Source organism: Sycon ciliatum, chromosome 3, assembly GCF_964019385.1.
Source record: "Sycon ciliatum chromosome 3, ocSycCili1.1, whole genome shotgun sequence".
NCBI lineage: Eukaryota > Metazoa > Porifera > Calcarea > Leucosolenida > Sycettidae > Sycon > Sycon ciliatum.
Genome location: NC_088645.1, coordinates 28,452,919 through 28,574,512, shown reverse-complemented (window position 1 = coordinate 28,574,512; position 121,594 = coordinate 28,452,919). Strand labels below are relative to the sequence as shown.

At 47.1% G+C, this 121,594-nt stretch overlaps 2 protein-coding genes and 1 long non-coding RNA gene across 3 annotated transcripts; 1 reads left to right on the top strand and 2 right to left on the bottom strand.

Annotated features, from left to right (window-relative positions):
• The first annotated feature begins 26,110 nt into the window (after positions 1 to 26,110).
• On the top strand, positions 26,111 to 28,315 carry LOC135812634 (uncharacterized). The gene is made up of 3 exons (XM_065325932.1): positions 26,111 to 26,186; positions 26,347 to 27,020; positions 27,195 to 28,315. Exons 2-3 carry the CDS (start codon positions 26,412 to 26,414, stop codon positions 27,954 to 27,956), a joined length of 1,371 nt encoding a protein of 456 aa, XP_065182004.1. The 5' UTR covers positions 26,111 to 26,186; positions 26,347 to 26,411; the 3' UTR covers positions 27,957 to 28,315.
• A 4,798-nt stretch (positions 28,316 to 33,113) lies between these two features.
• LOC135812972 (uncharacterized) lies at positions 33,114 to 35,473 on the bottom strand. The gene is made up of 4 exons (XM_065326190.1): positions 35,255 to 35,473; positions 34,884 to 35,028; positions 34,050 to 34,723; positions 33,114 to 33,875 (listed from the first exon to the last, which is right to left on the bottom strand). The coding sequence occupies exons 1-4, from the start codon at positions 35,372 to 35,374 to the stop codon at positions 33,114 to 33,116; spliced, it is 1,701 nt and encodes a 566-aa protein (XP_065182262.1). The 5' UTR covers positions 35,375 to 35,473.
• A 21,539-nt stretch (positions 35,474 to 57,012) lies between these two features.
• Positions 57,013 to 121,288, bottom strand: LOC135812633 (uncharacterized). Its single transcript, XR_010552885.1, has 3 exons — positions 121,150 to 121,288; positions 120,558 to 120,689; positions 57,013 to 57,096 (listed from the first exon to the last, which is right to left on the bottom strand). It is a non-coding gene; the product is annotated as an uncharacterized LOC135812633 (long non-coding RNA).
• Between the last annotated feature and the right edge of the window lie 306 nt (positions 121,289 to 121,594).

Here is a 121,594-nt window from a genome sequence, read left to right as displayed (position 1 = left end):
ATCCACTGCCCGTCGTCTGGTGCCAACTGGCAGGAACGGAATCCACTGCGTTCATTGGCTCGAGAACTTTGCGCGTGTATCATAAATACAAGGACAAAGGAAAGAGCAACTCAGTTAGTAGATCAAAATAATATAATGGTGTGCGTGTGCATGTTCTTTGGCTTTGGTGCACACGGGAAGCAAGTTCCAGTCACTCATACTCGGCCAGTACCGCTGTTCATCCAGCCTTCGTTGTCCAGATTTTGATTCTGACCTTGATTGTCGATCAACTCCATCAAATTCGTCGATCTGCTATGTCACGCCGTGGTCGGCGCACGGCCAGTTTCAAGAGTCTAAGGACGCAAAAATATCGTGCTTCGACTGCAAAAATCGAGAATTGCTCAATATTTGAGCCAGGGACTACAGAAACCACCCTATAGCACTTTTGGCGAAATTTGTTTCTCTCGAAATGTTTGTATGGTATGGTAATGTGCTAAAACTAAATTTCAAGTTGATCTGCGATGGTAAATGTGCCTAGCCACCTATTTAACAATGGCATATCAATTGAGCGATATAGAGCAATTATAATTATGTATACAGTTTGTGATGTTCTTTGTATATCCTCATTCTTGCTAGTTAGGCAGTTCAAATGTATAGTGAACTATGCCCTCAGCTTCATCCAGTGACGCCTGCGTGCCGTCCACTAAATCTCAGTAGTACTACCGCTCCTCTTGTGCTAGTGATATGTGCGAACGCAGGGCCTGGACACTACATTCCGTCTCTTCCTCTGTATGGGCGACACGAATTTTGTCCCGCAACTTGTCACACAGTGCGCATACGTCTGTCCTTGGCTTCATGACTTTGATGTGTGCTGCCTGTCTCCTCCAAATGTGACAAAATGACCTGTAATGAACAGGCGAATACTGTGTGACGGTCTTGGTATAGATGTTGTATGCAGACTTCTTGTTCTTGGATGCTGGTACGTATACTGGAGGGTCCTCAGCACGATCTCGCTCCGCTGCAGGTTGAGGTAGACCGTACATGTTAGCGTATGAATAAAAAAGTGCACTACATCCTGCTCTATATCTGCTGAAATGGCTAAGTTCTCTGGCGTTCTCCCAGTCAGGCCAGGGTGTGCCAGTTGAACGACTCCTTTGTTTGCCTTTTTTGAAGGCGCTTCATTACATGACTTCCAACAGCATGAACTGCCATGAACACGTCTTTGCACAACTCGTAACCACGTACATGATAGCAGAAATAGAAAGGTCGATCACCAAGACCAGCCATCGACTTTCACATGCTTCTAGTCAGTGTATGTCTTAAGACAGGAGACCACGCTTCACCTGCTCCGTCGTCGGTGGCTCAGGTGCGGGGGCATCTGGTTCGTCATCCAATTCGGAGTAGTCGGTGTCACTCTCCGCATTTGAAATTTCCGAGTTGTCGGGGCTTGGCGTTTCGACACAACACTAGCAGCAATCGAGCTTGCTGTGACTCCATACGTCTTCTTCTTAGGTGGCATATCATCGCCGTCGCTGTCAGCATCGGTGTCGGACTCGCTCGCGGACGACTCTCGGGTGCCAGCGCTGAATCCGTAAAAAATATCGTCGTCCAATTCAAGCGCCTTCGTCTCAAGGACTGCACACAGAATCGAGCTGCGTCGTCTACTAGATGTTGTAGCCATAAAAGAGAGTTTGTGTACAACGAAAGTTCGTAACTAAGACGTAGTCTGGGCACGAGTAACGAAAAAGGAAATGAACTTTCGCGAAGATCTTACGTTTTGAACTTTCGCTTCTTTCTCGCAAGCTTCTGTATACATGTAGCTGTGTTGCATTGATGCCCGTGGTATCAAGATTTGTTCGCCATGGCCTTATCAAGTCGTTCTGCGAGTTCTTCCTACTCGGCATCCAGTGGAGCTGATGGATCTCTTTCCCGCTCTCTCAGCGATCCTCTGTCACCTGGACAGCGCTCAGCTAGTTCTGTCAGTTCTGTCAGATCTGGAAGTCCTGTCAGTGCTCGCCCTGTGACAAAATTATTCTGCTGAATCCCCGCAGCAGAATTCTGCCACTTCGGCGTCTTTGTCTTCCCCTGCGATGTCTCAGCGAGGGATTTTGATCTCGCGATGTACCTGGCCCTTCTCAGGCAGCTTCGTTCTCACGACGAACCGTTTCGACGAGGGTCTCCAGCCATGGAGTTCGTTGCCTGTGAGCTGGAAAACTTGAGCCCAACCAGGTAGTCGTAAAATACGACTCCCTGAGCCCAACTCAGTTCGGTGGTGTGACGAAGAAAGCTATTCGCGACTGAGTGATGAAGCTGCTGGAGCTGTTCGCGCAAACAGCGGAAAAATTACTCGAAAGGGTCACCATGGTCACACTACGTTTTTCGTTGAGCAGAACAGATTTTCTTTACGAATTTTCGTCACTTCCAGACGGCTCCAATTCCGAAAGATCTTTACGAATTTTCGTTATCCACAACCTCTCTAATCAATCACAGTGAGTGGAGCCTCTTGAGTTACTCGACAATCGCTCGGAATCCTATTGTCTTCACCGAATACCTCACAAGAGGACAGCTCTTGAGTCTTGTCAAAACAAAAGTGACGAGTTCTGCGCTTTGCGCAACTTTGAGTCGCATGACTTTGAAACGTCATAATATATATTAAACTTGATTTTGATATCAAACGTCGTAGGGCGATTTCTATAGTTACTGGCTCATTTATTGCACTTCTGCAGGGCTTTTCTGTTAGTGAAATTCGATTCGTTAAATTCAGGGAAGGAAATGGTTGGTGTTTTGGGGTGACAAGAGTTGTCAGTTCAAATTTCTTGCAAGACTCAGTAGAGGTGACCACGCTGCAGTGTTTGGTGTGCTGGCGTCTGGAGCGGTGCCTGGTGTTGGAGCTTGAGGAGGCGCTTTCCGTCGTCAGGTAGGAATTTGGCAATGTTGCAATTTGGTGAAGCGAAAATATTCAAATTTGTTTATTTCCAGAAAACGTGGAACACTTTTACGAGACATGTCCTGGGTGGTAGTGGAGATAGTCCACTGTCCGGCAATGCATGGTTCAGAAAATATGCGCCGCAAATTGTTCTCGCTCTGGCCGTTGAAATCTGGCTATTTTAGCCAAGCAATTTAGTGATATTTGTTGATGATGGCCATTGCGTTCCTAGATGTAGCCATGGCTCTATGTGGTGTTGATGTGAAGACTACTCAGGTGAGGTAATGTTGGCATGATGGTCGTTTGTTCTCAGCTCACTCGTGTACGCTGTACCAGCGCTCGTTCTTGGACCCAATATTCAGTCGTATTTTGGGCCCATTTCGAGGTGGTCCCCAGTTCCTAGGTGTCTGTAAGTTATGCAACGAGCACTTTCGCATGGTTTCTTCAGTCAGTTTTGAGTTTCACCAGTGTCCCTGCCCTCCCACCCTTCATTCCTGTGCATATTATCATTGCTTTTTTATCACTTTTGGCCATGATGTGCTTGCCATGCCTACATGATGCGTAATCGTCATTGGGGATATAAACCCGGTTTTGTCCCTCACAACTGCGTACGTCGGCGCCAGGGTTTTTTTCCCGTCTGGCCCGGTTCAGGAAAATTAATCTGACGGTCCCAAGTGGTTCTGCATCATGGCCTATTTCTGTTATCCACTGGCACGCCTGTTCTATCTTAGACCCTCTGTTCTCAGTCCTTGCTTCCATACCTCACTCATTTTCCGGTTCACATCTGGCTGCGGCCACCTACCCTTCTCTTTGTGTGTTGTCGCTATTGCTGTCTATGTCTCCGTGTGTGCCAGTATATGTGGAGCGAGAACAAATGTTTATATATCTCGTAAAAATTATGTCCATTCACCTAATGTACATGTAGGCTCGCGTGTCCACATGGTGTCAGATATCCTGCGGCATGCATCCTCTCCTAAATATATCCCATAGTATTGCGGTAACGTCAGAATAGCCACGTTTTCAAAAAGCAGCGTACACCTCCACACTCCATGCCCATCAGTTGTGCAAAGATAGCCAACAAGTCATCTACTTTGAAGTAGTCACACCCATATGAATAGGTAACTCACCTCTAAAACCCGTAAGCACTCCAATGGCTTTGCGTCTCCTTTCCATTGTGCACACAATATACGCAAACAAGCTGATACTGGATACTCGCCGCTGCTAGCAAGTACAACCTGGTTCTTTGTAAATTTAATTCTACTTCAGGACATCTCGTTCCAATGCGATCAGCGCCAGTCGCGCAATAGGTCGACCACTTTGGACGCCGGTGTTTCGCACATTGGGCATGAGCACTCACGTTCTATAGAGTGTTGCAGGGATGGGATGTTGCCAGAATTATCCTCACATACATGTACCTGGATGGTATCTCACAGCAGATACTAAAGTTGACAGTAAGACTGGAACTCAAAAGTCTAGAAATAGACTAGATAAGCCAGCTGGTGCAACCAAAGGACAGGCATTTGACATCACTGTTGTCAGTTGTTCACAGACAAGTCAAGGTTAACTACCGCTCACGCGCGTGTTGTCAAATAGGAACACCACCACTATCTCGAAAAAATCGATAGAAAGTCATGAAATGTGGAGATCCGTTCTGTTGGTTTTCATGGGCATGTGCTTACAATTGTGAAAGCTTTGTATTTTCGGTATGTCATGTGATTGTCGCCTTGGAGACTACCAATGACAGATCACGGGCTGGACAGCGCGGTCCTGCCTGATCAAAGGTGCTGGAACTAGATCCACTGCCCGTCGTCTGGTGCCAACTGGCAGGAACGGAATCCACTGCGTTCATTGGCTCGAGAACTTTGCGCGTGTATCATAAATACAAGGACAAAGGAAAGAGCAACTCAGTTAGAAGATCAAAATAATATTATGGTGTGCGTGTGCATGTTCTTTGGCTTTGGTGCACACGGGAAGCAAGTTCCAGTCACTCATACTCTGCCAGTACCGCTGTTCATCCAGCCTTCGTTGTCCAGATTTTGATTCTGACCTTGATTGTCGATCAACTCCATCAAATTCGTCGATCTGCTATGTCACGCCGTGGTCGGCGCACGGCCAGTTTCAAGAGTCTAAGGACGCAAAAATATCGTGCTTCGACTGCAAAAATCGAGAATTGCTCAATATTTGAGCCAGGGACTACAGAAACCACCCTATAGCACTTTTGGCGAAATTTGTTTCTCTCGAAATGTTGTTATGGTATGGTAATGTGCTAAAACTAAATTTCAAGTTGATCTGCGATGGTAAATGTGCCTAGCCACCTATTTAACAATGGCATATCAATTGAGCGATATAGAGCAATTATAATTATGTATACAGTTTGTGATGTTCTTTGTATATCCTCATTCTTGCTAGTTAGGCAGTTCAAATGTATAGTGAACTATGCCCTCAGCTTCATCCAGTGACGCCTGCGTGCCGTCCACTAAATCTCAGTAGTACTACCGCTCCTCTTGTGCTAGTGATATGTGCGAACGCAGGCCCTGGACACTACATTCCGTCTCTTCCTCTGTATGGGCGACACGAATTTTGTCCCGCAACTTGTCACACAGTGCGCATACGTCTGTTCTTGGCTTCATGACTTTGATGTGTGCTGCCTGTCTCCTCCAAATGTGACAAAATGACCTGTAATGAACAGGCGAATACTGTGTGACGGTCTTGGTATAGATGTTGTATGCAGACTTCTTGTTCTTGGATGCTGGTACGTATACTGGAGGGTCCTCAGCACGATCTCGCTCCGCTGCAGGTTGAGGTAGACCGTACATGTTAGCGTATGAATAAAAAACTGCACTACATCCTGCTCTATATCTGCTGAAATGGCTAAGTTCTCTGGCGTTCTCCCAGTCAGGCCAGGGTGTGCCAGTTGAACGACTCCTTTGTTTGCCTTTTTTGAAGGCGCTTCATCACATGACTTCCAACAGCATGAACTGCCATGAACACGTCTTTGCACAACTCGTAACCACGTACATGATAGCAGAAATAGAAAGGTCGATCACCAAGACCAGCCATCGACTTTCACATGCTTCTAGTCAGTGTATGTCTTAAGACAGGAGACCACGCTTCACCTGCTCCGTCGTCGGTGGCTCAGGTGCGGGGGCATCTGGTTCGTCATCCAATTCGGAGTAGTCGGTGTCACTCTCCGCATTTGAAATTTCCGAGTTGTCGGGGCTTGGCGTTTCGACACAACACTAGCAGCAATCGAGCTTGCTGTGACTCCATACGTCTTCTTCTTAGGTGGCATATCATCGCCGTCGCTGTCAGCATCGGTGTCGGACTCGCTCGCGGACGACTCTCGGGTGCCAGCGCTGAATCCGTAAAAAATATCGTCGTCCAATTCAAGCGCCTTCGTCTCAAGGACTGCACACAGAATCGAGCTGCGTCGTCTACTAGATGTTGTAGCCATAAAAGAGAGTTTGTGTACAACGAAAGTTCGTAACTAAGACGTAGTCTGGGCACGAGTAACGAAAAAGGAAATGAACTTTCGCGAAGATCTTACGTTTTGAACTTTCGCTTCTTTCTCGCAAGCTTCTGTATACATGTAGCTGTGTTGCATTGATGCCCGTGGTATCAAGATTTGTTCGCCATGGCCTTATCAAGTCGTTCTGCGAGTTCTTCCTACTCGGCATCCAGTGGAGCTGATGGATCTCTTTCCCGCTCTCTCAGCGATCCTCTGTCACCTGGACAGCGCTCAGCTAGTTCTGTCAGTTCTGTCAGATCTGGAAGTCCTGTCAGTGCTCGCCCTGTGACAAAATTATTCTGCTGAATCCCCGCAGCAGAATTCTGCCACTTCGGCGTCTTTGTCTTCCCCTGCGATGTCTCAGCGAGGGATTTTGATCTCGCGATGTACCTGGCCCTTCTCAGGCAGCTTCGTTCTCACGACGAACCGTTTCGACGAGGGTCTCCAGCCATGGAGTTCGTTGCCTGTGAGCTGGAAAACTTGAGCCCAACCAGGTAGTCGTAAAATACGACTCCCTGAGCCCAACTCAGTTCGGTGGTGTGACGAAGAAAGCTATTCGCGACTGAGTGATGAAGCTGCTGGAGCTGTTCGCGCAAACAGCGGAAAAATTACTCGAAAGGGTCACCATGGTCACACTACGTTTTTCGTTGAGCAGAACAGATTTTCTTTACGAATTTTCGTCACTTCCAGACGGCTCCAATTCCGAAAGATCTTTACGAATTTTCGTTATCCACAACCTCTCTAATCAATCACAGTGAGTGGAGCCTCTTGAGTTACTCGACAATCGCTCGGAATCCTATTGTCTTCACCGAATACCTCACAAGAGGACAGCTCTTGAGTCTTGTCAAAACAAAAGTGACGAGTTCTGCGCTTTGCGCAACTTTGAGTCGCATGACTTTGAAACGTCATAATATATATTAAACTTGATTTTGATATCAAACGTCGTAGGGCGATTTCTATAGTTACTGGCTCATTTGCTGCACTTTTGCAGGGCTTTCCTGCTAGTGAAATTCGATTCGCTAAATTCAGAGAAGGAAATGGTTGTTGTTTGGAGTGACAAGGGTTGTCAGTTCAAATTTCTTGCCAGATTCCGTAGAGGTGACCACGCTGCAGTGTTTGGCGTGCTGGCGTCTGGAGCGGTACCTGGTGTTGGAGCTTGAGGAGGCGCTTTCCGTCGTCAGGTAGTAAATTGGCAGTGTTCCAATGTGGTGAAGTGAAAATATTCCAATTTCTGGACGTAGAAAACCTTTTACGAGACATGTCCAGGGTGGTAGTGGAGATAGTTCATTGTCCGGCAGTGCATGGTTCAGAAAAATACACCCTGTAAAATTAATGGTCCTCGCCATTGCTAGCCTAATCTTCATACTGCCCTCTCCAGGTTCCTATAGTACTCCTTTTGTTTTATTTTCTTTTCTCTTTATCTTCTCCTTCTTTTTCTCAGTTGTCCCCACCATGGCTGGTTAAAATCGCCCGCATCACATGCTTATTGGCACTATGTCATCGTGATTGTGAAATAATAATAATGGGAGTCGCCGTGCATTCCGTGCACCTGGTCTGGCGGCGGATGTGGATGCTGTTTCTGTGGAGGCCCGCATTCCCGCCACTACGTGACGCTAAGTCCTCCTGGGGTTTGCCGCTCTCCGGTCCTCTTTCATCCCGTTCTCCCCTCTTTTTTGGGGATTCTTTGTACTTCGTCTTTCTTGTTTTTCTTGTTCCTTTGTTTTTTGTAGGACAGATTTTTGGTGTACTGATTTCGGTCGTTGTTGTGTCTGACTCTATTCCCAATATCTAATTCTGTGGTTGGTTTTCCAACTCATTGGGTTTTGTAGTTTCCATCATGAGTTTGATTCCATCGTGAGTTTGATTCCATCGTGAGTTTTGATTCTATTTGCTATTTTTCGTTCCATTTTTGAGCTCATATTTTATTTTCCTGATTTCTTCTCCAGTGTATGTTGTATTGCATTTTAATACATTGTGTTAATTTTTGCCCGTAAAAGAGGCTTGCATTTAAAAAAAAAATAATAATAATAATAATAATACGTTGACAAACAGCTTCTAACACACTCAACTGCAACTTATAACCATGACGAGCACGGCACAAAACAGAAAAAGAAGAATCAGAATACACCTTGCAACAATCAGGACGAGATGCAAGATGCTTATACACTGATGACTTCCTACTAGAAAACACACGCTCGCACCCACTCTTACTCACACAATCATTCTCGCTCTCACACTCACCGGAATCACTGGACTCACTGGCCGAATACTCCTCAACGACGTCCTGCCTCGGAGCAATCAGGTCCCGTCTCCTCCCATCCCTCGTCTCACGTTCCTGTTGTGTATTACGTTGGCTCGGTACTTCCGTACTGAAATAGGTCATGGTGTAATTAGCAGTTGTTCTTCTGGGTCTCGTTGATATTGAGGTAGGTATTTTTGTCGTCTCTGCCGGTGATGCAGCAAGCGATGCTGATGCAAACGTGTCTGCATGCAACACACGTGGCATGCAGACACGTTTGCATCAGCATCGCTTGCTGCATCACCGGCAGAGACGACAAAAATACCTACCTCAATATCAACGAGACCCAGAAGAACAACTGCTAATTACACCATGACCTATTTCAGTACGGAAGTACCGAGCCAACGTAATACACAACAGGAACGTGAGACGAGGGATGGGAGGAGACGGGACCTGATTGCTCCGAGGCAGGACGTCGTTGAGGAGTATTCGGCCAGTGAGTCCAGTGATTCCGGTGAGTGTGAGAGCGAGAATGATTGTGTGAGTAAGAGTGGGTGCGAGCGTGTGTTTTCTAGTAGGAAGTCATCAGTGTATAAGCATCTTGCATCTCGTCCTGATTGTTGCAAGGTGTATTCTGATTCTTCTTTTTCTGTTTTGTGCCGTGCTCGTCATGGTTATAAGTTGCAGTTGAGTGTGTTAGAAGCTGTTTGTCAATAATAATAATAATAATAATAATGGCCGGTAAAATCTGGATATTTTAGCGAAGCAATTTAGTGATGTTTTGATATGGTGTTGTTGTTGTTTGTTGTTTGGCTTCATTTAGAGTGGAGTTCCAAAACAGGCCTAAACCTAATGACAATGGTCCCACTGATAATAAGAGAAAAGAAGAATATATAAAAATAAGCGGACAAACAGAACAGAGAAGAAGATAAGTTAGATAACTATTATGCGCACGGCAGCCGGGGAAAAAGGTCACAAGCACGGCAACTGGAAAGAAAAGAGTGATCGAGAAAGAGAGAGATAGAGAGAGAGAGAGAGAGAGAGAGAGAGAGAGAGAGAGAGAGAGAGAGAGAGAGAGAGAGAAGAGAGGGAGAGAGAGAGAGAGAAAGAGAAAAAGAGGTGGTCGTTGCTTTCCTACATGTAGCCATGGCTCTATGTGGAGGTGATGTAAAGACTACTCAAGTGAAGTAATGTTGGCATTGTATTTGTTGGTTCTTAGCTCCATTGTGTACGCTGCACAGCGCTCATTTTGGACCCAATATTCAGTCGTATTTTGGGCCCATTTCGAGGTAGTACCCAGTTCCTAGGTGTCTGTAAGTTATGCAACGAGCGCTTTCGCATGGTTGTTGTAGAACCCAAAGGAAACCTGCTTGCACAATTTCATCGAAACTGGAGAGATGACGCAGCCCAGCGTTTCTGGTTTTCTCAGACACGCTCTCTTAAAGTTACTATATTCTACATGTGATAATGGTTAGAAATAATGTGCATGGAGAAAAGGAAAAAAGGAATAAAGAGAACGGATGAAGTACGATGTGTGAAAGGAAGGATACGAAGAAGTGTTCGTACAACGCTGTTCAGGGTTGATCGTCAGTAAAAAAATGTACGGTTCGATTAAGACTCAATTAGATTTAGTTTTCAGCATCCGTAGAAACGGCACCACCCTGCAAAGATCTAAGGAGCAGATCTAGTTCCTAAAGAGGTGAGTAGATCAACCCACCAGGAAAGTGGTCAAAGACCGAAAATCCCATTCAATGCATCTATGCTTCCCTCGTGCCAGGTAGCCCTTTCCCAAAGATGCCATAATATTTCGCCACTGATACTCTCCGCAAAGGTGCCGTAACTAATGCAAGTTGCTGAAACCGTGTCTATGTTTTAAGAAAGTGTTATTTTTCGTTGGCTGAGCGCAGCGAATGAAACGAAAAATCTATTTTTCCCAGCATTTTCACCATAGTTACGGCACCAGGATTGCGTCAGCTGGTTTTTTGTCAGTGTTCTCAAACTGCTCTCTTCATCGTGGTCTTTCTCTCTTCGTTATAGTTTGCATTTTTGTTCGTCCATAGAAGAGCTTGACCATGCCACAAACGAGAAGTAAATACTCGCTGGCAAGCGTTTCGCTTGCACCCCTGGTTCAAACCCCAGTTCCACCCAGAAAAAAGCGGACCCGGTCCGCTTCACCTGGAGCTGTGGGTACGGCCCAAAAGCGTATCCGTGCTGGCAACGTCGAGGAGCAAGTACCTGCTCCGGATCCTGTCACGGTGGATTCCCCGGAGGTTGCTGGCTCCCCGCAAGCTTGCTTCGCGCAGGCCTTCGGACAGCTGTCAGAGGAGGTCCAGGACGTCAAGAGAGACACAAGGGCTGCGCGGGCTGAGCTGGCAGCCTCCAAGTCGAACCAGGTCACGTTGAAGCAAGCTGGCCTGCAAAAGCAATTCAACGTAAACCAAACTGTGCTCGATGGCGTGGAAGGAGCGCTCATTCAAGTGCCATCCGGTCATGACGCGGCTACATACCTAGCAAAATGTAAGGCGACCCTGACCCTCAGCCAGATGCATCTCCGGATTGCGGACGCTTACGATTGGAAAACAGTCGAAGTATATGAAAACGGTGTGCTGGGTGACGGGATGGCAGATGACAAGAGGATTGCTGAGGCGGCTGCCACAGCACGGCGGATAGCAGCACATCATGATAGCACGCGGAAGCATCAGGAGCGGAATTTTTGCACCCCCAGCCAGCATTATGTCGCGACCGCCTGCACAGTTCGGCCGAAGAAACACTGGCTTTGGGGCGTTCAGAGACAGAGGCAGAGATCTGGGCTCTGCGGAAGTCACCTGCTATGCCTGTGGACAGGTGGGCCACATGGCCAGACTATGCCTCAGCCACCAGCGTGGTCCACGGCAACACCAACCGCGATTTGGTGGAGCAGCCAATGGGCAATTCGGCGGCCCCAGCGCGTTTAGTGCTTCACCAGCGGCAGCAGCCCTCATGCCAGCCCAGCACCCACAATTAGATAAGTGTGCACGGGAGGCTTAAGCCATGAGTTAGTTTTTGGCGTGATATTGTTGCGTCATAGTTTGTATCGAAGATTATTGAGTGTGGTTATTTTTTGTGTTTCACTGCCCTTCCTCCTCCAAAGATCATCTATAATCCCTCTTCTGCTTTCTCCCATGCTGAGTTTGTGTCCTCCCATATACGGGATTTATGTTTGTCGGGTGCCGTTGAGGAAGCCCCACTGGCCAGCTTAGTTGCGGTCAGTCCTTTGGTTGTGGTTCCAAAGAAAAATGGGAAGCTGCGCCTAATATTAGATATGCGGTATGTTAATCAATTCCTAGCTGATATGCTCCTTTGAAGATCTTCGTGTCATTCCTCAGTTATTTCAGTCCGAGTGCTTTATGTTTACATTTTACTTGAAAGATGGGTATCACCATATGAGCCGAGCCAAGCTAAAAGGTGGCTTAGTCATAATTTTTTCATGCCAAAGTGATGTCTATATATCCAACTTCCATCATGGAAATTTTGGTGCCCATCTGAAATGTATATGTGCCATGCATACATTGTGCACATGTCACAGCATGGCTGGTATCAATGACACTAAGGATTCCAAGACCTTCCCAAACTCCAAGAAAACATAAGACACCAAGTAGAGACAAAGCTTAGCAGGTGTGCAAGCAACACAAGAAGAATGGGCACTTGTGTTCTAATTAGAATATCCATGAAAGAAGAAATAACAGATCTATATTAAATTTTTATCATTACTCATGTCATTTTATCACGCAATACGAATTTTCATATCATTTATCATGATGTTGTGACTATATGTTTCGCTGCGTTGGGGAACGTCGCATCTTACCAAGACAGTCCGCATACTCTCTCCAGTCACCTATGCCAGGATGAATTAATCCTTTCATTTAGCTCGTAGCGCGGTGCCAGAGATCTAGCTCCATTGGTGTACTGCCCTCGCACCTACATATAGGTCCAGTAGACTGCACATCGCTAACAAGCGGCATTGGTTCTTTGTCCGTCCTAGTCCATGTCATTCTCCTTCCCTGCCAAGGATACTGGTAGAAGGCGCCGCGGGACAATATGCTAGCAGGTAGAGTCAATGCATCCCTTCGTCGTGTGGCACTATTTCCTTGAAACGAGGAAAGTTTGGAATCCAGTACGCCACGTCATGAACGCTAAATTGAAGGTACCCGAAACAAAGTGAAACACCGCAGCAAGAGCCAACTCACCAGGCCGCTTGTCAGAATGATAGTCGGAAGGCTTGTAGACGTCTCCCCATAGCTATACTCGCCGCTCTAGTCGTGGCCACGATAAGAAACACAGCCACTAGGAAGGAGCGACTCTTCCTCGTCAAGTAGGTTTTGGCGCACATGGATACAGAATGTCATCCTGCTCACCTCCACATTCTCTAGAAGCTCCATTACGATCTCTGGCAGCGCTGAGGAATCCCCACAACGATGAAAGAGGGAACACTGAAGAAGTGTTGCTCAAACATAAAAAGGTTTCTCTCTTCATCCGCTTGCAAAAGTGAATACTGTAAAAGCAGAAATTTTCGGTGGTGTAATATTTTCGGTATTCGCCAAAATCGGCGGTTCGGTAGCGGGAAATTTTCGGTAAAACCCGTTCTCCAGGTAGGTGTACTAGTACTACATGTATACAGTATCGGTTGTACCGAAAATTTCGGTGCGTTTTATTTGCGGTAAAAATTGTCGGCACCGAAGTTACCGAAAATAAAACACCACCGAAAATTTCTGCTTTTACAGTATTTTCGCGATCGCGCTCGAGTAGAATTTTGCCAACTGTGACGTTTTGGTGATTTTCTCGATTTGTTGGCCAAACACGAAGCCACATTTTAGCTTGGCGCGGCTCATATCTCATAGGAAATACCTTGGTTTTTCTTGGCCTCTTGATGGCACTGTGGATATTTCCGGTTTGCTGCTTTACAGTTTTGTCTAAAACCAGCCCCATTTGTGTTCACTAAGGTCCTGCGACCACTTGTTGCCCATTGGCGCAGCAAGGGTCTCAGAATCTTCATGTTTTTGGATGATGGTACGGGCGCTGCATCTTCGCTTGTGGAAGCCCGTCAGATGGTTGACATTGTCCGGGCAGACCTAACATGTGCGGGTTGGTTGGTAAATGAATCTAAGAGTGACTTTCACCCTAAGCAAAGAATCGAAACGCTCGGTCACATAGTTGACAGTACAGAGAACTGGATCCGTGCCTCCCCAACCCGGGTTGACAGATTACTAGCGATTCTTGAGCGGCTGCATGGTTCATCTGAGCGGGTTCCGGTTCGGTACCTGGCGAGACTGGCAGGATCCATTGTATCGATGTGGATGGCACTCCGTAGCATCTCGGGTCTCCAAACTCGTTCTCTAAACGCACTGATCGCTGATGTTTGTGCCGAGTCTTGGAGTCTTGGAACGCCTACACCACTATTACGCCATTGGTGAAGGCAGAGATTGCATTTTGGCGGCAACATTTTCACAGTTTCCATGGACAGCCCATCTGGCCCTGCAGGCCGCGCATCATGTCTCTGACGTGGTCAGATGCCAGCGACACAGGCTGGGGTGGGTTCTGTCTACATGATGGTGTTGCGGTTGCCCGAGGCGAATGGCCATTTCACTCTAGTGCCAGGACCAGTAGCTCCACTTTGCGGGAATTCCTCGCAGTCCGGTACACTTTAGTCTCACTTCGCACTCACATTGCACAACGCCAGATCTGCATAAACACTGACAACCAGAATGTAGTCAGGATACTGTGCAACGGTAGCGGCAAGGTTGAGTTGCAGGAACAAGCCGTTGCTATATTTCGGTTTTGCACCACGATTAAGGCACGTCTGTTTGCGCAGCGGGTCCCGAGGGACCTGAATGTTACAGCGGATTACTTGTCGAGAATCAGTGACGATAGTGACTGGCAGTTGGAGCCATCTATATTTCGCCATTTTAACGCCAAATGGGGCCCCTTGACGGTGGATCGCTTTGCAAGCCACCTATAAGTACAACCACCCCGCTTCCACTCAAAGTGGTGGTCACCAGGGTGCGAAGCTGTGGACTGTTTCACCCAAGCCTGGGAATGTGAGGTCAACTGGTGTCCACCGCCGCCGGCGTTGCTGGGTGACCTTTATGCGTTCCTCGCCATTGTACCATGCCACGCTGTAGTGGCATTCCCATTCTGGCCGTCGGCCCCGTAGTGGCCTGTGTGGATGCGGGAAAATGGCCCTTGTCACCTCGCTACGGACTCGGAAATCGTGTCCTTGCCTTTTGGTGCTTTCCAGCATGTGTCCAAACCAACATGCCTGTTTGGCCCACACCCGCCGCCTTTCCAATTTGTCTTCATGCAGGTCTGCTCGATGACGTCATGCCGGGCGCATAACACATGAACGTTGGCCATCTCGAACACTGACCCTTTCTGTCTGACACATCCATAGCATCAATTTTGCCATAGAATGGTGTGCTGTGCCAGCTTAGTCTTCTAGTAGCATGCTGCACATTCTTGCTTCTACCTTATTTGGTCTGTCTCTCGTTTGCCGTTTCTTGTTCTTTGGTCTAGTTTGTTCCCTATTTTTTTGTTTTTTTTTGTTTTGTTGTTAGTGTTCCCCGGCCTTGGAGGAGGCATAGTTATTGGATTTTTCTTGTCTTGGAAAGTAATGGTGTAGATTTATATGGGCTGGGCTTGATCCTATGCGCAAATGAGTGCTAGGGGAGTGCTGTCACTACAGTCTATGGAGGGCAGGCATTTGTGTGTGAGGCTCCCTGGGAGCAAAGGTGTGCAACACTTGGTGATCTGCATGCCTATGGGAGGCAGAGCGCGAGCTCCCTGTCAGCGTTTGTGTCATTCCCACCTGGTGGGCAGGTTGTGCATGTGTTTTCCCAGGGAGACAATGTGCGCCGGGACACTGGGTTATCTGCATGCCAATGAGAAGCAGGCTTGGAGCTCTCTGGGAGCGGGTTGGTCATCCCCACTTAGTGGTTAGGTTGTGCATGTGTTTGCCCAAGGGGACAATGTGCTACGGGATGCTGTTGTCTGCGGGTCGGGTTTGTTTGTGGCTCGGAAGCCTACGGAATGAGCTGCTATCATGCATGGGACCTGTTTACGGTGGCCATTAATGAGAACCCATGGTTGTTGTTGGTGTTTTTTTGCTGACTGGGTTGCGTGTTTCTGCCTATTATTTTTTTGCTTCTCCGTGTGTCATTCTTGTCAGACCCGTCCGCGTTCTGGGTCGAGGTGGACGGTGTGACACAACCGTCCCTGAACCCTCTGGCGGACCTGCTAGGGACAGTGATTTGGAAGGATGTTGCTAGCTCCACTGCGTCTGCGTACCAGCGCGCGTTACCTCGATGGGAAAAGTGGGCCGTACCGTGTCAAGTTACGTCATTCCCAGCAGCACCCACCAGCGTGTGTTTATACATCATCAAGTTATTGTAGTCAGAGTGTGCCATTGGACCAATAAACCAATTTGTGGCGGCAATGCACTGGGTGCATTGTAAGGCGGATTGCCAGTAATCCCACACAACATAGCGTGGTGAGACAATTGCTCACTGCTGCAGGACGTCGTTGTGCCCGACCAATCAATCGCCGCTCACCCTTGAGGTCGGTGGTGTTCAACAAGGTCGTCGCCACACTGGCTAGCCCTACCGCCCTGTGGCAGGACTGGCAAACCGCAGCGTTGTTTGTCCTCGGCTTCACTGCTCTGCTTCGCTGGGAGGATTTACAACGCCTCACGCCTCCGGATATCTCCATTTGCGGCACACATATGTCCCTCCACCTGCGACAACGCAAGAACGACCAGTTGCGCCAGGGCGATGTGGTCATGGTGAGCCGACTGGAGCAGCAGGCTGCTACACCATGTCCTGTGTCGGTCACAGAGGGTTTCTTGGAGAGTGCACGGCATGTACCCACTCAACCTCTCTTTGGCAAGGCCTCCGCAGCAACCCACCAGTCATGTCTCCGGGGAAAGCGAAGGACTAAAGGGACCGTCACTTAATTTTTGCCGACTACGCGCCAAAACAATCTTTTCGTTTCACGTGTCAGACACGTCCGCGAGCGCGTACGACTAGACTCGCTATACCTTTCACGTCAAGCAATCTGTTCACGCCACATGGCTGGATAGCGCGCACATGCAAACATTATTGAAGACTTGCAAAATTAATTTTACAAGTCCAGGCGCGCGCTAGGCAGTACAAATACTACTAATGCCTAATGGCAGCTGACTTTATTCAGCTGGAGAAACACTACTCATTGTGGTAAAAAGAAACACTACTCATTGTGGTAAAAAGTAACAATGAATAGCAATATCATCTAGGAAGGATCGCTACCCTAACGCGAAGGAAAATGCCTTGCGCGGCTGCTCTACGAAGTGTTGAAGAATAACTCAAAGTTAGTTGGTGGACGAACAACTCGCTGGTGCCGGAAAACTTGGCCCCCAACGATGGTGTTTGGTGAATCATCAAGCATAGTGTCGTGTAGCAGTGTTCACCGAGGAAGGAGAACGCTCTAGCCGCTGCTGTTGTCCGTTTCATCCACGTTGGGCGTTAGCTGCACCGCACCTATTGTGTTTTAGTAATCCATGGACACACATTAGCATTCAGAGCGATTGTGGAGCCACAGTTTACTTCACACAGCGTGGTATTGTCCACGAGCGCAAACTACATTATCAGCAGTAACTGTTACTCTTCATCCTACGTGTAGATTTGGAGTATACACGGCCTTGAAACGACAGCGACAGCTCTACAGAGTGTTCAAGTGAGAAACATTAATTTCAATTGTTGGTGAACGAACAAATGGCTGGTTCCGAAAAACGCGGCCTGCACCGATGGTGTTTGGTGGATCATCAAACAGGGTGACCAGCAGTGTTCACCGAGGAAGGAGAATGCACTCGCCACCACTGTCGTCCAATTCATCCAAGTGGGCGTTAGCTGCGCCGCGCCTATTGTGTTTTAGTATTCCATGGACGCACACTAGCGTTCTCTGCGATTGTGGAGCCACAACACATCTTCATGCAGCGTTGCACTGTCCAAGAGCAGAAACGTCCGCAGTGACCCATCATCATATATGCGCCAATGGGCCTTGGCGCAACAGCGGCAGCTCTACGGAGTGTTGAAGTGAGAAACATTTGTTTCGACTGTTGGTGGACGAACAAATCGTCAGTGCCAAAAAACGTGGCCTGCGCCGATGGTGTTTGAAACATCGAGGGCTCTGGAAGCAGCAGCTGAGCCAGATCAGCCATCCTTGCCAACTCTCAGTTAACGGACTCCGTGCTGCAGCTAGCAGCACTGACACCAGCCGGAAATATTTTTCCGCCGATACCCGTTACTTCAGGTTCTGTCAAGGGCATGCCTGGAATCCATTGCCAGGTGATGACTTTTTACTTTTTGTGTTATTTTGCTGCCGAGTTGTTCAGAACTTTTCAGCCCCGATCTGTCCATGTCTACATGTCGGCCATTCGCAAACTTCATGTGGAAGTTGGCTTTACCTACCCGTCGGGCCCAATGACTCCCCTCGCAAGGTTCCTGTTGGGCATCAACAGGTCATCATCGACACAGCGTCATCGCCTGCTGATAACCTCTCAACTTCTCAGGGAGATTAGCCGGCATGTTGCCTTTCCACGGATGTGGCACCCTCATGACAAGGCCATGCTAAGGGCAAACTGACTGCTTGATTTTAGCTTTACATTACCGCAGTCAGTCCAGCACAATACGCCAATCGTATTTCACGATTACTCGCGTGTCATAATTACTCGCGTGTCATAATTACTCGCGTGTCATAATTGGGGATATGGGCTGCTCCGCCCTATATCCCTGATATGCCAACTAGACGAAAAGTGTGTTCTGAGCCTGTATATAGGCTTATCGTAAAACAAATAATGAAAGTCGACACTCGGGTTCCAGCAAAGTTTTCCGCATCCGCAGGAACGCTACCCCCCTCTTGAATCATAGTATAGTGGACTCTGCAATGAACAGATTTTGAAACTCCCTGCAGATTTACTACGGTCATCTCTGGTGACTGGTCTTGGGGCACCGTGGAAGCTGTGACTGGTTGCCAAGTTTAGTTTTGTGACTGATCATGGGGCATTTGTGACTACTTCGAAGCATAACTGCTCACAGAGCCCTGATTGATCACAGAGTCTTACTGTTGTGAATATTTATATCGATTGAGAAGTCAAGCATGCAGCCACGGGGCGCTGACCTTGCAGCTGTGAGTATGCATACGGTACATATTCACATGACTATTGTATTGCATGCGGCTGTCACCAGTGCACCTGCAGAATAGGGAGTGACATCTTCTGCTGTAGTACCACCTGTGTTTGTGCGGCGCAGAAAGGCGTCTTGCATGATAACATAACGCTTCAGTGCTGTTCTGAAGTCGTTCAGTTTCCATTGTGTCCCTGCATCTGAAAAGCCTCGCGATTCTTCGTCGTCAGGTTGCGATTCGTCCAGTTGAATCAGCGTTCGTCATGATCCGTATCTTGGTCACAGCACCATGTGACGATCTGGTGACATCAGACGGATATAATACACAAGAGACAATTGTGATATTTCTTCGTTGTGTTTACTTCAGATACATAATCTAAATAAAAGGGGGTTTGTCAACCGACAACCGCTCTATTTCGTTGCTATTCACTCTTTAGATGAAAATACCTTTATTAATTATGTCGAAAAATTATGCGGTTGTCAGTTGACAACCCCCCCCCCCTTTTATTTACAATGCAGTTGCGTGATGTCCACCACTTTCTGTACATAATCTAAAACTCCTGATTTCGAGTCCTAAAACAGCCACTGACTTCCAACTACCAAGGGAAAGCAAGCCCAAGCGCAGGAGAACTGTGCGCGCGCGGGTACGTGACACATAATATCGTAGTAGAGCTGGCAGGCAGGGCATGATCAGGGGTTCAGGCCCTGTCTGTAAGCGCTCTGATTGGCTCAAACCCTTGCAACAATCACGTGACATGTCTGAAAGTACAAGCAGTTGCGATTTATGCTGAAGTTCAAACTGACGGTACACGTGCAGCGCTACACCATGAACCGTGTGGAAACAAAAAGAAGGTGAGGAGACACTGGATAACAGACATAAACTCAGGGTGAAACTGATAACTGTGAAACGTGAATGCATGCAGTATATGGAGACAAAAAAAAGTCACAGAATTCAGTACGTAACAAGTACTACACACTAACCGCGTACATGTGAATGCCACGACACCATATGAATTAGCTCTTACACCCCACTTATGTTTCAGTCAGTAAGAGTACAAATGCGTACTTACGTTGACTCTATTTTATCTGACTTGTCCAACACCATCGTTGTGAGCCTTCGACACTTGGGAATACACAGGACAGATAAGATAGCGGCGAGAGCATCTCCCCGCTCTGTGAACACAGCTCAGACGCCATGCTTCATGATTGTGTGTTCATGGAATACAAGGACACAATAGACTTAGTGCAGCTAACGAAATGGATGAACGGTCGTCGGCCTGAATGTTCTCCTTCCTCGATGAACACTGACAGTCACCATATACCATGCTTGATGTTTCAAGCACCATCGGCGCAGGTCACGTATTTTGGCACCGACGATTTGTTCGTCCACCAAAAATCGAAACAAATGTTTCTCACTTCAACACTCCGTAGAGCTGCCGCTGTTGTGCCAAGGCCCATTGGCGCATGGTGTGTATACTCCAAATCTACATGTATGATGATGGGTCACTGCTGACGTTTCTGTTCTTGGACAGGGCAACGCCGCATGAAAATATGTTGTGGCTCCACAATCGCTGAGAACGCTAGTGTGCGTCCATTGAATACTAAAACACAATAGGCGCGGCGCAGCTAACGCCCACTTGGATGAATCGGACGACAGTGGTGGCGAGTGCATTCTCCTTCCTCGGTGAACACTGCTGGTCACCCTGTTTGATGATCCACCAAACACCATCGGTGCAGGCCGCGTTTTTCGGAACCAGCCATTTGTTCGTTCACCAACAATTGAAATTAATGTTTCTCACTTGAATACTCTGTAGAGCTGTCGCTGTCGTGACAAGTCCGTGTATACTCCAAATCTTCACGTACTCCAAAATCGCTCTGAATGCTAATGTGTGTCCATGAAATACTAAAACACAATAGGCGCGGTGCAGCTAACGCCCAACGTGGAAGAAACGGACAACCGCAGCGGCTAGAGCGTTCTCCTTCCTCGGTGAACACTGCTACAAGACATTATGCTTGATGATTCACCAAACACCATCGTTGGGGGCCAAGTTTTCCGGCACCAGCGAGTTGTTCGTCCACCAACTAACTTTGAGTCTTTCTTCAACACTTCGTAGAGCAGCCGCGCAAGGCCTTTTCCTTAGGGTAGCGATCCTACCTAGAAGATATTGCTATTCATTGTTACTTTTTACTACAATGAGGAGTGTTTCTCCGAAAATAAAGTCAGCCGCCATTAGACATTACCATGATTACGTTCCATTGACTACTGCCTAGGCCTAGCGCCTGGATTTGTAAATTTTGCAAGTCTTCAATCATGTTTGCATATACGCGCTATCCACTGATCCAGCCATGTGGCGTGAACAGATTGCTTGACGTGAAAGGTAGTAGCGAGTCGTGCGTGCTCGCGCCTCGCGGACGTGTCTGACACGTGAAACGAAAAGATTTTTTTGGCGGGTAGTCGGCAAAAATTAAGTGACGGTCCCTTTAGTCTTTCGCGCGGGGAAAGATGACATACGCATGGGCGCGCGAATTGATCCACACAGCTCTTGCCCGCATAGGTGAAGACCCCACAGGGTGTGTCACGCACAGTCTCCGCTCGGGGGGGGGGGGGGGGAGCGGCGGCAGTGGCCAATGGTGGCGTGCCAGAGCGCCTTCTTCAGCGGCAAGGGGGTTGGAAGTCATCCTCATGTAAGAACATGTATGTGGAGGATTCCCTCAAGGACATGCTGTAGGTGTCTCGGGATACTGCACCAGTGACTATCGGGTCGGCTATCCAATTCGTCGTGAGTGAACAAAGACCACACTTCTACTGTGATTTGTATCTTTATGTTGTGTGTGGGTGTGTCTGCGGTGCACGCAGAGCCCAGCGAGCTGGCAAAAAGTGTTAGTTTTCGTTGCCTGAGCTTAGCGAATGAAATGAAAAATGTATTTTTTGCCAGTATTTTCACTATAGTTACGGTACCAGGATTGCGACAGCTTTTGTCAGTGTTCTCAAACTGTCTCTTCTCGTTGTAGTTTCCCACCCGCCCTCTCCTTTATTCTCACTTCGGGATAGGTCCTGCAGGCTACGTTTTGTTCATTTATCATATGGGGATATTCTAATTTTAAATTTGGACTTCACGGAGAATTTCACAGTTTTAGGAAATTAGAGGCCACATGCCACGTACTGCTCTTTTCTCTCCGAAACTCACCACTTGCAAGCCAGATATGAAAGAAAAATAGAAAAAATCATCAGTCACACCTCCGGGACTCGAACCAGGGACCTTGCTATTCGGGAGCAATGCTCTAACCAACTGAGCTACAGTATGACTCTTATCCACAGTGATGGTAAATCTATCCTTCTTCGATCAGTCCATATCTGGCTTGCATCATACTGGCAACTCACACAGTTATCCTTACCGGTTTTTCCTCAGGGTTGTGCCTCCGCCGGGGTCCTGAGGTTTTTTCCGCCAGCTTCGGGCTGGTTAATTATCCGGCGGCACCATTTGCCACAGTGGTTCAGTTTTTGCATCATGTTGGTCTGGTACATACGTTTACATGTGTATGTGTGAGGTGGCATGCCCTTCTTCATGCTCATCTAAACACTACGCTAAGCTCTTCCATCTTCCACCGTGAGTGAACAAAGACCACACTACTACTGTGATCTGTAACTTTCTGTTGTGTGTGGGTGTGTCTGTGGTGTACGCAGAGGCCAGCTAGCTGCGAAAAAAAGCTCATACTTCCTCCGGAAACAAAAACTTCGTGACTTTTTTAAATGATCTTTCAAGGAGTTACTGTGCTCAACAGAAGTGTTCTTTTGCAAGAGATACACTTCAACACATTCAATCTACATATCTACAGTATCATCAGGATCGATTAGTGGAAGTAGAGTCGCAGTCTGGGTCGCCATCGCTCCACTCATCACGGCTGAAACTGGTCCAATTGGCAGGTCGATCGACACGATGTAGTATGCTGCGAAGAAGCATCTCCGCGTCCCTTATCGTCTTAGTTGTTACCTGAATGCCTTCTCCAAAATCTCGGCGAAGACCGCGGTACCGCTGCAGCACTGTTACACATTAGTAGTAAGTGCGGGGCGGGTTCTGGTGCACTTTTTGACCTTTGACCTTTGGGCCAAATAAGGCACACTGTGTCGGGCTCGTTTGGTCTGGCTCGGGGACTCCCCCAGGGTTTGACCTTTGGGTTAAATAAGGCACACTGTGTCGGGCGCGCTTGGTCTGGCCCCGGGACTCCCCCAGGGTTCGACCTTTGGCCCTGCCATGCCATAAATGTCATCATGTTCTTTTCCGTGGCGACCGTGCACTTGTGCAAGTTCGTTGTATTCGCACCAGGGAGTAGTAAAATACGTACTATTCCCTGATTTGCACATCGTAGATGTGCAGTGAATGACATATTGCGCATGCGCGCATACGCACGCGGAGCGTGCGACCTTCAGTGGCCCTGCGTGTGGAAAAGACGTATACACAAGGTGTACTAGTACACGTGTCATTGTAGGGTGATAGCCGACCTCATATACGCTGTACGGGGAGATTATTTCCTCAGTATGTTGTAGGCAGTGCTGGAGGTGACGTGACGATGGCGGAGCCAAGTGCAAAACGATCTAGGCAGCCCAGACAGCCCACCTCGAGTGCCGTGCGTGGGTTTTTGAAAAAGTTTTCTTTGCCAGGTTCAGGCACTGATCCTCTCGTCTTTTTCAGCAGCCATCATGACGAGCTCAGACAGGTTCTCCTCGAGGAGCTTCAGTCTCACCCTTTCAAGGTGGTTTTAGTTTTGAGGGTGGAGATGACACGAGAGTCGGCCACGGGTAGTACGTCTGCCGTCCCGTTTTTTAGAAGTAGACCGGCTCGGATCCTCAGCGAAGGGGATATTGATAGTGCAGTCAAGACGATGGTGGCGAGGATCACTGGTCTTATTGATAAGTGGGTGCAGAACGGATCCGACTGGACCGTTTCTCGAGTGAGACAGCTGGATGTGTCGACAGCAAAGTACACTCCTCTTCGAGGTGAGTTTCTGTTCATCCGGCAGTGTTTGTTCGAAGCCTGTCGAATTTCTTGTGGAAAGTTGTAGATGTTTTGTACTAGATGTACAGTTTTTCGTGATTGTCGAGAGGGTGTAGTTGTGATGTGGTGTTACTCTGAGCAAAGCCTTCGTTGTATTTTTGTGGTGTACTGTAGGTGGTGCAGCTGATATCCCACCGAAATTAGAAAAAAAGAAGGCCATCATTAACGTAAAGAACAACGATGACAGGTGTTTGATGTGGGCGTTGTTGTCAGCGCTGCACCCCGTCGAACAGAATGCTGAGCGGGCATCCAAGTACACCCAGTATGTTGATGAGCTGCGGTTCGATGGTGTGATGTTCCCTGCAACGCTCCGTGATGTACCCAAAGTGGAGTTACAGAATGGTCTTGCAATCAATGTGTTTGGCTACGAGGGGAATCTGTACCCACTCTATCTCAGCGAGCGACATGAGACTCCAATCAACCTCCTTCTACATGACAACCACTTCACATGGATAAAAAACTTCAGTCGTGCATGTGAGAATAAGAACAAGCGGGCAACACACTACTGCTTGCGATGCCTCTCCGCACACAAAACAGCAGACTCCCTGCAGCATCACAGCGAGAGATGTCAGGTGATGAAGCCCGTGCCAGTCATCATGCCCACAGCAAAGGACAGCATTCTCAAATATACAAATTTGAAGCACAGGATGGTGGCTCCATATATCATTTACGCTGATACGGAGGCCATCATTGAGCCGATGGAGGAACAGCATGGCAGCAGCACTGTACGCACAGCACGTCACGTGCCATGCAGCATCAGGTATGTTTTGTTGTTGGTGTTGTTTTTGACTAATGTTTGCTGTACTCGGGCCTGCACAGTGCTTGCTGTTATTCCTTCTTGTCTTGTTCACAAATTAGGTGTTCGTGTTGTAGTATGTGCATTTTGTGTGATTCCATTTTTTCAAAATCACTTATTCTTACTTTCCCTCTTCTTTTATGCTCTTGTAGATATGCTGCCATCCGATCCAACGGTGAAGTCCGGGGCGAGTTTGACGACTGCAGTGAGAATGCCATTCACAACTTTTTCGACAGTCTCAAAGAGTTGGAAGGCAGTATCCAGGAGGATTTGGCTGATATCAAGCCAATCCGCATGACAGCAGAACTGGAGCTTGAGTTTCAGAACGCAGTCAACTGCTGGATATGTGACGAAGTACTTGGAGAAGATCGTGTTCGTGATCATGATCATCTCACTGGTAAGTATTATAATTTTTTTGTTTATTTTTGTTGTTTTGCAGTTGTGTGTAGATATGCACATGATGTGTATAGTGCATTTTCATGTCTTTGTAGCTGTTTGCGTCTGTGTTTTATCACGGTGTATTGAATTGTATTGTCTGTGGTATCACCTTCACTGTAGATGTTTACTATGTTTGTGTATTCCCCTCTTTCTGAATATCTGCACAGGCGACTATCGTGGTGCTGCACACTACCAGTGTAATATTCAGCTGAGTATCTACCCAGATCGCCAGATCATTCCGGTTGTGTTTCACAACCTGAAAGGGTATGATGCCCACCACCTCATCGCCCACATTGGTATGACCGAGGTTGAAGAGGTGGAGTACGAGGATTCTAACCAGCGTAAGCGGATTAGGAAGGTTGGTGAGATCAGTGTCATCGCCAACAACATGGAGAAATATATTTCATTCAAGTGGCGTCAGTACCGCTTCATTGACTCCATGGCCTTCTTGAACTCCTCTCTTGACTCGTTGGTGAGCAACACCCCGGAAGATGCCTTCAAGCTTACTCGTACATTAGCCCATCATGACCTTCTCCGGCGTAAGGGTGTCTACCCCTATGAGTACATGGACTCCTTTGCTCGGTTTGATGAGACACAGCTGCCACCTAAATCAGCATTTGAGTCTAGTTTGACTGGAGAAGGTATCAGTGATGCCGACTATGCCCATGCTCAGAACGTATGGCAGGTAAGCAGCTTGTGCCTTCTGTATTGACCCTCGGAATTTCCCTGATGCCATGCTTTTTGCATTATTGTGCTCTACTTATGACTTTGTATGCTGTTGTGATGTGCCCTACACATTTTTTTTGTACTCATTGCTCTCTATCCGTGGATATGTGGATGCTTGTGTGTATGGATGTGTGCATGCGTGTGTGCGTTGCTGTTTTTTGTTTTGTTTGTTTTTTGTTTTGCAGACATTTGAGTGCAGTACAATGGAGGCCTATCATGACCTCTATTTGCAAACAGATGTCTATCTACTAGCAGATGTCTTTGAGCATTTCCGCAAGACGGCATACAAGACGTATGGGTTGGATCCAGCTCATTACCTTACTCTCCCAGGTATGTTCATCAGTCTTTGTTGTTGTCTAATGTATTCTCTCCTTTAGATGGTGTTCTCTGTTAGTATTCTTGTGCTTTCTTGTCGGTGTATTTTTATACTTTTTGCACGGTGTATTGACTTTCGTGTTTGTGTTCTGGTGTGTTGCATGGTGTTATGTAGGATATGCATGGGATGCTCTACTACGGTTCACCCAGATTGAACTGCAGCTGCTCACGGATGTAGACATGCATCTGTTTGTCGAAGCCGGTCTACGTGGGGGCATCTCAATGGCGTCGCAGCGGTACGGCAAGGCCAACAACCCAACAATGGGTCAGTACAATCCTGCCGAGCCCACATCATACCTGCTATACCTTGATGCCAACAACCTGTATGGCTGGGCTATGTGCCAAAGTATGCCGACATCTGAGTTTGCCTGGTGTGACAAGAACCTGTCCGAGATACTGGCACACCCTGTAGATTCGAGCACTGGGTTCATTGTGGAGTGTGATCTTGAGGTACCCTCTTCGCTTCACCACTACTTCAATGATTATCCACTCGCACCGGAAGTGATGAGAACATTCTCAGATAAGCTATCACCATACCAACAAGCACTTGTGGAGGAGCTCAAAGTGTCAGCCGTAGATGGAGTCAAGTTGACACCCAGTCTCCTACCCAAGTCCAAGTATGTGTTACACTACCGTACACTGCAGCTGTATTCGCGTCTGGGCATGGTGGTGACCGCTGTTCACAAGGTGTTGGGATTTCAGCAGAGTGCCTGGATGGCTCCCTACATCAATCTGAACACTGCACTTCGCACGAGGGCTACAACCGACTTTGAGAAGAGCTTTTACAAGGTAAATGCAACCGTTGTGTGCAGTCCCGTATGTTGTTGTTGTTGTTTTGTCACAATGTCATATACATGTATGGTGCAAGTGTGACGTGGAGTATGCTAATTGAAAATATGCTGATGTGAAGGAATGGCATGATATGATTCTCATGTGTCATGTTTGCCTGTTTGTGTGCTGCAGCTGATGAACAACTCAGTCTTTGGCAAGACGATGGAGAACGTTCGTAATCGAACACGCATCGATCTCTTGCGAGAAGAAAGTGAGGAGCAGGTACTGAGGGCAGTGAGCAAGCCTACATATGTGCGGCATGACATTTTCCCGAACGGGCTTGTCGGAATAGAAAAGCAGTACACTGAGATCAAGCTCAACAAGCCGGTCTATGTGGGTATGTCGATACTAGACCTGTCAAAGGTACACATGTACTCCTTCTACTACGATGTGCTGAAGGAGCAGTATGGTAGCAGAATCCGGCTGTTGTACACCGACACCGACTCTGTTATTGTGCACATCACCACCGGTGATGTTTATGCAGAGATGGATCTGTCTCTGTATGACACCAGCAACTTTCCCACTGACCATCCTCAGTACACTTCTGCCAATAAGAAAGTGGTTGGCAAATTCAAAGATGAGCTTGGTGGGAAATCCATGGTGGAGTTTGTAGGTCTAAGATCGAAGATGTACTCCTACATCGGACTGGAATCGGCCAAACGGGCCAAGGGTGTGCGAAAGGCAGTCCTGGCAAATACCATCACCCACAAGGACTATGTAGATGCACTGCTCAGTCATCGTGTGTCTTCCAGGCCTATGACGGGTCTCCGATCACATTGCCACACAGTGTATGAGGAGGTAACCACCAAGGTGGCATTGTCTCCATTCGACTGCAAGCGGTACATACTGGATGATGGCATGGCCACACTTGCATATGGTCACAAGGACATTTAATGGACAGGACCCCACATTGAACATGTTTCATCATTTTCATACAAAAACTCCCCGCCGTTCTTCTGTCATTAATTCCTCCTATCTTGGCATGTCGGGCCGGCTCCAACAATATACATTTTTTGTTAAATATTTCAGGCTTGTGCCTCAATCATATTGCAGGATATAGTGCATCGTGCGGTATAATAATCTTCATTGTATCATCAAATATTACCCTACACACTTTGGGTTGCAGTGTGTGCACAGCATAGTCCATATATCATCAAATTGATCAAGTTCAGTATCTGCGGGCATATATTTCCCCAGCTTGAGAAAATGCTTATATACTTGCGTAAATTTATGCTCACAATGATTACATTAAAATGAGATTAACTCTGCCACACATTATATTACCAGACACTGTTGTTGTTGTTGTTGTCGTCGTCGTCGTCGTTGTTGTTGTTGTTGTTGGTTGTTGTTGGCTGTTGTTGGCTGTTGTCGGTTGTTGTTGGTTGTTGTTGGTTGTTGTTGTTGGTTGTTGTTGTTGGTTGTTGTTGTTGGTTGTTGTTGTTGGTTGTTGTTGTTGGTTGTTGTTGTTGGTTGTTGTTGTTGGTTGTTGTTGGTTGTTGTTGGTTGTTGTTGGTTGTTGTCGGTTGTTGTTGGTTGTTGTTGGTTGTTGTTGGTTGTTGTTGGTGGTTGTTGTTGGTTGTTGTTGTTGGTTGTTGTTGTTTGTTGTTGGTTGTTGTTGGCTGCTGTCGGTTGTTGTCGGTTGTTGTTGGTTGTTGTTGGTTGTTGTTGGCTGTTGTTGTTGGTTGTTGGTTGTTGTTGTTGGTTGTTGTCGGTTGTTGTTGGTTGTTCTTGTTGGTTGTTGTTGGTTGTTGTTGTTTGTTGTTGGTTGTTGTTGGTTGTTGTTGTTTGTTGTTGTTTGTTGTTGGTTGTTGTTGGTTGTTGTTGTTGTTGGTTGTTGTTGTTGGTTGTTGTTGGTTGTTGTTGGTTGTTGTTGGTTGTTGTTGGTTGTTGTTGGCTGTTGTCGGTTGTTGTCGGTTGTTGTTGGTTGTTGTTGGTTGTTGTTGGCTGTTGTTGTTGGTTGTTGGTTGTTGTTGTTGGTTGTTGTCGGTTGTTGTTGGTTGTTGTTGTTGGTTGTTGTTGGTTGTTGTTGTTTGTTGTTGGTTGTTGTTGGTTGTTGGTTGTTGTTGGTTGTTGTTGGTTGTTGTTGGTTGTTGTTGGTTGTTGTTGGTTGTTGTTGGTTGTTGTTGTTTGTTGTCCCATGGGACAATGAAACTACAAAGGAAAGTGGCTACTGACGAGGCACCTGTGACCACGCCAATGCCTGAAACTGATGAAGCTGAGGAACGGAGGATCCTTGAGTTGGCCCTTAGCCGACTTGAGCGTGATTAACGCAGTGTTTACACTCTCCTCAGCAAATCCCATCAAATCGGAGCACATGTTGACGGGAGCTTAGAGTTGGCACTGCTCAGTAATGGCAAAATAATTTAAATGGCCGCCAAGACCTTGCTCAATAGGCGGAAGAGTCACCTGTATGCAATACGTTGTATATGTCGTGTGTGTGTATTGTATATGCATTGGGCTCGAGTAACTCAACAGCATTCGCTCAGTAACACTCAACACTCCCACCATCAAATGGGAATACACGTGTTGAAGCAAGCTTAGAATGAGCGTTACTTGGTAATAACAGAATGAACCCGATGACCTACATGTACGTAAACAGGTGGCTAAATCACTGGTACACAAATGCATTCGGCATGAGATAAGCATTAACTCACTCATCAACTGTAATATGTTCCATGCGGTCGCCAGGTGTGTGTCTCTGCTAGGTAAATGGACGGGATAAGGTATTATGTTCAGTTCATGTTCGAGTCCGTTGTAGTTTTGACAGAGATCGAGATGTCACGCTGGCTGCTGAATTGGATGACGGCAACGCAACCCAATAGTGGTCAGGAAGTTGGTCCACGAGCTGCTGTTGTCCAACGGAAAGATGATACTAGTGATAGTGACGAAGATGAACGCAGAAGAAAGTGTTAAATTTGTTCTCAGGAAGAGGAAGAGAGTGACGATATCATCCTTGCTCCTACCTGTCATGTTGAATCCAGGATTTCTGGGTTTTGTAGGATCGTTGCCACGCAAGCGTCGGTTCTGGTCGGCTCATGCTGATGGCGACGATGATGGTGTTTGGGAAAAAGAGATCTTGGGGACATGGAGTAGACTTGGACAAGACTTCCAAGGTGTCCAAGATGAGAGGTTCATCGAAAAGTTTCGAGTGACCAAATGCACATTTCTGGCTGTGCACGATTTGGTCAAAGATACCATTGATTGTCGGACGACGCACTTGCGCAAGTGATCTCTGGGAAAAACGTCTTGCAATATTCCTCCAATGGATGGCTCATGCCGAGGAATTCCAGCAGTTGGCAAAAGAGTATCGCATTAGTACTTCTACAGTCCATAGCATCGTGCAAGCGTGTGTATCTACATTCCGGCAACTTGCCCCTAAGTTCATTGTCTTTCCCCAAGACCAGCTCAATGTAGATGACGTTGTCTCCGGCTTTAAATCTCTGTGCCACCTACCTGGCTGTGCTGGTGCCGTTGACGGCACTTTCATGAAAATCATGAAAGTGCCGTCAATGGCACCAGCACAGCCAGGTAGGTGGCACAGAGATTTAAAGCCGGAGACAACGTCAGCTACATTGAGCTGGTCTTGGGGAAAGACAATGAACTTAGGGGCAAGTTGCCGGAATGTAGATACACACGCTTGCACGATGCTATGGACTGTAGAAGTACTAATGCGATACTCTTTTGCCAACTGCTGGAATTCCTCGGCATGAGCCATCCATTGGAGGAATATTGCAAGACGTTTTTCCCAGAGATTACTTGCGCAAGTGCGTCGTCTGACAATCAATGGTATCTTTGACCAAATCGTGCACAGCCAGAAATGTGCATTTGGTCACTCGAAACTTTTCGATGAACCTCTCATCTTGGACACCTTGGAAGTCTTGTCCAAGTCTACTCCATGTCCCCAAGATCTCTTTTTCCCAAACACCATCATCGTCGCCATCAGCATGAGCCGACCAGAACCGACGCTTGCGTGGCAACGATCCTACAAAACCCAGAAATCCTGGATTCAACATGACAGGTAGGAGCAAGGATGATATCGTCACTCTCTTCCTCTTCCTGAGAACAAATTTAACACTTTCTTCTGCGTTCATCTTCGTCACTATCACTAGTATCATCTTTCCGTTGGACAACAGCAGCTCGTGGACCAACTTCCTGACCACTATTGGGTTGCGTTGCCGTCATCCAATTCAGCAGCCAGCGTGACATCTCGATCTCTGTCAAAACTACAACGGACTCGAACATGAACTGAACATAATACCTTATCCCGTCCATTTACCTAGCAGAGACACACACCTGGCGACCGCATGGAACATATTACAGTTGATGAGTGAGTTAATGCTTATCTCATCCCGAATGCATTTGTGTACCAGTGATTTAGCCACCTGTTTACGTACATGTAGGTCATCGGGTTCATTCTGTTATTACCAAGTAACGCTCATTCTAAGCTTGCTTCAACACGTGTATTCCCATTTGATGGTGGGAGTGTTGAGTGTTACTGAGCGAATGCTCTTGAGTTACTCGAGCCCAATGCATATACAATACACACACACGACATATACAACGTATTGCATACAGGTGACTCTTCCGCCTATTGAGCAAGGTCTTGGCGGCCATTTAAATTATTTTGCCATTACTGAGCAGTGCCAACTCTAAGCTCCCGTCAACATGTGCTCCGATTTGATGGGATTTGCTGAGGAGAGTGTAAACACTGCGTTAATCACGCTCAAGTCGGCTAAGGGCCAACTCAAGGATCCTCCGTTCCTCAGCTTCATCAGTTTCAGGCATTGGCGTGGTCACAGGTGCCTAGTCAGTAGCCACTTTCCTTTGTAGTTTCATTGTCCCATGGGACAACAAACAACAACAACCAACAACAACCAACAACAACCAACAACAACCAACAACAACCAACAACAAACAACAACAACCAACAACAACCAACAACAACCAACAACAACCAACAACAACAACCAACAACAACCGACAACAACCAACAACAACAACCAACAACCAACAACAACAGCCAACAACAACCAACAACAACCAACAACAACCGACAACAACCGACAACAGCCAACAACAACCAACAACAAACAACAACAACCAACAACAACAACCAACAACAACAACCAACAACAACAACCAACAACAACCAACAACAACCAACAACAACCAACAACAAACAACAACAACCAACAACAACCAACAACTAACAACAACAACCAACAACAACCAACAAGAACAACCAACAACAACCGACAACAACCAACAACCAACAACCAACAACAACAGCCAACAACAACCAACAACAACCAACAACAACCGACAACAACCGACAACAGCCAACAACAACCAACAACAAACAACAACAACCAACAACAACAACCAACAACAACCACCAACAACAACCAACAACAACCAACAACAACCGACAACAACCGACAACAACCAACAACAACCAACAACAACCAACAACAACCAACAACAACAACCAACAACAACAACCAACAACAACAACCAACAACAACAACCAACAACAACAACCAACAACAACAACCAACAACAACCAACAACAACCGACAACAGCCAACAACAGCCAACAACAACCAACAACAACAACAACAACAACGACGACGACGACAACAACAACAACAACAGTGTCTGGTAATATAATGTGTGGCAGAGTTAATCTCATTTTAATGTAATCATTGTGAGCATAAATTTACGCAAGTATATAAGCATTTTCTCAAGCTGGGGAAATATATGCCCGCAGATACTGAACTTGATCAATTTGATGATATATGGACTATGCTGTGCACACACTGCAACCCAAAGTGTGTAGGGTAATATTTGATGATACAATGAAGATTATTATACCGCACGATGCACTATATCCTGCAATATGATTGAGGCACAAGCCTGAAATATTTAACAAAAAATGTATATTGTTGGAGCCGGCCCGACATGCCAAGATAGGAGGAATTAATGACAGAAGAACGGCGGGGAGTTTTTGTATGAAAATGATGAAACATGTTCAATGTGGGGTCCTGTCCATTAAATGTCCTTGTGACCATATGCAAGTGTGGCCATGCCATCATCCAGTATGTACCGCTTGCAGTCGAATGGAGACAATGCCACCTTGGTGGTTACCTCCTCATACACTGTGTGGCAATGTGATCGGAGACCCGTCATAGGCCTGGAAGACACACGATGACTGAGCAGTGCATCTACATAGTCCTTGTGGGTGATGGTATTTGCCAGGACTGCCTTTCGCACACCCTTGGCCCGTTTGGCCGATTCCAGTCCGATGTAGGAGTACATCTTCGATCTTAGACCTACAAACTCCACCATGGATTTCCCACCAAGCTCATCTTTGAATTTGCCAACCACTTTCTTATTGGCAGAAGTGTACTGAGGATGGTCAGTGGGAAAGTTGCTGGTGTCATACAGAGACAGATCCATCTCTGCATAAACATCACCGGTGGTGATGTGCACAATAACAGAGTCGGTGTCGGTGTACAACAGCCGGATTCTGCTACCATACTGCTCCTTCAGCACATCGTAGTAGAAGGAGTACATGTGTACCTTTGACAGGTCTAGTATCGACATACCCACATAGACCGGCTTGTTGAGCTTGATCTCAGTGTACTGCTTTTCTATTCCGACAAGCCCGTTCGGGAAAATGTCATGCCGCACATATGTAGGCTTGCTCACTGCCCTCAGTACCTGCTCCTCACTTTCTTCTCGCAAGAGATCGATGCGTGTTCGATTACGAACGTTCTCCATCGTCTTGCCAAAGACTGAGTTGTTCATCAGCTGCAGCACACAAACAGGCAAACATGACACATGAGAATCATATCATGCCATTCCTTCACATCAGCATATTTTCAATTAGCATACTCCACGTCACACTTGCACCATACATGTATATGACATTGTGACAAAACAACAACAACAACATACGGGACTGCACACAACGGTTGCATTTACCTTGTAAAAGCTCTTCTCAAAGTCGGTTGTAGCCCTCGTGCGAAGTGCAGTGTTCAGATTGATGTAGGGAGCCATCCAGGCACTCTGCTGAAATCCCAACACCTTGTGAACAGCGGTCACCACCATGCCCAGACGCGAATACAGCTGCAGTGTACGGTAGTGTAACACATACTTGGACTTGGGTAGGAGACTGGGTGTCAACTTGACTCCATCTACGGCTGACACTTTGAGCTCCTCCACAAGTGCTTGTTGGTATGGTGATAGCTTATCTGAGAATGTTCTCATCACTTCCGGTGCGAGTGGATAATCATTGAAGTAGTGGTGAAGCGAAGAGGGTACCTCAAGATCACACTCCACAATGAACCCAGTGCTCGAATCTACAGGGTGTGCCAGTATCTCGGACAGGTTCTTATCACACCAGGCAAACTCAGATGTCGGCATACTTTGGCACATAGCCCAGCCATACAGGTTGTTGGCATCAAGGTATAGCAGGTATGATGTGGGCTCGGCAGGATTGTACTGACCCATCGTTGGGTTGTTGGCCTTGCCGTACCGCTGCGACGCCATTGAGATGCCCCCACGTAGACCGGCTTCGACAAACAGATGCATGTCTACATCCGTGAGCAGCTGCAGTTCAATCTGGGTGAACCGTAGTAGAGCATCCCATGCATATCCTACATAACACCATGCAACACACCAGAACACAAACACGAAAGTCAATACACCGTGCAAAAAGTATAAAAATACACCGACAAGAAAGCACAAGAATACTAACAGAGAACACCATCTAAAGGAGAGAATACATTGGACAACAACAAAGACTGATGAACATACCTGGGAGAGTAAGGTAATGAGCTGGATCCAACCCATACGTCTTGTATGCCGTCTTGCGGAAATGCTCAAAGACATCTGCTAGAAGATAGACATCTGTTTGCAAATAGAGGTCATGATAGGCCTCCATTGTACTGCACTCAAATGTCTGCAAAACAAAAAACAAACAAAACAAAAAACAGCAACGCACACACGCATGCACACATCCATACACACAAGCATCCACATATCCACGGATAGAGAGCAATGAGTACAAAAAAAATGTGTAGGGCACATCACAACAGCATACAAAGTCATAAGTAGAGCACAATAATGCAAAAAGCATGGCATCAGGGAAATTCCGAGGGTCAATACAGAAGGCACAAGCTGCTTACCTGCCATACGTTCTGAGCATGGGCATAGTCGGCATCACTGATACCTTCTCCAGTCAAACTAGACTCAAATGCTGATTTAGGTGGCAGCTGTGTCTCATCAAACCGAGCAAAGGAGTCCATGTACTCATAGGGGTAGACACCCTTACGCCGGAGAAGGTCATGATGGGCTAATGTACGAGTAAGCTTGAAGGCATCTTCCGGGGTGTTGCTCACCAACGAGTCAAGAGAGGAGTTCAAGAAGGCCATGGAGTCAATGAAGCGGTACTGACGCCACTTGAATGAAATATATTTCTCCATGTTGTTGGCGATGACACTGATCTCACCAACCTTCCTAATCCGCTTACGCTGGTTAGAATCCTCGTACTCCATCTCTTCAACCTCGGTCATACCAATGTGGGCGATGAGGTGGTGGGCATCATACCCTTTCAGGTTGTGAAACACAACCGGAATGATCTGGCGATCTGGGTAGATACTCAGCTGAATATTACACTGGTAGTGTGCGGCACCACGATAGTCGCCTGTGCAGATATTCAGAAAGAGGGGAATACACAAACATAGTAAACATCTACAGTGAAGGTGATACCACAGACAATACAATTCAATACACCGTGATAAAACACAGACGCAAACAGCTACAAAGACATGAAAATGCACTATACACATCATGTGCATATCTACACACAACTGCAAAACAACAAAAATAAACAAAAAAATTATAATACTTACCAGTGAGATGATCATGATCACGAACACGATCTTCTCCAAGTACTTCGTCACATATCCAGCAGTTGACTGCGTTCTGAAACTCAAGCTCCAGTTCTGCTGTCATGCGGATTGGCTTGATATCAGCCAAATCCTCCTGGATACTGCCTTCCAACTCTTTGAGACTGTCGAAAAAGTTGTGAATGGCATTCTCACTGCAGTCGTCAAACTCGCCCCGGACTTCACCGTTGGATCGGATGGCAGCATATCTACAAGAGCATAAAAGAAGAGGGAAAGTAAGAATAAGTGATTTTGAAAAAATGGAATCACACAAAATGCACATACTACAACACGAACACCTAATTTGTGAACAAGACAAGAAGGAATAACAGCAAGCACTGTGCAGGCCCGAGTACAGCAAACATTAGTCAAAAACAACACCAACAACAAAACATACCTGATGCTGCATGGCACGTGACGTGCTGTGCGTACAGTGCTGCTGCCATGCTGTTCCTCCATCGGCTCAATGATGGCCTCCGTATCAGCGTAAATGATATATGGAGCCACCATCCTGTGCTTCAAATTTGTATATTTGAGAATGCTGTCCTTTGCTGTGGGCATGATGACTGGCACGGGCTTCATCACCTGACATCTCTCGCTGTGATGCTGCAGGGAGTCTGCTGTTTTGTGTGCGGAGAGGCATCGCAAGCAGTAGTGTGTTGCCCGCTTGTTCTTATTCTCACATGCACGACTGAAGTTTTTTATCCATGTGAAGTGGTTGTCATGTAGAAGGAGGTTGATTGGAGTCTCATGTCGCTCGCTGAGATAGAGTGGGTACAGATTCCCCTCGTAGCCAAACACATTGATTGCAAGACCATTCTGTAACTCCACTTTGGGTACATCACGGAGCGTTGCAGGGAACATCACACCATCGAACCGCAGCTCATCAACATACTGGGTGTACTTGGATGCCCGCTCAGCATTCTGTTCGACGGGGTGCAGCGCTGACAACAACGCCCACATCAAACACCTGTCATCGTTGTTCTTTACGTTAATGATGGCCTTCTTTTTTTCTAATTTCGGTGGGATATCAGCTGCACCACCTACAGTACACCACAAAAATACAACGAAGGCTTTGCTCAGAGTAACACCACATCACAACTACACCCTCTCGACAATCACGAAAAACTGTACATCTAGTACAAAACATCTACAACTTTCCACAAGAAATTCGACAGGCTTCGAACAAACACTGCCGGATGAACAGAAACTCACCTCGAAGAGGAGTGTACTTTGCTGTCGACACATCCAGCTGTCTCACTCGAGAAACGGTCCAGTCGGATCCGTTCTGCACCCACTTATCAATAAGACCAGTGATCCTCGCCACCATCGTCTTGACTGCACTATCAATATCCCCTTCGCTGAGGATCCGAGCCGGTCTACTTCTAAAAAACGGGACGGCAGACGTACTACCCGTGGCCGACTCTCGTGTCATCTCCACCCTCAAAACTAAAACCACCTTGAAGGGGTGAGACTGAAGCTCCTCGAGGAGAACCTGTCTGAGCTCGTCATGATGGCTGCTGAAAAAGACGAGAGGATCAGTGCCTGAACCTGGCAAAGAAAACTTTTTCAAAAACCCACGCACGGCACTCGAGGTGGGCTGTCTGGGCTGCCTAGATCGTTTTGCACTTGGCTCCGCCATCGTCACGTCACCTCCAGCACTGCCTACAACATACTGAGGAAATAATCTCCCCGTACAGCGTATATGAGGTCGGCTATCACCCTACAATGACACGTCGCACAGCTGTCACGGAGGAGCAAGCTCGGCTGGACGTTGCGGCTAGTGGTGTGTGGGGTGGCCGATTCGAGCGCATCTTTATTGCTGTACGGGTGTTCAACCCTTTTGCGTCTTCGAATCGTGCCACCTCCCTCGCTGCTAGCTACAGACGCCATGAACAGGAAAAGCGCCGGAAGTACGAGGAGCGAGTACGTGAAGTTGAGCATGCCTCCTTCGTGCCCGTTGTGCTCTCTGCCTCTGGTGGCTATGGCAAGCATGCCAATGCTCTTTTCACGCGGATCGCCTCTCTCCTGGCTGAGAAGAGTAAGGAGCCATACGGGCAGGTTATCTCCTTGCTGCGCTGCCGCCTTGGGTTTGCCCTGGTGCGTTGTGGTGCTATGTGCCTGCGTGGCTCAAGGAGCATGTTTGCTCCTGCCATGCCTGAGTCCCCTGCTGTGCTAGTGGCGGCGGAGGCACGCATCCAGTGAACCTGCACAGTGCAGTGATCCTACTGAGTGACAGACTCTGTAAATACTGTATCTGATGATTCGTTTTTTGTGTGTTGATTCTTCACAAAAAGTGTTATTTTGCCCGTACAAGAGGCTCAGTTTTCCGTGTGACAAAAAAAAAAAAAAAAAAAAAAAAAAAAAAAAAAACAATGACACGTGTACTAGTACACCTTGCGTATACGTCTTTTCCACACGCAGGGCCACTGAAGGTCGCACGCTCCGCGTGCGTATGCGCGCATGCGCAATATGTCATTCACTGCACATCTACGATGTGCAAATCAGGGAATAGTACGTATTTTACTACTCCCTGGTGCGAATACAACGAACTTGCACAAGTGCACGGTCGCCACGGAAAAGAACATGATGACATTTATGGCATGGCAGGGCCAAAGGTCGAACCCTGGGGGAGTCCCGGGGCCAGACCAAGCGCGCCCGACACAGTGTGCCTTATTTAACCCAAAGGTCAAACCCTGGGGGAGTCCCCGAGCCAGACCAAACGAGCCCGACACAGTGTGCCTTATTTGGCCCAAAGGTCAAAGGTCAAAAAGTGCACCAGAACCCGCCCCGCACTTACTACTTCAAATTTGTATATTTGAGAATGCTGTCCTTTGCTGTGGGCATGATGACTGGCACGGGCTTCATCACCTGACATCTCTCGCTGTGATGCTGCAGGGAGTCTGCTGTTTTGTGTGCGGAGAGGCATCGCAAGCAGTAGTGTGTTGCCCGCTTGTTCTTATTCTCACATGCACGACTGAAGTTTTTTATCCATGTGAAGTGGTTGTCATGTAGAAGGAGGTTGATTGGAGTCTCATGTCGCTCGCTGAGATAGAGTGGGTACAGATTCCCCTCGTAGCCAAACACATTGATTGCAAGACCATTCTGTAACTCCACTTTGGGTACATCACGGAGCGTTGCAGGGAACATCACACCATCGAACCGCAGCTCATCAACATACTGGGTGTACTTGGATGCCCGCTCAGCATTCTGTTCGACGGGGTGCAGCGCTGACAACAACGCCCACATCAAACACCTGTCATCGTTGTTCTTTACGTTAATGATGGCCTTCTTTTTTTCTAATTTCGGTGGGATATCAGCTGCACCACCTACAGTACACCACAAAAATACAACGAAGGCTTTGCTCAGAGTAACACCACATCACAACTACACCCTCTCGACAATCACGAAAAACTGTACATCTAGTACAAAACATCTACAACTTTCCACAAGAAATTCGACAGGCTTCGAACAAACACTGCCGGATGAACAGAAACTCACCTCGAAGAGGAGTGTACTTTGCTGTCGACACATCCAGCTGTCTCACTCGAGAAACGGTCCAGTCGGATCCGTTCTGCACCCACTTATCAATAAGACCAGTGATCCTCGCCACCATCGTCTTGACTGCACTATCAATATCCCCTTCGCTGAGGATCCGAGCCGGTCTACTTCTAAAAAACGGGACGGCAGACGTACTACCCGTGGCCGACTCTCGTGTCATCTCCACCCTCAAAACTAAAACCACCTTGAAAGGGTGAGACTGAAGCTCCTCGAGGAGAACCTGTCTGAGCTCGTCATGATGGCTGCTGAAAAAGACGAGAGGATCAGTGCCTGAACCTGGCAAAGAAAACTTTTTCAAAAACCCACGCACGGCACTCGAGGTGGGCTGTCTGGGCTGCCTAGATCGTTTTGCACTTGGCTCCGCCATCGTCACGTCACCTCCAGCACTGCCTACAACATACTGAGGAAATAATCTCCCCGTACAGCGTATATGAGGTCGGCTATCACCCTACAATGACACGTCGCACAGCTGTCACGGAGGAGCAAGCTCGGCTGGACGTTGCGGCTAGTGGTGTGTGGGGTGGCCGATTCGAGCGCATCTTTATTGCTGTACGGGTGTTCAACCCTTTTGCGTCTTCGAATCGTGCCACCTCCCTCGCTGCTAGCTACAGACGCCATGAACAGGAAAAGCGCCGGAAGTACGAGGAGCGAGTACGTGAAGTTGAGCATGCCTCCTTCGTGCCCGTTGTGCTCTCTGCCTCTGGTGGCTATGGCAAGCATGCCAATGCTCTTTTCACGCGGATCGCCTCTCTCCTGGCTGAGAAGAGTAAGGAGCCATACGGGCAGGTTATCTCCTTGCTGCGCTGCCGCCTTGGGTTTGCCCTGGTGCGTTGTGGTGCTATGTGCCTGCGTGGCTCAAGGAGCATGTTTGCTCCTGCCATGCCTGAGTCCCCTGCTGTGCTAGTGGCGGCGGAGGCACGCATCCAGTGAACCTGCACAGTGCAGTGATCCTACTGAGTGACAGACTCTGTAAATACTGTATCTGATGATTCGTTTTTTTGTGTGTTGATTCTTCACAAAAAGTGTTATTTTGCCCGTACAAGAGGCTCAGTTTTCCGTGTGACAAAAAAAAAAAAAAAAAAAAAAAAAAAAAAAAAACAATGACACGTGTACTAGTACACCTTGCGTATACGTCTTTTCCACACGCAGGGCCACTGAAGGTCGCACGCTCCGCGTGCGTATGCGCGCATGCGCAATATGTCATTCACTGCACATCTACGATGTGCAAATCAGGGAATAGTACGTATTTTACTACTCCCTGGTGCGAATACAACGAACTTGCACAAGTGCACGGTCGCCACGGAAAAGAACATGATGACATTTATGGCATGGCAGGGCCAAAGGTCGAACCCTGGGGGAGTCCCGGGGCCAGACCAAGCGCGCCCGACACAGTGTGCCTGATTTAACCCAAAGGTCAAACCCTGGGGGAGTCCCCGAGCCAGACCAAACGAGCCCGACACAGTGTGCCTTATTTGGCCCAAAGGTCAAAGGTCAAAAAGTGCACCAGAACCCGCCCCGCACTTACTACTCACATTACCGCCTGCGCTCTCGCTCGAGGACAAACACAGGCAGAGCCAAACATTTCAAATTTCCTCCGAGGGATATCATAGTCGTACCAGCACTTCCCGACTGCCCCGATCAGATCTCGCCTGTTCTCCTTTGCGACGAAGGACACATCGTCGAGGCTGCTGGAAAAGGCGACATCATCCACGCTGAGATCTGGGCTCTGCAGTGGCTGAGCGTTGACTTCTATTTTGAACTTGTTCATCTTGCTCTGCTTCGTTTTATAGTTTTGACATCGTTTTATAGTTTTGACATCGTTTTATATTTTTGACATCGTGCCGATCTGTTCGCATGCCGACAGGCGTTACGGGGATGGCGCAAATTTCAAAACGCTAGCTGCTATTGCTATTCATTTTCCACTCTTCTTGCTCCTAGGTTCCATTGTCCTGCTCTGTTAAGTTCTGAACTAAAACATAGCAACGAAGAGCAGTGAGCGCAGTGCGTTTCTTCTCATTGCGTTTGGTGGACGAAAATGAAAAAAAGACATGCGCTTTGCTTTGTTTGCAACGTCAACACCCTTGCTCTGCGACGACTGTCGGCTCTCCAGAATATGAATTATGCTTTCCTACGATTCCGAAATGTCATGTCAGTGTTTCAGGCTGACAGAACCAGGGAGAAAGAGCGAAATAACAGCAGCGAAAAGTAGTGAAAAAAGTCACGAAGTTTTTGTTTCCGGAGGAAGTAAGTTGCTAACATCAGAACCTAGCATGAGGGTGTCCTTGTGCCTAAACTGATACCAAAAGCTACCGAAAAAATTGACAGCAAAATCTAAACCCTTTCCTACGGTGAATTGCTACTTTGCACCGTGAATGTAACCTGTTTCATGCACGCATCCTGCATCACTTCAGTGGACGAATAACCGAATGCACATAACACAACTACGTCCTCCGGAAACAAACACTTCGTGACTTTTTCTCATGACGTTTCAAGGGATTACTGTCCTCAAAAAAAGTGTTCTAATGGAAGAGAAACACTTCAAGATGCTCAATGGACAATACCTACAAAATCAATTGATGGGAATAGAGTCTCAGACTGCGTCGCCATCGCTCGATTCATCACGGCTGGAACCAACCAAAGTGCAGGTGGATCGACTCGTTTTCGAACGTCACGGAGCAGCGTCTCAGCTCCCTTGGTCGTCTTTGCTATTACTAGTACGTGATTTACACTGGTGCCTTCCCTAGAATCTAGGTGGAGACCGCGATGGTACTGGTACTCTGGTGTCAACCTGGTTCTGGAGAATGCCTCGGAACGACGCTTACCTGTACAGGAAAATCCAAACACTTCCCAGTTCTCTCCGCGTTGTAGTCGTCCCGAGACGTCACGACCGCTGCGAGGAGATCTCGCCTGTCCTCCTATGCTACCAAGGAGACATCGCAGTGGAGGCTGCTGAAAAAGGCAAGATCTTCCACTGAACGACGACTTTGATATGAAATTTTGTAGCTTTTCTGAGTTCACATCTTTGCATTTGGAGTTTAGACACCTTGACGACCTGTTCGCACTTTGGCTGGTGTCACATCTTTGCATTTGGAGTTTAGACACCTTGACGACCTATTCGCACTTTGGCTGGTGTTCTTTGGGATGACGCATATTTCAAAATTCTAGCTGTTATCCTTTTCACACTCTTCTTACTCCTCACTTCTATTGTCCTGCTCTTCCTCATTCTGAACCTTAAACTAGCAACGACGAGCAGTGAGCGCAATGCTTTTGTTGGCAATATGCCTGGTGGACAATAGTACAAAACATAGCCGCTTCCCTTGGTTTCCAGCACGCCAGCTTTGCCTTGCGATGACTGTCCGCTTACCAGAACAACAGCGGAAATAAGTGAAAAAGTCACGAAGTGTTTGTTTCCGGAGGAAGTACCGTAGATCTATTGCTTCTCTGGAAAGGAGTAAACGGAGAGTGAAGGCACACGAAAAATGAGGAAGTGCGCAAGAAAGTTGCGCAAGTTGAGATTTGAACGTTTTGAAAACAGTGGCAGGATCAATTATTGTTCGATGCGCCCCAGGAATACAAGTCAAAGTACAGCTGAGTGGGAATTGTGTTCATACGGACAGGTTACCATCTATCGCTGACCCCCAGAGTCTACCGTTATAGAAATTAAAAGCTACTTTCGGACAGTTTTGTATGAGATACCAGTAGTTCAGAGTAGCGGGCCATGCACGATCGTGATTGTTTCGTGTCGTGTTGCCGGACGCGTCACTCCACTTCATGGGGCACGTTATTTCACAGTGCCTCTTGCACTAAAATTAAGGGTCTTCGCTCAGGCCTCAAGTCACTTTTGCATCAACACTCGCCCAAAAATTCTGAAGGTGGAAGAAGAAGGTTTTTAATTTGGAGTTACAAGTGATCATGGCTGCTTTTCCTTGTCAGAGTCAACAATACACTTAGTTCTGCGCCAGTAGGAGTTGTGCTGGAGCAGAAATTGCCGAGGAGACGGCGCGAAGGGGCGAGTTTATTTGCGAAGGTATGAATTTGGAGTTGAAAAATTCAAAAAGGTTTATTTCAAGAACACCTAAAAACGAAACTGGGGGACATATCGTCACTGCTAGAAGAAATGTTTTACTATCTGCCGGTGTAAAGTTTTTGCTAATCGGGGAAATAGCTGGCTGTTGTATCAGCGGTTGTAACTTGGCTATTTTCAAGACGATCATGTGTGGCTTTAGGGGGTGATGGCCCTCGTCTTCTGGGATGCTTGCGTGGCTAAGTGGCACTGCTCCAGGAACTCTTCCATGGTGAACCGCAGTTGGCTTGATGGAGTTTTGTTCGTAGCTTGTTCATGTACGTTGTGGCGTGACTCGTTTGTAGACCACAAATAATGTGAGTTTTCGGCCATTTACGAGGGGTATGCAAGTTGCAAGGTTTTCTTCAGAACCCTTCTCGCTGGATTTGCAAAGTCGATCCAGGCTCCAAAAGGAGCCTTACTGCAAATTTTCAGCCAAATCGGAGGCATCAAATTCCACACATACTTGAATATTCTCTGATATCACAGTTTATCTGTGGAATGGAACAAACTTCCAGAACACATCTGCTGCGTTCAGTCCTCTGTCAATTTTCGCATTGCTCTAAAGGCTCATTACTCTCAGCATAGATATTCTCTGACTGGAATTCTGAACTTTTCCGTTTGAGAATTTTTTTTTCTTGAAATTAATCCTTGCTGGGTGTTTTTTCATCTAAATGTCCCGCTATTATCGGCAGAGGTGATTTCTTCCCTCGTCGATTTCTTTCCTGCTTTTATACCTCGATATTTAGGTACTTGTTTCCCTTCTTCCCATTCTTCATCTTCCACTCAATATTCGCTTTCATGTTATTGGGTTCTATGCCCGTTTGAACTTGCGAATCAAAATAAATACAAACAAACAAACAAACAAAAACAAACACTCTCCTCTCCCCCATTTCCCCATTTTTCTTTGCGTATGTGGGAGACTTCCATGATAAGCATCCATTTGCTTTTGGAGAATCCTTTTAAATAAATACAATACAAATACAAATACAATATGATTCGTACTTTAAGTAGCTCAAACCATTCTAGTCCCCTCGGCTGATGAGATTTGTCGAAAGCGCTGGCTGTTAGGATAGTGGGCATGCACGTTTACATTTTTTGCAGTGTTAGAGCGCAGTAAAGGTTCTAGTCTGTTTTGCTTGCTTGGTTTGTATCCTAGAGTACAGCTGTAGTTACAAATGCTAAGCTGGAACTCAAGTCTGGCAATAGGCTAAAACCGCCCGGTGGTGCAACCACGTGACTGGTAGTGTTCATCCTTGTTGTAGGTTGTGTCCTTTACATAATTTCCCACAGAAACTACTCGATCAGATACATGAAACACTCGCACATCATCAACATCTGACAAAAATGGAGAGATATTTCCGTTTCTGTGTATCCTTCACTGCTGGCTGTGCACCCGAATTAAATCTGTTCTGGTCGTATGCTAGCCACATGTCCCTTTATTCTAATATACTTGGCACTGATATCAACTCTGGCCTCATATATTATTATACACTACAGGTAAGGTAGAATTGTGCAATACTGATATCAATAATCAGCACATGCTGAACGAAGGTAAACCCAACCACTGTCCACTGTCTTATCTCAACATGAGCATCATTTTGGAAGAAAACTATAACGAAAATATTTACAAAAATACTCACACAGCTTTATGTATTTAGCAGCGCGATGAATCAATGGCATTACATGGACGAAACACATCTGAAAAAGAGATACTTGGAGGTGTCCTGTGAACAAAATATAGGAGATAAGGACGAGGCGAGGAGGTGCATGCAGTTAAACGAAGAATTTTGTAGAGAGAACAACATTACAAATCACCTCAGTGAGAACAGTACGTACTAATTCATCACGTATAGCCCTAGATAAAAGCCAGCAGTACAATGTGAAGAAGAGGTCGGTGCGACTTCGGCGATCCGTGGGAAATATTATTAATTATTAATGCAGAGGAGGAATACAGGAGATCTCTTGTACGTATAGGGTGAATAGTTTTAGTGTTACAATGAGGCTCGCTAAGGAAGAGCTGTGGGTTCCCCTAAGGATAATGTTAGTTTGAAGCATATATGTGAACTGCAACGAAAGAAAGCTGAAATAGAAAGATAGGTGAACTATTCTTGCACATTCCCGGAAAAGGACCCTAAGGAACACAATGCGTCTGGGGAGATATGATATCAAAATTGTACAGAATGCGACAGTGTGAGGAAATGCGAAAGGTTAATTTTGAAAATCTAGCCGGAATAAAATGCACCAGGGTAGAAATGGAATAATGTATTCCGAGGGAATCTTTACGGAATCAGAGAATTGAGGAAAAGCAGCCCAAAGAACAGAGGCGAATGAAAAACGTGCCTAATCAGTTAATGAGGGCAGACATATTCATACTGTGGTTGCGGGGAGGATTCTACAACACCGTAAGCATCACTTTTGGTGAGGGAACTCTCCGCAATATCAGCGTCTTCGTATGCTGCATTTTGTGTCTGACTTGGAACTTCAGTCTGCACCGGTTTGCTTTGCATCTTTCGATACACTATTACGGCCACCAACGTTGCTAATATCCCGCCAATACCAGCGCCGATCACTGCGCCAAGGATGTATAACGATGAGGTTTGACTGACTGCTGCAGTCGACAAAACACAGTACATTGAATGCTCCAATATCTACAGATACATGCGCTGTCAACAAAACGAGTTTGGGGACTTAAAACAGCTCTATGATCCACTGGTACTTCTTCAGCAAACAAGGTATTCCTTTTCCACAAACTCGGACACACAGAGAGACTACTGTACACGGTGTGAAATACTTGTGATACTTTAAAGATGCACATAATGGCACTATATGCTTGGTGTAACAGTTTGTGCACACATACGAAAGAGTTTGGTAAACCAGAGTAGGACAACCTGTGGCGAGTTATGAAATTGTCTCACCATCCAAGTTCAAATAAGAAATATTCATCTACATATTTGAACTCCAATGGTGAGCCAAAGCAAACATGGATAAAAAAGGACGACCAGTATGATGAGACATCGACAGCAAGAACTGGGTTCCGGCGAGTTTTTCTAATGCCAATGTACTTGATAAGAGCCGAAGCGATGTCGGGGTTTTTTCAAACGCAATCAGAGCAGTTGTACTTCTGCATCGGTTGCTGGAAGGTCTGAATTGCGAAGGGATTTGGAACACTTCTATATGCCGAAAGATTGGCTTCCGTAATAGATAAGCCGGTGAACTAGGAAAAGCAGAGCCGGAGTTGGTTGTACTCGTGCAGAAGTCTACAAAAGAAAGAACAGCTTCAAGGATGGAAAAGTCCCAAGAATTTATGAAAATGATCGAACCTCAACCTTGATTTGAAGAAATAAAATACGTTGGGCAGGTCAACGACGTTCTTGTTCAGTGCTATGTTACCATGTCACGAAAGGGTGGGGAGCAATACCAAGAGCCAGTGTATCACGGATACAGAAGTGCCAAACAATGGATACACGAACTACAATAGCAGGTTCATGTAAAAGCTGCTGCGCATTTCTGAAAAGCGGCGGAAGATGTCGGGTTGACATAGTCAGTTCTTCACCTCCTTGGCAATGCCGAAATCTATGAATTTCACCATTCCACTCGCCTTGTGCACCATGAAATTGCCGAAATGGATATCACTGTGACAAATGTTGTTCTTGTGGATATGTGCTAGGTCAGACAGAAGCTGTCGTGTCAATTCCACTTTGAACACTAGCGGGTGGTGTCGACTGTCGATACGGAAACGGTTCTTCGCTGTAGTCTCGGGCGATAGTACGGAGTGGGTAGTCGCATAGCTCTATTACTAAGTGACTCCTTTAAGCATATTCGCCTGCCTCTTCACCAGCCGTCTGGACCACGTCAATCATTTTGAGGACATTGGGATGTCCTCCAGATGCACTCGTCGCACCCATTATGCGCATTTCCTCCTTCACCATTTCCTCATCAAAGTTAGCACTTGAAAACATCTTTACCGCTACAGGCGTTCTGGACACAAGGGTCTCTGCACGGTGCAATGTAGAGAACGCACCTATTCCCAGTCTAGAAGACATATCGGCGACATATTGGCAGTCAGCCCAGGGGCTCCTGAGAGTGATCTCATTTCCTTCAGCCATGACGTCAGTACGGGGAAACGGAACACTGCACGAGGTGAAAGATCAGGAAAGACGGCTTAGCGTTTGACAAAAAGCCGGAGAAATCTTGTGCAGGAATTTCAAACATTTGCCATGCGCTGAGCAGTGCTTAGAATGCTGAGGACGACAAATTCAATGAGAACGTTCGCAAATAAGTATTTCGATGGCGTGGATTCGAATCCCACCGCTGCCACCAATGTAACAGGTAGCCGAGTTGTAGGCGCGGTGCAATCAACAAGAGTTAGCTTTTATTCTTCTTCTCTCAGGTACACACCTGGGATATAATTATAAGTAAAAGAAGAAGCGGCAAATACATAGGAGTTTCTCTTCGGTGCACACCTGGAGGCTGAATACTTCTTCTTCTCGGCTTTGTTGGTGCTATAAAATCTTATCGAAACAGAAATGCGCAGCAGCTTTTATGCACCATATGCCGTACGGTTACATACGGAAATACACTAAAATATACATCAGGTAAAGTTCCGTATTAGTTCCGTATTACTCCGTATTCGCCAGACAGGGATACCACACATGTTCCTGTCTGTTCGCAGACCCGGAATTTGAAAATATTGAACAATTTCCTTGAAGCTACACGTACATATATATGTACATGTTGAAAGAAACATTTGCGATTACGTCTGCACTGCAGTGTAACAAAACCGCCAAATATGACACATGTGTTCCCTCTATCTGTCGGGATATGACCTACGAGGCAAGGAAAACAAGGAGCAATTTCAACACCTGTCACAAGCCGGATATTGATCTTGCTCGTCGTCATCGGCTACATGTACCGGCCCCTTCACCAGAGCAAGCCGGTTTCAACATTGAATTCTTCTTTGAAAATTCATCACCGCATTAGGAAATCTCATCCAAGTCTACCTGAATAGCAGTCAATCAATTATTTCCCAGTTCCGTGGTCCATGGTGCCAGTTTCACTGGTGTTGCTTCTATCATATGGACTCTCGTACTCTGTACTCGAACATAACAGTTGAGCTGTGTGTACTGACATATCGCAAGCGTGAAAACCTGAACCACAATCACGGACATGTAGCATGACTATGTGGCTGAACCAAGCTTTCGTACGCACCGCGTCGGCGGCAGTCCTCGGGGTTACGCGCCTCGGATCGCCGCCTCCGTCGTGCGTACTCGGGCTTGATTCAGTCACGTCGTGCTACGTGTCCATGAATGTACACATCATTAGGTGAATCAACTGGGAAGAATGTGTGAATGTAAAGCGTATCCAGGAAATGCATGTAAGGATATAGTGCGCGTTCGAATCCCATGTTATAATTATCTTGAAGAATAGGAGAAATGAAAAAGAAACATCAGTTGCAGGCTAAATGGAGCCGCAAGCCACGGGCGACAAAGTTTCACGACAGCGCTAGATGATCCTGCAGCAGTCGTCACCCAGAATCGCGCAGCTTTCTCCAAACCCCGCCACTAGGCCTATGTCGCCCCAGAGCTAACACAGATGTTTCATCAACGAAGCTTAGCCCATCCCGCCTCAATAAAGTACCCCATGGATGCAGCCTCAGACAGCAGGACTGGGCAATACGTCGTCAAGGACGGAACGGTTTTGAGTTTATTGAAACAACAACATCTGGAACACTAGCGCAATCGTCCTGTCTAATGAGTCTTGTTGTTTTTGGCCAAAACACTCGGATGTTGTTGAGGCAACGAGAGAGCTTGGAAGCTCAGGACCCTTCGCTATGCTTTTATGCTTTTTGCCTAGCTGATGAGCTAGGCATCGTACATGTTATCAGAACTGATGGAAATGTATTTTTTCCGTTGATTGACCACATCATTGTATAGGTGGCTATACTGCTGGCGCTCTTCACGCGTCAAAGAAGACACCATTGCATGATTTTTTTCCTCTACCATAGACCGCACAGTTTCCATGTGCGCAGCTGCAGTAGCATGACGCGAATCAGCACGATTAAGCCTCCTATGCTCATTTCTTGCATTTGTGTCGTTCGACGTTACCTGGGACCGGCGCTGACTCTGCCGATCACGGGCGTTCTGGACTCGACGGGATGTCTGTCCTGACGTTTCCTGTGACCGGCGCTGACTCTGCCAATCACGGGCGTTCTGGAGTCGACGGGATGTCTGTCCTGACGTTTCCTGTGACCGGCGCTGACTCTGCCGATCACGGGCGATCTGGACTCGACGAGATGTCTGTCCTGACCTTTCCTGTGACCGGCGCTGACTCTGCCGATCAAGGGCGTTCTTGAGTCGACGGGATGTCTGTCCTGACGTTTCCTGTGACCGGCGCTGACTCTGCCGATCACGGGCGTTCTGGAGTCGACGGGATCTCTCTTCCAACGTTTCCTGTGACCGGCGCTGAATCACCCGTTTACGCTTATTATGGAGACGAACGGATCTCTCTTCCAAAGTATGTTTTTGCTGACGCATCCTGTCACCTATTCAGCATCTATTCTAATTTCATTTCCTCCTCGTCTCCCTATTTCTTTCCAAATCTCCGTCTACATCAGGGAGTCGTATACATAATACGACGAATATTGGTGCGGTACTGGACAGATACGGAAGCCAGCAAATATTGTGGACAGCTGTTATGTACAATCCTGTAGAGCCTTTGTAGTCACAGATACGGGAAAGGTACGGCACAGATACGGGATAGCTCCAGGCGTGACACAAACACACAAACAAACAAACAAACACCAAATTAAAGCTGTGTGGACACTGGCTAGCGCCAGACGTTACTGAAGTAACGTCTTCTGCATAGCTACGGGAATAATATTTTAAAATTAACAAAAAGAGAGGACCACTAAGTTAGGAGTTATGACTAAGAGTGCATCAAAGTAACGAGAAACTATCCAGTCAGCTAGTGCAATAACAAGGGGTTTGGCACTTTCTATAATATTATATTGGACCAAATGTTTAAATACAGAAGTTGTTTCCCCACACCCTTTCGCCAAGATATGTCCGTAATGATCCTGGACAAGGAAAGCATACTATGGCTTCAGAACCACTCGGATGTTGCGCCAATTAAGAAAGGACCAATACTTTCGGATTATGACTAACAGCCTGCCAACGTAGTGAGATATTATACAGTCAGATAGTGCGATACCAAGTAACTACGCTGACAGGGATATTCAGACAGGTACGCAATGAGAATTCCACCAAAAGCCACGTGCACCTAGCACTCTAGCATATCTTGCTGCACGGTGTTGTCATTGATGTCATGGTCATGTCTATTCTATTAGTTGCTCTGCAGTCTCCCACGTTCCTTTCAGTGCTAGGGAATGGACTGTTGCATTTGCATGCCACCGCCCACAGGAAAATCTATACATTTTTAGTAATGTGCCCCATCTTAGAGAATTTCGAGATAAATATCAAATTCACTGGAAACCATTCCATGCATGAACGTGACCATGCTGTGTATTCAAATACTCAGTGCTCTGTGCATTTACTTCATATGCAGAGTAAATCAGTAAACGAAATACAACTTGCCCACGGTAGTCGTTGGATTCGTAGGATTGACTTCGCATAGCCAGCAGCGCCACCACGCACATGCATTATAGACACAACGACACGCACAGATACAATAACTTCACTCAAAACCTAGAGCACAACAACATGTGGACCTTGGAAAACTCATATTGACTTTGTCAGAACACTGATAGCAATTATCAAGCTGAAATCTAATAAAAAATAAATTAAGTATTAATATATTGTTTCACAATTTTTGCACTATTACTGCTACTTCTGTGAGCAAATTTCATTGAATAGGAGCAAGAAAAAGCGTCAGTTGAGTTTTACGCTTTGCGCACTGATTCCGTACATTCACGCAACAACAGTATACCCTGATTTCCTGATGCCGAATAAATGCATCGAGCAAATGTGCAAGATCTCTGTAAGGTACCTCCTCCCGTACTTCTACAACCATATCCAAACTGGCCTGCATGCACCCTCGTACGCTTTTGTCTCCTTCTGGTTCGTTGGCCTGGGAAGCTACTTGCGCGCCCATAATTGCCATAGCTACCCAGGCCCTTTATCTTGCCGTTCACACTTGATCTCGACCTCTTCTTTCTCTCTTACACAATGTAGTCGTTCCGTTTGTCTTGGTCTCTTTATCTTCGTCCCCTGTAATAAATGTTCCACCTACCAGTTCTCGTTGTCCATTATTGTGATTGGAGAGTATGACGTCCTCCTGTTGGAACCCCACATCTCCCTAGTCATAATTGGACTTGAAAAACACTTCGTAATTCAGTCCTCTTGGAGCAGAACCTTACAAGGCCTACACAAGCCGAGCCGATAATCGGTCAATTCCCTCTATATTAAAGAGGGAGGGCTTTCTTGCAAGTTTGCCTAGTGGCAGGTGCGACAGGCTGTTCATGTGCTCTGAATAGCAAGCGTAAGTCATTCAAGTGTCAAACCAGTCAGCAGGAAGCGCAAGCTTCCACGTTCAGTGCAGCTACACAATAATTTCTGTCTAAATTAGTTTGCCCTATTCCCTGCATAAGCCCAATGATGAGAAAGAGACAAACACGAGATACCTTAAGAGAGCATGTCTGAGAAAACCAGAACATAATATGTGCAAGTCGATCTCTCAGATTTCGCTCAAACTTTGCAGGTATGTTTGCTTTAGGGTGTAGATCGACATTCCAAAGTCCGCGCAAAATCTTTTGAAGGGAACCATGAAATTGGCATACCCCTCAATATTGGTCCAATATTGGCACGATTTATGGGTCTACAAACGAGCCACGGCACAGCGTACAAGAACAAGCTACGAACAAAACTCCATCCAGCCAACATTACCTCACCTTAGAAGAGTTCTTCGGGCAGCACCACTTAGGCACGCCAGCATCCCAGAAGACGAGGGCAATCATCCCTTGACGCCACAAATGATTGTCTTGAAAATAGCCAAATTACAAGCGCTGATAAAAGTGACTGTAATTTTGCGTGTAGTTTTTGGATTTTACTCCAAGAGGAATGAAGAAATCACGTGGATCGTCACGTGACGTAGAATAATGCTTTCTGGTGCACGACACAATGCACACGATCACGATTGTTCCTGAGGGGCTATTCGAAACGGACCATGAGGGAGGAGGTAAGATGCATTATATTTCTTGCATGCTCTGCTCAGAACATGCAGAAACTATTGTTATAACGCTAGGAGTATTGCATTGGCAAGAATTCTTTGAGATACTTCCTCTTGCAGTAAGAACAGGGATGCATTTTTTCACACTAACCTCGCTCATCCCGAACATGGTTCAACAGGAACTACGGCTAGTTTACATGCTGATGATCCACGTAGATCTGCAACAGCAAGGAATAACCGTGGTTCATGCATGCCATCATGCAAGGTCGCTTGGAGTTGACCATGTGCCAGCCCGAGGCCTACACTGTACTGCACTGTACTGGTTGCATGAAGCCGGGGTATGTGGCGCGCCCACATGGCAGATTTCTCACGTCATGAACAACGTGATTTGACCCTACTCGCCCTAGTCTCTGTGCTGCATGTCGAGGGAAAGTCCCGGCTGGAAGGCCTACAATTACAACACGACATGCGTGCTCTTGAGCTGGACATCAAGATGCACTTGATCCGATCTAGATCAACGGGTGATACAAACAGGGCACAAATCCAACCAGTGAAAACTTCATTGCCTTTAAGCGCAAGCGTAACGAAGTGAAATGTTTGTCACGTACCCTCCATCGTCAGTATGTACAGTCGGTTCATGCCACCCTGTCTTCCCATGATCGCCCTAGTCTCCATCAATTTCTCCGCCATCTCCGTAAGAACTGTAGTCGGGAGCCGATCCGATCAATGACAGCTTCAGACGGCACGGTAGCAACAGATCCCGCAGACATAGCAGACATATTGAACACGCAGTTTACGTCGTTTGGACTTCCTGACGACCCTACGTGGCCTATACCACCACTCACCCCTTCACCCTCAATACCTGCGTCCCTCCTATCATTGTCGACTGGTACAGTCCAAGTGAGGAAATATCTCCGTAATCTGAAAACTGGCAAGTCCCCTGGTCAAGACGGAATTACCAACGAAGTTTGGAGAGCTCTTGCTCCGTCTGTTGCCTATCCTGTGTCAATTATCTTGAATATGTCATTTCGTGAAGGGAAATTCCCAGCCATGTACATTTGCCTCCCTTTGTCTTTATAAACTTGCTTCCACGCACCCTCTTCTTGCCCGACATCAGCAGCATCTTTGTATCCTTGTGCAAAAAATCTTCCTAGCCCAAGTCCCGAAACATATTGCCAAGTACAACTGGTTTGTTACCACTAGACCAACACGCAATGCCTTATCACTGCCCCGAGCTAGTTCCTCCCTGTTTTTGAAATCCCCTTTCTTCTCAGCATACTCCCTTTGGTCTAACCTGCCTACTAGCATTAAGACATGCCAGGATATCAGGAAATTCAAAGTCCAGCTTTCCACACTGTCTCATCCGAAGTGATCCCATGTATTACTAATGTGCCTCCCTTTCTTTTTCTCTCCCTATCTCCTTTCCCTCTCTGACAGCATCTTTCTTTTTCTCCCTTTTAGCTTGCCGTGGTTGGCTATCACCTGACCTCTCATGTTTATTGGCAGTCTTCGGACGGGCCAGGAGATGTTGAATAAATAAATAAATAAATGTGGAAAACTGCGGTAGTCGTGGCCACCTACAAAAATAGAGGACCACGCACCACCCCCAGCAACTATCGCCCTATCTCATTGCTCTCTACGTTATCAAAAGTGTGCGAACGTGTTGTATATGACATCATTTATGATCATGTTCGCATTTCACTTTCGCCAGCACAGTCGGGCTTTTGTCGGGGTGACTCCACCAGGTACCAGGTTACCCGCCTCGTGCAAGACATCCACACCGCCCGGAACGCCCATAACCATGTTGGTTTAGTTTTCTTCGATCTCGCAAAGGCCTTCGACACTGTTTGGCACAGGGGTCTCTTAGCTAAGCTGCGAACAGTATATCGCATTGATGGCAAGGCTATCGGCTGGCTCTCATCGTATCTCTCTAACCGACATCAGCTTGTACGCCTCTCAACTGTGTTATCGGAGCCTTTACCCGTTACTTCTGGAGTCCCCCAGGGTTCAATCCTTGGGCCACTGCTATTTCTCCTGTATATTAATGACCTCCCCGATACTGCCCCAGGTGTCAGCCATTTCTTTCTTGCAAACGCTTGTTTTATCGTTGCTATATATTGCCCTTACTTGACTACTGTGATACTGCTTGGTGTGGCATAACTACTACTGTATTGAACAAGCTAGAAACCCATAACCGCATGCTCCTTAAAATCTTATTTAGCAAAGATCGTCGCTTTCCCTCCGCTAGTCTTTACGAAATTGCCAAGATCAGTCCCCTTTCCACTCGACATAAGTTCCACCTCTGTGTTCTCATACATAAAATATTACTAAATAAAATACCCTTGCATATGCAGGCTTATAATTGGTTCTCCGAAACACGGAACACCCGGAACTCACTCAGTCTCCCACGCGCTGCCTCCACCCTATTCACTAGATCCCCGATCTTTGCTGGCTATGTGTTTTGGGCAACATTACCAACGCAGGCCAAGACCAGCACGTCGATGGATAATTTTGTTGCTAAAATCTCTGCTCAATTATAGGTTTCATGTATATCCTGCTGGTTTGTCTCCTCCTTTGCCTTCTTTGCCTCTTATTTGTATTCTTTTATCTGTTTTACTGCTGTGGTTGGCTTTCACCCTTGTCTCAGTTTTATTGGCCGTCATCATGATGTGCCATGAGATAATGATATAAATACAAAAAATACAAAATACTTTGGCGTAAAATGAGACTGTGGTGCATACGGTACGGAGAATAGACGAGTTCAATGACTATCTTGCACGCATTTTTGTTGCATGGACATCATACGCATACAAATTTCTCGTGGCAAGTCCATATACAGCAGACCGCGGTGTTTTCCGCTGAAGCGAATCCGCAGAAGCGACAGTCTCGCTTCGAAAAATTTGGAGGAAGCGGATTGGAGTTTCCGCTGAAGCGGAAGTTCCGCTTTTCGCCGTCGCCATGCCATTTTTCGCTCCTGCGACCTCGCTTCAGCGTATACGCTACTTTCGAGTGCATGTGTGACCGGGCCCTAAGTGCATTTGGGCTTGATCAAGGTCACTCGGAACAACTGCTGAACCGTGATCTACCACGCTACGAGACCTGGCATTCTTGTGCCACGAGGCACGTGATTTCATCTTTCCTCTTGCAGTAAAATCCAAAAACTACACGCAAAAATTTAGTCACTTTTGCATCAACTGTTGCACCGAAAAATGTTTGTGGCGCAAGGAGAAGCTTGTCGCTTGGAGTGACAAGTGATCACCGCTGCTTTTCCTTGTCAGAGTCAACAATACACTTTGTTCTGCAGCGTTGGGAGTGGTGTTGGAGTAGAAATTGCTGACTAGACGTCGCGGAGGGGCGAGCTTTCCTGCGCAGGTATGAGTTTGGACGTATTTCAGAATGGTCGAGTGGAAAAATTCAAAATTGTTTATTTCAAGAAAACCCCAAAAGGATGATGGGGGACATGTCCTCAGTGCTAGAAAAGGTGTTCTACTATCTGCCGGTGTATAGTGTTTGCTAATTGAGGACGTAACTCGCTGTTTTATCAGCGCTTGTAAATTGGCTATTTTCAAGACGATCATTTGTGGCGTCAAGGGATGATTGCCCTCGTCTTCTGGGATGCTGGCGTGGCTAAGTGAAGCTGCCCCAAGAACTCTTCTAAGGTGAGGTAATGTTGGCTTGATGGAGTTTTCTTCGTAGCTTGTTCTTGTACGCTGTGCCGTGGCTCGTTTGTAGACCCATAAATCGTGCCAATATTGGGCCAATATTGTGGGGCATGCCAATTTAATGGTTTCCTTCAAAAGATTTTGCGCGAGCTTTGGATTGTCGATCTACACCCCAAAGCAAACCTACCTGCAAAATTTGAGCGAAATCTGAGAGACCGACTTGCACATATGTTCTTGTTTTCTCAGACATGCCTCTTAAGTTAAACATGATGTGTAGTCTGCGTAGACGCAATAAAATAAAAGTGGCAGTGATACGGTTCATCGCCACCAGATTTAAATATGCTCTCCTAGCCATGATTCTTCCAAACATTCTCCAGCTAGATCAACACTGCAGTGGAGAAATTCTTAAAGATAAACCTCAACTACAGAATTCTTACCTGTGCAATTTGGTAGGTTAGACAGGGTCCCGTTCAGCATGCAAGTGACGTTCCGCCCATTTTCAGTTGAAGTGTAGTTATCATTGCAAGCCACATACGTAGAATTATTCACTTTCAATCTCGGAATATCATCGAAGAGGGAGTTTCCTTCTTGAGCTGGGCAATGGGTTGCTGAAGATGGGAATAGTCGAGAAGAAAAAGGTAAAAGCACACTCTGCTGACAGTGCAAAGGAGTTGTGCAAATAATACTCCAAGGACTCATGAGGCGTTCACCAAACCAGGCGGATACATCAATGTGGAGAAAAAAACGGACGTTACATCACCTAACAGTGGTACATAATTACTTACGCACACAACCCGGACTGGGAGACCTTGTCCAGATTTCATCTGTACTGATACATGGGCAATTTATGCCTGGTATGTTAGACACAGTGATCCTGGCACATCTGGTAACACTGGCATTATTGCAAATCATGGAGCAATCTAGAAGGCAGCATATAGAACCCAAACAATATTCCAATGAAAATGATTCATCTCGTGATGACAGCTGAACTTACATACTTTTTTTAGATTTTTTAATTTCCCTGTACTTGGCCTTACTCCCTGACCCATCCCCTCTCATGAACATTTAAAATAGCATCCATAAACCACACAATTACAAGATGAAACACCAATCTGCAACTGGTACTTCCTCCGTATACAAAAATTTCGTGACTTTTTTTTGAAAGCTGCGCACAGCTCTGAAATTGTTCCGTTTGAATCAGAATAACACTCGTGGCATTGTCTAACCTGTTTATAAGCTATATACAAAGAAAAAAGCAACTTAGACGAATGAGATTGAGTTTTTTCAGAGTCTTCGTCTCTCATGTCATGGTCACCTGACGACGCTGACTCCGAATCGCCACCAGTCGCTGCTTCCGCTCGCATTTCGTTCAGATTCTTGTCACCTGCAGTGATGATCCGACGCTGGACTTTGGCTACGTCCTCTTCATCTCTAGAGCTGTGTACGAATCGGTGTCAACTATATTCAGTTGTTCCAACCCGCAACCTCCATTATGCCGTGAAACGAGTCGTACAAGCGCATCCACACGCTTAGCATTTTCTCGCCAGGATAATCCTCCCAAGCATTCTACAATGGTATCGAGGAGGTCCCTGCGATTCCCCTTGGTGACAAAGGAGGCGCCTGACTGGAGAGAGGCGACGAAAGCCAGGCCATCGACATTCTGATCCTGAGTCTGCGCTGATTGCACGACGACTGAAATGTTTCATCTTGCCGTGCCAGCGAAACAAATCGATGTTCTCACACTGAGTAGATATGGGACCGCGCACCGCAAGTACGAGCCTGGCCAGTTCCAGGGCAGCGAGTGCCGCGTGACTCCGTGTTCCAGCCACGAGCTACACTTCGTCACTGTGTCAGTTTCGAGCAAGTAGGTGTTAGTTTTTTTTCATTTGACTCTTGAGTTTCTGTCGGCAACGTCCTTACACCCATGGCGTACGTGGAGAATCTGTTCTGGATCAACCAAACTAACCTCGACGTGGGTTGTCGATGACAGCCTTTGGCGCCGTTCGTTGAGCAGGTTCTTGGTCAAACACCGTTCAAAAAAAGTCACGAAGTTATTGTATACGGAGGAAGTAGTAGCTACAGCTTCATGTAAGAAAAAAGCTGGTAAAACTCATATCAAATTCCACAGAAGCCTCTTAGTGCTCATTGTGTTAATACTGTATGAGATAAACATTGCGATGTCTTTTATAATACTGTACTACCATATTGTTCATCTGACTAATGAGGGAAACCAAAATGAAAATATCAGTATGCTGCGAGCAGAAACTGGACGGAATATTCCTTCAGAATTGGGAGTTCCTTGGACTACTGGGATACAGACTTACCCTCACACAATGGTGGACTGGAAAATATCAGTATGCTGTGAGCAGAATTGGTAATTCCTTGGACTACTGGGATACAGACTTACTTTCACACAATGGTGGACTGGGTTGCCACCTGCCGTTGCCCTGGCATGTAGACTGGGTTACTTCCATACTATTGTCAGACAGAAAACCTGTTCTGCACTCGATGGATACTGGGGTACCTGGTGGTGTGTCGAATCTGGCAATAGGTTTGTAATTGACTTGGCTGTCAGTGAGATTTGGACATTGCGCTAGACACGAAGAGACATAATTCAGGGCGGTCACTCAGAATAGGTGAAAATCTCAACGATACAAGTCCTGCAATGTTTAAATACCATTAGAATGAGAGAATATCTAGTAAGCCCGGGCTCATTTTGTGCGCACGGCGAGAGAGGTGCTTGACCAACTTGCGTTCGGGCTTATAGCGAGCAAAGTTTTCTGCTGTGGGAAACATCCTGTAGATGCTATAGATAGTCCGTTTATTGCTGACTGCATTTATTTTCTGAGGTCGTCAGCCAGGGTGGACGTGCTGGCCTGTCGACGGAACGACCCTGTGAAGAGGGGCGATTAAAAGGAGAAGCTGGGGACTGATACTTAGCGAGAGCAGCAGAGAGTTCAGACGAGAATCTCTTGCATGCGACATCAATACTTGTGTTACCAAGAAGCTCCCTCCAATCCACGGAAGTAAGCTGCTGGCGTAAACAGTTCCACTGGCCATTTGTGATCGTAGAGAAATGATAGCGGGGCGGTAAACTGCCGGTCAAGTCATCTGGCGTGGACGGCGAGCGCTCATAGGCTGTACCTGATGCAGGAGAGTACGTTGGTGCTTGGTTATGTTGCAGGCTAGGCGCTTCCATACGAACCAACACGATGTCGTGGTCAGACTGACCCAGAAGAGCAATAATGTCTGAAATGGAAACGCAAGGCTGCTCCTGTTCCGGATGGAGTGTGGTGAGTAGGGAAGTTGACTGACTGGGAGAGGGAAAACATTCTTAGCAGGCATTGCAGCTGGTGTCCAGCAGTGTCCGTGATATTGCCGTGCCAGTCACTACACTTGGCATTCAAATCACCCATCATAAACATAGAGGAAGTGGTGTGTCTGGTCGTCTGAAGAACTGTTTTCAGACAGCCCACAAATTTGTCAATATCAGTGGAACACGCATTTGGTGGCCTGTAACCGCATCCAGTACTGAGAGACTCAGGAGGTGCAGATGATGAGGTCGATGCATGATCTGTTATTTCAACCCACGTGGCCTCAAATGTGGGGAGGTGTAGATCAGTGCGATGTTTAACTGTACCTGGAAAATCCGATCGGACTAGAAGAGCGACACCTCCAAATCCCCTGAATCTATCAGTGCTCTTCTTGACATGACAGTAATTCGTATAAAAAAGTTTTGATTTCGATCACGAGGGTCCAAAACATTTTGAAAGAAGGTAAAGCCCAGTATCTGCAGGCTGTTTTTAGATTTTTGTAGTACGACACTTCTGGTGGGAGAGGCGGTGTTGATTACATGCGTAAATTCCCAGACTAAATAGATACTTCGAAGTAGGTGCCCAACACTCTGACCAAGTTGCTCGCAATCTTTCAGCACTAGAGAATATGTTACCTACTTCAGTAAATTGTATGTACTACAACCGTCATGAGGAAATCATGTGTTTTGGACAGCATGAAGGTTTGTCAACTACACTCTACTGTGACAGTGATATCTCAAGTTTTCAGTCGCCTCATCACACTTGTTATGCACTCAAACCAAATAATTCTGAACAAGTACAAACCTTGGATAGTGACAGAGACAGTGGTAGGTATTGGCTTGGAAGCATTTACACATCTGTCAATTACACTTTGTAGACGTGCGGGAGTGGAACCATTTGCAACACAATCAAAGTTTGTAGTATACGATGTCGTACAGGTTACATTGAAGGTAACACCTGATGTATCACTTTCTGTAAACACGATCTGGGAATCATTCTGCACGAAGGTGAACGTTGAGTTCACCATATTGGCAGGCCCAGTTGTCTGTATCATCTGTGAGTCCGGAGATAATGTTGAGCTCCAAGATCCGGTGAGAGGGAAGTTTCCACTTGACATGCATGGTATGGTGTGAGTATCACCAGTGTAGGTCAATGTCAATGGTGTAGGGGATGGTCCTGACTGAACTTGTTGAGCTGTACAAAAGGGACACATGAAAACAGTATAATGAAATGTATGAAAAGACTGCCCAGGTCAGTACAGTCTATAATGCACCCAAGAAGACAAAATACACAACTGATCGTGCAGTGACGGGAAAAGCCGCTTCCTGTACGATAAAGGAATGTTTGCAGACGTAGCCTCAGCCAGTGGCGTATACAGATGGAGTGAGCTTGCAAGCCCTCACGCCTGAAAAAAGACTCTCTGAGACACAGACTTTGGAGGGCAGAAACCTCGAACAATAATTTGTCGAAGATATTATTACAAGTAAGTAGGAACAGAATTTTCATTGGAACTCAGAGTTTCACGCTTGCCCTGTCATCAGGAAACACGGTTCTGGTATGAAACGGGGAATACGGTCAAGGAATACAGTGGAACCACGCATATACATGCTCTCGTATCCGCACATACACACACGTACCCGTGCACGTACCCGTGCGCGCGCGTGCAATAAACAACAACACACAAACCTATACAATCACTCCAACACACGACCACACGTCATCAATCACCCAGACACGCACCGAATTCCACACTCTCACACACTTTCACACATACGCTCACATTAATCCTCTCTCACGCACACACACAAACAAACACAAACACCTCAACCTTGACCTTGACATATAGCTGCCATTAAACAGCTAAGCTTCACTCATGAGGAGGGAAACAAAGGGGTAGTAGCATCATGGCGTCGCGGCAGAACATCCGGCCTTATGTCGTTGCAGATCTTGCTGCCTGCGTTACCTCTCGCCGTACGCACAGGAGAACTTGAACTCAAGACCTTCCCATCGCTGTTGGTCGCTTGCCACGCTCGCAATTGCGTCGCTTAAATCCACCAGTAGATCGAAAGCTCTGGTCACATGACGAGCAGTGGAATTAGCAATGAGCAACTAGGCGAGGTGCAGATAGTCCGATGGCTGTTGGACCTGCGAGAGGGTACTTATGTATCTTCAGCCCACCAGCACTCCTGAACCACCTACCACAACTTTGACACGACTTTGCACCAGGCTGTTGGCTGACAGGAAGTTGACGGGCTGCACTGGACTTATGCCGCCTGTGCCCCGGCAGACTCACTTAGATGGCGGTCGCAAAGTTGGCTTAGACGGTGGTGGTAGAGGCACTACATCAACGACACTCAATCTCCACAAAGGTGGATCCTGGGTTGTTGCAAACCATTGTGTATTCAAGGAGCGTTGGTCGTGATGAACACGGTCCTTGATTCGAAGGCGTGGACCTAGGGCCGCACTATCCTTGCTAAACCATCCAAACAACAACTGCTTAGGTTGCCTGGTATCCTGCATACGTGCAATATGTCCAAGCCACTTCATGGGTCGCTTGCAGGTGCAGGTGGGTAACGTCTCTGGCTTTCCCCATCTTTACCTCAGCTCTGGATTGGTCAGCGAATCTGACTGTTGATCTTGCCGAGAACCACCCCAGATGATTGCGTTTGTTGTGTTTATTTAAAATCGCAAACCGAACGGACTGAACATGTCCAATGACAAGGAAACGAATGAGGTCCAAGTAGCCCAGCAATGGGAAAACTCGGCAAGGAGGCAAAATGAAAAGCAAGCAGGAGTGGTGAAAACCATCAATTCGGAAGTCGATACGTCGCAGGACTGGCCAAAACTCGGTGCCGTACAGTAGTACCGACACCACACATGCGCTGACAATCAGTCTCTTGGTGCACAATGACGGGTTTCCATCATCAAAGATGCAGCGAAGAGCACCGAACGCTCTTGATACACTGGCAATCCGGCGTGGTCAGCTGGCACGCTGGCATCCGGCGATATGAAGCTGCCTAGATACACAAACGACGAGATCCATTCCAACTGTTGACCAGCAATATACATCGGGAGATGATCGGCATCGACACTGCCAGTGCCACATACCAGGAACCCAGTAGAGACATGCTCTGCCAGCATGCATTTAGTTTCGCTGCTATGTGACTACTCCGTCATCGTAAATGTGAGCAGGCATCATGTGCATGTATGGATGAGTTTCACTGTCACTGTCACTGTCACTGTCACTGTGAATATGTTGTGTCTGAGTTACTCGGTCGGCGGGTAGAAGGTGTTCAGTGTAGGTGTAAGTTTGTGTGTACTTTGTCCTGTTGAGGCAAGGAACTGAATAAAAAACCTCTAAAACTGTTCATTGTTGACTACAGCATGGATAAATGGTACACAGCATGCTTTTAAAGTAATATTATACACTTTGCGTCTTATTGCAACCAAGAGTTCCGCAACTCGTCTGATACATTGCTTGCGTCATATGCAACTTCGTGCTCATGGATGAGGCGTTCTGTTGCTCGGGCGCCTCGTTTTAAATCACTGCTGTATTTCTCTTCACATTCAGAGCATCAGAAAGAAAGATGCCGGTTCATACTTACCAACAATGTTGAGTTGGTATGTCTGTGTTGAGTTGCTATCCGCTGTTCTGCAATGGTACAGTCCAGTGTAAGATGTGTCCAGTATCGGATGTGCTGTCCTGTTCACCGTTGCACCGTTGAAACTCCCTGAGAAGGCACCTGTCTCAGCCAACACTAGACTACCATCAGTCTTCTCTAGTCGAATGAATGATCCTGATCCACTGATCACAATACATACAGGTAAGTAACTGGTAACATCGGCTGTAGGTTGTCCATCACCAAATGTCACACGGAATGGTGATACTGATTGTCCTGTACCACTAGCAGCTAGAGTGACAACTTGACCTGCATGAACATTCACAACAGTACAGTGTTACAAAACTAGCTCATTACATCACTAACACTGGGACTACGTACACTCTACCGGGAAAACAATGCTTCATTTACCGCTATACAACCACTGGGGAAGGAAATGAAAGATACTTTACAAACAAAAGAGCACAGAGCTACACCTGACTGTCGAGACGGCGTATACGCCTTTCTAAAACCACTCTCTGAGCAGGAAATTTCAGAAACAGAGTGCTTTTTTATTCACCATGTGTATCAGTTTGCTCATGTCGCACCGCCGATGCACGCCAGGCGATATACTCATACACATACTTCAGTCCAGTTAATGCATAAGTCAGTGCTCGGCAAATGGCTATGTCACAGCGACTGTTTTCACCATCACAGCTCCACTGTAAGTGAATCTGCTCTGGACCTTTCACATCATCAACACCTCTTTGATTTTCTTTTAAGTTAAAGAGCATGTCAGAGAGCACCAAAGTATGTGTGCAAGTGGATCTCTACGATTTCGCGTAAAAATTGCAGGGATGTTCACTTTAGGGCGTATATCGATTGTGCAAATCCCTTGAAAAAGTTTCTGAAGGGAACCTTGAAACTTGAATACCCCTCAAAAATGGTCGAAATATCACCTTATTAATTTTATAGGTCTAAAAACGAGTCACGCCGCATCATATACCGACAAGCTAGGAACAAACTCCATCAAACCAACAGTGCCTCACCTGAGAAGAGATCCTGGAGCAGTACCGCTTAGCCACGCCAGGATCCCAGAAGACGTACGAGGGCCATCATCCCCTGACGCCACAACTGATCGTCTTGAAAATAGCCAATTTACAAACGCTGGCAGAACAGGCAGCTACGCACTCCATTGCCAAGAGCTATACACCGACAGATAGTAGAACAACTCTTCTAGCGCTTAGGACATGTCCCCAATCTTTTTTTGGGTTTACTTGAAATAAACTTTTTGCAATTTTCTCCACTCTACGATGCTGATATATGGCCAATTTCATACCTGTGCAAGAAATCTCGCCCCTCCGCGCCGTCTCCTCAGCAATTTCTACTCGAACACTACTCCCAACGCTGGAGAACACACTATATTGTTGACTCTGAAGAGGAAAAGCAGCGGTGATCACTTGTTACTCCCAACGACAAGCTTCTCCTTGCGCCACCAACAATTCTTTTGTGCGACTGTTGATGCAAAAGGGACTTAAGAGAGCATGTCTGAGAAAACCAGAACATATGTGCAAGTCGATCTCTCAGATTTCGCTCAAATTTTGCAGGTAGGTTTGCTTTGGGGTGTAGATCGACATTCCAAAGCCCGCGCAAAATCTTTTGAAGGGAACCATGAAATTGGCATGCCCCTCAATATTGGCCCAATATTGGCACGATTTATGGGTCTACAAACGAGCCACGGCACAGCGTACAAGAACAAGCTACGAACAAAACTCCATCAAGCCATCATTACCTCACCTTAGAAGAGTTCTTGGGGCAGCACCACTTAGCCACGCCAGCATCCCAGAAGACGAGGGAAATCATCCCTTGACGCCACAAATGATCGTCTTGAAAATAGCCAAGTTACAAGCGCTGATAAAACAGCGAGCTACGTCCTCAATTAGCAAACACTATACACCGGCAGATAGTAGAACACCTCTTCTAGCACTGAGGACATGTCCCCCATCATCCTTTTGGGGTTTTCTTGAAATAAACAATTTTGAATTTTTCCACTCGACCATTCTGAAATACGTCCAAACTCATACCTGCGCAGGAAAGCTCGCCCCTCCGCGACGTCTAGTCAGCAATTTCTACTCCAACACCACTCCCAACGCTGCAGAACAAAGTGTATTGTTGACTCTGACAAGGAAAAGCAGCGGTGATCACTTGTCACTCCAAACGACAAGCTTCTCCTTGCGCCACCAACATTATTCGTTGCAACAGTTGATGCAAAAGTGACTGAATTTTTGCGTGTAGTTTTTGGATTTTACTGCAAGAGGAATGAAGAAATCACGTGGATCGTGACGTAGAATAATGCTTTCTGGTACACGACACAATGCACACGATCACGATCGTTCCTGAGGCGCTATTCGAAACGGACCATGAGGGAGGAGGTAAGATGCATTATATTTCTTGCATGCTCTGCTCAGAACATGCAGAAACTATCGTTATAACGCTAGCAGTATTGCATTGGCAAGAATTCTTGGAGATATTTCCTCTTGCAGTAAGAACTGGGATGCATTTTTTCACACTAACCTCGCTCATCCCGAACATGGTTCAACAGGAACTACGGCTGGTTTACATGCTGATGATCCACGTAGATCTGCAACAGCAAGGAATGAGCGTGGTCCATGCCATCATTGGCATCAAGGTCGCTTGGAGTTGACCAGCGCGCGGCCAACACTGGTTCCATGAAGTATGTGGCGCGCCCACAGGGCAGATTTCTTACGTCATGAACAACGTGATTTGACCCTACTCGCCATAGTCTCTGTGCTGCATGTTGAGGGAAAGTCCCAGCTGGAAGGCCTACAACACGACATGCGTGCTCTTGAGCTGGACATCAAGATGCACTTGATCCGATCTAGATCAACGGGTGATCCATGTAGTGCAGGAGCGCTTGATCTAGGTGACTCGGAACAACTGCTGAACCGTGATCTACGAGACCTGGCATTCTTGTGTCACGAGGCACGTGATTTCATCATTCCTCTTGCAGTAAAATCCAAAAACTACACGCAAAAATTCAGTCACTTTTGCATCAACTGTTGCAACGAAAAATGTTGGTGGCGCAAGGAGAAGCTTGTCGTTTGGAGTGACAAGTGATCACCGCTGCTTTTCCTTGTCAGAGTCAACAATACACTTTGTTCTGCAGCGTTGGGAGTGGTGTTGGAGTAGAAATTGCTGACTAGACGTCGCGGAGGGGCGAGCTTTCCTGCGCAGGTATGAGTTTGGACGTATTTCAGAATGGTCGAGTGGAAAAATTCAAAATTGTTTATTTCAAGAAAACCCCAAAAGGATGATGGGGGACATGTCCTCAGTGCTAGAAGAGGTGTTCTACTATCTGCCGGTGTATAGTGTTTGCTAATTGAGGACGTAGCTCGCTGTTTTATCAGCGCTTGTAACTTGGCTATTTTCAAGACGATCATTTGTGGCGTCAAGGGATGATTTCCCTCGTCTTCTGGGATGCTGGCGTGGCTAAGTGGTGCTGCCCCAAGAACTCTTCTAAGGTGAGGTAATGATGGCTTGATGGAGTTTTGTTCGTAGCTTGTTCTTGTACGCTGTGCCGTGGCTCGTTTGTAGACCCATAAATCGTGCCAATATTGGGCCAATATTGAGGGGCATGCCAATTTCATGGTTCCCTTCAAAAGATTTTGCGCGGGCTTTGGAATGTCGATCTACACCCCAAAGCAAACCTACCTGCAAAATTTGAGCGAAATCTGAGAGATCGACTTGCACATATGTTCTGGTTTTCTCAGACATGCTCTCTTAAGTCCTGAGCGCGATTCTTGATTTTTACTGCAAGAGGCACGGTGGTTCGATTTGACTCCAAACTGTCCTTCCTTAGTCACCTCGGGACCGTGACTATCAGAAACCAGGAGCGCCTGAGCTTTCTCCGACGGCTCACATTTTAACGCCAGCTAGCCAAAGGGCTGTCTGCAAGGCATTCGTCAGGTCCCTGATGGAGTATGCCCAGCTTGTGTGAATGGGCTCCCCAGCCAGCCACATTCAACACCTGGATAATGTTCAACGCTGCGCACTGTGGATCATTGGCCCTGGAGCAATTCTCCCTAGTCTGGCTGTCCGCCGGCCTTTTGCTGCTGTCTCGTGCATGTAACATTGCATTTCATCGCTGATCATCCTCAGCTACTTGCTGTATTGCGACCACATAGCGTTTCTCCAGCCAACCCCAGAAACGGGAACCGCCACAGTAATGCCAGTAGCCACGGCTATCAATTTTTGTCAGACACGCTCCATGTCTCCACTCCATCCGTCTTGAAGCAGTCGTTCTAGAAACTGCTGCTGTTTTAGTGCATGGAACTCCCTTCCTTACACGCTGCGTGCTGTCGCTATGCCCACACTAAAAAACACCTTTTTAGTCAATCAAGGCAAAAGTTTTGTTTTTTCACGGCTCAGCGTAGCGAAAGAGTGCAAAAAACGTATTTTTCACTCACAAATATTTTCGTGCATTTGCTCTTGTTCTGCGCAACTCCGTTGAACCTGCCATCGTGGTCTTTGTTTTTCCTCCTGGTAGTTGAAGTTGCCCGCCCACCCACCCTGGTTTCATGGGAGTCGTCCGCTGTTCTTCTTGACAATCTATGCCTATGTGTGTGGCTTATGATTATGACATACACCGGTTATTACATACCATTTCTTGCTATCTCTATTCTTGGGTCTGACTGGCAGCGGGGCAGGAATTAATGAAATAGAAAGGTTTTTTGGCCGAAAGGCGTGTTTTTCCTCTAGCCCGGTTGCGCGGTCGCGGCTAGGAATGTAGGGAGTCATTGTTTTTCAGGCGCTCCCCTGCTGCCCAGTCACCCATGCTCACCACTGGCCATGCTGTTTCACTTGATTTCACGGCCTTTTCTTCCGCTTGCTGGCGGTTCTTTGATAGATTTAGATGTTTTTCGGCTATTTATCTATTATGTGGCTGCGAGTGTGGTTTTTTGCTTCTACTCATTTCTGGAAAACCACCACGGTGGTGAGTGTGATTGCTCTGGTAGACCACTACCCCATGTACTGAACAGTCGCTTTGTGAGTGAAAAGTATACAGACACTTGAGAGACCGCAACTGGCACTGGGCAACAGATTTCCTGTTATTGTCGAGCTCCTTGCTTGCCAGACGTAGGGAGTAGTTCGAGTTGCTGCTGATAGTTCTGCTACCCCTCCCCGTGCAGTTCAGTAATCCTCACGTAGTATCACAGATAGTATCACAGATACATCGTATTCGCTCTCCCCCCCCCCCCCCGTTTACTCGCTGTTATTACTATCTTATTCTCTTACTATGTGCTTCCATAGCCTTTACTGTGTTCTTTCATAGCCACTTCTAGGTTATGCCTTAGCCGTCATCTTATTGGGTCGTCATCCCGTTTGAATGTGCGGAGTGAAATAAAAAACAACCAAAAAAAACATGAAGACCCGCTATATCGCGTACCTGGCCTTGCTCAGAGTTCTCAGCTGTGTTTTGCATGCATGGTACATCAAACCAAACACTGATAATTTACAATATCTTTCTTTGTGTCTGATTTATCTTTTTCTAAACACATACCGGTATACCGGCACTTTTACCTTCGCTGTACCCATTCTACCTCTCCATAAGTAGATCTAGCTTCGCTTTACATTTCTGTTTCCTTTTATCCTCTTGCGTGCTCGTGGCATTGAAACGGAGACCTTTGCTCGGTGGAGCCCCTTGCACCTCACCATCACTGCTGCCCAATAAAGCACCTACTCAGTAGCTGCTTGTTTTTTTTCCCACATATATATGTATATTTATGGTCTAGAAAGAATACTTTTTGGATTCTCATGTATACTACGAGCTGGGTTTGTGTTGTGTATAATACTAAAATACAAGTAATAAATAAATAAATGATTACCTTTCACAGCTTGGTTCTCCAACAAGATACATACTGCCATGAGCCAGCACGCTGTACATTGAATATACCGACGATAAGAACATTCACCATCAATTAGTCACATTCAGTATTCCATACTATACTTGTAATAATTATGTTGCCTTCACGTGAACGCAAACCGTGAATGCCGGTACTTGGTTTATAAAGTATGAAAAGGTAGAAAAGATTTGCCACACAGCGTCTATGAAAATAGTCAACATACATCTAGGGCGGTATACAAAAATTAAAAAAAAGTAATTATCATGTTCGTTTCCAAAAGGAGCTCACGACAGCTGCTAACACCTGGTAAACCCTGGCGTCAGATGCAGCGCCTAACTGTGGTGGTGAGTGGATAAGTCTCACAACCACTGACACAAGTGCCAAGAAAGACCCCATTAGCCGCAGCCATGTTTCCCTTGTGCCTGGCCACAAGTTCCCAGTTGACTGTGGGTAGCAGCATGCCTGGAAAAACCGCTCCCAGGCACGACTTGAACCAGGTACCTCTCGTATCTCAATCATGGTCTTTGGCCAACCCACTTTGCCTACCTTCGGCGCGTAGGTCAGACTCAGGATATCTACATGTGCCTGTGTAAAGGTAATCAGGACTAATCAAATATCGTTACAGTATATCTTGTTCTTTGGAAACGCAGAACTCACCTGCTTTTCAGTTTCAGCTTTCCAGCAAGTTAGATTCAGGCCTAATATTAATCTCGCTTTGGAAACATCATTGTCAATGTCATTGATATCAGATTCGGCCTCATTGTCAGTGCGATGCTCTGATGATATCGATATGTTTGCGTATCATTCTTTTCACAATGATGTGCGAGTACATACCGGTATTATCATTTTTTTCCATTTCTGGAAAACTATTCTGTCCCTTCACCTACTTGCATGCTTGCATGGTCATATGCCGTCATCTATCCTGCGGCATATATGTTCTAATGAATATGTCCCAAACTAGTTTATGGTAAGATCAGGATTCGTTAAGTTTTCGAAATGCATTGTCCACCTCCTCTTTCCATGCCCATCAGTCGTGCAGCGGCCTCCAACAAATCATCCAATCGCACCCACAGGAATTAATGACTCACCTCTAAAGCCGGTATGCACGCCAATGGCATTGCGTCTCCATTCCATTCTGTACGCCATATACACAACAAAGCTGAAACTGGATACATGCAGCAGCAAGCCATTACAGAAATCGGGTTCTTTCTAAATTTCATTCTGAGGCAGGGCATTTCTTTCCAAGGCGTCCAGAAGCAGTCCAGCTGTTTCCCAAACACATTGAACGCCAGTCACAGTCTGTCTGAGTGCAGTGTATGTTCATGTCAGCTGGTTAACAACTGGATTCCATCTGTCACTGACACCCCCAGGGCCTATTTGGCTGCTGCCTGACAGTTTTGTGCGAGGCACTAGCCGCGTGGGCACATTCCACACAAATCTCCTGTAGAGATACCATTACTACAGAAGGAGGAGGAAGGAGTTTGAAAGCTATCCAGCACTACTGGGGTACTTGCGTACAGTGTTCTGAGTGCAGTGTATGTTCATGTCAGCTGGTAAACAACTGGATTCCATCTGTCACTGACACCCCCAGGGCCTATTTGGCTGCTGCCTGACAGTTTTGTGCGAGGCACTAGCCGCGTGGGTACATTCCACACAAATCTCCTGTAGAGATACCATTACTACAGAAGGAGGAGGAAGGAGTTTGAAAGCTATCCAGCACTACTGGTGTACTTGCGTACAGTGTTCTTAGTATGTATATTCAATATGGAAAGGAGTAGTATACATCACTTGGATGATGGGAGTAGCTCAACCTGGCTCTCGTGCGGATTAGCCATGCATGGGAGCAGTCACATCAGCGATAAAGTCTGCTCTGGCGAACAGCAGTGCCCTAATGTATCAACACTCTGAATGGTAAATCACTAGCCACAGGGAAGCACATTATACACTCGTAAGATGTTCATGATCCTTAGTTCACTCCACTGGGTCAACTTCACTCAGATCACCTGATTAGGCTGTATATTGACGAACGATTTGGCTGTCCTCACATTGGACTAGAACATTTACATCTTTGTGTAGTGTTGTAGCGATGTAATGTGGCTAGAATTTACGGATACCTGAATCGTGTCTCATGGCCGATCATAAACTTTGACAGTAGGTCTGGAACTCAACTTGTTCAAGTCTAGAAATATATTAGAGCAGTCAGCTCATGCAGCTAGTGCAACCACATGACAGATAGTACCCAGCCCTGTTATCAGTTATTCACACACAAGTCATGGATAACTACGGCAACACTGTTGTCTGTCAAAAAAAGCGGCATTGTTACAATGGAGAAAGAATCATGAAATATGGAGCTCCTTGCCGCTGGTTTGCATGTGCATATACTTACAGGTGGGGAAGTTTTTGAAAAAGTATGTCCCCTGATCCAAACACATCAAATACAGCTCTAGATAATGAGCGCTTGACGTGAACAGAGTAAGCAATTCAATAATGCAAGAATGTATTGTTTTGTCGGGTACTATCTCTTACTACTGTGCATGCTGGTATCCAAGTGAAAATTTCACCCGATTTTGCGTTATGCCCAGAAAACGCTCCACAAACTCTTCTACCAAATTGTTTAATAGTATCTAGTAGTAGTAGTAGTAGTAGTAGAATTCATTATTGTAATAGGGAACACCCAACAGGCGTAGCTTTTTACTGGGAACCCTAATCTTCTGCTCTTTCTCTACTCGCTTGCTTATTACTTTACTTTAAGCTGTTAAAGGGGAAGTGCACCCTCAAATCAACATCAGATATGTTATTAGGAAATATCAGCCTGTCAAATGGTGCTTGTCTCGTCTTCATCCGGTGACTGTGACCGGAGATATACGCAACTGAAATATCCCTTGGATCAATGTTTTTGGCGCCGCCATGGCGTCGCGGAGCTGTGACGTCAAAGAGATAGAGCAGCTCCTGGAGCTCCGAAGTTTTACTAGGAGTTGGACGGAGAAGAAAGTGAAGTCGTGAATGTCCAAGGCGGAAACAGTATGAGCGGCGACGATTCAGACAGTAGGCCTAGCTCCTTGTCAGGAGATGACAGTGAATCTGAGGAGAGCGAGTTGGACGCCAGTGATATCCTTGCGTGCGCAAAGGAACTTGAATAAACGAACTGACACTGGGCCACTCATAGCATACGCGAGTAAGAGGGTACAGTGTCATACCCTGCTTGGACATACATGTAATCTCTCGTCACAGACAGTCTCCTCTTGAATTTAAAAGTCTAGCAGCGTTTACATCAATCCTCAACTTATTCTTTTGCTCACTGGGCAATACAATCTTTCCATTTTCTTCTTCTGTTTTCTTTGTCAATTTAATCCTCCCTACCCAATCTCCCTTTGGTGCGTCCATGGAGCTATGAAGCTGAGACCTCTGGTCGGCGGAGCTTAATGGGTCCCACCACCACACTCCATCATTCACCCCAGTGTCTGGAGATATGTGGATTTTGTAGAGAAAAAAAGAAATAATAATAATACCGAGGATGAGATCATGGAGATGTCGAGTGCGGAGCAAGTTGATGTAAATGCTGACGAAGCTGCAGCGGCTGCTGCCGACACTGACCTTCCTGTTTGCTTAGAGAACTGCTGGCCACCTGGCGATAGCGTTCGCACTACATCCTGGTGTGAATTTGGCAAATGCGTAGTTCAATTATTGCGGAACGACTGCATTTGCTGCAAAGATGTTATTGAATCGGCAGCGATTAGCGAGTCTGGCTGCATTACTTGGACCTCACAGTTCGAAGAAGGCTGCAGAAACCAGCACGCACTCTACATTTGTATTGCACTGCGCGGCTATTTAGACACGATCCATCAGCCGGCTGGATCGAAGTCATCTGAATTTGAAAACCGGTACGTGCTAATAGTGTAATACTGTCCTCGATGGTGCATTGGAGAATGTAGTTTTCATCAAAATAAATACTGCTCCCTGGCGAGAAAATATAGTCAGGACACTGGCTTGTATACTTCGTCAAAATAATTGTGTTGTAGTGTTCTGCTGTTGCACTGAAATGTACGTTGACATGAGAGATTAACAACAGGAAGATCTACTCTCCTGTTCCCCACCGAATTGTTATTGAATTATATACAGATGCAATTACTCAAGTCTGTGGACAACAACTGTTTCGCTCTGTTAGAGCTCATCAGCACAGCTCAGAGGACCGAAGCGCAGCTCTTCGCAATGAAATACGTTTCCGTAAAGCAAAGCATTTTTATAAAGAGCTGCAAACCCCGCCAAGAGTGCTCGAAATGCTCCAAGAGCAGTGAGCGTTGCACAAGGCGAGCGGCAAGGGTTCGCGCTAGGTAAGAGTGCTCAACCTGACGACATGGCTGACGCTAGGGAGCATAATACTCAAGTCTGTGGACAGCAACTGTTTCGCTCTGTTAGAGCTCATCAGCACAGCTCAGAAGACCGAAGCGCAGCTCTTCGCAATGAAATACGTTTCCGTAAAGCAAAGCATTTTTATAAAGAGCTGCAAACCCCGCCAAGAGTGCTCGAAATGCTCCAAGAGCAGTGAGCGCTGCACAAGGCGAGCGGCAAGGGTTCGCGCTTAGGTAAGAGTGCTCAACCTGACGACATTGCTGACGCTAGGGAGCAGAATACTCAAATCTGTGGACAGCATCTGTTTCGCTCTGTTAGAGCTGGTCAGCACAGCTCAGAGGACCGAAGCGCAGCTCTTCGCAATGAAATACGTTTCCGTAAAGCAAAGCATTTTAATAGAGAGCTGGAAACCCCGCCAAGAGTGCTCGAAATGCTCCAAGAGCAGTGAGCGTTGCACAAGGTGAGCGTCAAGGGCTCCTAAGGTAAGAGTGCTCCACCTGACGACATTGCTGACGCTAGGGAGCATAATACTCAAGTCTGTGGACAGCAACTGTTTCGCTCTGTTAGAGCTCATCAACACAGCTCAGAGGACCGAAGCGCAGCTCTTCGCAATGAAATACGTTGCCGTAAAGCAACGCATTTTTATAAAGAGCTGCAAACCCCGCCAAGAGTGCTCGAAATGCCCCAAGAGCAGTGAGCGTTGCACAAGGCGAGCGGCAAGGGTTCGCGCTAAGGTAAGAGAGCTCAACCTGACGACATTGCTGACGCAAGGGAGCATAATACTCAAGTCTGTGGACAGCAACTGTTTCGCTCTGTTAGAGCTCATCAGCACAGCTCAGAGGACCGAAGCGCAGCTCTTCGCAATGAAATACGTTTCCGTAAAGCAAAGCATTTTTATAAAAAGCTGCAAACCCCGCCAAGAGTGCTCAAAATGCTCCAAGAGCAGTGAGCGCTGCACAAGGCGAGCGGCAAGGGTTCGCGCTAAGGTAAGAGTGCTCAACCTGACGACATTGCTGACGCTAGGGAGCATAATACTCAAGTCTGAACAGATGCAATTAGACACAAATTACATTGGTGAAAGCTCATTGCTACAAATCTCCGTGGGTTTATATTTTCAGGTGAACTATACCATGAATTGGCAGAAGCAACAGATGATGCCCAACCACACTGGCCTGGATGAGGGAAGGTCCTCCATCCAAGGCAGCGCTGCAACGCTTCAAAGTAGCAGTGTACAAGTACCTCCTGGAGCAAACTTGTAGGACTGCTGGCGACATGTACACCACAGACTAGCATATTGCCTGATGGCCTAACTCTTTCTTCTTTCTTTCTTTTTTTTAACTCCCCCCTGGTGCGCCTGGAGTGCCATTATACGGAGACCTTTGGTCGGAGGAATCCACAACGCCCCACCTACACAGCTGAGCTAGTAGATACTATTAATCAGCCCAGACTCAATAGTAAATTTAAAAATGATTTTTTATTAATTTATTTTAACTGTTGTTAGTTCTGTCAACCCTCAATTTCTGTGTTCTAGTCATTTCTTCGTTCTCCCTGCATGCAACTTTGTTATCTTTCTTGTTCTTTTTTTGTCTCGAGCCGGCTTTGTGTTCTTTCAAAATAAAAAATAAAAAAATATAGTCAGTCATAAGCTTTCGTTATTCGTAGCGCATACGACCTTTTCTCTTTAACAATGATAGGAGCGATGAGCAATATAAGAATGCATCGAACTAGCCTTCGTACAACGCTCTTCAGGAAGCATCGTTGTCCTGATTAACAAATTTCAAAACAGACCGTTATAAAGCATCACACGACGTAAGTTTCGCTGTATGGTTCATGACGGCTCATCAGATGTGCAATTTATTTGAAACTCCGGTATTGAGCCAATAATAAAAGTAGAAAGGAAAAGAACATATGGAAACGAGTTAAGATTAACTCTCCCCCACTGTAACTAGATACTATATACAGTCAGAAAGTGCAACAACTAGGCAAAAAACTGAAATCTTGTTTTGTAGTCAACTAGTCCATCACAATTAATTTTTCATGCATGAGGAGTAGTGTAGGAGTTTGGCTTTCGGCTTGTACAATTCGTTTTCGCCACGCTCCCCCTTCTTTACTTATCTTTGATATATTATATGACCCACTCAAGTTGGGTGGTGTGCTGCTTTGCTGCTTCGAATTGTAGTTAGACCACTTTGTCAAATATCCTACTGGTCTTGTCATCGTCCGGTAACAATCGACCATCTTTGTTCCGTTGGGACTGTAGCTTGTGCTCGTTTTCGTTGCGCCTGCCTTCCCCTCTTTGGTCTTTCCATAACCTTGAACCTTCCAAGTTGGAAGGCTGTCGGTTAGCGCTACGGAGATATGTTATTGTTATGCTTATTTTAATTCGCAAACCAAACGGGCAGATCTGCACAATGAAAAGGTGGCGAATGCAGATAGAAAGCAGTAATTAATAAAATTGGGGAGGGATGTAATAAGGATAGAGGTGGAGAAATACTAAGCCAGCGGATCATCAAACAAGACGTTTGGTACTCTAGGTACTAAGGGTGTGCGGGATCTTGCTGGCGCGGAACTTGCGGAGCGTGAAGATGGCACGCATAATTATGGCTTGGCAAGGTGTTCCACAGCTGGGCGCTCCGGAACGCGAGTCGACCCTTGCCGAACCTGGTGCAAACTGGCGGTTGGCGCAGACCCATGGTGGAGTGCAACCTAGCTGGGCCAGCTGACAAAGGAACTACGAGGGCTTGCAGATCGGAGCTTGCTTGCCCATTCCGAGACGTCCAGACAAGAACGATGAACTTCTGCCTGAATATCTCGGATATTCTGTAGGTGTCCAATTTCAGTAGGAGGGTTCGCGGAGGTGTGATACGAGAGTCCGAAAACCGCCCTTGCCTCCCGATTCTGCATGACTTGTAGCCGATCCAATTGGTTGGCAGTAAGAAGCTGGGAAAACGCATTGGATCCGTGCATCAGGTCTGACATGATGGTCGCTTTAAAGTAGAGAATTCGGCTCTGATGAGTCAAGCAGCCACGCAACCTCCATAGTGCTCCGATGTTGAAGCTTGGTGTCAGGACGTCGAATGTCTCAGTACTCTGCCAGTTTTTTGCCTAGTTGTTTCACTTTCTGACTATCTAGTTACCGTGGTGGAGAGTTACTCATAACTCGTTTCCATATGTCCTTTTCCTTTCTGCATACAAATGTTTTCATTTTTTGGTGTTGTGTTTTAATCATTTACCATGCCACCGTGATATTAAGTAGTGGGGTCAGGAGTGTTAGTCTACAACTTGAGAAATATTACATCTTGCTTTTTTACGCAACGGTAGCTGGGTACCATCCATTGCTTTTTGCCTCCCCGGTTAATTTCCATCTAGCTGTTTCTGGCTAATACCAGTTCTATAGCACTTATCAATCGTCCTTATTGGCGGCACGCCATCGTGGAATAAAAGAATAATACTAATACAATATAAATAGTTTCTAACAGGTTCAGATGGCCGAGACACCGAGCACGGTGTCGCCCATAGCTTGAGATTTGTAGTTTTTTTTATTTATTTCATACGTTTCCTGTCTCGAAGAACTTATACTTTATACGCGATATGTACCGTACCCGCCTGATTAATACCCATTCGGCAGAATTTGTTCAATGTGCATCACAGGTGGGGCTCTATAATAGGGCACTAATCTCAGGCCCTTACAATTTCCCCCATCGTCGGGACTGGCCGATACCCCCATTGTCTTCAATGGAACTCCTGTCGAGGAGCAGCCCTCCATCAAAGTACTCGGCGTCACGTTTGACCATCAGCTAAAATTCAGCCAGCATATCCGAACTGTTGTAGTACGAGCAACGGAGAGACTTGGAGCCTTGCGCAAGGCATTTCACTTGCTGACTATTCCTGCCTGGCTTTGAGCCTACAAAGCCGTTGTCCGGCCGGTTATGGAGTACTGCCCAATCGTCTGGATGGGGGCAGCTCTTTCCCACTTGAATCGGCTGGACTGGGTGCAGGAGCGAGCCATCAAGGCAATACATCCGCAATGCTGGCTTTTACACTATCCCGACTCACTAGGAATGGCAACAAGAACTGTGATTAGTGCCCCTTGGGCACTATTTGTTCAATTTGCATTTAGATACAGATGGGGCACTATTTAACTGAAGAGAGGGTACTACAAGAGAGGGCACTTTTCAATGCTGGTAAATGTAGGTCATCCAGCATAAAAACAAAGGCAGAAAAGAACAACAGAGCCAAACGTTCACTATACACTATCCCGACTCAACAGGAACGGCAACAAGAACTGTCATCTTGATCCTGAAACCACCAGTACAATGGTAAGGACAAGAACAACAGCAAACGAACATCAAACGTGCACTTGCTCATGGTTACAAGCTCTCGGGGCACTATTCAAGAGAGGGCTCTCAATCGCGAGAGTACGGTAAGATATTTCTCATCGTTCCTATTATTGTTCTTCACATTACATTCCCATCACATTCATTGTATTTCTTTGTCCGTCACCATTTTCACAAGAATATGTGTAGTATCCCTGCCCGACCAATACGGAAGCAGTACGGAACTAATACGGAGCTTGCCTGATGTATATTTAGTGTATCTCCGTATGAAAGCGTACGTCGTCTGCTGCATATAAGCGGCTGCGCATTTCTGTTTTGATGAAGAGAAGATTAGATTAGATTGGATAGCAATGAAAGCTAACTCGAAGAATAAGGATTCAGCCTCTAGGTGAGCACCGGAGAGAAAGTCAGTTATTTTGCCGCATCTTCTTTCACGAACGATTATATCTCAGGTGTGTACCTGAAAGTAGAATAAAAGTAATTATTGTTGATTTCACCGCGCCTACCACTCGGCTACCTATTACATTGGTGGCAGCGGTGTAGTTTTAAATAAAACAACGTGATTCGACCCCAGACTCCGATGCCTCAACCCGCTACAGCTCCGTGCGACGAATCAAGATGAGAATCATGTTTCTTGCCTTCCTGGGCTTGGCCCTGATTGATAATATTACTATTAGCCTGCAGCACAGTCAGGGTGCTAGCGTAGATCACCCTTCTCTCCGCATGGCACTCACTGGAGACTCCGATGGCGATTCCAAGCGACCCGCTACGTACATGTATACTACCGGTGGTGATGGCGAAGCTGATGAGGACGACAACAGGCAGGCTGCTGCCCAAGACAAGGAGGGTATTCACCAAGACCAGCAGCCGCTCTGAGTCACCGGCTCAACCAAGATGAAGATAAAACCTGGCTCGCCCTCCGCCATAGCTCCAGCCGCCGCCGTGGTTACTAACGCTGATTCCAGGTATGGCATTTTCTTTCCTGTCTTCCTTCAGTCTCCCTGTTCTCTTCAGTCTTCCTTTATGCGAGTGTGTGAATCCAGTTTAGTTTGGTAGGCGTCTGATCATGGTGAGCCACGGCTTACCCAGCTAACGTGGGACAATGTGTGTGACAACACCCCTTATAGTTATAGTGTATTCAGTTCGGTTTTTGAACTGCGATGTTCCTGGCGGGTTGTGCCAGCGTAGTGCAGCAAGAGTGCTGTGGCTTCAGGTCCTATTTGGAGGACAGTTCTTTCCCCTTTTGACCCCGTGAGATCGTGTGAACCTGGTGTGCTTCTACTTTATGATTTGTTATCAGTTCATTTCTTCTGTCTACTCTAAACGTTATCATTTCCGATATAATTTGCCATCTTCCGGTTGACGCTGAGTTCGTAACTCTTCACTAATTTTTGAAAATCACGAGGGCGTGATTATCTGTAGGAAGGGAGGGTGTAGTATCCCTGCCCGACCAATACGGAAGCAGTACGGAACTAATACGGAGCTTGCCTGATGTATATTTAGTGTATCTCCGTATGAAAGCTTACGTCGTCTGCTGCATATAAGCGGCTGCGCATTTCTGTTTTGATGAAGAGAAGATTAGATTAGATTGGATAGCAATGAAAGCTAACTCGAAGAATAAGGATTCAGCCTCTAGGTGAGCACCGGAGAGAAAGTCAGTTATTTTGCCGCATCTTCTTTCACGAACGATTATATCTCAGGTGTGTACCTGAAAGTAGAATAAAAGTAATTATTGTTGATTTCACCGCGCCTACCACTCGGCTACCTATTACATATGTTTTGACATATCAATAACACCTTCATGAAATGAGGATTTAGCTGGTTCTGTTTATTGCAATCCCAAACGCCCTATGCATCAATCACATTCTTTTTCCAATGGAGTTTCATATTTATTTAGCAACCTACATGTGCTTCCAGCCGAGTCTCACGCGAACCGTGAAATTTAATTTTTACATGTACTTGGAAAAACACATCTTGAAAACGTAAAGAAACATGAACCAGTTTTAAACGAGAAAAGTGAGAAATAATCGCGGAATAGGAATTGAGAAGAAAGGACGAGGTGAAGTGTGTGTATGCATATGGAGTAGGTCAGAGAATATTAGAAAAGAAGAAACAACATTACAAGTTACTTGATGGAAAACAATCTACATATTAAGTGCCTCCAATAACCCTGGAAAAAGGATTAACGAGATTAATGGCAAGTTTTGCTTGGGGGAAGTTGTTGAAGTGTGTGATTAGCCTACCTATAGATGAGTTGTTTGCTGCGCTGAGGACAACGTGAGTTAAAGGAATCGATTTTGAAATGAACTCTTTTGAGCAGCAAGAAAAAGAGCGACGGCCCTTAAGTCAATCCCTGAATTCCCTGGGACCACGTTAGGAGAGCAACATAATCCAAAGATAGAATGAGAATAGAGGATGCGATGGAGAGTACGCTGTGGTTGGCTATAAAATAACCTGCAATCGCCACGAAAAGTGGTCATTGGCTGCCCCAGCCACGTATTTCTTGGAATAAAACTATTAAAAACTAAACACCAAACTGAGGAATTGTCAAAAAACGTATTAGGAAAATCGATGCAACGGGGTAAAAATGCAAGAATTTATACTGAGATGAATTGTGCTGAGGAAAAACAATAGGCAAAGAACACAGAGAAGCAAACCAAATTACAGAAAATGATGAAATGCACCCAATCAGTGAGTTACTGCGGGCAAACAAATTCATACTGTGGTTGCGGGGCGGATTCTACGACACCATAAGCATCACTTTTGGTAAGGGAACTCTCCGCAACATCAGCGTCTTCATAGGCTGCATTTTGTGTCTGACTCGGAACTTCAGGCTGAATCAGTTTGCTTTGTATCTTCCGATTTGTTATTGTGGCCACCACCATCGTTGCTATTACCCCGATAAAGATTCCGCCGACAACACCGCCGATCACACTGCCAAGTGTGTATGACGTCTGAGTTTGATTTTCCGCTGTAGGTGAGAGAACACAGCACATTGTACGTTCCAACATCTACAGACACCGTGCATGCGTTTTAAACTCAATTTTTTGGATACCTGAACAGAGTTGTTTTTATTTTTTATGGCTTTCCATCACAATGTACAGCTTTGGAAGTAAAAAAAAGGTCATGAGAACTGAATGGAAAATCCGAACGTGCTGTATTCATATTTTTCACGCAAATTGTATGGAACTGTTGGAAACACACCTGGCGCAATGACAATGCATACACGCCTTTCTGCGGAACCTATTATTACATTATTCTATATTTCTACGGTGGCCCATGGCCAATAATGAAGATAATATAATCAAATATTATGATCGGTTTCCCCAGAATGTTGACAGATTTCTGAGAACCCTACAAAAATGGCTATGGATGGGCGCTTGCCTGATCTGAAATGTTCCGGGCGGCCTCATTGTGTTGACTGACCGCATAGTGAAGGCCCTACTAATGGGTCGGATAATGCACCTGTCTCAATGCCCTCAAAGGAAGGCATACCCTCCAGGCCTATTATGCGATACTGTCATATGTACCTTTTACAAGGTTACTTGATGGCAACAAAATCTTTTTGTTCTGCGCAATGGCGCCTCCGGCAATACTTTTGTTCTGTGCTCGCTATAGAACTACGAAAAACCAATATATCTCAGAGTGTGGATAGTGATTCCTTGTATAGAGTCTTCAAGCTACCCTCTTTATTACTACAACGCGTGGGGCGTGCCACTGCGGCCAAGAAGTGCGCCAAACACTTGGCGCGTCGTCTTGGGTTATGGAAAGGTGGAAATCTTACTGAGCTCCTCGACGAGAGCGACACTATCCAACCTGGGTTTACGGGTAGGTCTGGTCATAGGGGATTGCTTTGATGATGATCGACTACGCCAGTTTGGTAAACGTAGGGACCAGGGCAGAGTTACAGCAGCCGTTCATATACTCAGTTTGTAACCGTTCAGCGCACACAGAAGGACAGAGTTGGTAGATTCGACACTGTTCTTAGAACAATAATGCTATTGTATAGATGAATTGCAGGTGCACATCGCGCTAACAGACCGTAGCCTAGTAAGAGTAAGCTGGCACGTTACAGCTGTAATTCAGCACTCGCATTCACGCTGTTACACAGGTATTGCGGGAAAGAGCAGTCTTTGCCAGTGGGCGGCACTGATTGCGGGGTTGGTGATATTCTGCGTCAGAAACACCTCGCGCCTGTTGTGCCAAGTCCGGATGTGTTGCTTCCAGGACTTGATAAAGAAAACAGCCCTGGCGGTCCGTGGATCGGCTGGACAGTTTTTTGGTTTGGACTCGGGCGCATGGTGTAAGGGTGCGTCGACCGACTTATGTGCCGCTACCTCCAGCGAGATACAGGTGCCTGAGAGCTAAAACCTCTGAGAAACTTGAAAATACAAACTAATTTTGAAAGGTGCTTGGATCGAGTTTCACCTGTTTTATCAGTATTTTACAGTTGCTGCAAAAAAACTATTCATTCTACCTACATAATAATTTTACATTAAAATAAACTATTCGTTTGTTATGGCCGAACAATAATTCACTGTAACCCACACACTTCACGTACTAACTAAGACGCGGGGAGCCGTGGTTGTGGGGCAGTCGATTTGAGCGAACCCGTATTGATGTACGGGTTTTTAATCCTTATGCTCGCTCAAATCAGTGTGCACCACGTACTACTCTGTATCATCGACACGAACGAGAGAAAAGAAGGCACTACGAAGAGAGAGTGAGACAAGTGGAGTATGCCGCTTTTGTCCCGGCTGTGATGTCTGCGAGCGGAGGCATGGGCAAGGCAGCAACGGCCCTCTACAAACGAGTGGCCTCTCTGTTGGCGACAAAAAGAGGGAGCAGTACTCTCATGTGATGGCTTTCATCAGGTGCAGGATCGCTTTTTCCTTCTTGCGGTCCTGCATCATGTGCCTCCGAGGGTGCAGAAGGCTCTCTAGCCAGTCTGCCGTGGCTGTGGGTGATACCTCTGCTGCGGTGGCAGTGGTAGAGGCCCAGGTAAGGGCTTAGCGTGCACGAGCGGTATCAGTGAGTGGAATATTGACTTGAAGTTGAACTTGCTGCTGTTTACTTAAGTAGGTGTATACATTATGATGCTGTTTTGTTTTTTTGCTTGTTTTTTCTTTTTTTTTCTTTCTTTCTAGAACTTAGAGTTGCAATTTTTGGAACACTTGGGAAAAATATTCATTGTGTTTATTTTGCCCGTAAAAGAGGCTGTAAAGACGCGGGGAGCCCCAAGTTACAGTGTCCCACCCGCCAGTTAGGATTCACAGGAAGTGTGAGTTACGTAGTCTGAAGAAAGTGGTCAACGGTCTCTGTTCTGATGACGTCTACATCTTAGCTCAGTGGTTAGAGCATCACTGGCTTCAAGCGAAGATTCATGGTTCGAATCTTGGTGGTCCCCTTGTCTGATGGCAGTCAATTTTGGCTTCAGACTTTTCCTGTTTGTGTCTTTCCCTTAAAGCATTGAATAGTTGATTTTCAATACTTGTTTTCATTTCAATACTACGGCTTTTGTTTCCTCCACGATGTTTTAAAATAATAGAGTACTACTACTGTCTTATACAACTTGATTTCTTCAACTCATTTGAGATTGTACGTACCGCTAGTTGTCGTGCAGGATTCACGTGTTGATCCTGTTGTTGATCCAGGTGTTGAGTTGACTGAAAGATTAAAACAAACATGAGCAGTGAAACAAGAAAGAGAATGGCATAACATCAGATCTGTGGAGAAATATTCACGGTTCACAAAAGAGCCAGAGAGACTAACTGGTCCGCCAGCGGTTGTAAAGCCATTCCTAAGTCATTCAGTACACATGCACATGAATTTGCTCTGCGAACTATCGACTAAGTTACTGGCCGATCAAAGTCGCAACAAGAACCTCAGGCATCGTTCGACAACCTCAGCACAAGGTCCGGCTAAGTCGTGACGGACCACAAGTCCTCTTAAGGGTATTCTCCGCTTACAATCATTGACCCCAGCCCAAGTAAACAAGCTGCTCGCTCAGGGTAGCGCAAGCTAAGTACGGGGTGTGACGGTCTTCCAGAATTGGCCCTTAAAATGACCTCTTACACATTTGCCCTTTCCTTCAGTGACTTCTTTACGAGTCCTTGTGACCAGGGAAAGTGCCAGCTGCATTCAAGCTCTCTTATGTTTCTCCCCTTTTCAAAGTGGGGACACCGACCGTCGCCATAACGGTAGTCCCGGCGATACCTCTGGTTTCGATCGTGTCCCGCCTAGTTCACACTCGACGGGGCGGGACGGGACGCAACGTAAGAATCGACTGGAAGGGACAGGACTGTCTGACAGCGTCCAATGTGAACACCAGGATCGGGAACACAGCGTACTAACGTACTGATCTTGAAGTGGAGGGAAAAGTTGGAATCGTACAAGATTTTACCGCTCGCCTCAGCCGTCCCAACAGGCCCGTAAGTCCTGCACCGTCACCGTTGCGTCGCTTGTGAACTATGCTTGAGAGAAAATTGTCAAGGACCAACTGAACAAATACCTCAACGAGAAAGGCTTGCTCCCTACCACGCAATATGCATACCGCTTCGGTCGCTCGACGGAGGATGCGCTTGTGCGAGCAGTGGACCTATGGGAGGACGCACAGATCCAGACGTGAACTACTGACTATGTCATGATTGATATGTCGAAAGCAATCGACCAAGTCCAACATCAATGCCTCATCATAGAGCAGCATTCACTGGGTTTTTGAACTTTTCATGGTATCATCTTTGACTGTTTCATCAGCTACTTGACGGGTAGTCACCAACGGATAAAAGTTGGCAGAAAGCTGTCTGCTGAAGTGTCCAGCAGCAGATGTGTGCCACAAGGAACTGTCATCTGTCCGCTTCTGTTTGTTTTGTACATACACGCTAAAAATGAAGTCCTGCTCACCATTATCCACCAGGAGTTTGCAGACGACATCATCATTGACTTTTCACACTCAGACCCATTGTTCTCTGTTCAGACTCTCTTGGAGGGCATCACCAAGCTCGCTAAATGGCTGGAGGAAATCGAGCTCCTCCTTAGTAAGAGAAAAGCCCACTTCATGTTCGTAAAGCCACGAGCGCAGTCAAACCCACTTTGTCTCGTCCGCTGTAATAGGGATGAATCTGCTACGTTGTCCTCAGCAAGTTACCTGAGTGTTACCATCTACGACGACCTGAGCTGGAGTTCCCATATCCCGTAGATACTCTCAGAAGGCAGCGAGCCGGCTGTCGCGGCATGGGGATACGCTGAGTCTTCAGGCTCGGCTGACGTGGTACCTTGCCATGATCCGTGCGAAACAACCTTTCCGCAGCTGTGTCGGCTATCTCTCTTCTTCCCTGCGTGTCCAAAGTATGTGAACGCATCTTTTATGATCACTTATACAGACATGTTTCGCCGTTTCTGAGTCCCGCACACCTCCCTTCAACTGACCCGCATCGTGCAGGAGATGTGCCAGCATAGGGATAACAGAGCGCTTGCTGGTATTTGCTTCTTTGACTTGGCCAAGGCGCTTGATACCGTCTGGCATCGAGGACTTTTGGCCAAGCTCGAGCATGCATGCAGATTACGCAAACAACCACTCTCCTGGCTGAAATCTTATCTCTCTGGGCATTACCAGTACGTAACTGTGCTTGGCATATCCTCGGCTGCAGAGCCAGTATTGTCAGGCGTTCCTCAAGGATCAATTCTTGGTCGCCTACTATATATAATTTACGTTAACGATTTACCTGAAGTCTTCCCTGGAACGTCTCTGTTTGCTAACGACACGATCCTTTTCACCTCATCAGCTTCCCTCACTGGCCTGAAAAACAACTTGCGAACTGGCATTCAGGAAGTTCTTTCCTGGATGTCGTCCTGGAGATTGTCCCCAAATCTATCAAAAACAAAGATCATGCTCTTCCCGCCCCAGCCAGAGTTCACAACCCTCAGCCATGCCAACTTTCCAAATCTAATTGATATAGTGTCTTCTCACAAACGCCTTGGCATTGTGATTGACTCTGCACTCTCTTGGGTACCCCAAATCGAATATATCTGTAAAAAATCAAGTAAATCCTTAGGACTTCTCTCCCCCCCCCACTGCTCCTACCTACCACTTTCTTGCAAGCTTCATTTTTATTTAGCCTACCTTCGCCCAAAATTTGATTATGCCGATACGTCTTGGGTTAGATGATCCTCTTCCGCTGCTGCAAAACTTAAATACACGACAAGAAAATCCTTAAAATTCTCCTCCGTCAACCCCAGATGCTCTCATCATCCGCCCTTTATAAAATCGCTCACACAACCCCGTTATCACATGGACGCAGTGCACACCTTGCTTCTCTTGTCCATTCTATTAAGCTTGAGTTGTGCCCACCTCATCTCATGTGTTTTAATTCCCGTAGCTATGCAGAAGACGTGACTTCAGTAACGTCTGGCGCTAGCCAGCGTCCACACAGCTTTAATTTGGTGTTTGTGTGTTTGTTTGTTTGTTTGTTTGTGTCACGGCTGGAGCTATCCCGTATCTGTCCCGTATCTGTCCCGCATCTGTGACTACAAAGGCTCTACAGGATTGTACATAACAGCTGTCCACAATATTTGCGGGCTCCTGTATCTGTCCCGTACTGTACCAATATTCGTCGTATTATGTATACGACTCCCTGATGTAGAGGGAGATTTGGAAAGAAATAGGGAGACTAGGAGGAAATTAAATTAGAATAGACGCCGAATAGGTGATAGGATGCGTCCGCATTAACATACATGTACTTTGGAAGAGAGATCCCGTCGTCTCTAGAATAAGCGTGAAAGAGCGATTCAGCGCCGGTCACAGGAAACGTCGGAAGAGAGATCCCGTCGACTCCAGAACCCCCGTGATCGGCAGAGTCCGCCGGTCCCAGGCAACGTCAGGACAGACATTCCGTTGAGTCCAGAACGCCCGTGATCGGCAGAGTCTAAGCCGGTCCCAGGAAACGTCAGGACAGACATCCCGTCGAGTCCAGAACACCCGTGATCGGCAGAGTCAGCGCTGATCCCTGTGAACGTCAGGACAGACATCCCGTCGACGCGCAGAAAAACTAAATCTGCAGCCTCTTTTGCCGTCGGACAGAATACGTATATAGGAGACTGTAAAGTTATGTAATGTCCAAATTTCCACGTGAGCAGCAGGTCACTCGCGTTGATTTTTCGAAGTGCGAGCCAAATAACGCAAGCTGAACTTTCGCGTCGCAGACATCCGGTCGACGCGCAGAAAAACTAAATCTGCAGACTCTTTTGCCGTCGGACAGGATACGTATTTTAGGAGACTGCTAAGCTATGTAATGGGCTCCACAGGCAACCATGCATTCGGCGTCGTCATTGGTTCAACAGGTCAATGTACATGTATTTCTACAAAAAGGCCAGAAAATCAGATTACTGTATTAAAATCAACTAATTTTCGCTGGCGATTTAATTTCGCTGATTTCGCCGCTTGGTACCAACCGGCCAAAGTAAATCGCAAACGAAAGTTTGTCATATAGGCAAATGATGCATGATTGAGCAATGGATGCATGTGAGAGCAAAAATACCGATCGATTGCAAATTTGACGTGAAATTGCGCGTCACGTCGGAATAACGTGCATCTTAACCTCTCTGATAGAGAGGTTTCTATTTTTCATCGGCCAAATTTTGTTGATTTACAGTATAAGGAGATAAAAAGAAAAGAAGGAGCAAACCAAAAGTAGATGATTATTAGAGAAATAACAATCCGCAATAAATTCTGCAAATACTTTTGCCTCAGTTCTTATAACATGTACGATGAGCTAGGCAAAAAAGTATAAAAGCATAGCGTAGGGCCCTGAGCTTCCAAGCTCTCTCGTAGGTTCTCTTCTCTAAGAACTAGAAACTCGATCTTACTCATCCACTCTTTTGCGCTCCCCTCTCTTTATTGCTTATTCTGTTTTGCTCACTCTACCCAGAGAAGTTAGGGATCTGACCTCACTCCGCCTGTTTAAGATCCGTGCTGCCCCTTATTTACGTATACAATAAATGAGGAGGCCGAGGGTTTATGACCAATAAAAACTATTATAAAGACCGAGGTCCCCCGAGGTGTTTATAATTAGTTTTTATTGGTCATAAACCCAAGGCCGGAGCATTTATTGTATTTAGAATCAACCAGTAAAAACTCCTACTCAATCTCCAACAACAAAATTAGCGGACAGCTGTTATTTGTGTTGCTATGACAACCCGTGTGCTGGACGAGTATTTGTTGTCATTGGTTCAATTTCTTTTAGTCTTCATAGGCTATCAGATCATTTTCCTTATTCGGTCTATTTATAACCAGTATCTATAATGAGAGTGTGGTCTGTCTCCATGGTTACCGGTGTTCATTTCATAACTATAGCCACTGCTCCTTGTTAGACCTTATCTGGAAGGCCCATTCTTGCATATTCCAACAGCAGCCAAGGGAGCTAGCTCTCTTGGTTATGCGGATTGGGTCCGATCCGAAAAAGCTGTTTTTATGAACTGTTTTTATGAACTGTTTTTATTGGATAGGATATGATTATGTTCATTAACACGCATGCACTCGCTATTGCAGACCAGTGGAGAGCACACATCATATGGAGGATTCATGGAGTGCTGGGCAACCGAATCTGGCATGTGATAATCATGTAGGATAGTCCACGCACGAGGTGCAGCCCATGAAATGGGCACCCATGAACTGGGCGGAGTGTGGACGGCCTGTATGATAGTGTGTATGTATGTCCACGCACAAAGTGCAGCCCATGAGATGGGCGCCCATGAAATGGACGGAGTGTGGACGGCCCACGCACACGAGGTGCAGCCCATGAATGGGCACCCATGAACTGGGCGGAGTGTGGACGGCCTGTATGATAGTGTGTATGTATGTCCACGCACAAAGTGCAGCCCATGAGATGGGCGCCCATGAAATGGACGGAGTGTGGACGGCCCACGCACGAAGTGCAATGCCCGTTAGGAGGCAGGAGTGTGGGAGTATGAGTGTGATGGCCGAAGGCCGTGATAATTGCCAGATGAGAGGAGATAGCTGGCCCAGCACTCCTATTTATTTTCGTCTTGTATGAATTATGATACCTGTGTTGAATCAAGGATATCAATATCATTCATAGATGGGAAGAGGTGGGTGGGTGAGAAAGGAACAAACCGGTGTTCTTCTCACTACCCAAGCAAAGCAAATATGAAGTAGCAATACGGCCAGCGCGAAGTATGGTGTATGCGTTACGGGTTCAAGCTCCGATGTGTGCTGCAGCCGCATATGGCTGGTTGGCTGGCGAGTTCAGGTGAGTTCCGGCGTACGCATGTTACATGCCACCACAGCGTGCATGTACGTGTTACTTGACATGCATCAATGAATAGCGTGGGATCTGCGGGCTCTTTGGAAGCCGCTGGAGCGCGTGTGAAGTGGTGGCTTGTGCAATGTGTTAACCTACATTACCGCAAGCTCTAATGTGCTATTAACACGCATGCACTCGCTATTGCAGACCAGTGGAGAGCACACATCATATGGAGGATTCATGGAGTGCTGGGCAACCGAATCTGGCATGTGATAATCATGTAGGATAGTCCACGCACGAGGTGCAGCCCATGAAATGGGCACCCATGAACTGGGCGGAGTGTGGACGGCCTGTATGATAGTGTGTATGTATGTCCACGCACAAAGTGCAGCCCATGAGATGGGCGCCCATGAAATGGACGGAGTGTGGACGGCCCACGCACACGAGGTGCAGCCCATGAATGGGCACCCATGAACTGGGCGGAGTGTGGACGGCCTGTATGATAGTGTGTATGTATGTCCACGCACAAAGTGCAGCCCATGAGATGGGCGCCCATGAAATGGACGGAGTGTGGACGGCCCACGCACGAAGTGCAATGCCCGTTAGGAGGCAGGAGTGTGGGAGTATGAGTGTGATGGCCGAAGGCCGTGATAATTGCCAGATGAGAGGAGATAGCTGGCCCATGGTTGCCCAGCCTCCATGCTAAGTTGTGACACATTGCAATGCACGTGAATGACACCGTTGTTGCTATCAGCGCAGTTTGTCAGCACAATCCTAGCAGAGCAAGTTGCTGTGCTGTTCCAAACGGTCAGCCCTGTGGGTACGTGCATGGGTGCGAGTTGCGTGCCCGCGTGGCGGGTTCTTACATACCTCCATGCGTTGTGTGATGCGCTTGTACCTCTGATAGCTTTTGGGTCAACTGCGCCATGTCTGTGTCGGTTGACCTGATGTAGCGCAAGACACTGTCGCTTCTCCATCGGCCCATTGCCCTGATTAGCCAGTCCGGGGTACCCGCCATGGCTGCAGTTGTGGCGTCACCGATGCGGAACGAATGACCAGCGTAATCGCGTGAATTGGGTGTTCCCGTGAGTGGGAGAAGCTGTCGGAGCTTTTCTGTCAGTGCCTGCCTGGTCAGCGGTCTCCCAGGGCGGTAGCGGAAGAGTGCGTCAGTGGCGTCAGACGGACAGACTGTAAAATATGCCAGGAGGGCGGCAACCGGGCAAGGTTGTGAAGTGGTACTACCGATTATCTGCATGGCCCTGACGAAGTTGGTCCGTCTTCGATTGCTTGATGTGGAAGCGGATATATGTGCGTCCTTAAGTGACATCCAGAGTCACATCCTGGCGCGTGGCATGAGTGGCAGGGTCAAACCCGGCTGGAGGCGCAGTGAATTCAGCGCATCGAAGAGATCTGAAGAAGGCGAGCACCATTGCCGCCTTGAGCATGCCCTTGTCCTGCTGGTGACGCCGTTGGTCCAGGCTGAGTTGGTTGAGGAGCTTCCGCAGCAAATCAATTGTGATTGGGAGGCGAGTGCGCTGGATTGCCGGGTCAGTCGCCGTCCTCTTGATGCCTCGCATAACACGTGGCGGCAGCAATGCATTCATCGTTGGATCTCGGAATCCGGCTTCGAGATGCATGTTGCGTACTGCGGCCATGTAGACATGAATTGTCTGTGGTTGAACCGATTGTGTGAGGTGTGCTGCGAAGCAGCTGGGCATCGTGTCTGTAGCCGGCATGGGCGTCCATCTCTGCAACGCACAGAATTGCGTAAATTTCCTTTCGCCAGTGGCGTACGTGCGCCGTGTGATGGCTGCCAGGTCGGCGACCTACTGCATCAGTCCAGGAGAGGGAGGCGGATTGCAGTGTCCGGGGCTTGCTGTGCCGATGGTGCCAGCTGCTGGAATGCCTGTCAGAGTGATACGGAAATAGGGCTTGGCGCGGCTAAACCTCTTGTTGATATCCCATAAGCGCCGCGTAAATGTTCTGCCTGGTACGACGACGCTCGACGCAAAGGAGAGTTTCCCCAGGAAGTGATCGAGTTTGCGTTGCGTGGTCTGGGTGCAGCGTGACAGCTCGCTGAGGAGCTCGCGGAGGTCCGTCGGTTTGTCGTCTGGGAGACGGGCTTCCATGCGCACCGTGTCAAGCACAATTCCGAGGAGGGCAGTAATGTGTGAAAGCGAACAGTGTTCAGGGGAGTGGAAGTCGGCTGACTTTTTCTCAGTGGGCTTCTAAGTCTTCTCGTGGCTATCTGCAGGGCGCTGCCACCTGAAGCGGGTGGTGCTGGTGCAGGATGAGGCGGCATGTCCTTTGTCTTCACATGAGCTGCAGGCGTAAAGACGGTCGCAGGGTGTGCGGGAACAGGGCCTGCCGCGGTTGAAGTTAAAACAGACTTGGCGGGTGCTGCCCGCCACTGATGGAAAGGGCTGCGCGTGTTGAGCTGCGGCATGTGGGCAGGCAGCGGTCGCGGCTGTTTTGGAGCGTGCATTTGGTGCATGACAGACGGGGAGAGCGGAGTAGGCGAATACTCCACAGCGTCTGATTGATCACGTCCCAGCGCAGTGCCATGCTGGCGGTGTGTTGGCGAAATGCTCGATCATAGTTCAGCACAGGAGACGTCTGCATGACAGACGGGGAGAGCGGAGTAGGCGAATACTCCACAGCGTCTGATTGATCACGTCGCAGCGCAGTGCCATGCTGGCGGTGTGTTGGCGAAATGCTCGATCATAGTTCAGCACAGCAGACGTCTGCATGACAGACGGGGAGAGCGGAGTAGGCGAATACTCCACAGCGTCTGATTGATCACGTCGCAGCGCAGTGCCATGCTGGCGGTGTGTTGGCGAAATGCTCGATCATAGTTCAGCACAGCAGACGTCGTGAACTGTTGGTTCGCAGTACAAAGTATGTGCTGGTTGCAGACGAGCTCATGAGCTCGGTCAGGACGAGCAAGAACGACGATGCCCATGTAGATCGTCCAGGCCTCCAGCCAAGCCGAGAAGTCGTTGATCGCGCGCGTGTGCTTTGCGCTGAGGTTGAGCAAGAGCTGAGCCATGTCGCCGCCAGCTGTAACCAGTTGTATTGGCTCCTGTCCCTGGGAGCTGAAATTTTCCGGCAAGAGTTCCTCAAGTTCCACAAACTCTCCGCGCTGGATTTTTTCAATCGCGCGACGTGGCGGTGTGGGTAGAACCGAGGGCTTGGAGAGAACTGGAGGTCCTGGCAAAGTCGGGGTTCCGATAGAACTGGAAGTTCCGGGCAGGATAGGTCCGGAGCTTGACGCTCGGAGCGTGGGAGCGATCTTTCGGGTGCGGAGCACGCGCGTGGGAGAGATCGGCTTCCAGATCAGACTCAGTACTGTCTGTTCTCCAGGCGTTCCACACGTTCGAGGAGAGAGTGGAGGGCGTTCATCTTCATAACGGCTGAGGAAATGATGTCCGGGGAGAGCAATGAGGGCTCGTCCTGCATAGAAGCGTCGGTGCCTGGAGCGGGGTCAGAAGTCTGAACTAGCTGCTGACGGTGTGTCGGAGGCATCAGGCGCGCGAGAAAGGAACAAACCGGTGTTCTTCTCACTACCCAAGCAAAGCAAATATGAAGTAGCAATACGGCCAGCGCGAAGTATGGTGTATGCGTTACGGGTTCAAGCTCCGATGTGTGCTGCAGCCGCATATGGCTGGTTGGCTGGCGAGTTCAGGTGAGTTCCGGCGTACGCATGTTACATGCCACCACAGCGTGCATGTACGTGTTACTTGACATGCATCAATGAATAGCGTGGGATCTGCGGGCTCTTTGGAAGCCGCTGGAGCGCGTGTGAAGTGGTGGCTTGTGCAATGTGTTAACCTACATTACCGCAAGCTCTAATGTGCTAATAAACGAGGTTTGTGTCAATGGGAGATTGACTTGGAGTTTTTACGAGTTGATTCTAATACGACATAAATAGCTCATTATCCACATGTCCTTTGCGTCTCCGTGTTTTTCAGTGTTTTTATTATACATCATCTTTCTTTACGGAGTTGTTGTTGCTGTTCTTTTTCCTACTCTTTCTTTTCCCTCCCCTTACATTTATTTATCGCCGTTGTTGGCAAACACCCACTCTCTTCACATTGGCCGGTGTTTCCACCGAGTCTTGAGATGTTGTAATAAATATAAATATGAATATACTTATAGGTAAAATGGCAATAAATAAGATAAATTGTGCACTCATAACAACAGCAAAAATGAAGAAAGTCAAGTTCCATAACGTTTTCTTGTGACTGTCATCAGTGGAACGCCGTCACATAAAAATGTAATAACTAAAACACACACTTATATACATGTAGCTAATATGGTTTCAGGTAGAAATACAGCAGCTAACAAGTACAAAAAGCGAAGTTTGCACCTTTGCAATGTGTGAATATAGTGTATGTGACACTATATTCACACATTGCAAAGGTGCAAACTTCGCTTTTTGTACTTGTTAGCTGCTGTATTTCTACCTGAAACCATATTAGCTACATGTATATAAGTGTGTGTTTTAGTTATTACATTTTTATGTGACGGCGTTCCACTGATGACAGTCACAAGAAAACGTTATGGAACTTGACTTTCTTCATTTTTGCTGTTGTTATGAGTGCACAATTTATCTTATTTATTGCCATTTTACGACTATTGTCTCCTCGTCGACTGTTTAAATACTTATAGGTGCTTTTCTTTTTACATATTACTCTTGGCTCAAAATCCCATTTTTTATTAGGCACACCTGATGAGCCATTACCGGCAATACGGCGAAATGTACGTCATGTGGAACGACTTGGTATTGCACCAAACCCGGCCAACATCGTTACATAAACATGGCGTTTAATAGGATAAGGACTTTCGGTTTGTGACAATTCGCCTTCGCTTGGCTTCCCCTCTTGATATATTTTGCATACTATTGAGCCTCCCAAATTGGGTGGGCTCTCGCCTTGCATCGCCGAGTTGAAGTAAGACAGGTATGTCGGATGGTGCTTCTGGTCTCGTCATCATCAACCAATAACTTCTGACATCCTTTGTTTCCGAGGGACGTAGTTCGTGCATATCTTCGTGGCGTATAACCCTCATTGGATATTTCCGCACCTGAGCCTTCTTACTTGAAAGGTTGTTGGGTTGCGCTTCGTAGGTGTGTTAGAGCTACTTGGTCCGCGTCAGCGATATTGTCGCTTATCTTTCAGCTTTGTTTATATGTCGCCAATGCTTACTTGGCAATTTTGGTTAGCAAGTTAGTTTGCTAGTACCTGAAAGGTCTAGCTACAGTGCGAGTGGATTTCAAGAGCGACAGGTGGGCGATTCTGATTGATACAGCGCCGCATCAAAATAGATTATCTTTTTACGCTGTGCAGGCAAGAGCAGCGCAAGCCACAAGAAAGTAATCGGCTACTCGGAATCAGCTCCATTTTGCTGAACGGCCGAGATCGCTCACCTCAGGGATCGCTCAAAAAAGCTGAGATCGCAGCTCCCTTACCTCCAGCTCAACGCTCGGAGTATCCAGCGCATCGTGGAGATTTGCAAGTACTGTACGCGTCGTCGTCGTTCAAAATAAAATCTTGCAAAGAACGGTGTCTGATTTGAACCATACAGGCTGTCGTGCTGCCCACGCGAAGTCCTATAGAGAAGGCGACCGTCACGATCGATTTCTCTTTAGAAAATAGCCAGGCAGCGGAGAGGAAGAGAGATGAGCTTGCAAAAGCAAGAGAGTCGATCCCGAGCAAAAATATTTGTCGCCAGCGACGAGAGCGGCGACGAGGAGGACCGAAAAAAGTAGGAACCCTTCCTTGGACAATAAATTCCTCGCAGCTAGTTGTCATTCTATACCTTACCGTCCATCGTACCAAGTTTTATCACTTCAAGTGCACGTGTTCATGTCCAAAGTCTAAGTTCAAATTGTCGAAAGATAAGCGACAATATTGCTGACGCGGACCAAGTAGGTATCAGGTCGCTGAATTACTCAATATCCATGTAGAGGTTGTACAATTTCGTCGCACTATCTGATTGTATAGCATCTTGGTCCTTTCGTGGACTGTTAGTCATGACTTGTAACTTATCACATTTTGTATTTCCTTCTTCATTGGCTAGTCAATTGACAACCGCTCTTCAAAACACACCTACAAAATATGTAAGTGTTTACTTTGACGTTACGGGAAGACAAATATAATAAATAAGGTGGTCACACGGCTGACAGCAAAGCCCCATGACCCAGCTCACCAGATAAAGGCGTGGGTCCTCTTCACTCAGTAGATACAGAGTCGAGTGAGTTGTATTCCCGGTGCCGAAAAACGCGATCAACACCCCTGTATGGCAACTTTGCAATGTCTAATCCCTGAGGCGAAGTAAGTACTGTGGTAGTTATACGGGCAGAAGTTAAGAAGTTAAAAAGTAAAAGAAGTAAAAAATGTTGTCATCATAATCCCTGACCTTGGCAAGTTGGTAAAAAGGTGAGAAAGGTTCATTCACACAGTATCACATTCATCTGCCACTACCTTTCTCACATACACTATATTCACACCTTGCAAAGGTGCAAAACGTCGCTTTTTGCACTTGTTAGCTGCTGTATTTCTACCTGAAACCATATTAGCTACATGTATATAAGTGTGACGACCCTGCCGCAGGCATTGGTGGGAGATCTGCGCCAAGCCAGAGCCGGATTGCTCGGTAACTTAGACGCTCTGCAGAGCCTGCGAGCCATTGCCCATGACCGACCTGCATGACGAGATCTGTGCATCGTGATATTCCGACAGGTCCTGAAACAGTCAAACTCAGGAAATAGCACTATTATTATCACTCAGGCTGCAATATTCAATGACATAATTAAAGACATATTCATAAATGACATATCTTCAATACCCATGAGCTACATTGTATATGATAATTATATCATTGTATCATCGTTCTAGCTCAATTTCTTTCCCCTGTCATAGTCCTGTTTATCATGTTCAGCATAAGCGAAGTTGTGGATCATGTTTGCATAGTTGACTCCAACGCGTACATGCAAGTAATAATAATAATATAAGTGTGTGTTTTAGTTATTACATTTTTATGTGACGGCGTTCCACTGATGACAGTCACAAGAAAACGTTATGGAACTGGACTTTCTTAATTTTTGCTGTTGTTATGAGTGCACAATTTATCTTATGTTTATTGCCATTTTACGACTATTGTCTCCTCGTCGATTGTTTAAATGCTATAGATTCTGTTTCAGAATTTCGGATACAATCTCGCGCTCATTATAAACAGCCTAAATTGGCCTGCACAAGTCGCTTCACTAGTATAATTATAAAGCAAGGATCATTTTCACTGTTAGGAGTTCCCCCGATAGGCTATGCCTTTGGGAAATCCTTTAAATAAAACAATGCAAATACAGTACTGCTACATGTATTCCTATTCTACCTGTTCTCCGCAAAATCTGTGCAATTATAGGGATCATGGATCATTGAGCTTCGAAACGTCAGCAAACCAACTCGGTAGAATGCTAGTGGAACACGGCGCCATTTATAATTACCGTCTTACACTCATCAGCTGTCCAAGTGAATATGCTATTTTAGGTTTTTAGAACCTTCACACAGTTTCCGAATTTTACACCGATTTCTGCGAACTTCTATTGAGACCTATTCTCCGGACCTGAGCAGAGTTTTCATTGATCTAAAATAAACAAAATGGGACGCACATTGGTGGGGGGGGGGGGGGGATTTGTGCCGCAAGGTGGAATGTTCACGAGGTGCAGATCAAAATCCTCCAAAAAAATATGTTTCATCGCAACAGGTCAGCCGAGAACATCATTCTGAAAAGTTCCCTGCGTGCTGGAGCAGTCCACTAAAAACGAGCGAGTGGCCTGAAAAGATCTTCAACAGCTCTAATTTTCGGTTTCTCTCTCTCAAACCATTGACTAGTAGTATGGTTAAAACGGTCACGGTTTTACCACTAACGGTTAACTGCTAGGCTAACGGTCGGTTTAACGGTTATGTTCAGGAGGTAGCACGTGTCACTGACATGCACTCTCGTTTCGTGTTACATGTAGCTGTGACTTTCGTTAGGGTTCACACTTTTAAGTCACAGGCTTTGTCTTCACCTTCTTTCGCGCCTGCTGATGGAGTTGTTGGCATCCGAGGTAGGAGCACGCCTCTACAGAACATATTGGTAGCAGAGGATGGTTAATTAAGTCGAGTCGACCTCGTAAGTACTGAACGTTCCACCTAAGCGCGGCTATGGAGTCTCCAGTCAAAGAGGACAAGGAGGAAGACAGCCATGACGCGGAGGACGGGACTGCCAGCACCGAGGAAGCAAACCACCGAGAAGAACCAGCGGCAGTAGAGAACAAGCGCGAGAAGCTTAGCGAGCTGCTTAGAGAAAAGATGGTGGCTAAAAAACACTTCACTAACGCGCGGCGGACACTTCTCGTGCGCTCCATGAATGGTGGAGTGCGAGGAGAGCAAGCTAACGACGAGCTAGCCGAGCTAAGCTCACATTATGACAACGCCACCAGTGCTATCATGAACCTCGTCAGTGTGTACAGCTCAACTAACGAAGAGAAGCGTATGGAAGGAACGCTGCGGGAAGCGGAATTGCTCGAGGAACAATTCACTACCGCAACCGAGAGCATTTTGGAGGACGTACGTGGGCAGGTACGCAGTTACGCGGAGGAAACTTACTACCTGGGCGTCTCACAGCGGCCCCACCCAGTCCAGGCTCGACGCGAACTAGCTTCGGAGGTCGGGTACGGATACAGCGGACCTGCCGCAAGCACTATGCCCAGTTGGGCTGGAGCCCGGAGCTACCTGCACGCGCACGGCAGAAGTTCAGTTGAGGCCTCGGAGTCTACTGCTGCACGTGGACTAGCGTACGACTACGGCTACCATGGCTACACGTACGAGCCGACGAGCCGGTCAGCCGGCGTAGAGCAAGTAACAGTTGCAGACCAGCACCGGGGAACGGAGTACGGTCTTGCTGAAGTCATCGAAGACAAGTACAAGGCGGTCAGCGAAAGCGGACCGAAAGTCACCATGGGCACGGATGAGTTGCGACCAGAGACGCCGTTGGTCCGCAGAGCGCTCACTCCGTCTAAGACCCAGGTCAGCGCGAGCAGAGCGGCAAGCGGCTCGCCTTTGTCCGCGGCTGCGGCGCAGGTTGGAGGGAGCGGCGCGCCAGCTGGTGCCGCTTTAGAGTCTGGCGCCACCGGGCACTTGGACAGCGCGAACAGAGCGACACGCGGTCCGCCTTTGTCCGCGGCTGTTCCCCAGATGAGCGCGAGCGGCGCACCACATGCGTCAGATCCAGAGTCTGCACCAGTGCCTGCAACGCTATTCAGCGCAACCGGCAGGCCACCTGGATCCGAGCCTGCAACGCTATTCAGCGCAACCGGCAGGCCGCCTGGATCCGAGCCTGCAACGCTATTCAGCGCAATTGGCAGGCCGCCTGGATCCGGGCCTGTGCACGCGTCGGAAATTCAGACCAGCGCGGACAGCGCACAGCCTGTGAGCGCACAGCCTGTGACCTCTGCGCTAGCTGCAGGATCAGCACCTTGGGGATTGATCAGCGCAAACAGCGCGAACGGCACTGGAGCGATCAGCATGACCAGCAACCTACCTGTGTCACCCCCTGAAACGTTAGCACTCCAGATTGCCAGCGCCAACAACGCAAACGGAATGAGGCCAGAGGCAGAGATGCCTGCATCCCAGCAGACAGTCAGCGGAAGCAGCGCAATCGACAGACTGTCTGGATCATCCGTACCTGCAACGCTATTCAGCGCAATCGGCAGGCCGCCTGGATCCGCTTCTGCCACGCTATTCCAGCAATCCGTTGACACCCGTCACACCACTACTCAGTCGCCAGTAATTACATCTGCGTCTCGGCAGTGGTCTGGCGCCAGTGGTGTGGCCGGCGTGCACACTGTGCCAGCAGCAAGTCTGTGGAGCCCGCCCGCTCCACAGGCCATGGGTTTGCAACCAGCAGGGTCGACTGCCGCACCAGTACCGGTGCCATCAGTAGCACCAGGCCAAACGCGGCATCAGCAGTCATCGGACGAGATATTCCGGCGGCTGAAACCCATACAAATTCCAACGTTCACAGGCAACAAGAGAGCCTATCGTGCCTGGAGAGCAGCCTTCATGGCTTGTGTTGGGCAGACAAGCTCAAGTCCGGAGGTGAAGCTGCTGCACCTGAAGCAGTATTTAGGTGGAGAGGCATTGGTCGCCATCGAGAGCCTAGGCTACTCGGCCCATGCCTACGAAGCTGCCGTAAACCGTTTAGACAGGAAATTTGGTGGCGAGCAGAGGCAAACAAACCTCCAATTTGAGGAAGTAGAGTCGTTCCCCGCCCTCCGGACAGGCCGGCCTGGAGACCTGCAGAAATTCGCCGATTTGCTGGATGTGCTGATAGTGAACATGGCGGATGCAGGCAAGGAATATGAGCTGGGCGATGGTCTTCTGTTCCGACAGCTGCAAAACAAGCTGCCCATGCCCATGCCGACCCAGTTTAACCGTTGGCGTCACAACAACACGAAACCCAGCAGTGTACCAACGCTATTGGAATGGGTGACTCTCGAGGCAGAATTCGCTACTGGAGCAGCGGAGATGGCCCACGGAGTCAGTTCTGCGGATGGTCATCATGCAGCGGCGCTGCCGACTAAACCAGCCCCTGCAAGAAGTCGACCAACGTTCGGTGGCAGCTCCGGAGCCCACGCGTCGTCATTCCTGGCCTCTGGTCAGAGCGCTGCCAAAATCCAGTGTGCAGTATGTGATGCGCCTCATCACACATGGAGTTGTGACATCTTCAAGAGCGAGTCGCCCAGCAGGCGGTGGGAAACAGCAAAGAAGAAAGGCCTCTGCTATAGGTGCCTTGGCACTGGACATCGAGGGACATCCTGTACCAGAAACAGGAAGTGCGGCGTCAGTGGCTGCAGTCAGACACATCACCAGCTGCTTCATGATCGTCAACCGCAGCAGAAACGGAACCTGTCTGAAGCAGCCATGAGCAGTGATGCAGCATCGTCAAGCGCTCCTACAGCTTCAATCAGCACAAGAGGGGCAACAACACCTGCAAGAGAGCCAGCCTCTATTAATTGCTCCATCCAAGCATGCGACATCACGGAAGGGGAGCCGGATCTGGGTGAAGATCGGCCCTTGGAGTACCATCAGTCTCGTTACGCATCCTCCCGGTGTCGCTTGTGCATGAAGGAGTACGGCTACGGGTTAACGCTATGTTGGACGATGGCAGCACTACCACCTACATAACCACTGCAGCTGCCGGCCAGTTGAGGGTGGCAGGAAGACCGCAGCAGGCATCGGTTTCTCTTCTGAGTGGGCTGACGGAAACATTCGTCACGACGCCGGTCAACATCACAGTGGAAAGCGCTGACGGAACATTCCAGTCCAAATTAACAGCGCTAACCATTGATAACATCGCAAGCAACTTAAAGGCCGTTGACTGGGCGAATGCGGCAGCGCAATGGGACCACCTGCGCGATGTTCCCTTCCCGGCTCTCACCGAGAAATCAGTGGACGTTCTAATTGGCAGCGATCACAGTGAATTGCATTCTGCCTTGGAAGAAGTCAATGGCAAGCCAGGAGAACCGCTAGCTCGCAGAACGCCGTTAGGTTGGACATGTATCGGAGCTGTATTGCACCATGATGATCGATCAACTCGCGCCAACAGCACCTACTGTGGCGTACAGCTGAACCCGCTTTACAACTGCTTGCAACGGTTCTGGGAAGTTGATCAAGGCGGCATCAGCCCTGAGCCCCCCTGGAACATGAAAGACCGCAGTGTGAAGGCTGAAGTTGAGCAGTCAATGCGGCAACTCGACGGGGCTGGGTACGAGATTCGTCTGCCATGGAATGAGCGAAAGTCGCAACTGCCCGGCAACTACAGCATGGCGTTGAAGAGGTTACGCAACACGGAGAGCCGGCTGAACCGTGATCCGTCTATTGCAGAGGCATACAGCAGCACAATCGAACAGTATGAAGCCAAGGGCTATGTGAGGCGACTGGCGACAACAGTTGCAGCGGAAAAGGCATGGTACTTGCCACATTTCCCTGTCATCCGGACGGTTAAGAGTACAACCAAAGTTTGACTGGTGTTTGACGCGGCTGCAAGGTGCGATGGAGTGGCCTTAAACGACTGCATAGAGCCGGGCCCAAAGTTGCAGCGAGAGCTATTGGATGTGCTGCTCAGATTTCGACGCAACCCCGTAGCCATCGTCTGTGATAATCGGGAGATGTATCTTCAGATTCGAATTCACCCCGAGGATCAACCGTACTTGCGTTTCCTGTGGCGACCACCGCAGAGCGATGCTCAACCGGACGTCTATCAGTTTGAGCGGCTGGTCTTTGGCCTGAATGTTTCTCCGTTCGTCGCCCATCTTGTGACGCAGGAACATGCATCAAAGTATCTGTCGACTCACCCGCTAGGCGCCAATGGTGTGTTGAAGTCCACATACATGGACGATACTCTTGATTCAGTAGCCAACGACAAACTGGCAGTGCAAATGTACCAAGAGTTGTCACTGATCTGGGCTGCAGCCGGCATGAAGGCACGGAAATGGCTGAGTAATTCGCCTGCGGTGCTAGCCGAGATACCCGCGGAGAACCGGCTGTCTGCACTGGAGCTCAATGATGGAAGCCTGCCGACGATGAAAGCGCTCGGAGTCAGATGGGTAGCGCAACATGATGTGTTCCAATTCCAGCCTGCCTTCCAGGAAGTGAACAAGGTGACCAAACGCCAGGTGGTGAGTCAAATTGCCAAGCTGTTCGACCCGCTAGGATTTGTGGCACCATTTGTAACAGTCGGCAAGGTGTTAATTCAGGAGCTCTGGGCACTCGGCGTCGACTGGGACGACGAGGTGATAGGGCCATTAGCCGACAAGTTTCGACGGTGGTGCTCGGGAGCAACACAGCTGTCTGCCGTCAATATACCTCGTTGCCTGTTCCCTAGCGGGCCAGCCGGAGACAGCTCTATCCATGTGTTCGTAGATGCGTCAATGGTGGCGTATGGAGCTGTAGCGTACAGCCGGGACCTAAGCTAGGATTGTACTGTACAGACTCGCCTGGTAGCTGCTAAGACCCGAGTTGCTCCACTCAAGGTAATTAGCATTCCACGATTGGAGCTTTTGGCTGCCATTCTCGGTTTGCATCTGGCCGAAACTGTGTGCCAAGTGCTGGAGTGGCCAATGTCCGAGGTGACCTTCTGGAGCGACAGTGCTGATGTTCTCTGGTGGATCAGAAGTCCAAGCCGTAACTTCAAGCCATTTGTAGCGCACCGTGTTGGAGAGATCCAGACGATGACACAGCCGCAGCAATGGCGTCATGTGCCATCTGGACAGAATCCGGCTGACCTCGCATCTCGTGGCACTTCGGCTGCGGAGCTAAGTAGTTGTACATTGTGGTGGGAGGGACCGCCCTTCCTGCACAACAAACCAGCGCAGTGGCCAGTGGGACCCGCCTCATTCTCACACGAGGTCGACCAAGAGAGCAGGAAAGTGACGCTGATGGCAAACTCGACTGCTAACGAGCAAGAAACCGTCACAGGTGACGGAAGGGGAGAAGGAAGACTTGCGCCACATCGTTCCTCCAGTTGGCTGCGTTACAAAAGAGTTTGGGCTTGGGTCAACCGCTTCCTTGACAACTGTCGCCGTGCCGAGAAGCGAAGCGGGGAGCTGACCGTAGCGGAGCTAAGTGAGGCTGAGAACGACATCATCCTGGAAGCTCAACACGAAGAGTTCAAGGATGTTATTGAAGCAGGGCAGCAGCACAAACCCTTACCGGCCAAGTCACATCTAGGAAAGCTGCAGCCTGTGATAGATGACGCTGGTCTCTTGAGAGCGTCCGGACGAACCCGACTGGCAGACAATTTGCCTTTCGATGTGCGCCATCCAATCTTATTGCCGCGCCGGCACCCCGTAACACGTCTCATCGTGAAAGAGCACCATGAGATGCGGCAGCACGGTGGAACGAACGAGACTCTTGCCGCGCTAACCACCCACTATTGGATTGAAGGCGCTCGGGAAATGATCCGCGAGTGGGAACGAGAATGCAATACATGTCGTCGTCGCAAGGCAAAGCCCGTGGAACAAGTGATGGCCCCCTTGCCGGCTATGCGATTGAAAACTCCACTGCGCGCGTTTGCCCGGTGTTCTGTGGACTATGGAGGGCCATTCTTGACCAAGCAAGGTCGAGGACGAGTTCAACAGAAGCGATACCTCTGCCTGTTCACTTGTCTGCTGTGCCGTGCCGTCCACCTGGAGATGAGCTATGCACTAGACACCGACTCCTTTCTGAATGCATTCACGCGGATGGTCGGCCGACGTGGACTGCCGTTAGAGATGTTGTCCGATAATGGCACAAACTTCGTGGGAGCCAACAAGGAATTGCTAGCCCTTGTGCAACAGCTCGACCAAGATGCCATCCAGCGGTCTCTGGCAAACCGAGGAGTGGTGTGGCATTTCAATCCGCCATTGGCCCCACACCATGGAGGAGTCCACGAGGTCATGATTAAAGCAGCCAAGAAGGCATTGACTGCTATTCTCGGCAACTCTCCAGGCGTCTTAACTGATGAGCAGCTGACGACGGCCATTGTCGGAATTGAGGCGCTCCTCAATTCTCGGCCTCTGACATACCAGAGCGCCAGTGCTGACGACAACACCCCGCTTACCCCGTTGCACTTTCTGACGGGACACGCTAACGGGCAGCCTGCACCTGCGAGCGTCGACACGACAGAGTTCAGCCCAGAGAAGAGATGGCGGTTAGTGCAGGACGTAATACGCCAAGTGTGGAAGCGCTGGCTACAGGAATGGGTTCCGACGCTCAATGCTTGTCGCAAGTGGATCAAGATCAATCGGGACTTGGCTGTTATTATGGTACTAGTTCTTCATCCCGACACGCCACGAGGGCACTGGCCGTTGGGAAGAATCACGGCAGTCTTTCCTGGTCCAGATGGGCATGTACGAGTGGCTAAGGTGCTTGTGGGCGGCAAGGAGAAGACACGCCCTATCACGCGACTATGTCCGCTTGGCTTGTGCTAAAGCCCCTGGTGTCACATTGGCTAGGTGACAACAACCAGCCGGAGGCGTTTGTGAAACTGATTTCAAGGAAAGTTTGATTCACTATTTCTTGAATGTGTTCACATTGTTCATTTGCTGTATTTCTTCAACAGCTTTTCGGAATAATGCTTTTGTCGTATTGGAAATTTGTTTGTTGAGTTGCGATATGCTTTTCGATGTTACTTTTCAACATATCGGGAAGGGGAGAATGTTCAGGAGGTAGCACGTGTCACTGACATGCACTCTCGTTTCGTGTTACATGTAGCTGTGACTTTCGTTAGGGTTCACACTTTTAAGTCACAGGCTTTGTCTTCACCTTCTTTCGCGCCTGCTGATGGAGTTCTTGGCATGCAAGTGTTATAACCTAGACGTTTTCACTGGAGTAGGGAGGGACTAGAGTAGGCTTTAGTGCTTACGAGTTCGGTGAAAGGTTTCAAGCAATTGCGGCTTGGAGCCAGAGTTTTCTAACAGAGTTCTCTTGATAGTCGTGAGCTGGTCTTTTGTGTGGTTTGGGTGTGTGCCGAGGTAGGAGCACGCCTCTACAGAACTTTATTGCCATTTTACGACTATTGTCTCCTCGTCGATTGTTTAAATGCTATAGATTCTGTTTCAGAATTTCGGATACAATCTCGCGCTCATTATAAACAGCCTAAATTGGCCTGCACAAGTCGCTTCACTAGTATAATTATAAAGCAAGGATCATTTTCACTGTTAGGAGTTCCCCCGATAGGCTATGCCTTTGGGAAATCCTTTAAATAAAACAATGCAAATACAGTACTGCTACATGTATTCCTATTCTACCTGTTCTCCGCAAAATCTGTGCAATTATAGGGATCATGGATCATTGAGCTTCGAAACGTCAGCAAACCAACTCGGTAGAATGCTAGTGGAACACGGCGCCATTTATAATTACCTTCTTACACTCATCAGCTGTCCAAGTGAATATGCTATTTTAGGTTTTTAGAACCTTCACACAGTTTCCGAATTTTACACCAATTTCTGCGAACTTCTATTGAGACCTATTCTCCGGATCTGAGCAGAGTTTTCATTGATCTAAAATAAACAAAATGGGACGCACATTGGTGGGGGGGGGGGGGATTTGTGCCGCAAGGTGGAATTTTCACGAGGTGCAGATCAAAATCCTCCAAAAAAAATACGTTTCATCGCAACAGGTCAGCCGAGAACATCATTCTGAAAAGTTCCCTGCGTGCTGGAGCAGTCCACTAAAAACGAGCGAGTGGCCTGAAAAGATCTTCAACAGCTCTAATTTTCGGTTTCTCTCTCTCAAACCATTGACTAGTAGTATGGTTAAAACGGTCACGGTTTTACCACTAACGGTTAACTGCTAGGCTAATGGTCGGTTTAACGGTTATAACTTGTAACCTATAAGCCACGGCAATCCTGCGGACTCTTTTTTAACCGTATATTTGACTATACTCATTCAAAAAATGTAACCTATTCAGTACACCTCACACATGCATGCTCATTCATACATACTCTCACACCAAGAGACCAGATATAACGGACTTGACAGCCCAGAAATTGCGTACGCGTGCAACAGCCTGCGAAAGTGCATACTTTGCAACGACCTGATACTTGAAAAATCGACTGGAAAGTTACTGCATAAGCGTTATCTTTATCGGCTAACTGTTCATTGTTCGTAACCAGTCTGCAACCGGTTAATCGGACTAACCGTTTGAGCCCTAATTAGTAGTACAGTCTGTATCGGCTATAGCGTACCCTTTCGATTTCCGTGATTTTATCACTATAACCGATGCATCACTATAATTAATTATGCGATACGATCGATTTCTTTTCTTTTTTTTCGATCGACACATGAAAGGCAAGGAAATACTTCCAACATGGCGTTTTGACAAAATGAGTATGCTGCATAGTTGACAGTGCCCGCATTTCCATAAAAAATTATGTTATGTACATGTACATGTATCACTATAAAAATAAAAAAACGTGAAAAAGAAGTAAAAAAAATAGGGCCTTTGTATTTTTTTTAAGTGATCACTATAGCCGATAATAATATAGTGTGTTCTGCATGTTTTGATTCTTTGTTGCCATCATAATATCCGATATATCATTACATCCGATAATATTGATTATAGTGATATTTTTACAGGATGAAATACGTTTTGCTTTTTATATTTTCACTAGTTTGAGGGAAAGAGACAAACGGGGAAAGTCTGAAGAAAAAATCGACTGTCACCACCAGGACTCGAACCAGGGACCCTCGCTTGTAGCTAGCGATGCTCTAACCACTGAGCTATGGTGTAGTTAATATTTCGTACCAATATCACTGTAGCCGATATATTCTTATATCCGGTCACTCTATAGCCGATACAGACTGTACTTCTAGGCAAAATTAAAAAACGGAGGACGTGAACCAGTGGCACATCAGTTACCACTCTCTGTGTTGTTAGGATCTAAATATGAGGCAGAAACAGAAAAAAAAGATGAAATATGTGGCCTTGAGTGTATACTTGTAGAGTAGACTCGTACGCCCAAGAAGGCAGTTTCAGAGGGAAAACCTAGCAAAGTTCTTATTTTTCAGTGCCCTAGGCTACGTTCTTATTTCGCGTTCTTGCACGTCCAACATGACCCGTGACGCTCATGTACAATTCCCTTTCGCTTTGTTTAAATTTGGCCTTGGGAGTTGGTGCTGGCGCCAAACGGGCACTAAGCGCCGGTTTTCGAATATGTGAGCAACCAGGAGCACTTTATCTCGAAGACAAGCAATAAATGAGCGCTACATTTTGGACAGTCGACGTATAGACAAAAGTCGTAAAATCAGGAAAAATTCGTGCAGAATGTGCAGTCAGTAGTAGCAGTATACTAGGAACAGCCAGAATGGGACGGAGAGGTTAACTTTTTCCTCCTCAGCAGTTTGAAACCAATGCACCGTATTTCCTTGAACACCTCTTGTCCCTTCTTCACCAGCCGCCCTTGCTGGAGCGCCGTCAGTTCTTGGACTGGAGGTTATTTATACACAAGTGCAGGGCAGTTCACAATTTATCCACAATCACAGCTACCAACTAGATGTTATGCTCCTTCACATGCAGCTAGCGCTGCTGTCACTCCGGACAAAGCACTTTTTATTTTTTATTTATTTTTTAAACTACTGTAAATATGAGACTTAGTAGTGGTTGCCACTTCGGCGATGATTTGTAAGAAAGGGTTTGCTCCCCACACCGGAGCTCGCGCTATTCCGCCGACTTTACTTGACACTTGACTGACTCACGACTGCCATCCAGAGCACACGAGAAGTCCATCGAACCTTCGACTCGGCAAGCCACTACTTCGTACTGTTGTGCTCTGCGCAGGCTTGCGACTAGTTGGTTTGGAGGTGACAGCGTTGCGAATGACCGAGGGTCTTCGTCGTCTGTCGCACCGTCCAGGAGCGACACTGACTCACGCTGCTATCTGGTGTTTACGAGGTGTTTGTCGCGCTGGAAATGGAGCGTCTCTGTAAGTTTGTATCCCTGGTGATGTTTGTGCCTGGAGAGCACTATAAAGGTGGTGCTCTTCAGTCACAATCTTCCTCAGCCTACTCAAGCTCAACTGATGAGGGGTGAATTCCCCGAAACACTGTGTATTAAGCATGGAGTGGTGCTTTCTTGCAGTTTTGCCGAATCGAAGGTTCGATGGACTTCTCCTGTGCTCTGGATGGCAGTCGTGAGTCAGCCAAGTGTCAAATAAAGTCGGCGGAATAGCGCGAGCTCCAGTGTGGAGAGCAAACCCTTTCTTACAAATCATCGCCGAAGTCGCAACCACTACTTCGTACTGTTGTGCCAAACGCGGGCTTGCGACTAGTTGGTTTGGAGGTGACAGCGTTGCGAATGACTGAGGGACCTCGACGTCTGTCTCACCGTCCAGGAGCGACACTGACTTACGCTGCTATCTGGTGTTTACGAGGTGTTTGTCGCGCTGGAAACGGAGCGTCTCTGTAAGTTTGTATCCCTGGTGATGTTTGTGCCTGGAGAGCACTATAAAAGTGGTGCTCTTCAGGCACAATCTTCCTCAGCCTACTCAAGCACAACTGATGAGGGGTGTATTCCCCGAAACACTGTGTATTGAGCAGGAAGTGGTGCTTTCTTGCAGGTTTGCCGAGTCGAAGGTTCGATGGACTTCTCGTGTGCTCTGGATGGCAGTCGTGAGTCAGTCAAGTAAAGTCGTCGGAATAGCGCGAGCTCCGGTGTGGGGAGCAAACCCTTTCTTACAAATCATCCCCGAAGTCGCAACCACTACTTCGTACCGTTGTACCCAGCGCGGGCTTGCGACTAGTTGGTTTGGAGGTGACAGCGTTGCGAATGACCAAGGGTCCTCGACGTCTGTCTCACCGTCCAGGAGCGACACTGACTCACTCTGCTATCTGGTGTTGACGAGGTGTTTGTCGCGCTGGAAACGGACCGTCTCTGTAAGTTTGTATCCCTGATGATTTTTGTGCCTGGAGAGCACTAAATAAGTGGTGCTCTTCATCCACAATCTTCCTCAGCCTACACAAGCTCAATTGATGAGGGGTGAATTCACCGAAACACTGTGTATTGAGCAGGGAGTGGTGCTTTCTTGCAGGTTTGCCGAGTCGAAAGTTCGATGGACTTCTCGTGTGCTCTGGATGGCAGTCGTGAGTCAGTCAAGTGTCAAGTAAAGTCGGCGGAATAGCGCGAGCTCCGGTGTGGGGAGCAAACCCTTTCTTACAAATCATCGCCGAAGTCGCAACCACTACTTCGTACTGTTGTGCCCAGCGCGGGCTTGCGACTAGTTGGTTTGGAGGTGACAGCGTTGCGAATGACCGAGGGTCCTCGACGTCTGTCTCACCGTTCAGGAGCGACACTGACTCACGCTGCTATCTGGTGTTTACGAGGTGTTTGTCGCGCTGGCAACGGAGCGTCTCTGTACGTTTGTATCCCTGGTGATGTTTGTGCCTGGAGAGCTCTATATAAGTGGTGCTCTTCAGTCACAATCTTCCTCAGCCTACTCAAGCTCAACTGATGAGGGGTGAATTCCCCGAAACATTGTGTATTGAGCAGGGAGTGGTGCTTTCTTGCAGGTTCTCGAATCGAAGGTTCGATGGACTTCTCGTGTGCTCTGGATGGCAGTAGTGAGTCAGTCAAGTGTCAAGTAAAGTCGGCGAAATAGCGCGAGCTCCAGTGTGGAGAGCAGTATGGAGAGGAAACCCTTTCTTACAAATCATCGCCGAAGTCGCAACCACTACTTCGTTCTGTTGTGCCCAGCGCGGGCTTGCGACTAGTTGGTTTGGAGGTGACAGCGTTGCGAATGACCGAGGGTGCTCGACGTCTGTCTCACCGTCCAGGAGCGACACTGACTCACGCTGCTATCTGGTGTTTACGAGGTGTTCGTCGCGCTGGAAATGGAGCGTCTCTGTAAGTTTGTATCCCTAGTGATGTTTGTGCCTGGAGTGCACTAGCATATGTACGCAACAAGTCTGTAACGGACCAACGTATCTTGCTAACCCAATCAATGGCTGTGAATATTGATAATGGCACTAATTTTGACCTGATATCTCTAGATTTCAGGAAAGCTTTCGACCGGGTCGACCACTCTATACTCCTAAAGAAATTCGGTAAGATTGCTACAGCTTCGTCAGTAAAATGGCTGAAGAGCTTCTTAGGGGATCGACAAATTGAAGTGAAGGTACATAGCACTAAATCGAAGAAGCAGAGCATCAACTGCGGAGTGCCTCTAGGTTCCCACCTTTCACCACTCCTATTCCTACTCTATATAAATGACCTGCCCAACGCTATGCAACATTGCACGCAATATCTATTTGCAGATGATGTCACCCTCCTACTGGCTAACAAACCTGAAGACACCCTCGCCAGTAGAGCGAACATGCAGTCTGATCTCGATGCATGTCAAACATGGGGCAGGAACAATGGAGGTGAATTCTCAGCAAGCAAGACATCCGTGCTGTGCCATAGAGCTATCAATGATACACCTACTGCAGGAATCCAATACCAAATGTACAATGAGCCATTAACGGTGGTTTCTGAACTGCAACATCTTGGCATCACCTTGACCGACAACCTGGATTTCCACAAACATGTCGCCTTAATATAATAATAAATATGTCGGAGAAACCTGAATGTTGGCTTGTGTATACGGATAGTTGCTTCTCTATTTTGCTCACATGTACGCAGTGCTAAGTTGAATGGTTTGGAAGCTGTATATAGTATAGTATAGTATTTATTCCCGTAGCTATGCAGAAGACGTTACTTCAGTAACAATGTCATGCATGAGGAGTACAATCGTTTGTACGTTTTGAAGTGCGGTTGGCAATTTTTGGGCTCCGCCTGTAGAAAGGATTTTAGCTTCAGTACCCGTGTTAAAGATCAGTTCTAACTGCATTAATGAAACCATGTCTCAAGTTAATAGAACTAGCTTATCGAGCAGAGCCAAGGGTTCCTCTACCAAGCCAAGCACGAAATCTAAACCCTGTAGTTCGCCTGGAGAGAGCCGACAGTCAGCATCCCGACTATCAGACGGTATGAACCCTCCTGCAGCCAATAATGATGAGGGTGAGTCACTGGATGGCATTGTGTCGATAGAAGTGCTAGTGAGTGAATTCCGTTCCACAATGTCGGAGCTTCTAGATGAGCGAATGGCTACAATCATTGCCCAGACGACAGAAATAAAACAAGCATGCAAGGATTTGGAGGCAAGAGTGAGCCAATTCGAAAATCAAATCAGAGATGAGTTTGAAGTCAGAACAGCTACCCTGTTAAGTAGAGTCGATCACATTGACACCAAGTTGCAAGCCGTTGACCCCATGGTAGAAAGCCTCCTTGACACGGTAGACAAGGCCAAGCGAGAAACGGCAACCTCCTTCATCATCCAGGGCCTTGGGGAAGGGGAACAAGAGCTGGCCTCCAGTTCAAACGATACGGGTACGGCAACCATAGACGCAGTTGTGACCCTTGTACGGGACACACTAGGCTTCCCACTGCAACAAACTGACATTGTTGCTGCACAGCGACTTGGTGTCACGCGTACGTCAGTACAACAACCGCCACTCAAACCGCGTCCCATCCTGGTCCGCACTGCAACGCCAGATGCCTGCAAGCGCATGCTCCAGCTACGGAGCAGACTCCGTACAACCAACGAGACCAGGGAAAAGGTGTACTTTTCTGAAAATCTGACCAGGGAGGAACGCCAATTTCAACAGAAGCTGCGACCAGCTTTCCAGGCAATGAGAAAGGCCGGAAAGACCTGCTATCTGCGCACCACTCACATTGAAGTTGTTGCGACGAAGGATTCGCCCAGAGTAATCCTTCATTCGCAGGTCCTTGCAGAAGAGTATATGCGAGCACACAACATCGACCCGCTGGCAACAACACGAAGCAACGCAGCACAACTACACCCAAGAGCTGGCGCACTTGGGAGCTCAAACCGGCAACAATAGGAACCTCCGGGGCTCCGAGTTGCACACCTCAATTGCCAAAGTGCAATTAGAAAACTCTCTATTTTAGAAGCATTCATTAAATATCACGATATAGATATTCTTTTTCTCACTGAGACTTGGTTTTTTCTATCCCTCCCCGACCACAGTGTAAATATCCCTAACTATGTAGTGACCGAAGGACAGCCATACTAGGCAGCACAGGAGGAGGTATAGCAGTGTATGTCAAATCCAGTCTTTCCCACAGGATTACTAGGCTGCCACAAATGGAGGGCCCGGACATAGAACATCTCTGTCTTCAAGTAAGCATCACTCAACAGCTTCCAATGGCCTTTCATGTCTTCTACCGCCCGCCACATCGTACCGTAGACGAGCGCGACCAATTTTTCACTTCCTTCAGCCGTACCTTTGAACAGAACCAGCCACACTTGCCCACAATCTTAGTGGGTGACTTCAACGCTAAACTACGTACATGGAACTCTACAGACCCGTCTACAGCAGAAGGCAAGCTTCTACTCAAAGCATTAGACCGGTTTGGATTCATCCAACTCGTCCACAACACCCCGACTAGATATTCTGCCACTGGCCGCCAGGGTCCATCGCTCCTTGATCTTGTCATCACAAACACACCACAGCATGTATGTGACATTCAAGTGCTGTCCTCCATTTCCGATCACTGTCCCGTTGTCTTCAAAGTTGCTTTGCCTTCCCTTGCCCAGTCATCTCCCAGTCAGTCACGTGCCGTTCCTGATTACGTAAACACCGATTTTGATGCACTCAGAGACCACATATGGAATCTTCCACTTTCGTCTGACATCAGTAGTATGTCCTCAGTTGAGCAAGCGTGGGATAGTTGGCATTCCTGCATTACTACGGCAATCTCGTCACACGTGCCTATGAGAACTATTTCCACAAAGCGAAGAACAGATACACCCTGGTACACTGGCCGCCATGCCACTCTTTGCAAGAAAAAAGACCGCCTTTTCCGTTTAGCCAAGCGTACAAACTTAACAACCCACTGGGTTGTCTTTAAAGTTGCCCGCAATGCCTATCAAGCCTCCGTCCGACGTTCTAAAGCAATCTACCTGGAGAACATGAGCGCACGGGTTGACAGAGAACGAAGTCCGTACCAGTGGTGGCGCCAAGCCAAACAGCTCACCAATATATCTAAAACGCGTGCACCAATTCCATCCCTTGAGTCTGGAGGCGAGGTTGTAACCACAGACGCATCCAAGGCGCACTTGCTGGCTGACGTGTTCTCCAACCAATGCTCCAACACCCACACCCAACAACTACCTAATCCGCACCCCCCACCTACGCCAACATCCCCCTTCGATATCTCAGTTATATCTGCCTACGACGTCTTTGATACTCTCAAGAGATTGCCTGTCCATAAAGCTGCCGGTGGTGACATCCCGAACCGCATTCTGAAGGAGACCGCTGGTGTCATTGCCCACTCCCTCTGCAAAGTCTTTAATTTACGTATAACACAAGGCCGCCTGCCACCATCGTGGAGAACGGCGCAAGTTGTACCAATATATAAGCAGAGAGGTTCCACAGCTGAACCCCAGAACTACCGCCCTATTTCTCTCTTGAACTCGGTCGCCAAAGTGCTTGATTCGATTGTCGCGCACCGTCTTAGCAGGTTCCTTAGGAATGAAGATTTAATAGTTTCGGATCAGTTCGGGTTTGTACACGGTCGGAGCACAGTTGACCAACTGATACATTTAACGGCTAGCGCCGCCAAGAGCATGGACAGCAGCCAGGAGTATGATGTGGTCTTCTTGGATTTTGCCAAGGCATTTGATCGCGTCCCGCATTCTACCCTTCTGGCCCTTCTACAACCACTATGCAACCCAACGGCTACTACTTGGTTTGCAGGTTACCTTGCAGCTCGCAAGTTACAGGTCAAAGTTGGAGAAGACCTTTCCCCCCTCGCCCCTATCTCTGCGGGAGTTCCTCAAGGTTCCCACCTTGGCCCCATCCTATTTCTCCTGTACATTAATACCCTCCCGAGATCAATCCCTGATGGCAACAGGACGGAAACATACCTCTATGCTGATGATACTGCGCTGGGATTATCCCGACCGCCAGCAGCAGCACCTCAACAGCTCCAGTCAGCAGTGAACATGGTGATGGACTGGGCTGCTACATTTGGTGGCAGGTTTAATGCCGCTAAATCCGTGCGTGTTGTATTCGGCAAACTTGACCCCGCCCAGACTCCTGCCCCGGCACTGCGTGTGGATGCTGCAGACCTATGTCCCTCGACTACCCACCGCAATCTAGGAATCACCCTGGATCCCCGCCTGTCTTTCCAGACCCACATCAATAGTGTCACCTCCAACTTTCGTCGTCGCGTTGTTCTGCTATCCTACATGTCACCCAATCTGACCCCTGCTCTCATTGCCCGCCTCTACAAAGGATACGTCCGTCCCTCCATTGAGTATGCTTCACCTCTGTGGAATAACAAACTGACCGCAGGAAATATTGACACTTTGGAACGATTGCAAGCACGCGTGGCCAGGCAGTATTTACACCGTCGGAAAGTGCCCATTCCTCATGGCATGGAGAACGTGTTTGAAGCTGCTGAATGGGAAAGTCTTGCGTGGCGGCGGCATATACATTGCCTCAAACTGTTTTACCATTTCACCCGCCAATACCCGGAAACCCTCAATAATCTCAACATAGCTCTATCCAAGAGTGCACGACGTCCCCACTTTTACCTCCTGCCCACTCACACTGGTCCCTGTTTCCGATCCACTCTACTACATTCCATGATCACCACGTGGAACTCCCTGCCTACCGAGATTAGGATATCTGAAACCCGTGGTGTATTTAGCCAGCACGTTAAGTCCCATTTCCACAGGTATAGATTCCATCCTCGAGGTTTTCTCACTTCCTGATTACCCCCCCCCCCTTCTTTACCAGTACCCTTTTCGCTTGCTTCTACTCAGACTTCTTATTTAACCTCTTCACATTAATCTTTTTTTATCGTAATATTTTCTTTCTTTTAAGAATTGCACCCTATTGCACACGCATTGTACACGTATATTTATTCTCGGAGACCCCCTTGATTTAGGCTTCGGCCTTTGGGGAATCCCTCAAATAATAATAATAATAATAATAATAAATAACTTCGAAGTTCAGATATCGAGTGCACCTACGGTCAATTATGTCCCAGCAACTTGCGCCTTCGGCAATGATCATACTGTACAAAGGGTTCGTAAGACCTGTGATCGAATATTGCTGTACGGTGTGGTCGTTTGGATCTAATAAGAAACCCATGACCACTCTTGATCAATTACAGGCAAGGTTTGCTAGAGCTCTACTGAAAAAGAAAAAAATTGCATTTGATTACACTTCTTCCAAATCTGTCTTAAATTCTAAATGCTCCCTAGAGTCACTAGCCTATCGTCGTCAAATCATCAGTCTCACTACTTTTCACAGATATGTTTTCCATCATCGTGATTACCTTGCTGATTTCCATTTCAAGATTACGAATAGTGAGCGACGACCAAATAAAATCATTCTTCCCAAATTTAAATCATTGTCTAAGTCTCTCTTCATGTTCCGAACTGCTATTCTATGGAACTGTTTACCCCCCAGTCTAACATCGGAAGCCTCGCTCTATAAGTTCAAAGCTGCCCTCAGGAAATTTACAGCTGACTTTGCTTATGCAATCAACGGAATTCCGCCACCTTGCAGTTGATTTTCCCCATTTCTCTCCTCATCAATCCCTACTTCTCTTTGTACATACATCTACATCTACTGTTCTTTCAATCAAATGAACCCCTCGATAGGCACATTGCCTTTGGGTCATTTCATAATAATAATAATAATAATAATATAAAGAACTCTTCCTCTCCTCTCCTCCATGCGCTCTCACAGCCGACTCACTGCTACCCTCAGTAGCCATTACACACACCAACCAAGGAAGGGTTGCAGGTAGATACTGAAATTCCTCCTGACAGCTGTTTCGCCTTCATAAGGCTCATCAGAGAAAGGTGATATTGAATAGGATGATATCATGTGGAGATGGTCAGATTTATACTACAAAACATGGGCGCAAGATTACGGGCAAAGTGTGACAATGAAAAGTTACAATTCTCCAGCAACACAGTGCCAGGGGTTCCAAGAAAATGGTAGGTGAGTAATCCAATCACAAGCTGCTAACCTCTCCAGCAACACAGTGCCAGGGGTTCCAAGAAAATGGCAGGTGAGAAATCCAATCACAAGCTGCTAACATTCATTTTCTAACGGCTAGGTGATAGTTTAAGAATTTTGGCGAGCCACCAAACAAAGTGAAAGAAAGTAGAGTGCTAAGCGTGCAGTGCAGCAAAAGTTACAAAGAGTGCACACACGCATGAATGGACTGTAGTTACATGTAGATCTACTTTTCACTTGGGCAGTTCTCCAGCCAACCACGCAGGCATGCAGAGACGCACCACGTCGACTGTCCCCGCAGAGTCCCCTCCGGCGTTCTCCCGAGCAACAGATCTCCATTGGCCGTCACACCTTGCTGCGCACCGTACGTGGCCGGACCGACCGCTACCTCGCGCTGTCCCCATTTGCGCCTCCGTTGCTCGCTGCCGTTGAACGTCGAGACAACCCGGCCGAGCGTGGCGAAAGCAGAAATGAGAGTCCTAGGAGGAATTCGCTCGTCTGCCCCCACAGCTGAGTTGTCGACGAAGACCATGCTTCCACGATAATGACACCACTGATGCTATCGACTATGTGAAGACCACGATTCAAGACGAGGAGGGAGTTGATTTGTTTGACGCCGAGCTAGCCGCTCTGAGTGACCGGCACAACCAAGATGAAGATCAAACCTGGCTTGCTCTCCGCCGTAGCTCCAGCCGCCGCCGTGGTTACTAACGCTGATTCCAGGTATGGCATTTTCTTTCCTGACTTCCTTCAGTCTCCCTATTCTCTTCAGTCTTCCTTAATGCGAGTGTGTGAATCCAGTTTAGTTTGGTAGGCGTCTGATCATGGTGAGCCACCGCTTACCTAAGTAACCTGGTGAGAGAAGTGTGAGAGAATCCCCTTTTACACTCCAGGTGTGTACCGGAGTAAGTTCCCACGATGCAGTGCATTTTTTTTGAAATTGTGAATTTCCTGGCAGTTTGAGCCCGCGATGTGCAGAACTTTGGCTGTCTTTCACGTCCTGTTTGGAGGACCATTCTTTCCCTTTTGACTCCGTGAGATCGTGTGAACCTGGTGTGCTTCTACTTTATGATTTGTTATCAGTTCATTTCGTCTGTCTACTCTAAACGTTATCATTTCCGGTATAATTTGCCATCTTCCGCTTGACGCTGTGTTCGTAGCTCTTCACTAATTTTTTGAAAATCACGAGGGCGTGATTATCTGTAGGAAGGGAGGGTGCAGTATCCCTGCCCGACCAATACGGAAGCAGCACGGAACTAATACGGAGATTTGCCTGATGTATATTTAGTGTATCTCCGTATGTAAGCGTACGGAGTCTGCTGCATAAAAGCGGCTGCGCATTTCGGTTTTAATTAGATTAGATTAGATAGCAACGAAAGCTAACTCGAAGAAGAAGTAGTCAACCTCTAGGTGAGCACCGGAGAGAAAGTTATTTATTTTGCCGCTTCTTCTTTCACTAATAATTATATCTCAGGTGTGTACCTGAGAGAAGTAGAATAAAACTAATTCTTGTTGATTTCACCGCGCCTACCACTCGGCTACCATAACACATGTAAGGCTATAGTGCGCGTTCGAATTCCATGTTATAGTTATCTTTTTAAGAGTAGGAGAAATGAAAAAGAAACATCAGTTGCAGGGTAAATGGAGCCGGAAGCCACGGGCAACAAAGTTTCACGACAGCGCTAGATGATCCTGCAGCATTCGTCACCCTGAAGCGCGCAGCTTTCTCCAAACCCCGCCACTAGGCCTATATCGCCCCACAGCTAACACAGATGTTTCTTCAACGAAGCCTAGCCCATCCCGCCTCAATAAAGTACCCCATGGATGCAGCCCCAGACAGCAGGATTGGGCAATACGGCGTCAAGGACAATGATTGAGCAATACGTCGTCAAGAAGGGTTTCTAGTTGATTGCAACAACAACATCTGGAACACTAGCGCAATCGTCCTGTCTAATGAGTCTAGTTGTTTTTGGCAAAAAAACACTCGGATGTTGTTGAGGCAATAATATTAATTAACAAAGAAGAAAGGACCACTAAGTTAGGAGTTATGACTAAGAGTGCATCAAAGTAACGAGAAACTATCCAGTCAGCTAGTGCGACAACAAGGGGTTTGGCACTTTCTATAATATTAGATTGGACCAAATGTTTAAATACAGAAGTTGTTTCCCCACACGACACCATTTCGCCAAGATATGTCCGTAATGATCCTTGACAAGGAAAGCATACTATGGCTTCAGAACCACTCGGATGTTGAGCCAATTGAGAAAGGACGAATACTTTCGGGTTATGACTAACAGCCTGCCAAAGCAATGAGATATTATACAGTCAGATAGTGCGATACCAAGTAATTACGCTGACAGGGATATTCAGACAGGTACCCAATGAGAATTCCAACGAAAGCCATGTGCACCTTAGCACTCTAGTATATCTTGCAGAAAGTTGTTGTCATTGATGGCATGGTCATGTCTATTCCATTAGTTGCTTAGCAAACTGCTGCTTGCAGTCTCCCCACGTTCTTTTCAGTGCTACGGAATTGACTGTTGCGTTTGCATGCCACGGCCCACAGGAAAATCTATGCATTTTTAGTATTGGGCCCCATCTGAGAGAATTTCGAGATAAATATCAAACTCACTGGAAACTATTCCATGCATGAACGCGACCATGCTGTGTATTCAAATACTCAGTGCTTGGTGCATTTACTTCATATGCAGAGTAAAGCAGTAAACGAAATACAACTTGCCCACGGTAGTCGTTGGATTCGTAGGATTGACTTCACATAGCCAGTATCGCCACCACGCACATGGATTATACACACAACGACACGCACAGATACAAACACTTCACTCAAAACCTAGAGCACAGCAACATGTGGACCTTGGAAAACATATAATAACTTTGTCAGAACACTGATAGCAATTATCAAGCTGAAATCTAATGTTGTTTCAAAATAAATTATTACATATTTTGTTTCAGAATTTTTGCACTATTACTTCTGTGAACAAATTTAATTGAAAAGGAGCAAGAAAAAGCGTCAGTTGAGTTTTTACGCTTTGCACACTGGATTCGTACATTCACGCAACAACAGTATACCCTGATTTCCTGATGCCGAATAAATGCATGGAGCAAATGTGCAAGATATCTGTAAGGTACCTCCTCCCGTACGTCTACAACCATATCCAAGTTGGCCTGAATGCACTCTCATACTTTTTTGTCTCCTTTTGTTCCGTTGGCCTGGGAAGCTACTTGCGCGCCCATAATTGCCATAGCTACCCAGGCCCTTTATCTTGCCGTTCACACTTGCTCTCTACCTCTTCTTTCTCTCTTACACAATGACGTCGTTCCGTTTGTCTCGGGTTCTGTCTCTTCGTCACCTGTAATAAATGTTCCACCTACCAGTTTTCGTTGTCCATTATTGTGCTTGGAGAGTATGACTTCCTCCTGTTGGAACCCAACATATGTAGTATCCCTGCCCGACCAATACGGAAGTAGTACGGAACTAATACGGAGCTTTGCCTGATGTATATTTAGTGTATCTCTGTATGTAAGCGTACAGCGTCTGCTGCATTAAAGTGGCTGCGCATTTCTGTTTTGAGGAAGATTAGATTAGATAGCAACGAAAGCTAACTCGAAGACGAAGAAATCAACCTCTAGGCGAGCACCGGAGAGAAAGTTATTTATTTTGCCGCTTCTTCTTTCACTAATAATTATATCTTAGGTGTGTACCTGAAAGAAGTAGAATAAAACTAATTCTTGTTGATTTCACCGCGCCTACCACTCGGCTAAATGTTACACATATCCTTAGTGATAATTGGACTTGGAAAACACTACATAATTCAGTCCTCTCGGAGCAGAACGTTAACAGGCCTCCACAAGCCGAGCCGATGATTGGTCAATTCCCTCTATATTAAAGAGGGAGGGCTTTCTTGCAAGTTTGCCCAGTGGCAGGTGCGACAGGCTGTTCATGTGCTCTGAATAGCAGCCATAAGTCATGCAAGTGTCAAGCCAGTCAGCAGGAAGCGCAAGCTTCCACGTTTAGTGCAGCCACACAATAATTGCTGTCTAAATTATTTTGCCCTATTCCCTGCATGAGCCCAATGATAAGAAAGAGACAAACACGAGATACCTTTTAAGTTAGACATGATGTGTAGTCTGCGTAGACACATAAAATATAGGTGGCAGTAATACGGTTCATCGCCAACAGATTTTTAGTATGCTCTCCTAGCCATGATTCTTCCAAACATTCTCTAGCTAGATCAACACTGCAGTGGAGAAATTCTTAAAGATAAACCTCAACTACAGAATTCTTACCTGTGCAATTTGGTAGGTTAGACAGGGTCCCGTTCAGCATACATGTGACGTTCCTCCCATTTTCCGTTGAAGTGTATTTATCATTGCAAGCCACATACATTGAATTATTCACTTCCAATCTCGGAATATCATCCGAGAGGGAGTTCCAATCTTGAGTGGGGCAATGGGTTGCTGAAGAAGGGAATGGATTAGAAGAAAAAGGTAAATGCACACTCTGCAGACAGTTAAAAGGAGTTATACAAATGATACTACCTTGACTCATGAGACGTTCACCAAAACAGGCGGATATATCAAAGTGGAGAAAGGAACGGACTTTTACAGCACCAAACAGTGGTACATAATTACTTACGCACACAGTCCTGAGCAGACCTTGTCCAGATTTCATCAATACTGTTACATGGGCAATTTATGCCTTGTATGTTAGACACAGTGATCCTGGCACAGCTGGTAACACTGGCATTATTGCAAACCATAGAGCAGCCTAGAATGCAGCATATAGAACACAAACAATATTCCAATGAAAATGATTCACCTCTTGATGACAGCTATTCTTACATACCTTTTTTTGGATTTTTTTGGATTTCCCTGTACTTGGCCTTACTGCCTGACCCGTGCCCTCTCATGAACATTATATAAAATAGCAGAAATAAACCACACACTAACAAGATGAAACACCAATGTGCAACTGGCAGTAGCTACAACTGTATGAAAGAAAGAACTGGTCAAACTATATCAAATTCCACAGAAGCCTCTTAGTGCTCATTGTGTTAATACTGTATGAGATAAACACTGCGATGTCTTTTATAATACTGTACCACCATATTGTTCATCTGACTAATGAGGGAAACCAAAATGAAAATATTAGTATGCTGTGAACAGACTCTGGACGGAATATTTCTTCAGAATTGGAAATTTCTTGGACCACTTGGATACAGACTTACTTTCACACAATGGTTGACTTGGTTGCCATCTTCCATTGCCCTGGCATGTAGACTGGGTTATTTCCATACTATTGTTAGACAGATAACCTGTTCTGCACTCGATGGGTACTAGGGGACCCGCCGGTTGTGTGCTGAGACCGGGAATAGGTTTATAATTGAAACCACTGTCATTGAGATCTGGACATAGTGCTGGGAAGAAAGCGGTAAATTGCAAGGCCATTACTCGCAGTAAGTGAAAACCCTACCTAATAAAGTTGCTGTGATGGTCCATAAAGACAAAGGCAGACAATGTTTAGTGGTCCAATGACAACAAGTGTACATCCAGACCTGCGGCACTTGTCCGTGTTGTGTTGAAAACCAATTTTTCACATATCTAACAGTAGAACCGCCAACAGTGTCATTTGACACCACGCGAGTCAAACTTTTGGAATTACCGAAACATGGC

Coding starts and splice junctions, on each gene's coding strand:
- LOC135812634 (XM_065325932.1), top strand. CDS start 26,412: ATGCATCTGTTTGTCGAAGCCGGTCTACGTGGGGGCATCTCAATGGCG. Junction 27,021..27,194: donor TTGAGAAGAGCTTTTACAAG/GTAAATGCAACC, acceptor TGTGTGCTGCAG/CTGATGAACAACTCAGTCTT.
- LOC135812972 (XM_065326190.1), bottom strand. CDS start 35,374: ATGGACTCCTTTGCTCGGTTTGATGAGACACAGCTGCCACCTAAATCA. Junction 35,029..35,254: donor ATGCTCAGAACGTATGGCAG/GTAAGCAGCTTG, acceptor TTTGTTTTGCAG/ACATTTGAGTGCAGTACAAT. Junction 33,876..34,049: donor TTGAGAAGAGCTTTTACAAG/GTAAATGCAACC, acceptor TGTGTGCTGCAG/CTGATGAACAACTCAGTCTT.